The sequence below is a fragment of the Cydia pomonella genome, chromosome 14, assembly GCF_033807575.1.
Source record: "Cydia pomonella isolate Wapato2018A chromosome 14, ilCydPomo1, whole genome shotgun sequence".
NCBI lineage: Eukaryota > Metazoa > Arthropoda > Insecta > Lepidoptera > Tortricidae > Cydia > Cydia pomonella.
Genome location: NC_084716.1, coordinates 15,040,940 through 15,159,773, shown reverse-complemented (window position 1 = coordinate 15,159,773; position 118,834 = coordinate 15,040,940). Strand labels below are relative to the sequence as shown.

The 118,834-nt window shown below is 36.9% G+C and overlaps 1 protein-coding gene across 4 annotated transcripts; it reads left to right on the top strand.

Moving 5' to 3' along the window:
- The first annotated feature begins 12,904 nt into the window (after positions 1-12,904).
- On the top strand, positions 12,905-75,433 carry LOC133525042 (uncharacterized). Of its 4 annotated transcripts, none has more exons than XM_061861257.1 (3): positions 12,905-13,062; positions 68,813-68,949; positions 69,699-75,433. In XM_061861257.1, the coding sequence occupies exons 2-3, from the start codon at positions 68,834-68,836 to the stop codon at positions 69,979-69,981; spliced, it is 399 nt and encodes a 132-aa protein (XP_061717241.1). In that variant the 5' UTR covers positions 12,905-13,062; positions 68,813-68,833; the 3' UTR covers positions 69,982-75,433. The 4 variants fall into 4 exon arrangements, with proteins under 4 accessions (XP_061717241.1, XP_061717242.1, XP_061717240.1 ...); XM_061861258.1 differs by lacking the exon at positions 12,905-13,062 and adding an exon at positions 21,262-21,415; XM_061861256.1 differs by lacking the exon at positions 12,905-13,062 and adding an exon at positions 40,463-40,587.
- The last annotated feature ends 43,401 nt before the right edge of the window (positions 75,434-118,834 follow it).

Sequence of the window (118,834 nt, the reverse complement as noted above, 5' to 3'; positions counted from 1 at the left end):
TCACAAATTTATAAGTACTACACAGCGACTCCTTAAACCCCTGTTCTATTACCATAACCCTAAAGTTTAGGATTTAAATGCCATTAAAAGAGTAATCGGACAATAAAAGAACACGTGCGTTCTCACAAGACCCAAACCAGGAGGGTCAACGCACTCTCAAAAACAATATGGCCTATATTCTATGCTCTATGGTTTTTCATCTTATTAGATTGCTTGATTGAATTTGGAGAAATTTCGGTTTTGTTTCAATGCAGCTGCAGGATGTTTCGTAATGATCGGTCATTCTTCCGACTGTTAGGGTAGGGCCAGGCCAGTGGAGTATGAATCCTTTTATTGCAGTGTTTGTTGAAGCGTAGCGAGATTGGATTCATTTTTACATTTTTTTAAAGATAATAACTCGTTGGAAAGTTTAGTACAACCAGTACCCCAGATACTATTACTGTAAATTATCTCAATCTCTCATCAATAAACACGAAAGATTTTGACCAGAAGTGTACGTAGTTTAATTGTGTACTAAATAAATAATAATAAATAAATATTATAGGACATTATTACACAAATTGACTAAGTCCCACAGTAAGCTCAATAAGGCTTGTGTTGAGGGTACTTAGACAACGATATATATAATATATAAATATTTATAAATACTTAAATACATAGAAAACACCTATGACTCAGGAACAAATATCCATGCTCATCACACGAATAAATGCCCTTACCAGGATTTGAACCCGGGACCATCGGCTTCATAGGCAGGGTCACTACCCACGAGGCCAGACCGGTCGTCAAAGTACTGCGCCATCTATCGGCAAATCGGCTAAGTAACTAATTTGCACCACCAAATGTATCTATAGTATGTGTGTTGGTATTTCAAGGATCAGGCTGGCAGTGGTATTTTTTACTATTTTTTTTGCACTATAAAAACATGTTTTGGAATGTAATTTAACTTAATCTCTTTCAAATGATACCTCACTTGACGTAGTAACTAGACCTAAGAAAATTGATTAGCGATTAAATCCAACAATCACCAGGTCGACGGAAGAAGGTGCTTATTCATCAACATTCCTTCACCTATGCAAGATATTTTACAGTACATATGGCGCTATTTTACCACACTAGTGCGATAATTTCATTTTTCGCACTTTTTTATGTAATAGGCAGCAAACGACTAGACAAGCCGCTTGATGGGAAGCAGTCATCGCCGCCCATGGACATAAGCAACATCAGAGGAGCCACTTATGCGTTGCCAACTTTTGAGAACCTAAATACCTGCTTGAAGAATCCCATGTCATAGCGCAAGGGAAACACCTCAGAAGGTGGCTCATTCCACAACGTGCACGTTCCGGGCAAAAACGAGCGAGATGCCCGCTTGTTCTTGGTTTGCCACACCTGAATCGCAATGTACAATTTGGTACTTTGTGACCGGCATCTGGGTTTCCCTACGGGCAGTACGTAAAAAATATATATAACCGTTTGTAAAAACGGAACCACTTAGCTTAAAGTGTGAGAATGTAACCTTTTAACACTTCAAATGCATTAAGACAGCATTTGAAAGTGCTTAAAATTTTTGTGTCGTATAATATCAACAATATCAACATACAAAACTTTAAAATAATTACACTTCATTTACCAGACGTCTAACGTTACGCGGCCATCTAGTCAAGTTAGTTCGTTTTGTTGTTGTGTATCTATGAGTACTTAAATCAAAGGGCCGAAGGCTCTCCGACGCCGAGCACGTTTGAGATCCTGAAGTCCTTCCCTCGGTTCGTTGAACCGGGTCCTTTATTTATAGGTAGATGTACTTTAAAATGTGAGAACTACCAATTATAAGTAGGCAAGTTAGTTAATACATTTTTATCAGAGATTGTAAAAAAAAACAATCCTAAATCGAAGTACCTAATGGGTTCCTGCAGTTTATTTTATTTGAAAATGGACTCGTATTTAGGATTTCAGGATATATTTCAAAATTTTGAGCAGTTAGGTTTCTGCCTTTCTCTCCTCAACTGAGGCCGACTAGTTACGCATTCCTTGAGCAAACAACACCAATACCCATAATCACAAATACCCATAATCCAGTAGTAAATTTCGCACGAACGACATGCGATAAGTCTGAGATAAGTACAAATGTCTCTTTTAAAACTCTCGTTTTTCATGCTAGTTTTAATACTCCCTCAACTTACAAGCCATTTCAAACATACACTGACAACATCCAAATGAAGTCATTCAGTTATCGTGTATTTCGCTCGTTTACGTTATTGTCCGTACATGTATTGTCGCGACACGCTCGATAACTAAATTACATTATTCAGATATCATTCTGATACAAAGATTTCAAAAGTAAAGATAGGCCCGTTCATACAATGCCGAGCTAACATGCGCCCCAACGAACTGGCCCAGGCCCACTTCGTAGTGCCCGTAAAGACTCGTCTTTACGAAGTACATAAATAGAAGTCAATGTTCTGATATCAATGTACGTTTGAATTGGCCTGTTAATCACTTTGATTTACACGCTACAAACAAATAAATTACAATTAAGAAAATAGGAACTTAAAGATATTAAAAATGATTTTAATTCATAACAAATGCACATATAAAATAAACTTAAAAATACTTACGTAAAAGGACTGTACAAACATATTTCTTACTACAAACTCGATCTTTATATCGGCCATTTTCATATAAAAATGTTTTCCTACCATTGAAGCTGGCATCGTGTGTAATATTTTTTACGCCATAGTTGAATAGGCAGCAGTGGTCGGATGAGATTCGATACAATCTCGGGGCACTGACCCATTTAGGATGCGGATGGGGTAGGTCGTGGTAAACGAATATTTTGAGAATATGTTTATGTAAGGCAACTATAAGTGTGTATGTGTATGTATGTGTGGTCGGTTGAGATTTGATACCATCTCGGGGTACTGAGTACTGAACCATTTAGGAGACGAACCAGCTTGGGGTAGATCGTATGGTTGGAAGGAGTGAGGAACGAATATTTTGAGAATATATTTATGTAAGGAAACTATGTAGGTACATAATGGTCGGATGAGATTCGATACAATCTCGGGGCACTGACCAATTAGGAAGCAAGTATGCTTGGGGTAGGTCGTGGATGAAAGGAGTTGGGAATGAATATTTGGAGGATATGCTTTGCTTATATAAAGGAACTATGAATATATATAAGTAATGATTGGATTAGATTCGATACATTCTCAGGGCACTGACCCATTTAGGAGACGAACCAGCTTGGAGTAGATCGTGGGTGGAAGGAGTGAGGAACAAATATTTTGAGAATATGCTTTTGTTTTTAGTCAGCTTTATTTTAATCTACTGTTTCTGTACCATATTATGTTGTAAATAATGGTCAGGTGAGATTGAGACGATACAATCTCGGGGTAATGCCATTTAGGAGGCGACCATGCTTGGGGTAGGTCGTGGATGGAAGTAAGATACGAATACTTGAGAATGGCATGTAACACGAGCAAATAATTTAAAAAACATAGATTATACTCCTGAAACGATGACACTTTTGTTCAATAACTTTTAAAAATTATGAAGTCTTCGGACTTCCTATTTTTCATACAATAGTTATTTGTACAACAAGAGAGCAAAGTTTGATATTTCTTCGAGTGCTTATTTTGAGTCCCGTGCAAGCGACTCAAAAGCGCACGAGATGTAAATAACTTTGATCTCGTGTAGTACACAAAAATTTTCACGTCTTCAGTGAGAAGAGAACATTATTTGGAAGGTAAAAATACAACCTGAAAAATGTAAACCGTCTTCATCACTATTTCACTCATGTTTTCTGAAGGTATTCTAACAATTAAGTTTAATTACCGCAATAAAACAAAACGAAAGAAATTTCAATAAAATAATACAAAAACAATGAAATAACGAATATCAATTGACAGTTCAATCGACAAGTTTTTTGTAAAAAAAAAACTTCGTAAGATACGGTCCGAATTGTGGATACTACTTTGTCAACTATAGGAGTGATCGTTAAAAGTAAAATTATGTACTTTGCGTCACAATTGCGTAAATTTTTATAAGTTCATTGTTTTCATTGTATAATAAAATACGTAAAATATGGTGTTTTTATTTAATTTTAAACTTTTATTTCATTAATTAATTCTTATGAATGAAGACTCGTAAGGTGTTTTGGAACAATGCGGTCTGACTTATTTCGGGGTTCTATTAGTAACCGTCAATATACCGTTGAATTACTTGTGAACTTTTTTGTCTCTTTCTTTTTGCTACTTACGTGAAAGCGACAAAGACAATAGAATCCAAATATTTCGAAATACAAGTTCGAAATATTTGGATTCTATTTCGGGGGTCTATTAGTAACCGTCAATATACCGTTGAATTACGTATGAACTTTTTTGTCTCTTTCTTTTTGGTAATGACGTGAAAGGGAGAAAGACAATAGGGCATATTTTTGAAGTTACTTTTAAGTGACTTATAGTTCGGTGCAAAAGTGTACTAAAACGTAGTGATTATATGCTCTTTGAAGTGTACCATTAAAAACAGCCATAGAAAGTGTCTGTTAGTTCATTGTTAAAGACGACTGTTAGTCTGCCATAACTCGAAAACTATGTTCACGATTTTTAGCAGTTGATACCTCATTTTACAGAGGCTAAATTTCTTAATTATGTATGGTTCCCTATGAGGTTTTTCATAGGAGGAACTAGAAATATTGGAAAAATAAAAATGTATTTTTTTCTACTTTTCGATTCGAAATTACAAAATAATCGTAAATGCCAAGAAAATCATATGTTAGGCCGATTTTTAGAAAGTTTCACGGAGTACTGTTATGTATTAACCATGTGCCCCTCCCCTCGATCGACATCAACTTTTCCACATTCTACTAATATGCTACTATTGGGACAGTTTTGCTCCTAAGTGTATATTTTTGAAAGTCGCTGAAGTTGGTCATTTTGAGGGCCCCAGTCTACAGTTTAATTTTAAGAGCGTGTGACTTTAAATCCGGAGTTCGCGGGTTCAAATTCAAACCCCGGCTCGTACCAATGAGTTTTTCGGAACTTATGTACGAAATATCATTTGATAATTATTTGTCGCTTTTCGGTGAAGAAAAACATCGTGAGGAAACCGGACTAATCCCAATAAGGCCTAGTTTACCCTCTTGCTTGGAAGGTCAGATGGCAGTCGCTTTCGTAAAACTAGTGTATACGCCATTTCTATTCCAAATAGAGATATATCTACAGTTCGTGTTCAAAAGTATCTGTAACAGTCTTATTGTTCTACTTATGTGTGGCTTTCCATCAGAGAAGGGTCCTTATGCACTTGGAGCATAGGCAGGGAACGCCACATATCTTCTTGTTAAGCTATTAGAGAATGGTTGATACTTTTGACGCGTAGTCTGATATATTACTTTATAAGGCCAGTCTATTTATTTATTATTATTCATAATTAATATATACAGAGGATTACTATAACTAGCTTAAATCTAAAATAGGTCCGTGACGCATTGTACCAAGGATGTTGGCGGCATTTCCTCGTTGTATCGCAATACTTATACGTTGTGCGGGGAAGCCGCCAGCTCTTCGGTCACTATAGTTACGTCAACCAGACGCTTCGCGATTTCTGCAAAAAACTTGTGCACGCGTGGACCCCACGGACCTAGAGTTTCAAAGCTAAAATTATGTTCCAATGTCAGTTATTTATTATTGTATTAAAGACAACAAATGATCCAATCAGTGCTAGTTGATCTAGCCCACGTTAGTACATAATGTTAGTCGGATGAGATTCGATAAAATCTCGGGGCACTGACCCATTTAGGATGCGAGGATGCTTGGGATAGGACATGGTCCGAAGGAGTAAGGAACGATATAGCGTATTACAACAAGTTAGTAGCCGTCAGTATACAACAAGCTACCATCAGTCTAACGCTTAGTTCCTTTAAAACAAGACAGAAAAATTGTTTCGTCAAGCAAAACTTATAGTTTTAAAGAATTTAATAATTTTAAAGAATAGTGTAATGTTAAATTGATACATAATTGATATAATATGTGTGGAAATAAGTTTGAACATTGTGACCTGTAATATTTCTGTCTGTCTATTTTGAAAATTGGGCAAATAAGAGTGATGATTCATGATACACTTTGTTTTAAATTATAAGTGCAAAATTTATTAAATATTTTTTCATAAATATATTATTCAGGGTTGGTAATTGTATACGGAAGATAATTTCTGACAAATAGCAAGCAATTTTTTTTCAAATATTCGTGTTGTTTAAAACACGTTGTTTGCTCGATTGATTTCGAGAAACAGTGACAGTGATTAGCACCCAAATTTCCCGATTTGCAGCTCCTGACTTACCTATTTCTGTGGGGTTATCTTAAATTACGTGTCTATGCTAACAAGCTGATGAAATTTAAACAGTTAAAACCGACCATCCGACACAAATTTACTAAGATAACGCCGAAAGTGTGCGAAAAAATTCTGAAAATTACGACGATAAGGGCTCACATTTGTCTGCTGTTGTCAGACATTATGTTCCGCATGTATTTGCCAACCCTGAATAATATATTTTTAAAACAATACTTCATAATGGTAGAGAATGCCTCATGGCATTAAGTACGCCTTTTGTACTATAAGGTTTTCTTTTGTGCAATAAAGATTAAATAAATAAAATAAAAATAATCTTTGAACATAATATAGTTAAAATTTAAAAGCAAAATGTACATATACTTCTTATTCGCCCATCATGTAAAGAGAGAACTCGTTCATTGATTATTTATTGATTAATGAACGATGATGATGATGAACTTAACTCTGGAAATTCCTATAGATTTTTCTTATCTTCATAATTCTTATAGTGCCAATTTATTTTGTTTGTGCAATAATCCTTGCGTTTCTGTATTTTTAATGATTTCCTCCCGTGTTCCAACCTCGTAAAACTGATAAGGGTGCATCGAACTTTGCCGTTCGATGTTATTATTTGCTTATCATAATGTTTGCGTTGACCCTATGGCAAATAGTTCATTAGTGAACGAAGTATGTGTCTAATTATTCATTATTAACTATGCTCTACGTAGGTTACGTAGGTTAATAAATAGTAGCTCGCTCATATCATACAATAGTAATTTGTTTTATCTACACACATATCATAAACCTAAAACCGCTGGTGGCCTAGCGGTAAGAGCGTGCGACTTGCAATCCGGAGGTCGCGGGTCCAAACCCCGGCTCGTACCAATGAGTTTTTCGGAACTTATGTACGAAATATCATTTGATATTTACCAGTCGCTTTTCGGTGAAGGAAAACATCGTGAGGAAACCGGACTAATCCCAACAAGGCCTAGTTTATCCTCTGGGTTGGAAGGTCTGATGGCAGTCGCTTTCGTAAAAACTAGTGCCTACGCCAAATCTTGGGATTAGTTGTCAAGCGGACCCCAGGCTCCCATGAGCCGTGGCAAATGCCGGGACAACGCGAGGAAGAAGAAGGACATATCATAAACCCTCTATGATGCCTTTCAAATCCGTAAATAATTGCCAACATTACGAATAACCTCTTTTGTTACAAAAAAATTCTTATATGTGATAAATAGTGATAATGTAGTAATAGCTTCATAACTACCTACATCAAAATTGATTTGGTTATACATTCAAATTTAGAACATCTCTGAAAAAAAAAGCAATTCGATTTGACCTCTATTCTAATATCAGTCGAGATGCCTTTTAGTTCGAAATGAAATGTCAATTGCATACAATTTTGACATATTTTGCATGTTAGTTTGTATCGAATGATACGGAAATAGGCCCCCGACTCTAGTTTGGCTCTGAATTAAAAAAAAACTAAAAAAATCAAAATCATCACTTGACAGTCAATTCCGCAAGACAAATTGCAACGTTGCCACTATTGTGGATAAAATGCAACATTCTCATCAGTTTTTGACGAAAAAAGAAAACCTTTACGGGCTGGTGCGGTAAAATAGTCATTTATAGTACATATGGTGCTACTTTCGCGTACGTGTGCGGGAAAGTAGCACTTATTTTCTGCACTATCACTGCACATTTATACATAACTATTACGATACAAATGCGAAAAGTAGGAAAATCGATTCCGAAGAGGTTGAAAGGTGAGATGACGCTGTTGGCAGTGGCTTTCGCAAAATGAGTGATTATTTATAAACTGGGTTTTTTACTTGGGTTTCAATCAAAGACAAAATCAAACAAAAAAAAAAAAAAACCAAACAAACGTTATGAAAAAAATATCATTCAAAATCATCATTTAAAAGTTAATTCTACCAGCTAACATAAGAAAACAACTTTAACAACTCAAAATTTGCACCACATGTAAAATGCAACTTTCTCATTAGTTTTTGAACAGTCAAGGGCGCCTTTACTAGTTGGTGTGGTGAAAAAATATTTCCTAAGGATTCAATAAGGAAGGTGACTGGCAGAGCGCGTTAAATCCACGTTTAGTAAATGTATATTTTTACTGTGCTATAAGTTTGGATAAAAATGAATAACGAGGTGTCACTTTAGTGTATCTACCTTCCTAAGATATATTAAGTGTGTCGTGGACAAATTTTAAATTTTATCTTATTTTATTATAATTAAAAATTTATTTTAATATTTATTATGAATATTATGGATCAATATCGTCAATTTTTATTTCTATTTATTTTGTGTTTCTATAAATTATCGCTTGGCTACATCATAAGAAAGTCAAACCTAACCTAAACATAATCATATGAAGTAATCAATTCTAAAATGGCATTTCATGAAATGATCAAATTCTATGATCTGGCGACATCATTTGTAGCCTTAGTAGCGTTTTGCTGTTGCATCACTGGAATTTTCAAAAATTCCAAAGTTCCCATGAAATGTTCTCCGTATTTTTTCTGCGCGTTTATTTCCAAACCTTCTTACAGTTACTTTCGATTTATATGACACTTGAAATAAACGTCAATGAGTGATGTGAATTATGGAAAGTAGAGTTAAGGAATAGAATCTCCATAATATGGAGTCCATATACCAAAAAGTGTCCGACAAAAAGGTGGCGCTACAATACCTAGAATACTTGAGAAAAAATCTAATCATAGACAGCGCACGGCACTCCGTCAATAACGCCTAGGTTCTTAGCTACTCTAGCGCTACTGTGGAGAGATTTGGAACTATTATTTATAGCTGACAGCTGGACACTTTTGCAACAGTTCTGCCTAAGGAGATTCTGTTCCTTGCCTCTACCTTCCATAATGTGAATGTTAAATGAAACAGAAGTCAACAATTAAGAACGAACATTGAGTCCCCAAGAATAATCCCAAATCTAAACAAGAACCTTCTAAGTGGAAACTTGTATGAGAATTTTCTCATGAAATCTTTTCACAAACTTACGAATATTTTAAGAACGTTCTGCAATTTGATCATTGCTAATTATCGCTATAGTTATTATTAAAGGTACATTAGTGACTATATTCCAGTTAGTTATGATTTACTCGTAATTAATCAATTTTCCGCGGCATAGACACAGCATGCCTATCAAACCGTCGACATGACATGTATCATCTATTCCTGCAGTCCATTATCGTATAGGCACTAATTCAGTCCGTCTGTCCGTCACGCTGCCCGCGCGACAACAATGCTTTCGCAAGCCTTGTCTGACGACAGACAGACGCACTGATTGAATGTCAGAATGTGCATTTTTAAGGTTTGGTTAATTGTTTATTTTTATTATTATTCGGGCCTTGATTCTATTGTTTTGGCGGTTGAATTTCGAACAAAATAAAAAAAAAACACATGAAGAAGAACCGAAGGTACGTTGGCACCTTTTTATTTCAGTAACACATTATTTACCTACATATTGTTTTAGAGATACAGCATACAGACAGAAAAAGTCATACTTATAGCATAATAACATAATAGTATGACTATGACACATAACTTAATCTGCAATTTGTTTACATTCCGCTTTATCAACAGACGCAGTGGTGCTCTAAAGCCTAAGTTTTTCATACAAAATTTGGATGTCAGTTTTGTGACGGTCCATACAAAATGTATGTGGAATGTAAGTGTGCGTCACAAACTGTCAATTTTTCGCGCATTTCTCTTCAAATCGATAGTCTTCGTGATTCTCAGTAGAAATAATCCAAAAGTTGATGATGTTTAAAAAAAAAAGGCAATATTACACTTTTTTCTGAAAATTCTGAAAAACGCTATTATGCTTTTGATCCTGTTTATCTCGGATTCGCCACTGCATATTGTATGATTGTAAGATTTTATCATAACTATCAACTAAAGCTTTCTGTAAATATTAAAATAATCCACCCAAAAATAACAACACAGCCACTGTACCCAATTATAGTCTGAATTTGTAGACCAAAATAGCCACCTCACGCTTCTTGAATTTAGGAGTAGCGGGTGGAAAATTGCTAGACCCAGACAGACTGAGTTGCCAATGACCTTCGCAATTTGATATGCCTGTGCGCATGTTTGAGACAATATCTAGCTTAGGCTAGAAAACCAAGATTTCATTTGTCTATCGGTAAAATTAGGTAAAATCAAAAAGGCTAAACGCTATTTTAATTAGACTTTTATGTAGTGACTGACCGATGAGTAGGTATTATAATAACGCGTTTATTGAGAAAAAAAAATCTCCGAATATCTTGCCGTTACCTTTTACCATTTGAAAGAGAAACTACGACCTTAATGAATTGAGTACGTACTGGTATATGCAACATAATGTTTCATATAATATCATAAAAAGGCTATTCCGATAAGGTTTTATTAATTCGGTTGCTTATCTTGACAACGCGCTGCGCAATGCACAGTGACAGATTGTGCAATGCATTTCTTTGTTTGATAAGGGAAAGTACCAATACCTACCGGCCAATAGCATAAATAACAAAAGTTATACTTGTGATTACTTTATAAAAAAACTATAATTGATGTATATTTATGTTATTAATCACATATACTGACTCTAACCTACGTGAAAAGTTCAGACTTGCTATTTTCGTTTGGTTGGGTGCATCGGGCAATTTTTTTTTATACTACGTCGGTGGCAAACAAGCATACGGCCCGCCTAATGGTAAGCAGCCTCCGTAGCCTATGTATGCGCTATACATGTATGTATGATAGATGCCTTGCTTGGGCAATGTTAATGATTCTCACGCCTTTTAGCCAAGTCAAAAGTCGGTGTATGCGTAGGTATAACTAATAAATACGAGTAGGTTGCTACGATGAGACTAAACGCATATTCAGCAACATGACATGATAAAGTTGCACTCATTCTGAAATTGCTACTACGCGACATTACCATGACACGTTTTGCTAACCTTAGACAGACCACAAGTGATATATATATATATATATACCTATAGTTGTGCCGTTTTTGAGAACTTTCTCCCTTTTGTATTGTGTTTTTGCATAGTAAACGGAGAACGTTCTCGACAATGGCACAACTATAGATATAGGCAAATGAAGAAACATCCTAAGAGCCCTTGACGCTACGAAATCAAAATTAACCGTGGGGTACAGTGGTAGGTTCGTTTGATTTTCACACGCTAAAGGCCGCTCCTAAGTTAAAATTCTTAACTTAATTTGTTATTGTTATGAGTATGGCCTTGATAGGACTCGCAGTGAATTTCGCGCGTAACAATAATTGCGAGCGATATACCTTATGAAGTTATGACTCGTAGGGCAATATCCTGACAAAAGTTTGGACATCACCCTAAAAATATACCACATATTTCCTGGACGACCATTTAGTCTACTCGACATTTATTTTTTATTAGCGTTTTCCGTCTCGTTAAAATCTTCTTTTTTAATTTCTTAAATGTTAATATTGGGAAAAACTAAATACTCTTTATTCATGTTAATTGCCTAATAAATTTTGCATTTTTTTATGTGCTAATAAACGCTTTGAATACATTTTTCTAGACACCATTCCGAATCCAACCAGGTATCACGCGTATTTTTAGGAGCAGTATCTCTATTTTTCACCTTTTTATTTTTCCAATGTGGACGATGTCCACGATTTACCGTTACCATTACCAGGATAATGTATAAAAACTCCCTTTAAACCCCTTATTCTAAAACTCACTCACTCTCACTCACTCACTAGTCCCTTAACTTGCCACCATATTATTATACTGCAGCTAAACCATAACGTTCCGTTTCATCTACTGAACTCTAAACTTTTAGCTATCTTCTAGTGCTAAGCTGACACTTCCCAATAATCCCTGACTCTCCCCAAGTTCCACGCGCGCATCAATAAGCATGTATGAGCTATCGCATCATATCAAAATCAATATGCGAATACCGCTAGAGCGTGGGTCGTAGACTTTTAGCCGCACATTTTACACAAATTCACGCAAATTCACGCTTATTAGTCACCTACACTATACGAAGTAAATATTCGAGTCGAGACAGCGAGTCTGCCTGCGTGCGATAAACGTCTCTTTGATAAGAATGACAGCTACTAAGGAACTGAAAGAAAAATTTGCGAAATTCGCGCGCATTCCAGATTTTGCCTCAAGAGGATGTAAACGCATGTACTTTAATCTGTTTATTTATAACATCTTTCCTGACTAACCTAGCAGCAACATTTCAATATCGCTAGTAATGTAACTTTCGATTTTCTTTCCTATTTAATTGCACGTGAAAAATCACGCAATTTGCCGATTATGCTGTTGTGGATGTTATATGCTTCGTGAAAGGTTTAATTTACATTGTATTTTGTAAAATCCATGTTGGAACAACAAGAGAACAAGCATTTGAACTTTAACACCTGAATTAAGAGTTTATATTCCATTAAAGAACATGTTAAACAAAAATCAGCTGGTGCATCAAGACTGAAGTTAATTATATCCTTAACTACCTAATAATACGGTTTCTATTGCATTGTTCTTGATTTTAAACAAAAATCAGTTGCTGTGAAACCTCATCTGTCAGTTTAGTCAGTATTGGCGCGAACGCGGCGCGCGCACGCCGTATGTTTCTCTACACAATTTGTTTCCCGCTCTTTTGGACCAAAGAAATCACGTTCGGAATTTTGAAACTAGAACTTGCTGTTTCGGATTAAAAAGTTACTTTTTGAAGGTAAGTTTTTATTTTTACTTGAGTTTTTAGATTCAAATCATTGCTTATGCTTAATGGAACTATTAGAAGACACATAATTAATCATTTTAATTGCGACGCATTTTCATAGTAATTTAGGGAAAATTAATTTAGAAGCAAAATAAACAAGGTATAGCGTTTGGTTTATAAAATAAAAATGCGCTTATCTATACAATAGTAGGCTACTAATAGCATAATTTATGATAACACGGTGCAAGCTATATAAATATCAACATATAGGTACGTTACGTACCTAACAATATATGCAGGCAATAATAATATTATCATTGTCTCCTTTAACTTCATAAGTGGTTTTTTCATTAATTGTAATGGAAATAATGTATTTTACCGGTAGTAATGTTAGATGTTAGTACAACATTACTACGCATAGAATCTAGATACTTAATGTAATGATCACGATAAAACAAAATGGCGTCCATTGTAGCATTGATTTAATGAATATCTTATAGGACTAATTAATGAGTAAGTAATGTAAGTTTTCTTGCACTCTCTTTTATCTTTTATACCTAATCTCCGTACTCCAACATTCCTCTCTTCTGGAAAAAATCACAAGGCGGGGTCAGGGTGTTATATTATACCTATACGTACTCAATACCTATCAGGTGAACTGTTTTCATTTCACCATCCCTAGCCAAATACTTCACCTACACTAGGCTGCCTTGAAGAGTGCCTTCCCACTGAGGCGGAGTCGCGCGGAGATGAGAGGAATCAACCTATAGCATTGGTTGTAGCACAGATCATATAATACTGTTGTAGGTAACATTGATTATCCACATCTTTTCTCCGCTCCGCTGGATCACAACTTCACAACCAAAGCTATAATGGTTGATTCCTCTCATCTCCGCTCGTCTCCGCCTCAGTGAGAAGGCAGCTTCATATCATACTGATCGAGCAATAGGAAATATTACGCGAAACTCTGCGCAGGGGGCGCCACTACCACAATCCATCACAATATGAGGTTCTGCCGTGAAACAAGAAAATCGAAATTTCGTTATCTAACCTCGCTCGAATATGTAAGAGTGATACAGACACTTGCATATTCGAGCGATGAGGAGGCAGATAACTAAAATTTCGTTTTTCGCGTTTCCCGGTAGGCCCTTTGTAAACAAACCGCCTTGATGCATCAATGTCATATTTTATTATCTGTAAAAACTTGTCAAAAACATTTTAAGTCACAGTTTGTATAAATTACTCTATGATTTATGAAATGTGCTAGTGCTGCACTCTGGCTGCAGAACATTGCATCCTCCTTATTGGTGTATTAGATTCGACGTGATAAAACGATCGTAGTTAAATCATTATCATTCTATCACTCTACTCAGATGATTCAATTCGACCGAGACGTGGATCGGTTTGGTAGGTAGTGTAAGGGTGGTTACCCTAACGCCCATTTACTGCAAAGCTTTTTGAACGGTTAAAACATATATATGTATACACTTCTTCTTCTTCCTAGCGTTTGTCCCGGCTTATTGCCACGGCTCGGGAGCCTGGAGTCCGCTTGGCAACTGTGTAATTCATGTAATTCCAAGGATTAGCGTAGGTACGAAAGCGACTGCTATCTGACCTTCCAACCCAGAGGGGAAGCTAGGTCTTTAACTGGTAATTATCAAACGATATCTCGTAAATAAGTTCCGAAAACTCATTGGTACAAAATATCATTTTTCTGAAAGATTTTTTAAGCCATCGAATTTACATAAGAGGGATCAAATGTAAAGAAGGGCTACAAATCAAACCAACCTTATAGTTTAATGATGCATTTTTCAAAAGTATTGAGAATATATTGCCAAAACTATATTTGGATAAATTTCTTAAGCCGTGTTTTCACTTAGTGCTCTGATCAAACATTTTGTTTTGAGCTCAGAATTGTTCAGAACTCTAAGTGAAAACGCGGCTTTACTATTAATTAAAAAATATCTCCGAACATCCTGGATGGGTTACCTTTACCTTTCTAGTCTCTCCACACATTTGCTGCACCAGATGTTCACGGCCGACCATAATGTAATATATAAAACTCTTTAAGGTTTTTATTCCCTCTCTAGTCTATGATATATGAAAACAGTCGAATAGCAGATAGAAGACACTAGAGAATTAGTTGTCAAGCATCTAAGATGTAAAAGATTTTGTAGAGTTAAAATAAATTCAATGGAGTTGTTTGTGGGTTGTTTTAATGTTAATACACAGTTTGAACTTAGAACGAGGGTATATACACGCCAGAAACGGCTTATTTCCGTGTCTAGTTAAAACTATTCAGCAATGAAGAGTGTTAAACTGTAAAAAAGCTATTAAAATTACGGAACCCCAACATATGCGCCGGAAACCACGACATGTGGCATGTGGCATCCGAAACATGTCGATGACCTTTACTGAGATGCGAATGCTGCTTTATCTGTACTTTGCGTATTTCAACAAGCATTGAACTAGGTATACTTATTAACTGCCCGTGGCATATTCGAATGGGGACTACAGGGCCCTGGGGGCCTAGCCAAGATGAAAATCGTTGATAGAAAACGCCAAACAAAACTTAAATAGTCACGTGACTTGTAGCATCTGTCATCCCGACATTGACATATATCTATAGGACAGGCCTTACGGTGGGGCCAGTACAGCGGTGTCACGCATACGAATTCGAGCCAATCGTGCAGTCTAACGCCACAAAGCGATTGGTTGATGAGTTCGCATCACGCGCGCGAATGGTAGCAACTAGTTGCGTTAGACTGCACGATTGGCTCGAATTTGTGAGTGATACGCTGAACTAGCACCGTTCTTAGTGCTCGTAAGGCTCGTCCTTAGATATATGTCAATGCATCTCGATTGGGGTTGGTCTGTGATCCCCATACATTTTTCCTTTTCGTTGTCAAAATGCCACCGTATATACGCCACTGATAAGAAGGCATCTACAGACACATCAAGCTTACATACACTATACAGAAGTATGCTCAGATTTCATAAAAATCAGAGAAAATGTTCATCAAAATCAATAAAAAATAAATAATCTGTGAAAAATGACATTCCATTCTTTGGTTTAGATCGGTATATTAGTGGGCCCGTTTAGAAGCAGTGGTAGTTTTATGCATTAAGATCGTTGTAATCTAAATTGAAGAATAAATATATATTTGTAAAAAAATTTATTAATAAATTAATAAAGTAACCGGTGTCATCTGCGACCTTAGGAAACCGGTGAAGCTAAAGGGCCTTGTGTACAAGAATATCATCCGCCCAGTCCTACTATATGGTAGCGAGACCTGGCCTGCCCTCGGAAGACATGTCCAGCAACTTCACGTCACCGAATTGAAGATGTTGCGATGGATGTGTGGCGTTACGCGATTAGATCGCATACGTAACGAACACATCCGTGGCAGCCTCGGAATCCGTGACGTAGCGGATAAACTGCAGGAAAGTTACCTCCGATGGTATGGCCATATAAGCCGCAGACCAGTAGACTACGTCGGAAATCGCTGCCTCAACCTCACTGTCCAAGGCCCTAGATCACCCAGCCAGCTGCGGTAGGCCTAAGAAGTGCTGGCCGGACGTCGTGACAGGACATGGAAGAGAATAATCTCACATCTGAGGATACCGAAGACCGGGCAAAGTGGAGAAGATTAAGTAGGAAAGCGGACCCTGGCGCTAGGCCGGGAAAACGCTAGGTTGAAGAAGAAGAATAAATTAAAAAATAAAATGGGACAATCTTACAGAAATCAACCTACTCCCACAGTAAGCTTAATAAGGCTTGTGTTGTGGGTGCTAAACCACAATATACATATAATACTTAGATATATACCGATAACTACTTAAATACATAGAACCTCCATAAGTCAGGAAAAAAATGTAATAAACACAAATAAATGCCCTCACCAGGATTCGAACCTAGGACCTCCTGCTTCGTAGGCAGGGTCTACTGGCTAGGAGGCCGTCGCTTTTTAAAATATAACCAACTCTAGCGCCTATACTCACTAAAGTTCATTCGGAACCTATCGAATTACCCTATGACGGCTATACTATGATCATGCCGCGCCGCATGGAATCGTATACACCTTTAAATCGTTTCAATTCGGGTTCAACGAAATAGCTTGCCCATAACTGGTCGCTTAATTGGATTGAGTTCTTTGGCCGGTCAAATTAGTTGAACGACAGGTGAAACCGCACTACGAACATTCCGGTCGTGAAAATGTTAAAATTTTATATTATTTCGAAACTTTTGCTTCAATTTTATATATTAGGAGATGGATATCAAGCCGAGTGAAAAACCTTTGTAGAAAACGGTAAAGGAAACTTACATTTTTAATGTCATCTGAGTAAATACTCCTCATTAACTTATTGTACTATCTCGGTAACCGAAGAAAATATAACAACGAAATAAATTAGGAAAAATAAATTTCTTAAGGTAAACCAACATTACAACTTTCTACCATTTCTATGCTTAGTAGGGAAGGCAGGTGCTGGCTTTACGATAAGTAAATAAGGACACGTGCGTGTTTGGTCAGATTTATAGTTTCGTATTTGGGTCACATAGGGGAGATATAACAACTGTCATTTTTAGCGGATTACGGAACGGAGTAACTAGTCTCATTTTTCATCGAAGTACTTTGTCACGATACACGATTGTGTTAAACTTTTTCTATCGTTCATGTAGTATATTATTTTTACAATAACTTCCAGAAAAAAAGTTGTAAAAACGTTTTTAGTACTTGTACTGTACCTACATATTTTAAAACTACTTCGATAAATTATGATTGCGTTCTCATATTTCAGAAAATACTACTAGAAGACCGTTACATTGTGACAAATGTTTGGCTAAGTGTGTTGATACGTTGTGCGTTGTTGCTTGTACACAACAATAAACGACAAACGCAACGCGGGCGCTATTCTCTAATTTTGTTCCTTAACAAACATTCGGATGCTGCTGATTTCAAGTTTTTTTTCCTATTTCTGGACAGTTTGCGCTTCGGGCATCTGAATCAACCTAAGGAACCTATCCTAACTATCTATTGATTTAACAAGTCTATAAAGTGGCTGAAGCGAAGACACCAAACGACGATAATCGATCCAAGCATTTAATCATAAGCTGTAACTACGATTGGAATACGGGTTTGGTTACATAAGCAGCATAACACCGCTTCACCGGTCATTATTTCCATAACATGGCTTCGATACGCGATGCCGCATTCCTGACCATTGTGTGGACACTCCGTTATCGATACCTGTTGTTTCGCCGGGGGCAATAGATGAGGGAATAGATTGTAGTAACATTAACGACATAACGACAAATTGAGTTGGCCACCCGGGGAATGGCCTAAAGGGCATTTACCGATCGTATGGAATTAAGACTGTTCAAAGTTTTGTTTAAAAAAAAAAAACAATATCATTTATTTCAAATATCTGGTTAATTCTGCTTAATTATGGTGGGATAACGTGATTTCTATTCTACGAAATTTTGGAATTCTACTACATATGAGGAATGTCATGAAAGTGAAGGAAGCGAAAGAGGTATGTCAGGATCGTAGCAAGTGGAAATCCGTGGTCTCTGCCTACCCCTTCGGGAAATAGGCGTGATTATATGTATGTATGTATGTACTACATATCATTTACCATGGACACTTTCAAAATTTTATTTTTATTGAGATCTGAGCTTGCTTGTTCAGCAGCTGGATTTAGATTTATAAAACAAACATTTTTCTACAAATAATAACATACCTAACTACTTAGAGTTTAATTTAACGCAATGACGACTTTCAGTTTTGAGTCTTTCTTACCTAATACGTAAGTAGGTACATATTGCGTTTTGAAATCAGTTGGTATGTTAACATTAAGGCCCACGGATATCATGTTTTTGAATTTTACTCATGTTGAATATTTTAACAAAAAAGTACCTGCCTATGCCTAATCGAAAATAAAATTGCGGTTTTTTAAAAGCAATTTCAAATATTTTTAACTTTTGTGCATAAATTGTTACCATTTTTTACAGTATGTTTTAGACCTATGTTCGTTCTTTATTTGTATCGAGCGAGAGTCAAATAACCCGCTGTCTGAACCTACGGTACCGTTTAATTCGTTGTCGGGATTAAACGTTTTGTGTATTATGCAAAAGTAACTTTGATGTTTGATTCTTTTTACGTAACTAATGAATATTTGGACAGGTTGTAACACCGATATATGTCACTTAATTCAATCCCTTCTCACAAGGCAATAGGAGTGCTTTTTGAGAACATAATTATGAAGTTTGTACCAGAGGGCCTACTGCGAATACTGAAGTTCGCAAATTGCGGGTATCTTTCTCTGTCACTCTAATCACGTCTAAATTGGAGTAAAAGGGAAAGATGCCGTCAATTTGCGAACTACGGTGTTCGCGGTATACTCCCTGCATTCATATTTTTTTTAGATAGGTTTAGTTTAGTTTATTATTTGTAAATAGTCACCACTAGTATTAAGATTATTGCCATGCCCTAACAGGGTGTCATATACCGACTATGTAATGTTTTAATACCATCCTATGTACAAATGAACATGGACGCATTAAAATATATGAATATGAATATTGAGGCTTAATTAAATATTAAATAAAATAACGCAGTCCTATTCAAATATTGGGACTGCAAAATTCACTCTGCTACTACTTACTTTCTTACAAAACTAAATCGCTAGCCACGTCCAAGTGCTAGCCCAAGTTACTTATCGAACGATCATAACTTGACATTCCGGAGTGTGGTTAAGTAGTTTGTAAGTGGCCGAGGCATTCCTTTGTCACTTTTTACGTCACTCTTGCTTTCAATGCTTTTTAGTAGCGTTGTTCGATCAGTTTTTGTTGGGCAGGAACTGTGAAATCAAAAGTGAGAATGTTCTCGCCTGGCCTGGATATAACATAATGTTTTGACATAATTATTTTGTGATAGAGAAAACTAGGATGAGAGACATACATATTGTATTGTACTCGTTGGAGTCTTTCTTGCAGGTAGACATCGCACTGTTAAGAAAATTAAAAGCAAATTTTTACGTTATTACAGGTGGAATATTTTTTTAGTACTTGAGACAGTTGAGAACCAAAAAAGAAAAACATCCTCCGGAATCTGGGCCGTAGCCTCATAGATAGATAGAGCTCACAAGCGGTATTGAACCTTTAAGTCTAAGGAGAGACTTTGCCTCCTTGTGTGTGTTCTACCGCTTGTACTTACAATGGGCTGTGCTCTGAAGAATTGTTTGACATGTTGCCAACGGCCACTTTCTATCACCGCACCCTAGAACCTAAATGGTCGCGTAATGTGCGGTTTAAGAGGAATTTCCTCCCGCGTACGCTTCGGCTGTGAAATGAGCTTCCTGCCGAGGTTTTCCCGAGGGGCTACAGTATGGGGTTCTTCAAAAAAAAAAACGTACGTTAAACATAGTACCTTTAATTATTCTGAAATGTGTTTGACCCATTATAAAGTTGCCGTCCCATTATAAACGTATACATGCAAAAATGAGTGTTATAGGTGTACAAACGGTCGGCTAAGCGCGTGAAACACCATCACACTACTGATGTGGCAAGGGTTCATAGGCTAAAGAACCGCTTACCTTTAGGCGGGAAATAAACTAGTTTGCTAGATAAAAAACGCAACGATTACCTCCAACAAGTTCGAATTAAGAATACAAACTCAAACGAAACTTGGAACATATTTAAACGTAACATAAAACTTAGAAAGTGCGTATACAAATGAGTGCAACAGCACTAATTCATTTAAACTGAACGAGGATATACTCTTGGCTAGGGACAGAAGCCTCTGGAAGAATTCTATTTTCAATAGGATATTCTGTCTTTGATCTCCTTCCCTTAGTTCCAGTTCTATCTGGGGCCGAGTCTCCTTGTATAGCGGCGTCAGGATGGCCTGTCCTGGGTGTGTCGGGAGGTCTTCCTTTTCCCAGGAATTTTGTGGGGATATTTAAAACGGATTTAACGGGGAAACTAATCATCTCGTCTCATTATGCGGCCGTGTCATCTAAGCCTGCTTATTTTAGGTTATCAATAATAGGCGCTACTCTGAAACACCCTTAGCATTGAGGACAACTGATGATGATGACTACAAAGCTTAACTTGGTTAGACAAGTAAATAACAATCCTAGGATTGCTGTATATATTTACTTATCTAAAATAGTGTGGTGATTGACAGTGTGTGTGCATGTAGAAATCAATTCGACCTCAGTCGTGTCTGCATTCACACACAGCTAAGTACAATACACGTGCGCGCATCGGCATTGTGAATAAAATGGTAACAATAGCATGTCTAATACATATTTCTTATCTGAGATGACTGTGTGGCTGCCTAGTGGTTGGTGGTTTGAATGAGTAAGTAAAGATACTTTATTGCACCAAGAAAATCATTAAAATAAAACGAAATGTGGAGCATCCACGTCCGCCTAACACCACGATCCCCAGTCATGACTGTCATGAGGGAGAGGGAGCGACCGCAGAGAGAGAGAGAGACAGGTAGCAACAAGCGGTCTTATCGCTGTAAGCGATCTCTTCCAGACAACCTTAGTGATATAAGTATACGATAATAATGAGTTTGAACGCTTGTAACTTGCTTTCAATTATTCATTAACCTGGCGAAAATACCAAACACGACATACTTGATACAGGTTAATTAAAATATAGATGCACTTTATCGCGCGCATTTCCATTTAAGTAATATTTTTACATTTCACATGCTCTGAAAGTGGGTCATTGTTGATCTAAAAAGTGTGCAGAAAGTGATACGTGGCTGCTCTAGTCCGTTGTACATTTCAAAGACATTTTTTTTATTTTATTAAATGGATTTATTGTATAATTTGTAGTCTGATATTTAACTGCTCATTCCATAAATAACAATACTTTACCAAATAGTTAATTGAAAGTTCCCTCAAGAAAATCAATGAAAGTTTTTACTTAGTCATGTTTTTTAAATACACATGTATATTACTTTCCTCGTATTCGAAATGAAAAGTATAGTGTTTAACTACTTTAACTCGGGTTGAAAGGCATCTTATCAGTCTCGGATTATTGGTGTTCTCACTGCGTTCGAGCGCCAAACTAACTCAACTATAATTAATGCCTTTCATCACTTGGTTAACAATTCCTGGTGTGTCAAGCATGCCATTATGCTCATCGATTGCGTGCAAAACGATTAAGTTTTTTAATCAATGTTTAGAAACTTCATTAAGTATAATAAACAGTTATTTCATGTTAGAGACTAGTCGGTCGGCTGCTTTTATTAGCCTTAAAGTGTAGATAGTTTTAAAATACTCGGCATTGTCACGGCATTTCCGCTATTAAAACCACCTTAAGTACCTAACTGGTCCTAACTTCTTACAATTCAATCATTGCTTCAATAATTCTCGCATTTATTTGCAATTACAACCTCATTAGTGACTCGCTGAGTTTTCTTCCGAGAATAAATCGAGGGCTGGGAAATCAAAAATTATTATACAAATTAGAACTCCACGTATGTCACATTACAATTTCATAAAACCCTTTTGTTTGAGCTATCGGGTTGTGTCCACTCACCCCTCGAAATTATACTTTGGTCATAAGCAGAAAGTAACAAAAACGTAATCGACGAGCTGGTTAAGAACGAGGTTGGATAATAATAGCTCATTACCGGTCGTTGTGGCGATTCTTGGCAAATGCCTATGTCCAGCTGTGTGTAAGGGCAATGTAGAGAATGTGGAGAAGAGAATCTACTTCCATGTTTTTTCGTCGCTTCAACTCTTGCGTGTGTACATTACTCCACTTGCAAGTCGCTCGAACAGAAGGAGCGAAGCTCTTACTTTCTGACTGTGCCTGTGCGTATACAAATACGTACAATTATCCTTGCCCTATCGGTCTTCCCAACCAAAAATGTTAAATGCCGGTCTTTGCACGGCACACTTAATAAAAACTGCTGTAGTAACGAGAAGTTCCGGGAAATTGAGACTAATACCTGGAAACAAGGCAACGCTCGGATTGTAAGATATCGTTCGTTATCGACTCCCGCGCACTACACGTTTCAGCGCTATCGCCAAGGTCGCAGCGCATTAAGGTTGACTCACGCTACACAGGGGCAGGGCCGGGCCGGAGCTTCCGGCGCTTCGTTTTCTATGGAAAGCATTACGTCATCACCGGAGCTCTGTAGTGGCCCGGTGCGGGCTCGGACCGGAGACTAGCCGGTCATGCTATGAGCAAAAATCGGACTTCCCGGAGCCTCCGGGCCACCCGGTGACTCAATTCTTCCTTTCGGGTGATATTCCACTAGTCTAAGATCTTTGTCCAATGTGCATTGCGTCTCACTCTCTCATTAAGCAAAATGTCAGACGCAAATACACATTGGACCAAGATGAAAAACCAGAATACCACCCTTCGCAATGTGCATGCTCGGATGTGTCGGTATATATTTGCCAAAATAAGAAGGTTACAAAACGTCATAAATTTGTTTGTTAAATATGGATGGTATAGCCAATACATTACTTGGTCGGGTTATATTTTACTCGGCGCAGAGAGAAGTTAATTAACAATGACTGCCAATCTCTATATGAAACCAAATTTCTGTAAATAAAGCTACACAATCATACATATTGCCGGTTTTGAGGAAAGCAATAAAAAAATAGTACTTATATTTATTTTAGTCACGCTGGCTCCACATTTTACTTGAGATACTTGATAGCGCCAGACAAGTTGCCTAAGAATTTGTTACCAATTTTAATAGTAAATGAAGTGGAAGTGCACTATACGTCGGAGCTATTTATAAACCAGATAAAAAAAACACGGACGCCTTTTTGAAAGTATATACACAACAATTAGAAAAATGGAACAGAGCGATTGTGTTCGGAGATTTTAACATCGACTTGTTAACAACGGATAGTGACGTAATTAAATATATGACGTGCCTCCGAGAAACTGGGTACTACGTTATGAACAAAATAGAGCCCGAGTACTGTACCAGAGAAACTTCTACTAGCAAGACGCTTCTAGATCATGTGTGCTCAAATGTCATGGATAATACCTACAATCTGACTATTATAGACGCACCGCTGTCAGATCATAAACAAATATACGTAGAATTAATCAACGAAAAACATACATCTAAAGAAAAACAACAATATTATGCTACAGACTACTCAGGATTATATAAAAGTGTAAGTGAATCTAATTTTAGAAACGAAAACTGTTCATATAACGAACTAGAAACGTTTATTAAGCTACATTTAGAAAAAAAACCAAATTATGAAAACAAAAATACTAAACAAACCGAAGGAAGATTGGATAAACAAAAACATTTTAGCTGAAATAACAAAAAGAAACATTTTATGGAAGAAGCTAAAGAAAGACAAGGAAAATGAAGAAAAAAGGAATGAATTTAAAATGGAAAGAAATAAAGTACGTGCATTGATTAAATCTACAAAAGAAAGCTATTATCTCAAAGAATTTAAAAACTGCAATAAGAATTCAAAAAAAATGTGGAATTTGATCAATTCACTTGCTACTAATAAATATAAGGATGTGTCTTCTCCACCGAGACTAGTTATGGACTCTAATGTAATTAACGACGGATATGCAGTTTGTCAGACTTTCAACAAGTTTTTCGCTGATGTAGGCATTGAATTATCAAATTTAATTCCGAGATCATCTAATAGCAATAAGTTCATATTAACTTACATAGAATCTACCCCTGAAATAACCATGGATATTATGGAACCCTGTACTGTAGATGAAGTTGTAAGAATCGTTAGCAAACTGGACACTAGCACCAGTACCGGGGTTGATAATATAAGCACAAAATCAATTAAATGTATATTAGACCAAATAGTGGTTGGTCTGACAAATTGCATTAATCAATGTCTTAGTTCTGGCATATTTCCCGACAGCCTAAAAGTAGCCAGAGTTACACCCATTTACAAGTCAGGGTCTAGAACTGACCCTGGAAACTATCGCCCAATATCTGTTTTGCCTGTTATATCGAAGGTTTTTGAAAGAATTTTGTATCGAAGACTTGATAATCACCTGACTAAACTAAACTTTCTTATTGAACAGCAATATGGATTTAGAAAAAAATCAAATACATTATCAGCAACCGTGGACCTTGTGACTAAAATAAAAACGAATATAGATAAAAAAAATGTAGCTCTCGGAATCTTTATCGACCTAAAAAAGGCTTTCGATACAGTTAGTCACCCAATACTATTGCAGAAGCTCGGAAATCTTGGTATAACAGGTACAGCATACAATATTTTTAAATCATACTTGTCAAACAGAACTCAGATTGTTAAAATAGGCGATTACAGAAGTGATCCGATATTTGTTCAATGTGGAATACCGCAGGGATCCATACTAGGTCCCCTGCTGTTCTCCATTTATGTCAACAACGTTAGTACTATAGGTCTGTCAGCACATGTAACTCTATATGCTGACGACACTTGTTTATTTTACTTTGGCCGAAGTCTAACAGAGCTGGTTGATAAAGCACACGCAGACTTACATCTGTATAACAAATGGTGTCAAAGTAATTTGCTGACAATAAATACAAATAAAACATCCTACATGATCTTTGCTGCGAAAAACAAAAAACTTCAGCATCCTCCCACTATAATGATAGAAAACGATACTATACATCGCTCCACTAGCGAAAAATATCTAGGCCTGATACTGGATGAGAAACTAAGCTGGAAAAGTCATATAAATAAAATTAGATCCAAACTATCTTCTCTGACAGGAGCATTAAGACATTGTGCGGGCTGCATACCTTATAAAGCTCGGCTACTCATATATAACTCTTTAGCAAAGTCTCATTTACAATACCTAATTGAAGTGTGGGGATGCGCAGCTAAGACAAATCTTCAATTTCTGCAGAGATCACAAAATAAACTAGTAAGAACTCTATTTCAATATCCTCAGCTCACGAAATCAAAGTCACTTTATACTAAAACAAAACTATTTAATCTAAAACAACTATACACATACTGTACTTGCATACTCATCGATAAGTTACTTACACAGAATATACACTCTCAGTTACTATTAACAAAACGAAAATTTAGACATAATTTAAGAAATACCAATAAAATAAAATTATTTAGACATAGAACTAATTATGGAAAAAAAAACCATTTTATTTGAAGGTGCACAAATGTATAACAACCTACCAAAAGATGTTAAAGAAAGTCATTCAGAGACAATGTTTAAAACTAAGCTGAAAGAATATATATATAATAATATTTACTAAGATGTGTTGGAATATGTTACATAATGTTAATTTATTGTAATCTCATGTAAGTGAACTGTTCTGTTCTTATGAGAATAAATGTCTTTAAACCGAATAAAAAAATGTTCAGAAGAAGCAGAGCTTTAAGAACTAAATACTGCCGTTTCGTACATATTGTCGGATTATCATATTATTGACAATGAAATAAATTATATAACAAAAGAATAACGTACTATAAGTATATATAAGTCGTTACGTAGCCGCCTGTTGTCTGCCTCTACATTTAATCAATTGTTTGTTTTTTATTTTCTTTTGTATCTTTTTACTGAGGTGTTCCAATAAAGAGTATTCTATCTATACATCTATCTATCTACGCAAGGTTTATTACAAGCGACTTAGTTAAGTATTTATTTGATCTATATATATTTCCCGAACAACGCGGTATCCGTGAAGATTCAGTCTTTATTATTTACTTTTCCATGTTAGGTGTTACTACATGAAAGTCGCGACGGTCGCAACACGGGCGACTCGGATATATACGTCAAAATTATATAAGTTGCATAATGTCTTGATTTATTTTGTGAAATACGGAGGTGTTGCGGAAATGTAATTTAGTCGGATTATATTAAATGAGATATCTAGTAATGTTACTGCTTGTAAAAATTATTCATTAATGAGCATGTAGGTTATAAATTAATATAAATATACTAATTTTTTCTCATATTCCCACGTATTACTTTTCATTTCGTACGAAGTTATATATAATGAAATATCTCGTTAATAAATTTGTAGATTACGGGAAACTATTTCTTTTACTTAATTTAAAGTCCAACTGATCTTCTGTAAATCTGCCTGCAGAGAGTACGAACATCATATTTCAGTGCAGTTATTGAATTACTCATAAAGGTGCCTATATTTCATTTGCAATCTGTCGTTGGCGATATTATTGCTAGCTGCTCGCGTACGATGCATTCTCCTGAAATAGATAGGCCATACATTTTTTCAGGCTGTAGAGAGCAGCACTAGCATGTATTATAAACCTGAGAGTAACTTATGCATACTATGCCTTAAACAGTTTTTTGACAAGTTTTCACTATGGCATTGATGCATCAAGGCGTTTTGGTTACAGATGGTCTAACGCGAAACGAAATTTCGTTACCTATCTGCCTCTCTGTCTATCGAATATGCAAGAATGATGGAGGCAGAAACCACAATTTAGATTTTCCATTTCGCGGTAGGCCCCGTGTGCGTTAGTAACGCCCTCTACGCAGAGTTTTGCGTAATAATCCCTATTTTATGCCTATTATTACTGTAACTACTGAAATAATACAATAATACTCTTCGTATGTTTTATTGTTCTTAAATTAATGATTAAGACGTGGAACGCATAATTTCGTCAGGGGGAAGGGGAAGCCTATGTGCCTCTCTTTCGCACAAAGAAAGATCGCGCAGTGACAGAGAGGCGAATAGATGAACTAATGAAGTGGTTCGCGGTTATAGCCCTTACTGTATTGTAGTATCGTAAGTGTCAGGATGTCAGGACCATGATAGCTATTTATAACGATATAAATAGCTATCATGGTCCTGACATCCTGACGCTTACTCCCAGTTTTAGTACCTTTTTTGTATTATTTGGTACATGACATCAAAAAAAATTTACCTCGCTAAAAATCGAGAAATATTGAAAATAATGTGGTCAAAAAAGTTACAGTTAGAATAAACTTTGTATGTGCACAGTGGTGCAGCCACTCAATGTGAACCGGGCCTTCAATATAGTTCAACAGTTAATATTTTTGGCTAAAACAGTTATGTATTTTAGAGAAGTGGAAATCTTGAGCGTTTCGGGGGTTTGAAGACACGAGGGTTAAACAATTTTTTCTAACGACTGAAACACAACATTTTTTATAGTACATATGGTACTACTTTACCGCACTAGGGCGTTAATTAGCACTTTACGCGCCTATGTCGAAAATTTAAAGTGCCATATGTACTGTAAAACGTTGTATATGTGCGAATAGATAATTGGCAACTCGTTTCGATTTAAAACACTCCTTTCGATCGTGTTTTAATTTACTGCCACTGGTTGTGAATAATTGAACTCGTTATGAATTAATGTATAATTACCACACCAACGCCAAAAATTATTTAAACTTCAAAATCATCACAAGTCGTCGTCGTCGTTAATTTTACATTCCTAGGTGATAAAATATTTCAAAATTTGAATGATTAAATTACTTTGCATTTCTTGTGAATAAAATGTAAGTAACTTTCCCATCCGTTTTTAAAGAATAACGGCAATACATGCGAAAGACCGACTATGACTGTTAACCACCGAATCCCAGCGCTCAAAATGTATTCCACTGATGTCATGCTTAAAACAATCCAACATTTTGAGAATAATATGGTTAGTTATAATTTTTTACCCCTCTCATTTCTTGAAAATATAAGTAATTATGTTGAAACTCAGTAAGAGTTGCTGGAGAGATGCTATCTAGCAACCCTTACTGGACTTGTACTCCCTAACTATAGAGCTATTTTTTAATAAGTAAAAAGAAATGCAAAAAAGCAGTTACTTCTTTTACAGTCAAATATCCATTAACTTTATAACTTTTTAATATTTTGTGTTCTACGTTGTATCGATATATGTGTACCCGAAGTCGATAAATGAGAACTCTCTATGACAGTTCAAGAATGCCACAATAATTCCGGTCTCTGTTAATAATAGTTTGCCACCTTATTAACGTGCATTTTTACATATCAAACAAAAAATAAATAAAAAATATTGAATGTGGATACATTCATCCTCCTTAGACGTGGCTTCACGATTTTATTTGCCGTGTGATCATCGCTTTCCAGTTGCAGCTTGGTGCCATCGAGGAATGTCCATAGTATATGAAAAAAGAAAAATGTTTATAATACCATTCATTGTATCACAATATCGACTAAGTACTACTAGAGGGCACCTTTAACCTTATTTTGGCAATGTTAAATATCCTTACAATTGTCTATTAATGATAGTTTTCAGTAAGTAGCTCATAATTGGGTAGTTTCTCCCCTACACCCTAAATTCATCCAACGAAATAAAATGTTCCGTAGGTGGCCTATTTAGCCTATTTAGATCGTTCAGTATGGGAAAGTTTGAAACTATAACACATACGAAGATCTGTTCCTAGGAATCATGCCATCGATTTTCTATATATAAAGACGGGCCAATAACACCTGCTTTGTATCTACTGTTTTATTTTTGAAGATTCTATACCTATGTTATAATTATCACCTACTAAGTTTTTGAAATTAACAAAACTAAAGCTATTTTAGTCTAACAAGCATATTGTTATACTTTCTCTTTCACATATGTAAACTATTGAATGAAAAACAATAGCCCATAGGTAAGCCCATATAATATACCTAAGCCCTAACTCGTAAAATACTTGTCAAGGAGAAGTTATATTCTAATCTTCATGAACACGTTTCACCAAATAGCACTGTTTAAATGTAAATATAAAAATATACTATATGTAAAATATTTGAAGAGTTTCATCCATTATTCCTGGGATCCATTATCAGAAATAGATCTTGACTAAAATGAAGCTTAAAAAATAACTTGCAGAACAATCTCAACGAAGAAGATATCGCCAAACGTGAAATACGCGTAGTTGAGGTGTTCCGTCTGGTCTTCATCAGCAGTTCCACTTAATTAAATGTCACTCACTTTTTTAATGTAAATGCTTGATTTGTTGATACAACAACAAATATATACAGGGTGTTTATTTAGTCACCTGCAAATAATTTACGAGGTGAATAAATTACGAGGTCATACATTCCTTTGTACATCTCTACAAATCTTATGATATGAGCTCTGTTCATGGGTTCTGCTCGTTTGCCTCCTATATTTAAAAAAAATACTTCTACTTAACATAACGCCATTCCTTTGTACATCTCTATAAATCTTCTGATACGAGCTCTGTTCCTGGGCTCTGATCTTATGCCTCCTATATTTAAAAAAATACTTCTACTTAACATAGCGCCATTTCTATGTACATATCTACAAATCTTAAGATACGACCTCTGTTCATGGGCTCTGCTCGTTTGCCTCCTGTATTTAAAAAAATACTTCTACTTAACATAACGCCATTCCTTTGTACATCTCTACAAATCTTATGATATGAGCTCTGTTCATGGGTTCTGCTCGTTTGCCTCCTATATTAAAAAAAATACTTCTACTTAACATAACGCCATTCCTTTGTACATCTCTTTAAATCTTCTGATACGAGCTCTGTTCGTGGGCTCTGCTCGTTTGCCCCCTATATTAAAAAAAAAAAAATCTACTTAACATAGTGCCATTTCTTTGTACATATCTACTTATCCTATGATACAACCTCTGTTCATGGGCTCTGCTCATTTGCCCCCTATATTTAAAAAAATACTTCTACTTAACATAACGCCATTCCTTTGTACATCTCTACAAATCTTATGATATGAGCTCTGTTCATGGGTTCTGCTCGTTTGCCTCCTATATTAAAAAAAATACTTCTACTTAACATAACGCCATTCCTTTGTACATCTCTATAAATCTTCTGATACCAGCTCTGTTCGTGGGCTCTGCTCGTTTGCCTCCTATATTAAAAAAAATAAATTCTACTTAACATAGTGCCATTTCTTTGTACATATCTACTTATCCTATGATACAACCTCTGTTCATGGGCTCTGCTCATTTGCCTCCTATATTTAAAAAAAAATACTTCTACTTAACATAGCGCCATTTCTATGTACATATCTACAAATCTTAAGATACGACCTCTGTTCATGGGCTCTGCTCGTTTGCCTCCTGTATTTAAAAAAATACTTCTACTTAACATAACGCCATTCCTTTGTACATCTCTACAAATCTTATGATATGAGCTCTGTTCATGGGTTCTGCTCGTTTGCCTCCTATATTAAAAAAAATACTTCTACTTAACATAACGCCATTCTTTTGTACATCTCTATAAATCTTCTGATACGAGCTCTGTTCATGGGTTCTGCTCGTTTGCCTCCCATATAAAAAAAAATACTTCTACTTAACATAACGCCATTCCTTTGTACATCTCTATAAATCTTCTGATACCAGCTCTGTTCGTGGGCTCTGCTCGTTTGCCTCCTATATTAAAAAAAATAAATTCTACTTAACATAGTGCCATTTCTTTGTACATATCTACTTATCCTATGATACAACCTCTGTTCATGGGCTCTGCTCATTTGCCTCCTATATTTAAAAAAAAAACTTCTACTTAACATAGCGCCATTTCTATGTACATATCTACAAATCTTATGATACGAACTCTGTTCATGAGTTCTGCTCGTTTAGCTCCTACTTAAAAAAAATCGATTCTACTTAACATAGCGCTGTTTCTTTCTACATATATATCTACTTATCCTATGATAGGTACGACCTCTGTTCATGGGCTTTCCTCATTTGCCTCCTATATTTAAATAATACCAGACAAATGCGAGCCGGACTCGCCCATCTAGGGTACCGTAGTTTTTAGTATTTGTTGTTATTGCGGCAACAGTAATACATCATCTGTGAAAATATCAACTAACTATCACGGTTTACGAGATACAGCCTGGTGACAGACGGATAGACGTACTGACAGCGGAGTCTTAGTAATAGGCTCCCGTTTTACCCTTTGGGTACTGAACCCTAAAAAGGAACTTTTACTTATCATAGCGCTCTTTTTGGATATACTGTATAGTAATATTGAATTTACTGCTCTTCTGACCTATTTCGGTACCTTTTATGTACTTAGTACTTACCTACATACAGATTAAGGTTATACAACTATTATTTCTAGAATCAAAAAATCAATACAAACAAACCTACGTAATATACACGTATTTTAAAAACATAATCCTCGAAACTCGAAAGCTCCTCTTTTTGTAAATGCAATGCAATTAAAACGCATTAAACTTAATCATGACTTCACGATCAAGTATCATTTAATAAGGGGCGTTTCGTGCGTAGATAACGATTGTCAGATTTGACTCTCATTTCTAACTTTTGTATTGCTTCAATGTTATGGGTCCCATAAAGACATGTTTCTTTTATAAAAACTTATTATCTAGCCTAGCCTTTTGGCAGTATTTTCTCGAGCTTTACGCAGTTGATTGAGGAAGCTGCCATACAAGACAAAAGCATTTTCAAAGCGACTTTCTCTTAGAACACCCCATCTATCCGTCTATCTATCATAATTTATTTCAGGCAACTAGCGGCCCATAGATAAATACCTTAAGATTAGCATAAACATTATAAAAATATATTTTAAAACTAAATACTACAAATCACATTATTTTACTGCGGCATGAAACTATTTATCATAAGACATACCCTTTGAGACTGTCTACCCATTGTTTTTGTATATGACAGCTACACATCCTTTCAGCAATGGCTTTTAGGAACTGCAAACTAATAATCTATGGCCCGCTGATTTTACCAGTGCAATCAGTCAACTTCGGGCAGCTTGTGGCATGCAGTTGGGGAGTAACGATCTCACGTACCCGAGTGTTCCTAGGGAGTTCTGTCATTCGAAGGACGGTGGGTGGTACAGGATTATCTGCTTCTGGGTTGCCTTGGCCGGCCGGCCAGGGTGGAGTCGTTAGAGCTATAAGTTCCAAGGGTGGAAGTGCAAGACGCGAGTTGGCACAGTGGCTGTTACAGCCACTGGGTTGAAAGCGGTGCACGCCTCTCGATACCCCTGAGCCGCTCACACCAGTGTTACTCTTGAGCCATCCCAGATGTCGCTTTTTGTGTCGTCTGCCGGAAATAAAATTGTATACCGTTTTATTAGGCAGGCGTCTGGTTTTTTATCCCATAGCTCAGTGTTTAGCCCATCGCTTTCACACAATAACCTAGTTTATTTTAGATTCCAACAACTCTCAATAGTCCTTACACCCTGTCGGGCCTGCCTCTGCGTGCGTCCTATGACATGGGCAAGGGCAGCATCAGCTCGGTGTACATCTTACATTTCATGAACATGTCAAAAGGGCCTCTACGTTAGGTTAGGGCTCGGCGCACGCTTCTCAAAGGTCCGGAATACCATTGTTCCGTGATGGGAAAGACATACAAATTAAAATAATAATAATCGTTAATGCAATGCAGTGCTCTATTTGTCAAAGAAAATAAAATTGTTTCACACTCACAAAACATTCATTCTTATTTTTGCTTATTTTTTCATACATTAAGTATCTTTCTGTAAATAAGATCACAATTTTCTCTCTTGTCAGATTTATTTTACTATTTGAATAACATGACAGCGTCAAATGTCGTAAAAAGTATACAAGTAAAAAGGTTTAAGAAAAGAGTCCGCAACATATTATATATTAGACCTATTAGCAAAGAATATCCTATTAGTACGGTCGCGGAAATTGATTCTTTAGCAACTTGCGGTTCAAGTAAATTTGGCTGTACATACTTATGGTAAGAGCTGTCCATTGTAACGTGACACGTTAACTGCTAAAGAATCAATTTCCTCGACTGTACTTACAAGCTAAGCCTAAAGTGCCATGGCAATTAATGCAAGCTTACGAATAAATACAAAAAGCGGCCAAGTGCGAGTCGGACTCGCGCATGAAGGGTTCCGTACCATTTATGACGTATTAAAAAAAATCTACTTACTAGATCTCGTTCAACATTTTACCACTTTGGACACACATTTTTTCACTTTGGAAGTGTCTCTCGCGCAAACTATTCTTTTTAGAAAAAAATTATATTAGAAACCTCAATATCATTTTTGAAGACCTATCCATAGATACCCCACACGTATGGGTTTGACGAAAAAAAATTTTTTTTTTTAATTTTATGACGTATTAAAAAAAACTACTCACTAGATCTCGTTCAAACCAATTTTCGTTGGAAGTTTGCATCGTAATGTATATCATATATTTATTTTAGATTTTTCATTCTGTTATTTTAGAAGTTACAGGGGGGGGGGACACACTTTTTTTCACTTTGGAAGGTTCTCTCGCGCAAACTATTCAGTTTAGAAAAAAATAATATTAGAAACATTAATATCATTTTTGAAGACCTATCCATAGATACCCCACATGTATGGGTATGATATTATTTTTTTTTTTTTTTAATTTCATGACGTATTAAAAAAAACCTACTTACTAGATCTCGTTCAAACCAATTTTCGGTGGAAGTTTACATGGCAATGTATATCATATATTTTTTTTAGATTTTTCATTCTGTTATTTTAGAAGTTACGGGGGGGGGGGGGGACACACATTTTACCACTTTGGAAGTGTCTCTCGCGCAAACTATTCATTTTAGAAAAAAATGATATTACAAACCTCAATATCATTTTTGAAGACCTATCCCACCATAGATACCCCACACGTATGGGTTTGATGAAAAAAGATTTTTTGTGTTTCAGTTCTAAGTATGGGGAACCCCCAAAATTTATTGTTTTTTTTTCTATTTTTGTGTGAAAATCTTAATGCGGTTCATAGAATACATCCACTTACTAAGTTTGAACAGTACAGCTCTTATAGTTTCGGAAAAAAGTGGCTGTGACAGAATCGGACAGACAGACGGACATGACGAATCTATAAGGGTTCCGTTTTTTGCCATTTGGCTACGGAACCCTAAAAACCGGACAAGGGCGAGTCGGACTCGCCCAACGTGATTCCGTAATTTTTTTAGTATTTGGTTTTTTATATACTACGTTGGTGGCAAACAAGCATACGGCCCACCTGATGGTAAGCAGTCTCCATAGCCTATGTACGCCTGCAACTCCAGAGGAATTATATGCGCGTTGCCGAGCCTAACAACCCTCCTTCCCCTCGTTGAGCTCTGGCAACCTTACTCACCGGCAGGAACACAATACTATGTTGTTATAGTGGCAACAGAAATACGTCATCTTTGAAAATTTCAACTGTCTATCACGGTTCATGAGATACAGCCTGGTGACAGACGGACGGACGGACAGCGGAGTCTTAGTAATAGGGTCCCGTTTGGGTACGGAACCCTAAAGATGAAAACTGCTGCCATGTTACTATACATTTAAGAAACACAGAAAATCTGGAATTGACATATTGAAAAAATTATATTGTTATCTTCTTCTGCACGACTTTTTAGGTACTTAGGTAGCTACTTAGGTACGTAAGGCTACCCCCGATTCATTTGTTATGAAGGGGCCCTCGGCCTTAGAGCACGCATAGCACAAGGGCTACGCCCGACTTTCTCAATATGAGGCCGCCGCTGTAGCCCGACGTCAGAGCGTTCATATCATTTCGGGCTAGCATGACGGGCTACGCAAGACTCCATTGCCATCTCACTTACTTAAAAAAAAATCTTAAATTTAATACTCTTTTACTTGAATAACCTTTTCACTTTTAGTTACATGTATGGCGTGCCTAAAAATTATATTTTTATACACTTGAACTTCTAAACTAAGTAGTAGCTTACCATCAGGCCGGCCACCAACGTAGTATAAAAAATACCTACTTTCCACTTTTCTCTTTTGGTTATCTTATAGTTTTTGAGTAAAATAGCTGTGACATACGGACAGACAGATAGACAGACAGATGGACATGACGAAACTGTAAGGGTTTTTGCCATTTTGGCTACGGAACCATAAAATGCACACTGTAAATTTCAACTACCTAACCCACTCGTATTATAGATCAAAAATTCCTTTTCCGCAAGAAGTAAGTAAGCCAGTAAGTAGTTTATTTTTTGTACTTGTTAGACAATTCTATCTTAGTGTACCGAACTTAAAGGTTATTTTTTTTACTTTGAGAGCGCACCACCGACATTCTTAGTGGTGTACGCTTATTTCTCTATAGCTGAATGTTTGTAGATGATTATCTTATATCGATACTTTAAAATGTGGTGGTATTCCTACAGCCATTTTAAATATCTTCTCTTTTAAACTTAAGTTTTTCATGCATTCCTGAAACGGAACAAGTCTATGATAGGATTGATGGGAGAAAATAATGCAAAAACGCGGCATTAAGCAAAATGATCATTTGTGATTCAGGGTTAATATCTATCGGGTATCACTGAACCCCAACGGATATATTTTTGCAATACAACACAAATGCACACCTCAATAGAAGAAAATAATACTGAAAAACAATAGGCCTGTCTACTCGCTAAGAAGCACTTAGGGCAGCTTGTGATGAGTCAATCTCTAAGTAATCTGCCTAGTTACCTACCTCAAAACGGGACCGCTTTTCCATACAAACGTAGTCCCCATTACGGATAATATTTTTACAGTACATATGTTGCTACTTTACCGCACTAGTGCGAAAATTAGCATATTACGTTACTGTGTCGAACATTTAAAGAGCCATGTACTGTAAAACGTTGTACGATACATGTGCGAATAAGTAATTCGCAACTCGTGTCGATTTAAAACACTCCCTTCGGTCGTGTTTTAATTTATCACCACTTGTTTCGAATTTCCTATTTTTCGCACTTGTATCGTAATGTACTATTACAAAATTGGATGTAGAACGAAGGGAATATCAATATCCAGAGAGGAAAATGGGGACTATGTTTGTATGGAGAACCGGTCATCCCTTTTCCTTTTAATAGTTTAATATGCTTCGGCACATGATTATTTGAGACAATATACACGCATTGTATTTCCATTACCTTAAGCAGAGAACACGGTGGCTTCGAAAGAGTCTCGGGTCATGTGGAAATAAAGCTCTTCACATAATGTTGTGTAATTCTCCTTTTTCCGAAAGTGTCCGCGAAATGTCCAAATGCACAATTGCCCAGAGTATGCAGTATTCTCTTCATCAGCTATTATGGCAGCCAGGGCCAATATTTTGATTTTATTATTTATTTCTATATCGACTTGCTTCCCATCGAACCAATTTTTTCAATATGATTGACATTTGTGACATTTGTCATGAACAGTCCGTTATTTGGACGGCTCGGTGAGCTCGGACAGCCCGGCCCGGCCTGTCTCGCGCTCGGAGACTCAACGATAGTGTCAACGCATAGAGATACTATAATATAGAGATGATGGCCCGGTCGCCCCGGCCCCGGAACGGTCCGGCGACGGTGGCGCTCCTGAAAGTCCGTGTGACGGCTCGCTCCGGTCCGCCCCGGCCCGGTCCTGGCACTGTGTAGCGTGAGTCATCCTTTATGCGGCGCGCGACCTTGTGCTAATGCAGCCGCTAGGGTTGCCAATCCTCAGTTTTTCATTTTTCAGGACAAAACTTTGTTAACGCAGCACTTATGGGATCACTTCGGTTTAGCAAATTGAAAAGATGCGTTATTTTCAGAGAAGGTGAAATTTAGGTGTAGATTTTAGGTATAAAACTGGTCATTGTAGTCGTTGACATTGGACCGATAACAAGTACACGAGCAGACGTCAATTCTCAAAATAAGTTTCCTGGATTTCCTATGAAATCACACACATACAAATGTATATGTCGCAGTACTCGCAGTATAGAAACGTATATCCCGAAGGTTACAGACACAGTATACGAATCATACGATATTCTGTGATACGAGGATATTAGAGGAGGAGGTTAAAGTAATACTATGCGTACACGTGTCGCATTCTTTAGAACTATTGCTGTCTTCTCGTTCAACTGTACGGATATTTTCGGTATTCAAATTGACAGAATTTAATGTGATACTGCGAAAGGAACTTATTAAATTACGTAATAAAAAAAAGTGTATAAGTAAAGTGAAAGAAATTAATTTTCATACCATTTCGTACCTTGTCATGGTGACAATCAATGTGAAAGTTGCTGTAGGAACATCATACTACGAGTACTGAAATTAAATTCCTTGAGCGGACAACCCTAGCTTGAATTGTTATTGCTCGGCTATAAAGTGCAGCGTGTGTTCTTCATAAACCGTCTCACATACGCACGGGTAATAGCTGTTTGTTTTAACAAATATACCTAACAGACTACTTGGGGCCAGAGATGAAATTATTATTACAAACTAGCACAACGTGACGCTCACGCTTATTCTAGACCAGCGGTAACAGCATGGTTCCATTTTATTAAAAGCTTTTATTTAACTTGCAATATATGTATGTTTATTTATATGTATGTTTAAGCGCTGGTGGCCTAGCGGTAAGAGCGTGTGACTTGCAATCTGGAGGTCGCGGGTTCAAACCCCGGCTCGTACCAATGAGTTTTTCGGAACTTATGTACGAAATATCATTTGATATTTACCAGTCGCTTTTCGGTGAAGGAAAACATCGTGAGGAAACCGGACTAATCCCAACAAGGCCTAGTTTACCCTCTGGGTTGGAAGGGCAGATGGCAGTCGCTTCCGTAAAAACTAGTGCCTACGCCAAATCTTGGGATTAGTTGTCAAGCGGACCCCAGGCTCCCATGAGCCGTGGCAAAATGCCGGGACAACGCGAGGAAGAAGAAGAATATATGTATGTTTATCACTTGTCACTATGCCCGTCACTTTCACGCTTACATACTTGTTAGAACGTGACAGTCATGGCGACAAATGATAAAGAGCCGACTATCTTAGCCCTACTGTGCATACTACATAGTCAGTCTTACTCGCTTTCATTCATTATCACCTTCCTGCGCCATTTCCCATCACTCGGGGTCGGCTCTCCTTGTCCGTTTTCTCCAAGCTGGGCGATTTTGGGCGATATCTGTGTTCATAATAGTTCATATATTGTTTCAGGTTTTTTGGACCGTTAGCCAAGTTACTCGCTTTCATTCAAAAATATCATAATGCACTTTATCGCGGTTTAGTGCACGTTGTTTTGAAATTCGACCTCTTTTGTTCAGTAAGGTCATCTAGGCAGATAATACACAAAATCAGGTCGTTCAGGTCAGATAACGATACGGACATGCTGATTCTGGTGCATTATGAAAAATTATAATATACCTATGCAAAAGTGTCCTTGTGACGTCAAATAAATATACTTTATTGGGCTGGTTGGTTGTGGACAAGACTGTGTAAGATTGTCCTCAAATATTCATTGAAATTAGCCCAAACTAAGCAAAGCTTGAACTATGGAAACAAGGCGACCTACATGGGTACTTAAATAAATAGGTACATACATAAAATAAAAAAGTTGATAACTCAGGAACAAAATATTCATGATAAAGACACAATGTCCTTACCGGGATTTGAACCCAGGACCCTCAGTTGCAGAGCCAGGGTTGACTAGGTTAGGTTAGGAGGCTTTTAAATTTCATGTGTCGCCAAGACACGAATATTTGGATAACAGTAATAGGTCACTTTCAATTGACACACTTTAGGTACCTATGACAGTAAAAAGTTTCATAAAATACTTACATGGGAAGTAATTTCGGACATCGACAGGCTTAAATTCTATTTTATCTTTTCTCTTTCCGACGGTTAAAAATATTGGCATATGAGCGCAATTTTCATACAGCTAAAAGCTTTCATACAGCTTAAAGTGGGATGATCATGTTATGAGGAGGCCAGACGATCGTATGACTCAGTGACGCAACGTGAACTAATCTAGCCGTGGGCGAAACCACATCTGCGAGGCCCTTTTCAACTTGTTTTCCCAAGGTAATAAAGGGGTTGGAGAGGTTGGTTGAGAGGCCTTTCTAAGTGTGCGTACGTGGGCGAGGGCTCCGTTCGCCCAAGCCGTCTAGATAAGTCCTAAGCATCAACATCGGTTCCAAAAGATCGGGCAGAGGTAGACCCCTTACGACCTGGATGTCCATCAGTAACAACAAACTTAAGAATGCCCAGATGTCTCGACAACCCACAACAGCGAATGACGAGGAGAGCCGACTTCAAATTAAATGGGAAAAGACCAGGCAAAGAAGAGACGACAATAATCTAATGAGCGATCTCTTTCAGACAACCTTTGCGTCACTACAATTTGTTATTATCTGTAAATTATTCACCCTGTTCATGTAAGTACCATACATTTTTCAATTGCCTACTTAGGTATGACCTAACGAGTCTTAAATTCTCAATGAACCAGATCAAGTAGCAGAAACGCGGTACGTCAACACTCTTAGCACTTTACCAGAAAGTTTATTTTCGCTTGGATCAAATCTTACAATGGCCGTTGTCATAACATCAATGCGCACGAGCCAAAATCGCGCATGCGTACAAACTTAAAGCACATGTATCGTGCGTCTCCTCCTTTCTAATGTGTAGTTTATATTGCCATCCTATTTTAATAACGGAGGGTGGCATATCGATTGATGTCTCTTTCTAGCATACGTCAGTGTATTTGACAGCACCGGTGCATGTGGTTGCTATGTGCATTTTGTGATTTTACTGTGATTTTGCTATAATTATTTATTTCTACATATTATCCTCGAAATGGTAAGTCATTTTAACATATTATTTTGCATTTTGAACAAAAAAAATATTAACAGCGGACTAAAACATGACGCATTCCATTGTCATTCATTTTAGTAAACTTTTGTGTTTACAAACAAAGAATTTTACTTCATTATATCGTGATATCGAGGGATTATTAAATTATGCCATGATAAGATAAATATGCAAATTATCTTCTTATCGAACGAAACCGGCGAACAGTTCATTGCTTATGATTGGATCCTTAATTTTGAGTGAGGGTTAGGTAGGTATATTATTTTTATCATTTTACACGGTCCTTCCACTGTATCCACAGTACATCCGACAATTTTGGGTTTCGTTGAGTTAAAAAAGACGCTATACGGGTCATGGTACTATCAGTTTATGAGATCTCCGCGACAGACATGTTTTATGTCTTTAAAACCCCTAAACAAGTGTGCCCATCCTCTTGAATCAATCTACCATATGTGTAATGTAATCTAAGCCCATCTCTAAGAGGATTTTTTTCTTGTTCCTCTTACATAACGCGGTTGTAAAAGACTAAGAAAATATCTGTCTTGGTTAAGCTTCTTGTTGCTCTTGAGAATGAATCGAAATATTCAAATGGAGGTTTAAGCCGTGTAGTGTACGGTGACGTCTGAAAATATCGATACGAAAAAAGTGCTAAAAATATGTATACCCTTTATTGCCCATATATTAAGGTAGTGTATATTTTTGGCACATTTTTCGTATTATTTCGATATTTTCAGACGTGACTCAACTATCAACTAGCTTCCCACTCTTGCTATCTCGCTACGCCCCCTGGGGTGCCTTGTTGGCATCATAACCAACTTATAGAGTCAGACCAAGCTAAGTTGGCACCGATTTTGATAGCTCAGCCTGTGCAAGTGTTAAGTAAACATCATAATGTCATAGATGTTTGACGTTTAAAATAACACTTGCACTGTCTGGGATATTAAAATCGCTGCCAACTTATCTTGGTCTGACTCTATCCATATTTTATTATCTATCAGCAAATCCCGGTCGCAATTCACTGAAACTCTCAACCATGGAACCATGTCACCATGGAACTTCTAACTTCACCGTTTGTGATCTATTCTTATTCCTGCTTATTCCAAACCCAAAATGTGCACCTTATTATATGTAATACTATCTTACTATTCATAAGTGCTTGTTGCTAGGCCTACATGAATAAAATATATTTGAAATGAACTTGAACTAATTACTAAACTGAAAAGTTATAGTGAAATTATGATTTAATGCTAGTTAAAGCAAAGTAGTACAACTAGTTCGCTAACTTCCTCAATAAAGGCGAATTTAGGGTACGTACTCGTATTTTAGCCAACCCACATGTTCGATGAACTGCAAAATTGATAACGAGGTTTGTCTATCAGCAGTAGTATTCGACAGTCTCTGTCCCCTTCTAGTGGTCCTTTTTGGCCCCGACACGTCACCACATCACGCTCGTTCAAAATCAGGCCAGTCCATGACCAATCACGAGTACCGTAGGCAGGTGCATTATAGTTCGGCGTGTGTCGGATCGATACCGGATCGGTCACTTTGGTCATGGTTGGAATCGAACATCACGATATGAGAATTCAGTCAGAAACTACGTAAGTAAAACAGCTGCGTCACTGATGATTCTAAGTTTGAAATAGACCACCACCATCCACCATTTTGATAAAAAGTCAAGGAATTTTTGGAATAAAATGTCTAACGCATGTTTGATTTGAGCAAAGAAAACGGGTTACTTTGTACAGAATTTCATACGTTTACTAGACTTTATTATGTACGTTTAGATTAGACGGTATAGTTTTTGTGACCCCTTTCTATTATCTACTCGTAATACTAACGTTATTTGAGTTGTTGGGTTTCTTTGTAAAAGTGGCTAGGAGCATAAGATTTCATAAAAAGGTACATACCTAGCGCAACCTAGATAATAGCGATTTTTGTCAATAGAGGGCAAAACAAACACATAAGTCGATCCGAGAAGTTTCGCGTTTTGATACCTATCAATAGTAGCTCAGAATATTAAAAAAAGAAAGGAGCTCCTAGTACACGTTAAGAAATGGATAAAAAAATCGTAAGAAGGTCATTGGCCCGATAAAAGATCGTAAGCTTTATCAGGCCATAGATCTATTAAAGTAAGTAAGCTGTGTACAAAATTGTCAGTTCGCCGCATCCGGCCCACCCCACACGCTCGCGCCGTGTTTGTACACATTGCTTGAAAGGTATTTGAAAAGTGACACTTCTTTATTGTTTAAGTCGCTGGCCATATTCACATAGCTTTGGAATAATATGTATATTGGGTGATAGCAAAATGTTGCAAAGGGACCATCATTAGGCGCCGTGGACGAGAGCCCTGCGCACGCTCAATCAAGTTGCTGACCAGATTTATGTGTTCCATTGATCTGAGAATGACTTCATTAAAGTGTCTTTGTGTTATGTTGTAATTCTTAGAAATAATTTTATAGGTATAGGTTTCTATTTGCTACTCTCTCGCATTGGGCAACTGTTATGATACCTGTACCGTTATGAGAAATAAATAAAAATAAACTATAAAACTCCCGTGATACTCGAGCATATTAAAATGTACACGTTGCGCGCTCGACCAGAAGAGACGATGCAGCCGCTGCGATCGAAGATCCTCGAAATCAGATCGAACCATGTCGAGCGTTTATTCTACTATTATTAACGTGAGTAACCAGTTTAAAATAAATTTAACCATCATTAATACATTACAACAAGACCTACTACGCATATGTAGAGGTATGAGTACCTACTGTCGTACCTATTTGTCTGTAAGCTCAATTAGTAGATCTTGCGCGTGCTTCCCATCAACACAATTGTACCGTGGCCAATAAATAAATTGAGATCTTATGCAACTGATGCATTCATATTTTTATTAATAGACTTGTGATCTACTTTATCAGTTGGACACTCAAACGTTCGACACCCTTATTCACGAATATGTAAGAGTGATAGGGAGGCAAATAAGGAAATTTCAATTTTCGCGGTAAGATCTGAATGATATCTTTATGATGTAATTTAGTTATCGTGCATTACAATCGTACTTGTACATGTGCAGGCACGAGCGAGACACACGATAACTAAATTACATAATTTATATATTTTAATTTCAGTGTACGTTCGAATTGGCCTGTTAGTTTCAGAAAATCATTACTTATTCCCTACAATTCTTCTTCTTCAAACCTAGCGTTTTCCCGGCCTAGCGCCAGGGTCCGCTTTCCTACTCAATCTTCTTCACTTTGCCCGGTTTTCGGCATCCTCAGGTGTGAGATTGTTCTCTTCCACTATCCCGATATGGCTGTTTTTTTACACATGAAACTCGACTAGTACATAGTTCAACGTGAAGTTACAAAATTCCATCTGTGAAAACATAAACAAGGAAGCTTTCCTAACACCTGCTTATCACCTTATCGCAACATCCTACCCACAAATTAAATATAAACCTTATTAAAATGCTGCTAAAGCATAAACTGCCATGCGTGTACGCACGTAAGTGATAATAAACTGTACGCGACGGCAGCACCTGCTCTAATCGCTTTCTTCATTAAAGCGTCGTAAATTATATTTAACTCGACAATGATAGGTTAACAAGGAAAGTGAACAAACTAAGAAAGGTTCAAGAAAGTATTTCTTTATGACATGGACAAGACACCGCAAGGCAAGTGGTCTATCTAAAGCTAAAAGACATAATGTAAATCTAATATTAAGACCCCGCGGCATGGTACCGTAGATGCTGGCAGCATTTCCCGCTGTATTAAAATACTTGTTGTGATATTAGTTAGCTGAATACCAAATACCCTTTCCCAATACATTTATGAATAAAATAGTTAGTGGTAGTAATGGTTGTGGGTGATAAGGAATGCTGTTCACTTTGCATGTCTCTAGTCTATAATGCACCCATCGAGTGCGCAGCCCTGGTGAATTAATTGATAGGCGTGGGATTTGTTTGCAATATAAACAATATTAAATTCATCGTAAATCATTAATTGTAAGTAATAAATCTAGCAGCTCGTTTAGTGGGCTGGGAGGTTAGGATACTGATTTGCGTGATTGTTAAATGTAAAATCTAATTTTTACAAGTCGTACCTTGGTCTAAGTCTTAAGTTTCATCGACCGATTAGAGTCGTTTTATATGAATTTGTTTTTGGTTGTGGTTACCGATTTCTGATATTATTACTCTAATGCATAGTACATTTATAATTCCTTTGTTTTCAAATTAATATTTACCAAGGTATAATTTTACTAACCTTATTTGAAACTAAGTAAACTCAACTATTACGTTTTATGTCCCTTTTTAAAAGCAATTCCTAGCTGAGCAACTTTTCAAATCTCGAATTTTCGAAGCTATGTTTCTGTCGCGCTACGGTGGGCTTGCGATAAGGACAACTGCAGCTCGGACTAAAATTCCCACGCAAAAAACTCAAAAATCGAGGTTTCGCTCAATGTTTCCTCCTCCAAAACGCAACCATTCATTATGAAATTTTGGAAACTGCAAGAGGAAGAAATAATTTATTTAGTTTGGATTTTTTGGATATTTGTTGTCATATTTGTATACTGCGCCTTTTTTGCATCAATTCAATTGAGCCGTTTCTGCGATTTTCGAGGCGCTGCAAGTTTCTTCAAAATAAAATAATCCAAAAAAGCAAAACATAGCGGCACACATATTGATGATATTGATCTTATTTGAAAAAAATCATTGTTCTAGGTTAAAAATCCAGGGAGAAAAGAGTCGAGATCGTTTGTATGGAAAAATCGCACCTAGGAATTCCTCTTAATATGCGACGGTATCTCTCATGTGTTATGTTAATATCAATCGAGCCGCTTTAGACCTTAGGGGATGTGAAATGAAAATACTTGATTACTTATACGTACAAATCAAATTGTGTTTTGGTCATAGGTATATGTACATATTTATATTGTGAGAAGTTACGAACATTTTTCATAGGATAGTAGGATTAAAATGTTTTGATTTCATAATTAGGAAATAAATAAATCTAAGTCATAGTGTATACGTATAAAATTAACACGTTGCAGCGCTGCACATACGTAAAAAAGGAGTAGGAATAATATTAATCGTTATTTATCGATCTGCGAACAAAGCTATGACCCCAACCGAGCCAACCCCAGCACACGTCGGGATCAATACGCGCGTGCACCGCGCCGCGCCGTTGAGGACACGAGGATCGATATTGTCTGCCCGCGCACATCTGGTGCTCCTGCGCAACGTTTGGCAACCATTGCTGGTTTTGTCCCTCAATGTTTATATACCGCTATAGTATTATTTAATATGAAAGTTGTTAATTTTCCGATAAGGTTATTAAGCAATGATGTATAACTTTTCTTTGTGCTATTTTTACGTTTCTTTTACTGATAAACACAGTGCAGCCGATATGAAAAAAAACAATTTAAAAGCAAATTTGCTCAAAACTGAGACGAGTGGAAATCGAGGGGGGCGGCCTATGCTCAGCAGTGGGACACCGTATAGGCACGCACCGTATATTATAATAAATAAATAATAATAAAAGCAAAATTGCAGGTGCGGCACAAAAATGCCTAAACATATATACTTATTTATTTCCCATGAATTATTATATTATTATTACATAATTTTTTTGTAAAAAATATCTAAATCTTTCAATGGTTTCTTCCCTCCCAGTAATGGACACCGTTCTAAATCTATTCCTGTGGCGGACGAGGGTGTGATATTTTAAATCAGGGGACGAACACGGGGGTTGTTTTTCAACTGCACTTCCGTTCAGCGTGGAATTTCAGCCGTGTTTAGAATGAGATAACATAGCAAACACGTTTGCGCATTGATTTCGTGTCTAAACATTTCTGTACGACAGTGTTTTTTTTTTTTTTTCAGTTTAAAAATTTTATAAGTTTTATATCCTCAAAAGTAGTGGTAACTTTTTTTCTCCAAAATTAAATCTGAGTAACTATGCATGGAATTATAGTGTAGTTTACATATGATTGTACCGCAATATTAGATATCATTTCTAGCATTTCAGAAGAATACGTTGATTATAGATCGTATCATCACTCGTTTGCTTTAACTCGCATTGACTTGTTATTAACGGTTAAATTAGACTATTTAATTAAAATAGTCTGGACATCTGGAGTGTTATACTCTATTCAAAATTAGAGCTATATGTAGTCTGTGCGGAAAGAAAAGAGTCTAAAAATGTATTGGTTTCCTTATATACCACGACTCTTCTCTATCTGCTCTAGATGAAAATTAGAAAGTATTCACTGCGCAATCGGTCCGCTTTGCGCTGACGCGAAAATCATTCAAAATGGATTTCAACGTAGGTATTATATTGTAGATACATAAATAGAAAAAAAATGTTAAAACATATGACTGACTTTCCTAATATTTGAAACATAGGTAACGTTATATTTTTAATTAATTTGTTTTCAATATATTATGAGAAAATTAACAGATTTTGAACTATAAATTATGTAATTACTAAGGTACAAGGTTTAATTAAATGTATAAATTGTCTATAGCACCTTGATTGGTCTTTAAAATGATTGAATGAGATTCTATTGACTTGGAAATGTAATGTTCAGATGTAGATATATCCTAGGTAACAGGTGTTAAAGTTAACAGAATATTATAATACATTATCATGTAAGACATGCAGTTCTGAATAAGACATGAGACAGATTAATATTTCCATAATAATATGCAGTATAAATGATAGCATCGCAGTGTTGAATGACAGTGATTGGTGCATGTTGTTGTAATATACATTTTAATACATTTTGACCGCTTTTCCATATAACATAATCCCTATTTTCCTTTCTGGATATTGACATTATGGAATATGTTTTAACATATTTTGATGTATATTTACCATAGCTACGCCCCTATGTTTGACTTTTTTAGATTTTTTTATTTATGTAAAAATTAGGAGAGAAACATAGTTTTCATACAATGTTTTAAATGTTCCTAACTCTTATAATAATCAAACATAGGGGCATAACTGTGGTTGTTATACAACAAATTGTGTCAAAATATTTTTAATAATGTTAATATCCAGAGAACAAAATGAGGACTATGATTTTATGAAAAAGCGATTTCGCACGGCCGCGGTGTATCCTCTTAAGTTAAAGTTGCTCGAAGTTGGGGGCCTAGCCAAGGTGACAATCGTTACCTTTACAGTACATATGGCCCTTTAAATTTTCGACATAGTAACGTAATGTACTAATTATCGCACTAGTCGATTGTAAAACGTTGTACGATAAATGTGCGAATGGACAATTCGCAACTCGTGTTGATTTAAAGCACTCTCTTCGGTCGTGTTTTAATTTATTGCCATTCGTTGCGCATTTGGTACCTACTTTTCGCACTTGTATCGTAATGTGCTATAATAACTACATATAAATTTTTTTAGGGTTCCGTAACTTTCGTACCCAAACGGTAAAACGGGACCCTATTACTAAGTCTCCGCAAATTTTCACAGATGATGATGTATTTATGTTGCCGCTATAACTATAACAGCAAATACCAAAAAGTACGGAACCGTCGTCGGACGAGACCGAAACTCCATAGGATGCTAGTTTTAAAATGAAATAGAAAGGATACGCACCTACAAGACATATGTTAGAAACATCACAAAGGCTCGGTTCAAACGCAGGGCAATGGTCTTCACATATGTTACAAACTCACAAAGAGGGTATTTCATTTCTAATTAATAGACATAGAACAGGGATTTCTGTTACTATTTTTCGTCTGTTCAGCTGTTTAGATTTAAGGTTTGTTTTTTTGCTAACAAGCCTAGATAAAGAGTTCTTACTTTCCTGTTTGTAGATGGTCTGTAGTTAGTCATATTTCGCTAAATGTAGTACAGGGGTCACCAAACGGCGGACCGCCGACCTATTTTATTTTTATGCTTATTGAATAAACTCAAGTTGAAACGGACCGCGATGGTAATTTTATTTTAAGAACCAGGCCCCTGAAGAAACTAATTGGTGATCCCTGATTAGTATAGGAAATACGTTATGGTAGATATTATTTTTTTGTGATAAGAAATAAATGATAGATAATATTCACATTGACACATTGTAAATAGGTTGCTCCCGCGCAAACATCGGCAGACTGTTTTGTACAGAATATTGGAGACAAGGCGTCTCCAGTTGTTGAATGCCCTAAGACCAGACCCAATATCGCTTTCTGAGCATTTTAGAAGTATTGGAAGAATGGCGTTACGTAAGTAATATTCTTGTTGAATGCCCCTAAACTAAACTAAGCACAAGCCACGAACAGACCGTAAAACATACATAAAACTTTACGATATTTCGTGATGATGTGTGTCAGTGTCGTCTTAACCTGTCAGTTAGGTATTTCACAATCAACAGTCTATACCTAAGTTATTGCATTTTCATATCGACATAGTTTCAAATAACTTCGTATTTTATAACGAGTAGCCAATCGCTGATTGATTCACTAACCTATGGTAGTTATACTGATATTTACTCTCCTGGGGCCCATTTCTCGAACGGTATTAGTCTAATAATATTAGTCCACGAACTGTCAAAGCGTATGGGTTACCATGGCAACACACTAATAATATTAGCCTAACATGGGGCCCATTTCTCGAACTGTATTAGTCTAATATTATTATTCCACGAACTGTCAAGTCGTGTGGGTTACCATGGCAACACACTAATAATATTAGACTAATATCGTTCGAGAAATGGGCCCAAGGTGCGAGAAATAGGCCCCTGCAATAAGCAGAGTTGGTAGTTGTATATAGTCAGAGAGCACGTCGTTAATGACACTGACATTAGTGACGGGCCGCAGTCAGTGCCCTACGATAACGCAAGTGCAATTACTGACGCGGAATGCTCCGAGAATGTTGCTAACTAACTACCTAACTAACTATCCACGTAGCTACTGGAAGCATCCGTAATTGATGGGAGCGAGTTGCTCTGTAATAGGCATTTGACAATAAAAAGGGATGCGGCGAGCGGTTTGAAAGTAGAGAAAATACTGCAATTATTCAAAGCTTCAAAGAAGGCGTCTTAGAGATCTGTTTTATTGGGAAAACATTGCACAAGATTAAACACTAATTATGTAAAAATGGTGCAAGGAGAGAGAAAGATGATATTTATTAGAACTATCGAAAACAACTGAAAACTTTGATACTCGTACAATACATATAAAATACACAAATAATACTATTTTTTATTTATAATTATGGTCTCCCTATAGTCCCTATTACCTGCTTTCGACAATTTTGTGTCAATTGTGTAAGATAGCCAAGTATTGCGATTCAGGTAAGATTTGGTTACCCTCTACTACCTGTTAAATAAAATTACGGACTTTCTTAAAATTGATTTGGGTAGGATAGCTAGATGGTCAAATGGGGTGCCTGGGGACATTGGCGTAACATAACATAAGAGATATTTTTTACTAATGGTAATATATAGCTACATATATGTAAGTAGGTACTTATTATTGATCCTATGACTGATATTTCCAGATTCAAAAATTCTAACTATGTAGTACAGTTCTGCTAGCTAACGTTCGAATCGCAACTGCAGCTGCATTACTGTTGTGACATTACTGTTTCCGTTGCCGCTTTACTGTCGCGATTAGAACGTTTAATCCGTCACTCATTTAATCAAAGAAATTGACAATGACTGTACAATAGTAATCTAGGCTACGGTTGGTTGCCATCAGAATATCACCTAAAGTTTGACGTAGGCATGTTACTACTTGCGTCAAAATCGAACAACGAAACACATAATACTTCAGCACGCTCGTATGTCGCACCTTCAAAGTCGCCGCTCATCGACGGCCATTACCGGCGGTTCGCGTAATGCGCACAGGCATGCTAGATGTGGTCGTAGATCGCGCAATTTCCGCTGGATGTGGGGGTGGAGGGGTATGGGGGTGAGAGATGCGATGGGTGATATTATTAGATTGAGTGTGGCTCAATTTTCTGAAAGGTATCGAGAAAGTCTGTCTCAATGGTATTATTTATATTTGTCTATTCTCTAGCCGCCCAGAGATATACAATGTATTTGTCCACGTATAGTCGAGCCGTTAACCACGTATAGTACGAAGAATTTTATCGACAAATCACCCCCCATACCTATGTTTTTCTCAACCATTTTAAAACTGCACCCCTTCAAAGTTGTATGCTGCCAAACACGACTGCACTTGGTTAATGTACCATTATCTGTCCAATTACCTATCACACATTAAAAAAAAAACATTCGATAGCTTATGAATTAGGGCATTCATTCCAAGCATAAATGTTACAGAAAATTTTCCACAATTACTCGAGAATTGATAACAAAGATAAAAATTGTCTTCACAATTTTTTTCGAAAACGAGGTTGTTGACCTGTACTTTTTTATTGTTAAGTGATAGTACAGGGCATCAGCTATTTGTATTGTGGCCTACTACTACTACTACTACTACTACTACTACTACTACTACTTTTCTAATGTAAAATTTATTGACATCTACGTAATTATGTTGACATGCATGTTGATAATTATAAACTAACCTATTAAATTGCTCTTATGTTTAAACTTAGTGTTGCATGGTAATTTTATTATTGTAATTTTATTGTATTTTTTACTTTATTTAGTTTTTAAGTTTAGTATTAAGTAACATGTCCCATATTGTATGACATAACAGGGTAGCATGTACCAAACAAGACTAAAATGTAAGACCTTTATCTTACAATAAAATTACAATAATAAAATTACTGATGAACATGATAAAACAATCCATTGTTCCCAGTTCCCAATCAGTGCGCGGAAAGCAAAAGTGTAGCGTTTTAAAAACATTGTTCTCCTGTTCAGCTGTTCAGTCACTACTTACTATTCGTAATTTAGGTTATTTGAACCATTTAGTTATTGCCTCATTTCCGAAAAGTGGCTTGAAACATATGTTTGTGTCAATCACAGAATATTATGACGATCCTTTCTATATGAACTCTCATGTACTCTCACTCCACTTGAGAGAAACACGACCATACGTATACTTAGTATCCTTACATAGGTACCATACATTCGCTACTTATTACGATCAGCACGCACGTGTCTCTGGTAAAATAACTTTTTACAAGAATCCTATCGTTCCCTGCGGCAAATAAACCGTAGCCAATTTCCTCCTAGATTCCTGTCTACGAGATTTATCTTGAGATTATGTTCCTGCGTGTATAAAGCATTTTTGTTTCTTGCTTTTATTTTAGAAGTGTGATAAATGTTTGTTTCTTCGATGCTGTGATACTCGTAATGTGTTCGGCGGAAGAGTTGAGACATGCACCTCAAAGATTGCAATTTCAGATACAGTTAGGTTAGGAATTTAATATTTATGTTGATTTATTAAACATGGACAGTTTACCTTGCAAAAATTCGAAGCCATTTCTGGCATATTGTAATGTTGCATTCATGTCTAATGAATAAGAACTGCTGCCGGGAGGCTGAGTCATGGAATTTGACGTTTTTTAGTTTTTAAACTTTAAAACGTTCTAGGAGAATTTCTTTCTAATGTTAGGTTATTGTAGGTACCTATTGCGAAACTTTAAATTCAAACGATATTATGCTTTTTTTATATGTGCTGCTAAGAATGTCTAACTGCCATGCCGATGTACAATCATAAAAATTGTATAATTACATAAAACAGTACAAATTAATACACTTATACATACCCCAATTCCAGCCCTGATAATACTACACGTGTGTTTAGACAGCTATGGTGGAGTCGTTAACCACGTATTAGTACGATGTATTTTATTGAGAAATACCTATTTTTATCAACCATTTTTAAATTACACTAAGTTTCAAATAACAATTCGCATTAGCCATGTTGTCCAATTATAGGTCGTACTAAGTTGACGCTCATTAAAGAGGGTATTGGTTTGACTCGTGTATGTGATTTTGATGTCGATATTTAGCTTTACCCAAAAATACTATAGATAGGTAGGTAAATCAGTTCAACTAGCCCAAGGGCTCAAAATTTCAGCAGGCCACAAAAAAGCCAATTTCCTACACACAATGACCAGTAAATCGACAATAGTATCGTATTGCCGCATCCTGCGTTTGTCCGCGCCCGATGGAGCGGCGCGGGCATCGAACACGGGACCCCAAGGAAGTATCATTCACACGTCGGATGGATGACTTATTAAAACGACATCAGTAAAATTTTGAATCTGTCAATCAGTAGGTAAATAATGAAATTAAGTATACCTTTAATAAGAACTTACGAAGACATTATCTAAAACGACCGCGGTAAAATTATGGTAAGGCATTAAATATAACATTTCCTCTCAATGAATCGTGCTGGAAAACTAGTATTCCCCTTGGTTGTTCAAAAACTAACGAGAAAGTTGCATTTTATCCACATGTGGGGCAGAGTAATCAGATGCAAATTTTGAGTTGCTTCCTTATGGTATTTGCAAGAATTGACTTTTAAATGATGATGTTGAATGATAAATATTGAATAACGTTAATTTGGAATTGATTTGGTTTAATTTTGTTTGATATTTTACAGTCAGAATTTTCCTCGCGTTGGTGTAGTGAAAAATTATGTATTTTACTCGGTGGCAAAATTTGTTTAATACTTGTGCCTTGAAACCCTCGCAGCGCTCAAGATTCCACTTTTCGAACCACTCACTACGCTCGTGGTTCTATTTTGGAATCCTTCGCTTGCTCGGGTATCAATATTAGCACGAGCGGTTAAACAACAACTTTGCCCCCTTGTAAAACAAATAACTATTTATACCTCCAGTATTCAGTTATTTTACGTGAGTAATCTAATGTAATGTTAGTCCAATAAAAATTATATCGCAATTCTTGAGCTTACTGTGGGGCTTGGTCTTATAATATTTATTTATTTAAAATTATATCATTTTTATCAGCTTCTAGTTACAATTTTCAAAGCTAAATCTAGTTTCGTGACAATGCAACCCTAAACCGGGGTTCACGGTCGCCAGTCTGAAACAATCGGCAGGATGTGTCGCCGTCGCCATTGTCTGACGACAATGCACCTAGCCAATTAATTACTTAGTTCCATTCTCGCGGCTAATGGGGTTTAGTTGCTGAAATATTTCAATTATATAATGATTTACTTCTGATACGACTCTACTTGTTTCCTTGATACATTTCTAGTTAATTTGTCTCAAATATTGTTATGACTCAGGCAAATTAAGGGTTTTACTTGAGAAATAGCAATTCATTAAGCCAGCATCCAATTTGATGGCTATATTAGAATTGAACTAGAATCACTCAATGTTTAACATGGCGTATTGAAAGTCTGCTCTTTGAAAAATACTGGTTCCCTCAGCCAAGTGATCTAAATGTAATGATAATGATGAATAACAGCAAAATAAGTAAATAAATTTATTGTATGTATTAACCTAACCTAACATCATAAATTCATGTCCAGTTAAACTATAAGTAATAAATGACTACACGATAGCGACGTTCAGCCATTTGGTTAAATGTTTCGATCAATGATTTCGCTTGTCGATCTTCAGCCATTTCATTAGATGCAGGCGTTTAATGAACGGGGTAGGTGACTAATAAGCTGCCTCATTTAACCATTTAGCTGCGACATATACACCCTTGTACATCAGCAAAAAACCAACTTTTGTGACATTTGACATTGAATAACTTCCCACGCACACACGACATTTTCTTGACTTTGAAGGCAACTTTTAGAATGTCATAATTGAGGTGTACCTATACGAGTCTCCAGCGTATTATCTCTCATTCCACGCTTGACCCCTTTTTTCGGCCTAATTTTCCTGGGTCAATAATGTCATTATAAACAGCTTTACATACCGCACGCACACAAATCCAATGATTTGTGATTAACTTTTGTTAGAACTTAACATCTTTTTCTCAAAAAGTAAGCAAGTAATATTCTTTATTGCACTAACATTGTACATTTTACATACATGTAAAACTACAAATAAATTTTAAAGGAAAATAGAACCAGGGAACAACAGGCGGCTTTATCGCTATAAAGCGATCTCTAATTATCCTGAGATGGTGAGTGGAGATGTCACTTTCTAACAAGTATCTACGAGAGTGAGTCATATTCATATGCTCATGACACGATGGACGACATTACTGCAACCAATATATCCATACAGATATACTGTATCGTATAATTAGTTAACCACTGCTCTTTTATCGCACTGCTTTTTTTTTGCGTCTCCGCTAATATATTTAGTAAGCTAATAACTAACTAATCTGGTAACCATATACATAATATAACTTTTATAACTTAGAGAACTTAGTGTTTAGATACCAGCCCGCGTAGCCAACGTGCCTATCGTTCACGCTCCGTGGCGAACGAAACGCAACTGTCACAGTCGCACTAATATGGAAGAGTGATAGAGAGAGATGACTACGATACGCTACGGAACGTTAACGATTGTAACGTTGGCTACGCGGCCTGTAAATAAAATAGCGATTTCTAACTATTCCTACGCATTGCTATAAGTAATCTAATAGCAACAAGGACATACCAGTGCAGTCGACCAAGCGAGGGCCCCCGATACGGGCCATCGACTGCGCCACTCATCCTGTAGCCTTCCTGTGCACACAGTGACAAACTCTGGCCGTATATTCATAATAATTCATATTACATGTCGTTTTTCATAATTTCATTACAAAACTTAAATAAATTAACAATTAAATTAAAATTAGCATAATAAATACAATATCAAATAAAATTATACCTACAATTCCATTAGATAATTACTTAATGAATAAAATCTGCAAAACTGTAGAAAGTGTACTCGATAAGCAACATCGTTTTAGCCTGGATTTAAAAGTATGCTAAGTTTTGCGGATTTCGCCAATTTATGCTTGACGCCCACGAGTTTTCTGGCGTTTCGTAGGTTTTGCCCATGGATATCCGCTCCACTTGAGTATTCGTCAAGGTATATATTCATATTCATATTCATATTCAATTCTTTATTACATATAACAAATGATATTACAATAAAATTATTAAAATAACGTACGTAGTTAAAATAGCAATAAATAGGGACACTCAAAAATTATTAATGATTATTGTATAGACCAAAGAAACTTTGATCTAACTAGGTCATACACACACAGAAAAATACATATATTATGGACCACATGTTCTCGAAAATGAAAATGGATTTCAGGCACCTATTTCACCGATTTGACAATTAACGCCTGATCCTGTCTGTAAGTAACCACGGTACCATCAGCCATAGTGATGGCGACTTTATGAATGAATTCATTCATTATTTCTCTCTCAAGCAATTCCGCAGCTCACTGTACAATAACGTCAATATTTCCTTCTTGGTCCAGTATTTAATGTAATTATTATAAATCGTCAATGTCGGGCGACATTCATTGTCAGCGTGGTAAAATAGGGGCCTGGTTGTGGATTTAATACAATGATGTGTACACACTTTAGTAGAATGTATCTTGCAATAGGTACTACTTGTACTTTCAATATATGTAAGTATGAGATATGATGATATCTACAATAATGATAGAATGTGAAGTCATGGGAATCAAGTGATATGTAATGATAGTTTTTGCTTGACATCGGATAGGGCATAGCTACCGGTGATCTAATAGCAATTTCTAATACAATTACTGTACCTACGTGATACCCCGTTATATGTTACTATTGCAATTTTTTTTCAATCGAAAAATGCTATCCTACTACTAGATTACGGGCGGGCCTTACCGTGGAAAAGAAAATTACATTAAAATCAAACATTCCACTTAACTCCACACTCGAACGCCGTTGAGTCAATCATTCCGCTGTAGATACTTATCAATGCGAGAGCATATCGATTCCAATAGCTTCCCACTATAAACAGGTTGGCTGTGCAATCTATAACCACACGTATCTAAAAAGCTGTAGCTATATATAAGTCTCATAATGACATAGGTCTTTTTGAAATGGGGATATGAGATGGCAGTGACAGACCGGTGTCAACATCCCGTTGTCACTCATCGGTTAAGTTCGTTGCGTTTGCGCAGCTTCCGCGAACAACTTGAATTACAAACTGGTACTTGTGTGGGTACTTTACTTCGCTTCTCGGTTTGTTGGTGTGTTCATAGCGAATACTGGCTTTAGCGTCTATAAATGTGAACTAGCGCGTTTCCCATGTTATCCGGATTTGATTCTATGTTAAATTGGATTTGGGCTCAAATTCAATTCAAATTTTAACTTCTGTAAAACTTTCTATTGATTGCGGGGTCATGCTCTATCTCACAATACGATCAGTGGAAAAGAGAGAAGGCTACATAGTTTTTCATATATTGTCCAAGTTATCGTGTCCTTTTCTGGATATATTCGATTTTTTCTACAATTTGTTAGGTTAGCTCTAGATTTTTGGAGTTCAAAGGACACAATCATAGAACCAAAGACATTCTTGATGATTCGTAATGGTCCTTTGATAAGAGAAGCAGTATTTTTTCATTAAGGCAGTTGAAGGATAACATCGAATTGAATCGAAAGTCTACTTTATTACACCAATCAACGGTTTTTATACGATTAAAGGACTTACTTGTTACAAATTCCTTCGCCTAACTGATAAATTGGTATCCAATTTAGAGCTATTACTTAATCGCCGTTGAATTAGTACCACCCGCATATATATCCCTCTTCTGTAAATTGTCTGCTCGTCTGATTTACATACGTGACATGCTGACATGACATGGCATTCATGTTTGTCACTGAGATTTTAAAATTGTAAGTAAATTGAGATAAGTTTATTTAAAAAATATCATAGTCTGATCGCACATTACCTTCAGAAATCAGAAATTACTTATTTGCATCGATACATCAAATCGCGCCTTATCTTCGATAAATTAAAAGTATTTTATGAATTGCAATTGCTGTAAGAAAATTAGAATTTAGTGTTAAGTAATAACATTTTACGCCACGTTATTTCTGCAGAAAGTCGTAAAGTCAAACTAATTTATGTAATTAGACCTATGCTTTCCTGGCGTAAAAATACAATGTGAGTTTAACAATGTCATATTACTTATATTAGTTGATGTGAGTAATGAGTACCTATTTATAATTATGCCCCTTTACTTTAAACGCAGATTATGAACTCGAACACGAATAATAGAACCAATCTTCATTGACATCACAAACATGTTTTTAAAACAAATAAAAACAGTCGGAATCACTGCATGGAAAGTACTACTCGTACTTAAGTTAACATATCTTTCACACGCACTCAACGTCTCTCTGTAATATTAAAACTAAATTAAAACATAAGTGTACTAAAAATAATAGAATAGTGAAGGGTCCTAGTAAAAATAGATGCTTCCCACCCTCGTCGGAAGCTGCGGTAAGATAGTCCCCTACCAACCACAAGTTAAAACCAGAATATTTTGACCTTGAGTTTCATAATAACTTTGCATAATCAGAGATCTTACTTACAGTCGTTTTAAGGAAAAGTAATACGTGATGGGAATATAGTAACAGGACGCTAGGATAATTTAATAGCAGTAAGAAACTGAATATTCCGTGAGAAGTTCTCAAGAAGGATTTTTTCAAGTCATATTGTTTGAATAGACGGATGGATGAGGATGACTTTTGTTTGTTGCTTTTGACGTGACAAGTGTATCATTTCTTGCAAGTCACTAGTGTTTTTTAAGATAATATAATTTTTAGTTTCAGCAGAGAGCGTTTGTGTTGACACGTACTGTCAACATGTCTTGATTTTTTTCTAGGAACCATATTTATTTTTAGTTATTAACTTTTTTATATTGAACGATTATTCCATATTATTGCGTATTGTGCAGCGGCCACAAACTATGTACCTAGACAATAAGTACGGTCTACGCATTATTGAAATATTATTTAACTTTTTCTCAGTAGTACTTACCCAAAACATTCAACGGCAGCCATGAGTTGCTCAAACATGCTTTTTAATTGTAATTGGCTACGATCCTGTCATTTTGTAATTACGGTGCAGTAATAGTTCAGGAAGATTAACGGATGAGGGCCTGCGCTGGCGCATCCACTAATAATGAACACGTAACGTCGTAAAGGTTCGAACATCAACGAATTACATCGCGTGTATAAAGAATTATACGAACAATTGAACATATAAAACCTGTTGCCCAAGAGCTGAATTCAGGGAAATTGGTTAGAACGTGTAAAATTCGACCACACCGAAGCTCGAAGCTGAGATCCGCTTAATGGCCGCACAGTGGATCGAAATGACAAAAACATGGACATTCGCATTTTTTTTAACCCTATTTAAAAAAATGCTTTTCTTTTAAAATGATGTAAGGAATAAAAAATGTAATATAAGTTTTTTTTTCTAAATAAGGCATAAGCAGATTTTTTTTTTGTATGAAACTGAAAAATGGGTATCTTATTATAAGAAAACCGTTACCGATCTCTCTTTCTAACCTTATAATTATCATTAATATAACGTTAAATTTATGAAAATAAAAAAAATAAAACACTAAGAAAAATGTTGTTTTTACTGACTTTTGGCTGGACGATTATAATAAAAACGGGCACCTACCGAGATAAGCTGTTTACTATTTTCTACTGTTTTTAAGTAGGAAAGTAATATCCTAAATGTTAGAAAGAGAGATCGGTAACGGTGTTCTTATAATAAGATACCTGTTTTTCAGTTTCATACAATAAAAACCGATTTTATTTTATTCTACCTTAAACAATCCTTATTTTGATTTTTTTTATAAAACTTTAAAATATGGTTTTAAAAAGTAAAATGTGAATGTCCATTTTTTTGTCATTTCGATCCACTGTGGGCCGTTTACTTACGCCAGTGCCATGTCTACTGCGTTCTTCGCTATGCATCTTTTAATTTAAATTAAATCGATTGCCGAATAAACGTAAAAACACATATAAAAATAAAACTTGACACAGGATATGTGGCTACGCAATGACGTATGTATAATATTTTTTTTTTTTTTCGCTCAAAATAAGATTTGTTTGTATTGCATTACCTTATTTAAAGACACGCGTTAACAACGCAATTGGACATGTTATAGTGTAAACTGTGCGTCAGCCAGTCAGTATTTTGAGATTCGAAATGGCCTTATATCTTTCATCTAAACATTAATTTATCTAATATTTTAAGATAGATACGCAGCCATGACCACTACCACCATATCGCGTGCTTAATGATAATAACTAAGTATACGTCACTTATACTTGTAATTAAAGCAACACGCATTCATTATGTCATTAAAGTACGCAGTCACCATTCCTGGACATCTCACAATGCATTTAAGAGCTAAATGTGTCCGTGCTTAATTTGATCAAAATCTAAGTTACATAGTTTAAACCAACTTGTTTTATGAACCATTTTAAGATTGGCATCCCGTGATGCGCCACTTATGGCGTTTTAGTTTTAGTAGTAGGCATGTTCCATAGTTTACAGTTTCCACGTTACAGGGTCTAGTAAAAAGATGACACAGAACAAGCTAAATTGGTCCTTATACCAATGACTTGTCTGTTGACTATTATGTATAACCTTATCCACTTCAGATTGAAAAACGTTTTATTTTGAAAAATCCCCCACTGCGTTTGAATTGTTTTCAGATTGATTTATTTGTGCTTTTAAGATACGTTGCGTTTATTTTTTCAAGCGTAGGATCAGATTTTTCTTTTTATGCATGTGTTCTGATTCCGGAATACGCGTTCTGCCACTGTTCGTATTTTTGGAATCTTCGCGTTGAGATTTTAAATTAGTTGACGTTGTGGATGTGCAACACGGGAGCATAGGAGTCTTATTTCGGTTTGGCGGTTTAGAATTTAGATTATTTTCGCAGAACATTTAATAACTAACACGTATAGTTAAGTCAAATTTAGAATTTTGAAAATATTCTACAAGCAGAAATACGTTGTGACGTTTCGCGGATCAATTCAACGGGTTGTTTTTTTTCGTTGCATATAATGTCGGGATAATGAACCGCTTTTTATCCATTCGCTACTGGAAGCTTCCGTAGTTCCAAAATTTTTGACTATTGGCCTACTTGGCCATTTTGTGCGTTCTTCCTGAACGGAAATGTCCTGAAGTCATCCACCTTTTACCTCTTGGATCACGCCGAGTTCTTTGTCGGCCCTATATTGGGATACCCTCCTACAATTTAGGAGGGATTTAAATCTTCTCGGGTCAGAGGTGTAGGGTTAGAAGCCGGCGTAGCTGTATTTGACGTTCATAAGCGCATTGTAATATGCCTACTTGAAAAATAAACTATCTTTATCCATAATATTAATAACTAAGGCGCTTCGAAAGCGGGGCAATTTTGACAATCGATAATATCTGCTTAACCAGAAGCACTTCATATTTTGGAAAGACTTACGCTAGTCGCTACGATGACGCTTACTAAGGCATCTTCTTCTGTAGCTACAGTAGAAAGTGCTTCTGGTTTGTAAGCTATTTTAAAAATTGCCCCATTTCCGAAGCTATCCCAATGCACCTTACTTCCAAACTCTTCTTTTCACTTATCGCTGGCCAAGCTTGTAGCTTGCGGGCACCGTAGAATCGTTAGGTCCTTATCAGAAATAGCTGTAAGGAAGTGGCGGATTGGCGCCATGGTTTGCGCCTCGCTTTCGCACATCCACGCCAACTAGGAAGATGCAAACTCACAACGACAAGTCAGGAACAAAAAATCTACCATCCCAATAAAGCATAAAAGGGTATCAGTTTCGGATGCACCCGCCGCAGGAAGCGGGTCGTTGAGCGCGTGCGCGGCCCAATTACCGCCCCTGCGGACTCATATAGCACGCTTCCGCGGTGCGCGAACTTAGATACCTTAACCATTGACTGTGACTTTACCTTGTACACTTAAATTTGGAATACGGCTGCGATATCGTCGGAATTTGACACCAATGGACAAAAATCTTCTTTCCGCATATATCTAGCGAACGAACTATTTCTAAAAACAAAACCCTTACAGTAAGTAGTCCAGTGCACGTGCAAGGTGCTGAACAGCACAAATATAGATCGCTTCCGAGGCGTTGTGACGGTTTACGATGGTTCTAGGAATTTCCTGGTTCACGGGGTTTAAATATGGCTCGAGTAACTCAAAGTGGAACGCCATGGACTTACATTCCGGCCTACTTACGAGTTTTATTTTAAATATTGTGTGAAAAGTAGTTTTAATATTTCTAAATCGCTGTAAACACGCATCAATATCTATTTCCAATATTTTTTTCTCATTTAAACTATTTGTTTCTCGTTTCCACATTAGGAAGTTAGAGTTTTTGAAAGTGATATCTGTCCAATTGGCGCATGTATTCGAGTTTTACTCTATCTATAATAAGAGTACCTACCTATGCCTAGTTAGGTACTGCTAAATTTAAAATATTTTTAAGTCCTTTGTTCTCATCAATTACCACCTACTAATCTACATAATAAATTTTACAGTTTTAGAGGAGCCGCCTCGTTTAAGCGTTCGTCAAGTATCTTGCCCTGTAAAAAGATCATGTTGATCATATTGTATGTATGTAATAAATAATATTTGTTTCAAATTACGTCTGAAAGAAGCAGCTCTATCTTACCGCCATCGCGTAAAAAATCGACCGCCAAGTCTTCTATTTTCTTAGCAAACGACAGAAATTCCCCATCACCGTAACTAAATCCTACATTTGAACAGGAACAAGTTTCACTAAAAGCAATAACTTTCATCTTGTAGAGAGTAAAAGTCCATAACCGGGCGTCCCGGAGCGTGACGGCAGACATCCTTTACAGCATTGTTGGTACGGGTTCAGTTCAACGGCCAGCCATGGAGTCCTTGAAAGACTTTCTGTCACAATGTTAGTGCTTTGTCATTCTGAATTCAAACGCTGGACACTTGCATCAGTTACGCCTACATAATTTCATTTAACGGATGTGATTGTCGAGTTGTGCAATATTGGGGCTGTGATTTTTATAATTTGTTATTTGATAAGAATTTTATCACTGGATTCTATTTTTGAGATTATTGTGGACTTGGGATTTCTCCTACAGTTTAATTTTTTTTGTACAATTAGAAGTAACAGAACCTCTGACGCTTTGAAATTACCATGTAGTCAGATAGTTAGTATCTGATGGTGACAGTAATAGCCAGGGCCTGATTAATCACGTCGCGTCCCATTCTCGGGACGACTTTTTCCCATGTCCATCAGTTTTCAATCTTTACTCTATGAAACATTTTCAATTATTTTTGTGGGCCCGCGGGGCTCCTAGTCAGCGTGGGGCCCCTAGCCGGGTGAGTCCTACTCTGTCTAATGATGAATCCGACCCTGGTAATAGCAGTCAGTCATTTAAAGAGAGTGAATGAGTTTTGTGAGTTCCTATAATTGGCTTTCTGTATCTAGGTACTATATATATATCTACTGCTGTTGGATCTCCAAATAAATAAAATAAAATAATTGAGTAAATAAAATAAAAACCATATTTTTCATCTATCAGAGCGCCGTCGCTTGTCATCATGTGACCGTTTTTTGACTCTTTGTTTAATAAACATCCGATTCACAATGAGCGGATGTGTGGAAATGAAGTTCAAGTGTCTTTTTGTTTACTCTTGTTAAATTCTCCGTTAACCTTTACGATATGGTATATGTACTTACGATCAAAAAGATGCAGAAGCTAACAATAGGTGAGATTTAAAATCCAAAAACAGATTTCTAGATAAGATTCTTACCTAGTAGCATGTTTATATGTCGGCGTTTATAGCACACAAGCACATATAAATACGATACGAATAATTGCAGGTTTAATCCGGGCTTAATATCTATATATATACCGTTCATTGATATCATAAAACACGTAGGGTAGACAGAGGCGAATTGGATCACAGGGCGAATCGGATCACGATGAAAAATCCGTTGAAATCTAAAATTGATACGTATGTGCACATAAAAATTTAGCCGTACGTCATAAGATTTTTTTAAATATCAACTGATTTTAGTCTGATCTGATTCGCCTACTCTACCAATATATATAATGACACCTTTGTATGAAGTGAAAACGTTTTTACAACTTCACAAACAGCGTCCACTCTTGAAGGTACTGTTACAAAATGCAACCCGTTTTTAGCACCTCGGATTAGCAGTGGTTAGTGCCGTTATATAGCCACTATTCAGCTTTGTCCTTTAACGTAACTTATCGTCATTTCATTTTGAGCGTTGTACCAGTGGAATAGAGATGTTTTCTGCCTGTATTTTTGTATTAGAGTTTGATGTTCGACTGTTAATTAGGCTGCAAATTGTTGCATACTGTTGGGTTAGTTATGTTGAGACGTCATGTAAGTAAGACATGTAATGTAGCGTATCAGACTGTGCATCAAAAGTATCTTTCTCAAACTTAACAAAAATAGATATGTATCTATATATAAAACAATTAAACGGTTACAGATACTTTTGGGTGGATACAGGGTGCCAGATATTTCATACGCTACTACTGATGCAATTGTACTTACATCGGTTAGGATTTCAACACTCATGATATCATCTGCAGAAAGGCTCTGGCGCCTGATCCTTGAAGATACATATGGTTGACTGGAGAATGCCATTTGGCATAAAGTCTGCTATTTGTACATTGTTGTATATATTTTGTGCAATAAAGTTTAAATAAATACATAAATAATATTTATTATATTAATAACTAAACTACAAAACTTAAAACCTAGATCTAAAAATAAATAATACTAGTCTAAAGAAAAATTAATGGTATATCAAATCATATAAAATAGCTACTATATTAAAATTAAAAACTAATCTAAATGAAAATACATCTAAATAAGGCCCCCGCGGCAATGTGCCAAAGATGCGAGCAGCATTCCCTCGCTGAATGGCAATACTTATGCGCTGCGAGAGAAAGCTGCCAGCTCTCTGGTCACCGGTAGAATCGATGTGCTTTTTACTTAATTCCTTGAATAGAACATGGGCGCTTGGACCCCACGGCCCTAGTGTCTCGACTCCAAATGCCACAAAGTGGTATTGGGGGCCAAGTCCTCAATATTTGGCAATCTTTTTGGTTTCAGCCGCCTCAAATTGTTACATGTTAATAAACGTTACATATTATAACCGTTTTGGTTTAATAGCGTTTTTCACCGAAATACACTTGCACTGAAGCACATGCATTTCTATTATATAGGTACGCATGCGCGTGAAGAGGGACATGCGATGCGCCCTAAGGCCAGTAATGCCCTTCATGAATATGCGCAGGCGTCTAATCGGAATGCAATGAAATGTAGCGGCGATATCGCTAGTCATACATACTGCTGCATAATATGTCACAAAAAGTAGGTAGGGGAAAACTCCGAAGAGAAAATTTCAAACGGGAAAATTGGAAATGGAAAATTTCAATAAAACAGAATTATGAGAAATTTCTGAAACTAGTTACATGTGGAAATTTTGTAATTTTAGAAACTTCACAAGGAACATCAGTAAGTAGGTTTATACTAACTATCTAAGTAACTATATAGTTTTCGTATCCCCAGAGCTTCTTCTAGACACTACCGACCTTTGTCACTTCCACCGACCAAAACCAACTATCGTCAAAATTCATACTTTGTCCGAGCTCCGAGGTCAATGAATGAACTGTGTCATAGCAACGATCAACTGGATTTACATCTAATGAAACCTGCAATACTTAATTAAAAACCTCATGGCATCTAGTTTCTTTGCTCCCCTGCCTGCAGAAGATTAGCATAGGTTTAATTTAATTCTTAATTTAAATAAGAAACAAATTACTTCTTTCTTTTCTCATAGCATGTCTTTAATTTTGTGCTAACCTGTAATATGCCTACCTTTGTATCCTGTCTGTGGAAACCTGTAATTGGCTTCTCTGATGCATATTTATGTCAATCTAATTTTAGTTTACTTAAGCTGTTGGTTTTCCGAATAAAAAAATAAATTAATAATTAATCATTATAATCAAGTCGTAACTACTACAAGTACTAACCTAGAAGTAGGTAACTATTAAAAAAAATCACCAATAGTTATCACCAGTGCCAGGTATAAAATAGTCATTTACTATCAACCTCATATCGGATTAATGACTTAAAATTGAAAATACAAATGTGAATACTAAATCTGTCCAATGGGCTAGAGAGTTATGGCCCATTTGGCCATGCCCATCACTTGAATGTTGTTACCAATCTTACCTTTTTCCTCAGAATATGGGCGCCTAATTTTTTTCTAAACCATTAAACATCTTCCACACTCCACAATTAGACGTGTTACATTAAATTACAAGCTACAAATATTACGAGCATAATTAAACCTTGTACTCCTTCGAAAAGTAATCCTGCCCTTTTTAGAGTTCCGTATATAGTCAACTCTAGTAACCCTTATAGTTTCGCCATGTCTGTCTGTCTGTTAGTGCTAGAAAGCTACAATTTAGCATGGATACATAAATTATGCATGGCAAATAGAATGGTAAAACCAACAAGAATATTTTTTAGGGTAGGTACTTAGCTCTCATACGAAATGCTTTTTTAATTATTATTTTTCTTTATTGATATCGTTGGATAGGTTTCAAAACGAATAAGGGTATCCAATAACATGTTGATAAAGTGAATATTTTCGGAAATAATCACTCCTAAAGAAAAAAAATGTGCTCCCTCCCTCTAACTTTTGAACCATGAGTCCAAAAACTATTGCAGTAATCGTAAAATAAAAGCTAAATAAATACTTTCAATGAAAACTATAGCAAACATGATCGGTTCAGCCGTTTATGAGTTATTGCAAAAAGTCTTCTCTTCTTAGTAAAAAGACGTACAAAGCACTGCAAAGATACTCCCTTATGCTTGTCATGTACATGATACTTACTAATAGCCCCCGTTTGAATACCCCCGTTTGGCCTATTTTAACAAAATGGTAACTTCTTAATTTTTTGGAACCCTCACAACTTGGGTTTGGATTATATTTAAGTTTCCCGACCATGCATAAAAAGATTGAGAAGTGATAACACAATTTAAATGTTGTAACTTCGAGAAAAAGACCCTTTTTGAATGGATTTCCTCGTAAAGTTGATTACTTCATATAATTTTAAATAATATAGTCAATTTATATGTTAATGTAACATAAAGCGGAGGATTACTGGTGGATTTATGTGCAGTTGCAACATCTGAGAGTGGTCGTTATACAGTGTTAGTGGTCGATGGCCCTTTTATGACAGCTTAGCTTTATTTCGTCCACGAAAAAGACTTTAAACTGCTCCCTTCCCTTCCTCACTTAGTTCTATCTTACTTACTTAGTATCAACTTTTAAACCCCCGTTAAGGAATGAAATCAGGGATAAAATACATCTCATGTCTTATTGTATATTACAAGAGGTTATGAAAGCTGAAACCTAGTGTGCTGAATTTCATTAAAATCCGTTCAAAGTAAGGAAAATAGGGGCAGCGTAGCAGTCTACGCTTGGGCGACATCACTTGATACGATGCGTGCATGAACTGTAGACGGCAGCACAGAAGCCCCTATTCATTGACGCGAAGCATTAAGTTTCCATTTTTAGATGTTAGCCACTAGATAGCAGGCCCTACTATACGAAATAGAGCCAGCGGGAAGTGTAGTGTAGAAGCGTTACTTTTAAACTGCTAAGAAGCGTGAATTGTTTTTACTTTCGATTCAGGTCACGAGATAGCAGACATTCAAGGTCTCTTCTGTTGGCAACAGAGAACCATCTTGATATATGCTTATTATGGCACGGTTAGTTGTTTACGTGACAGCGTGATATTGACAGAGTCTAACATCAATCATGTGGTCTTAAAAAGTGACATCTGCTTTATCACATCGCTAACGTTTATCATACTGTTGCAAATGCAATTTATAATTATATAAAAATAATCATAATCATAATCATTCTTTATTGCAACCATGGTACAGTACAGATGTTATACAATATGATATACAATGTCTCACATGGACCCTGCAAGGGCCTGCAATATTCCCAATGCAGTAGCTAAAGGCAGCCGTCGGGCTCGGCTAGTATTCGGAGGCTTTTCAAAAGCACCAATGGGAACGCTCCACATATTCTGTATCGCGGCCAATTACCTAAATTTAAAACATACTGATCAAATATTGCAAAATCACTCTCTCATCATCTTCCATACTATCAACAACCAACCACTTTCTACATTTAACCGTTTTGGCAATTAAACCCTTGTAACCAGTATATTGGAAAATTATAATAACACTTCACTAAGAATCGAAGTTTTATTTGAGTCATCGAGATCCTGACCTGCACGGCGGCTACACATATTACACTCTCTTAAAGGAAAAGCATGCTAAATTACCTTTGGCTTGCTCAACGACAAAGTTCGACGCCACGTTACTGATAGCTACCTACATTGACATACGATCTGCGACCTAAATCCTGCGGCAACGCGGGTACACTCACGACCAACACCATATTAGAAGAATGTCGCATGTGCTTCACTAATCAGTTCCTTTTGCATCAACATACGACTTTATTCAATCGAAACTTCCATTTGGAACACGCTAAATATAGCCTTAGATCAATTGCATCGCCGCAAATAGCTTTGTGCAATCAATTAGAGTTTAATTGACAATGTTGGACTAAATTTGGACTGTTTACTAGAGAATATGTTTCAGACGGTCGTCAATGGCGTATTTATGCAGGATGACTTCGTATTTATTTTGGGTTTTCAGTAGTTACTAATAACTATACATTTAAAGTTGAAATAATCAAATAGATGTGATACCGTTTATGCGTATCGTACATCGTACTACCTCCCTTGAAATTGCTTGAACCGATTCTTTTAACCCAAATACTATACCGATATGTAGGTTTTCATAACGGCACGAGTGCATCTAGAAGACTTATCTTTAGAAGGCTTTAACATTAGAGAATACGTACCTGTATATATTATTTTATTCCTTTATAGGACAATCTACAAGCTAAAGTGACCGACATCACTTTCTTATCTTTTTTATTTTGCAGAATTTTAGTACAGTGTAAACTCCATATAACGATTCACTTCCTATAATCCGTGGGCATTTGTTGGCTATAGTTGGTTTACTTTATTATTAATTTCTCGCTATATAACAAAAAATCTATAGCGTCAAAAAACGTCCGATCCCTTGAGTGTCGCTATATTTGTACATAAATACATACGTAATTATGTGGTAATGAAATTTCGATTATGTTTTTTTAGTTAGGGGTTAAAGCCCTGCACTTAATTTAAAACCTACTTTCCTCTTGTTTCAGAACTCACAGCACCAAAGAGCCATGCGCCGTATCTCCCCCCACAACCCGGTGCGCCGGCGTCTATTCCCCGAGGCACATTTTGAAGAGGAGGCTCGCATGGACAACTGCGCTAACGTGTTGCAAGAATCTATAGCGAGGTAAGAAATGTCTGCCTTCAACTCGAATAAACGAATTTCAATTCTCAAAGTTCCCTCAAGCTTCAGTAATGTTCCACCGTCCTCATCGTACCGAATGCCATGCGCCGTATCTCACCCCATAACCCGGTGCGCCGGAGACTCTTTCCAGAAGCACATTTAGAAGAGGAAGCTACCTTCAACTCTAATACATTAATTTAAATTCTCAAAGTTCATGATAATATTCAAAGTCAATGTTGCCCTCAGGCAAGCCTCGGCTTCAATCTTTTTCCGCAATCCTTATCACATCAAAAAGCCTTACTGGGAATCTCGCCCCACAACCCGGTGCGCTGGTGCCTCCTCGCTCAAAGTGCTAATGAATAACAATCACAATGCACAAGAATCTATAATCAGGTACGAACGTTTACCTACATCTCTGTCGTGTAATGAAGTGCCAAGATATACACGAATTGCAATGCTTAAAGGTAAGCCTATTGGTCTCAATAATTATCCTATCCATCTCTCTATCTTCATCGAACCAAACAGTCATACGCCGTATTTCAAACAAGGCGTCGTCTCTACGCTTTCGTGCTCATGGATCTGGTGTTGTTCGAGGTTTTCTACAGAGGAGATTTTTTGTGAATAATGTTTTATGGATGTAGGTAGATGATAGCTAAAGTATCCTAGGTACTTCATTAACAAGTAGCATTGTACTAATAAGACTGTGACGTGGAAAGTATGTGTATGTAAATAAAAAGCTTCATTTGTTCCAGGGACCAAGTCGCCTTGACAAAGAAGTATAACTTCGACTTCGCAACCGAGACTGCGTTACCAGGCGAATGGGATTGGTCTACGCGCGACGGCGAAAACTGGATCGGTTTTAAACCGAACACAATGGAAACTACGCAAAAAAATAAAAACTGCGTTGAAATGAGACTAGAAAATGAGACCACCCCTAAAGAAAAACCTGACAAGGAACTGCCTGCTGTTAGGAAGAGAAAGAGCGATGCGGCAGCGAGCGACAGCGGAGCGAGAAGGAAGATCAGTTTCGACTAAAATGGAAATTCAAGTTTGGGGGTTGTCACACGCTTATGAAGTGCCACTTAAAGTTTGTTTAGATATTAAAATTCCTCTTAGTTACTGATTAAATCTACTTGCATTTCTGAGTGACGGAGTCATCTCTTACTTTATGAACGTCAATATAATTATGTATGAATTACTAAATTTAAAATTTGTCTCTTGTCGATCGAATCGTTCGGTCCGTAATGTACTGATATACAAGCAAATTTTGTGCGAAGTCTAGTTTCATCTCACTCATTTGACATTTTATTGGCTTTAAAATCCGCCTAATATAATATTTATTTTAACAATAATTACTAAAAATATGAAAATTCAAAGGACTGATGATTTCCTTTAGAGGACTTTATATTTTAGACAGTAGATAACTGTAGATACTACCTACATTACTATTATAATTGTTTTCGGTTTTAGTCGTCTATTTATTTGTATAAAGACTGTTTTGTGTAAAATTTTGTAGAAATATTTATTTAAAAACTTAGTTTTAGATGTGTATTCATTCCGCTACATAACATCACAATTTTGTAGCTTAGATATACCTTTTCCATTCAAAGATTTGTTAAATGCTTTATGTAACTTTTAAACTTCTTCTTAAATCACAGACTAGCGTGAGTTGCGTTCTAGCGCGCTACTTCAAGTATGGACTCCTGCGATAACGCAACTCATTCTAGACGGTCAGATTGACCTATTTCATCAAATCTTAACCAATATGTTTTTATATGGAATAGTCATGGCTTTATCAGGCCCAAGCATGTTGTTGTTGAAAGGGACCTCCGGATTCTGCACATCAGGAGCCACAAAGTGATATTTATTGAGAACGAGGAGGTCGCGAGGTTGAGATGCGATTCGTAAATACTTTGACATTTTCTTGGCAAAGAATCAATGAAGATACGTAATTAAACACCTTCTTTTTTTGTATTTTTTTCGCAAGCATTTCTCTATTAGGCGCGAAGCCAGGCTTGAACTCACGATTTTGTTAATTTGCCAAGAAAATGGTAAAACATGGATCTAAACCACGCGTTTCTAACCCTCGAGTAGTCGCGCAGTTCCAGCAGCATTTTGTCATCCATTTTTAACACACAAATTTCTTTAAAATAATGGACAATACAGTTTGTATTATTTTTTATGTAAAAAATAAATCAAAAACTATTAGAAAAGGTAACATTTATTTTAGTTTTACACTGAGTAGTATAAAAAATGACCTTGACAAATATACCGTGTTTGTGTGCCACTGCTCATGGCGAGACTTATAGATCGTGTCATTCACGAAGACGCGTGCTTGACTCGTCTTGCCATGTTATTAAAGGTTAGATTTGACAAATCTGCGCGTGTTCGTGGATGACACGAACTATCATTTTGGGTTACTCTAAGCTCTATGGTTAATCTCTATGGTTCTAACAGATGATAGGCCTCATGATCAGTTATGAAACTGATGAATTGTGATCTCTAGTTAACACTATTATAATTATATCTAACCAGCAAATATTTAACCTTTTCATCGTCAATGAAGTTATAAAGTGTCACCAAAACGCCATGTAAAAAATTGGACGTAGACAACCCGTATAACATATCAAGTCGTGGCGTGTGGGGCACGAAATGTAAGTACTGACTTTATATCAAGTCAATGGCGGCGAAAAGGTTAAAAAATAACCAATCTTGCCTTTCGTGTCACATTCACATCAAGTGCAATAGGTCAAAAACTTTTTTATTACCTATGAGTTACGGTCGGCGTCTTTACTGTGGGCATCATAAAATAAAAGGACTTAAAACTCTTAATTTTCATACTACATATATCCTTATGGGCGTATTAAACCTTTTACTTCTTTAAAGTAATATGATGAAAGTATTAGAAAAATGTATCCAATTCGTTATCTTTTGTAATGTCTACAGAAAAGATACCGGTTTTCACCCAAATTAGCATTGCCTTCAGAGTTTCCTTTGCTTATTTTGATAAAACAAGAACCGTTCGTATTTCACCAAGAACTAAAACTATTTTTACGCCACTAAATCTAGTTAGTAGTTAGATGTCAGACTTAGTCCATTCTATATAAATTTTCGTTTAGTTTAAAAAATTAAAGATGTTTTTGGTAAAGGACGAATGTGATCACCGATTGATGTAAATTTGTAATTTTAGTATAATTTAAATGCAGCTACCATATTCCTTATAAACCTACAACTATAAAATGTAACTACAGAAATACATTAATATTTTTTTATAGTGACGACATATTTATAGTGGTGACATAACTGCTGCGGCTTTTACGCGGGCGCTGTATCTTTCAATTTCTTAAATAATATGAGTGACGGATTGAATTGAATATCATAATCGCGTCAGTGAGCCATGGGAATAGGTGGAATCAAGGAAATTTGCAGACACAGCCGCGGCATGAAGCATCAACACCGCAACAGGGGCCCATTCCTCGAACGGCATTAATCTAATATTATTAGTGTGTTGCCATGGTAACCCATACGACTTGACAGTTCGTGGACTAATATTAGTCTAATACCGTTCGAGAAATGGGCCCAGTAAAGCCGCAACAGTAATGCAGCTATCGGAAAGTTACCTTTAGAAACAATGTATTATTCAAGTATTTGACTTGAATTGAGGAATGTGTAGCTTGCATAACGTTGTAGTGAGACGTAAGGTAGATAGACGCTGTATGGGTTCAACACCGTTAACGTTACGTTATTAAAATCTATTTCACGCTACATAAAACACAAATTATATTACTGAGATACATATTAATACGTGAGAGCGCTATTTATTATTTCTCTTGATTGTTTGTGTGAACTGTGTGACAAAAGATTTTTACTGCTGCATAGGTATTGTTGATAATTTTCACAACCCTATCCGTTTGTGTGTCAAAGCTAAAGGAAGAATTTTGAAGATAATCAGTTTTTATTAATGTTTTTAATGTTATTTTGTTAAAAACTTTTAATCAAGACCAATATCCTACAAATTATTTGTCAACGTACTGTTGAGCCATCTTGTATAAAGTACCATCCATCCATCCATTCCATCGTTTCCATCGTTTTCAAATATTGTACTTTATGAATATTAGGAAAAACTTTGCCCATACAGCCAGTTATAGCTTTAGGAGTAGTGTCGTAAAATAAAAATTACTTGTAAGCAATTACGGCAAACTAAAACGCTTTTTAAGCGGATATTAAGCTTTATGCACTAAATCTAACCTAAATATTTTGACAGTCGAGTCCATAACAATAGTAGCATGGCAGCTTATTTTTTTTTTATATGACAGTTTCAGAAATAAAACAAGTACAGTCAGCATCAAAAGTAGCGGATCAAATAACGCTTCATAAGTATCTACCATTCTGTAACAGCTTAACAAGAAAGTGATGTGTTTAATATAGAATAATATAGAAAGAAAAGATTGTAAAAGATATACTTTTGAACGCGAATTCTAGAAATTTATCTATATTTGGAAAAGTTATCCGAAATATCAGATACTTTTGGCGCGTTGTTTCATCCGCTACTTTTGATGCTGACTGTACACACAAGTACAACATACAAGTGCGAAAAAAAGGGAAATTCGCAACGAGTGGCAAAGGGAGTGTTTTAAATAGACACTAGTTGCGAATTTCCTATTCTCCCTTAAAATTTTCGACATGCATAATTACCTAATGTGCTTATTATCGCACTAGTGCAGTAAAGTAGTACTGCAAAATACATAATGTAGTTTTTACTTATAAGATCAACCGGTGTAAATGCAACTATGGGATTATTGCGTCTATTTGAGTTCTTTTTATAAACAACATGAATTATACGAGAGTTTCCATCGTCTGGTGATAAATGCCTGGGCTATAACCGCTAAAATCGAAGTTCGTCAAATGCTGGTATTTTTCTCTGTAGCTCTAATTACGTCTTAGTGCCAGTAGAAGAGAAAGATCCCCGCAATTTGCGAATTTCGGTTTTCGCCGTAGGCTGCTTGAGCTTGGCTACTTCGTGAGCTACTTGGAAATAAAACGTTACATGAGGGCGTTCCAACCAATCGTATTCGAGAAATACGTAAATAATAGCATTTACTCTGGTTGTACGTATTTATCTTGTTTTTTTTTTTTTGCTAAATAGAATTTTGATTTTAACATTCTGATTACAAGTGTGCTGTTATAGGACTCGACTTTAATAATCAAACAGCTAAGTCCCAAAGTCCCGGTAGTTTTTTTACGTCTGTTAGACAATACTACTACAACACGGTTTTTCAATGATGATTACGAACATCGAAAAGGTCTGGTGGAAAAAAAAACCGAAAATGTTTATTAGGTCTGATACGATTGTGAGGGTTGATTACAGTGAAATGGCAATTTTAACATGTCACAATCTCAATTTCTCGGTTGCAAAGGGGTAAGTCCGGAGAACCCGCGAAAAGGATCGACAAACATAGATTTAAGTGTTAATTAATAATGTTTATCTTACGTCTCAATATATATAAGTATAAGACGTAGTTACCTAGGTATTGCCCAATTGCCCAAAATCATCGTTTAAAAACCGTACCGTAGTCTAATACTTACTGATGTAATGTAAAATATTTTAAGTATTTATATTTTAAACATTTATTTATTAATAAAAGTTTAGGATTTAAAATAAGTAGGTTTATATTAAATTTTAATATTCTTATTTTAAACATGTTTTCTTTCAATGATCTGTAGGTATATATTTCGATATCTGAATCTTAAAAAGTCAAAAAAATCATCTGGCCTGACATATTTTTATTTTGAAAACTGACTTTTTTTTAATACCACGTCGGTGGCAAACAAGCATACGGCCCGCCTGATGGTAAGCAGTTACCGTAGCCTATGGACGCCGGCAACTCCTGATGATACTCCATTTGACACATTTCATATATTGACTACAATATGCATGCTCCTATTGTCCAATATTATAATATAAATGTGAAATATGACAGATAATATATTATGTTATAAGATGGTCATACCCGTACCCCGTATAGAATCAAAGTCAAATAAAGTCAAAATTATAACTTTAAATAAATAACTTTACACTTAATTATTTTGTGCAATGATTTGTAGGAATATAGCAATCAAAATATATAAACAAATAGTGAGATATTTATTTGTATTAAATTATACAATAACAACATTATGTTCAGTCGCCATCAGATAGGTATATCGGATCAAATATCTGAACATGCATCTAGCGCCTTGACAGAAAAGCGTGTTCAGATATTTGTGAGCATCTTGGCCGTTCCGATTTAATTATGGAGAATGTAAAAATGGTTTTATTTATGTAACTAAGTAAAGCATGCATAAGATATAATCATTCTAAAATGTAAATACCTTCTGGACTTACAAAACTTGTATTTTGAAATACCTTACCATATAATTAACGTGTTTTATGGCGATAATTTATTGTAGTATAGTTTTTCTAAATTAAATTATTACTTATTTAAAATATAGTTGTGATTTTACTCGTAATCCCGCACTGCTGTTTTGAAACATTCAAACTAAACCACGATTTACGAAACCAAAATCAATTAAATACCTACATTAGATTCTATTTAAGTTTGATTTTTGTATTCTTTCGCCTGTAGATTCTGTGACACTAAGTATTCTAAAATATCGTTAAAAAAACTATAGTCGCGATCAGATATATCGGAGCGGCCGAGGTGCTCAAAAATATCTAAACACGCACTGAACACCTTGACAATAGAGGCGTGTTCAGATTTTTATAAGCACCTTGGCCGATCCGATATATCTGACGGCGACTGTAACTATTTCATTATAAAAAACCTATTGTTTGAGATCACATAATTAGCTGAATCACGTCCAACCTCGGAACCGCTAAAAAACTGCGAGCATAATAAAAGGGAAAAAGTAGGTAATACGGTTTTTTCCCTTTATTGTGGGGCCCAGGATCCGCAATAAGTATGACAAGACAGATTCTAAAGTAAAAAAATGTTATATTTTAGATATCTTCTATCAATCAATCAAGATTGACTCGGCTCGCAGTACATCTCACACTCACACACACATACACACCATTCAGTGCGAGCGAAATGCCTAATGAAACAATTCTGTGACACGCGCATACGGGGACAAATCAGCGAGAGCGATTGTCAAGGTCGTATCAAAACAAGATCAAAACCTTTAAAATGTTTAATCAAAATCGGCCTCCAGATCTCCGTCAAGGGTTGAACAAAACTTTGCGGTTGAGTTCTGTTGAGTTCAAGTTCGAAAAAATTGACTTTCGCGAGTAACCGTTGACAACCCCGATTGAAACGATTGCCAAGAGCAGTTTCGTGATTGAAGGAAATTGGGATTGACGTTGCCGAATCGCTTCGTATTGTTTCGTTTTGTCTTCTCTCAATTTGGAAATCTGAAGAACTCAAAAACAATGATGCATAAACACCCCTATGATGGTCCCATCATTAGCACTAGTACTAGGTTGGTATAGACGAATCCTGTAAAATAAGTATTTACTATCAGTTTTTAAACACTTTACCATAAACATTGAGCAATAGAGTTGCTTAAGTTTAATTTTTCATTGATATTTATTGGTTTGAAAATTAATGGCGCCATACATCCCATGACTGGAGCAAAAAAACATTTTAATTTGTTAATAATATTGAAACCAATTGCAGCAGCTTTGAATTTAATCAACATAGAATACATAAAGGACATTCAACTTTTAACACATAAAGCGGTAGATATTTTAAAGCTGTCAGTGAAATATCAAAAATATTCCAAATTTTCTCTTAAATGTCCCATCATTGGTGCTGTTAATATAGATTGAAATTGCATTGGTTTGTCAACAACGTAGGTGCATAACGTGCGGTTGCGTAACAAGGAAGCTTTTCTTCGGGCCATTTTAGAATTATGTCAAAGACGTCATAAAAACGAAATCGTCTTTGACTGGTAGGTTACCTATGGACATATTATTATATCAACAAGTCATCGTTCCTTACTTGCTGAGGGTTTCTCTGTATGTAAAATGTTCGAAACTCGAATGTTGCGCCTGCGTCGCCGGAGACAACGTAATCAGTAACAAGTATTTCCTGCGCTGCGGTTCCGACCCGCTGCCTGCAACGGTCGGCTATCTGATATCTGTTCGTGGTTACTGTAAGTACTTTAATACTATCGTATATAGTAGTAAGTTATAGTGGAATCTCAACCTACGATAAATAAATAAATATTATAGGACATTATCACACAAATTGACTAAGTCCCACAGTAAGCTCAATAAGGCTTGTGTTGAGTTGTGTTGTGTGAGACAACGATATATATATAATATTTTTTTATACTATATCGGTGGCAAACAAGCATACAGCCCGCCTGATGGTAAGCAGTCTCCGTAGCCTATGTACATCTGCAACCCCGCACTCCACCCGCACTCTCGTTAAGCTCTGGCAACCTTACTCACCGGCAGGAACACAACACTATAAGTAGGGTCTAGTGTTATTTGGCTGCGGTTTTCTGTAAGGTGAAGGTACTTCCCAAGTTGGGCTCTGCTCTAGATCTGGAATGACATTCGCTGGCTGAGCCCTACCACACAAAGCGAGATGACATCAACTAAACATCGAATCCTTCGAAACGGTGCAGTGTGCAACAGTTAGTTCAAGTCAGTTGCATATCAAATGTCCTTCAGTCGTGTGAGCGCGGAAGTGACAGATACCTCACGGAAACACATCTCGACGTCGCGGGTCGCGACGTAACGGTTAACGTCACGTGACGTAACCGCAGGCATTACAGCGGCGTTATCTACGTCATGTGGCCGAAATTATGACTCATATCTTTAAAATGATTCGTGGTACGACATCACGCTTAAAACATTACGAAATTCGCAATACAATAGCGTCTTAAATAAACTTTACAGTGTACTAAAAATCAAAATACAAGTTATGTTTAAAAGTCGCTGAACAAATGTCGGTCAGTTTGAGGAGTACAACCTACAGTCTAATTTATTGCTCCTGTTACAGGCCCCTATCCAGTATAGTACTTATGTTAGGGCACCGACTATTATATAGGGGCCTATTTCTCGAACTGTATTAGACTAATATTATTAGTCCACGAACTCACTGTTCGAGAAATGGGCCCTTGTCCAATCGTATGGGTTGCCATTACAACATTCTAGTAATATTAGTCCGGATCCGAACACAGCTCGCTGAGCACTGAGTGGAAGCCTGTGCGTAACCGGGAACGCGGGTACCATTGCTATTGAATTATTATTTTATTAGTTATTATTAATAAAAAAAGTAATCGTTGAGTTCGATATAAAATAAACTTTACTCATTTTTAAAAGCAATTATCATGTTAATAGCGTTTGCGCGTTTTAGACCTATGTTCGTGTTTTTTTTTTCGATCGCGCGAAAGTTGCTTAATCCGGTTTCAAATCGATGAAGTTGCTAGAGAAATGTTTCATCTTTGCTATTCATATTTTTTGACAACCGTATTATGATCTAAAAAAGCTACGATTATTCAAAAACCTGGCCGAATCAACTGAACTTTAATACCGTTCGAGAAATGGGCCCCAGTTTAGTCACAACTCACACCGAGTACTTACAACAGGCGTCCTTATTTATTCATAACACAAGTAGCTTTAACTAACGCCTCTATAAACTACCTACGACTAATATGTTTCTTCACGAATCACTGCGGCGACGGTTACGCTCTTCACAGGAACACTTCGTATTTTAATATCTCCCAATCTTTGGAAAAACATCAAAAAACGCGTTATCGATGCGTGTACGCATCGCAGGGTGCATACGTTATGAGTCACGCTCCAGGGATAGGGTCCTGATTTTTAGCCGCAAAAACATTATGCTGGCTCCACATTTTAGGCGGTCTACGATATTACGGCGTAGTCAGCAATTGAAGAATCCCTAGCCTAGCTAGGATAATGACTGGCAATTAGTATGGCTCTGTATTGAATTCTTGTCAGGTGATTATTTGATTCTACAAATATTAGTGTCATGATAGAAACATGAAACATGTTCGTTTCTTATTTATCTTAAGGGAGATATGGGCATTGTGAATGCCATCTCGCTTTGTGTGGTAATAGGGCACAGCACAGTGGATGTCATTCCAGATCTAGAGCAGAGCCCAACTGGGCAAGGCCTTACACAAAACCGCAGCCAAATAATACTAGACTCTACTCATAGAGTTGTGTTCCTGTCGATGAGTAAGGTTGCCAGCTCAACGAGGGTGCGGAGTTTTAGTGTCGGCAACGCGCATGTAACTCCTTTGAAATTGCAGGCGTCCATAGGCTAGTCCGTATGCTTGTTTGCACCCGACGTAGTATAAAAAAATAAATCCAAATCAACAGACAAACACTACATCCAAAGTTATTAAATTAAATTGATTGGCTTAATTGTGAATCTATTTCAAATTTATTCTCAATAAATAGGGGAGTAGATTTATTTTTAAAAATGTTGCACAATGTTGCATTCGACGGCTTTGCTTTGATACTTAATGCGGAAGCGGTGTGCCTCTTTACTTAGCCGCTGGCGGGGCAGCGCTAACAGTATAATGATAGCGTTGTTGGACAGGTGGGACTCCCCTCTGCTGCAGCGGTGGACAAAACTTCACTCTGTAGCAAAATAAATATGTAGGTTAAAATTAGTTTGTAACCCCACTAACACTATTTTATAAGTTAAATATAAATGTAACTAACAAGTATGAATTTTTTATCCGAAATAAAATCATTTTATTATTTGACTTGGCAAGTTGCCAGTACGATCCCCTGGCCCCTGTTTGTGTTTGACCATTGCATTGTGATAATCGCCGTACATTACCGGACGAATAAATAAGTAAGTATGCATCGACGCTACGTTTTATTCTTAGGGCGTTCGCTAGTTGGCGCGGGTGCCAGTGTATATAAATTCTGTCGCACGTCAGTTAGGGACGATACAGACGGACTGTAACCCGACTGCAATGCGTATGGGAACTGCACGCCGACGTTGCAGTTGGCGTGCAGTTCCCATACAAATTTCAGACGGGACCCAGTCCGTCAAGTCCGTCTGTACCGGCCCTTAGCGTTGCTTATATTATTTTTCGTTAACTCGCTCACCCGCGCTGTGCACCCGCACCAGCTAGCGGACGCCCTATTTATCGTGATGTACTCAAAATTGTCAGTGACAGGAGTCAATTGACAGCGCGGTGAAATCTTAGGTGCTTCTACGTGTTTGGGGGAATGTAGAGTAACTAGACCATAGTGTTGTGTTCCTGCCGGTGAGTAAGGTTGCCAGAGCGCAACGAGTGTTAGGGTCGGCAACGCGCATGTAACTCCTCTCAAGTTGCAGGCGTACATGGGCTACGCAGGCTGCTTACCATCAGGCTGGCCGAATGCTTGTTTGCCACCGACGTAGTACAAAAAACCTTTACGCACCATATGCAAATTTTGTTTAGTACTTAGATTTGCGTTTACTGCTATTATTAACTTTGCTATCTGGATTATTTTACCCTTCATCTAATAAATAACTATTGTAACCGGAACTCTTACCAATTTGTTTTATGAATTTTCATCGTTATACATATTTAAAGTAGATGATCCTAATAAATTCATATATATAATAACATATCGACCTGCAATAAAATCTAGATATATCAAGATATTATATAACAGAGTATGTAAAAATATACGACACGCAGGACACGATCTAAACGACCCGCTGGAAAGGGCACCACTACTCAGCCTGGCGCCTCGCAACATCGAGTTTCTTGAAGTCTAGGAGCACCACTACAAGGATCATAAGTTTTGACTTCTGGTCCTGCGGTCTAATAATTATGCATACGACACAGTTCTAGAGATCCAGGTCTATTTGGAAATAAGATTGTGTCAGATATTTTTGCGCGCTTCGTTGTGCAAGATATTATATCATGTGACTGTACATACAGAAGGCCCAAAAATACGTTTACAAAAAAAAATCGAATAGGTATTTTCCTTACTTTTGCAGGAAAGTCTTTTAGTAAAACTACAATTTATTTAACTAAAACAACACGTATTATGTATCTTCAAAATATTCTCCATTAAAATTAAGAACAATACGCCGAAGTAAAACAAATAACAATGTTTGGCCCATCCTGTATTACCATGCACTATCAGAAGCCATCTAAAGATTTTTTTTTTTCTGTAACTGTCTAAGCAATCTACAAACAAACAATTCAAAGACAATACAAATTAATCAACTCGGAGCTTTGTAACATAGAACCCATCAGCAATGCACAGAAACCACACAATACGCTAAGGCCTATCCACCACCCCGGTACACCGACATATGACTTTTATTCCGGGTAGATTGACAAATAAAAACTCTGAGAGCATTTAGCGCAGTTAGCGCGTGTTTGAACGTTACGTACGATTATGTGTATGTACATTGTACAAACAATGAGTTTGTTTGTGTGATTGTCTGTGCGTGGGAAAGGTTTATAACGTTTTGTTTTAGGAAATGGATTGGAACACACATGACGATTAGGCTGGTCCTACACTTGCATGCTAGAATCCGATAATACTTATTCTAAAATGGTATTTTATTGACAGTAGTATGTATATGTGCAATTTGGTATGTAGTTTTTACAATCATTATTATCATTAACCCTTAATTAGATAAAAAAAATGGTACACAAACATAAACTTAATTTTTGGAAGTCAGTTCGGGGAGTCAAGATATCTACAAAATTCTAATTTCAAATAAATACAAAATTAAATGATAACATGTTTGCCACAATTAATGTTACCCATGTACATGATATTAATATTTTAAAATTAAACTAAAATTACATACAATTAGGATAACATCTATTATTTACAGCAGTAATTTTCGTTTTGTATACATGTTATGTATAGCACAAACTAAAGAATAAAATTAAACACACAAGGATCTTTACACATGTGTAAGCTCGCCTTAGCGTCGAGAACACACATGATGTTGATACTCGGTTAAAATATCAAATAAATGATATTATACACGGCCTTCTGTTGATGAAAGGATTTTTGTGTACAAATACACGTTCTCAGACAACTGCTAATATATTATGACTTATACAATAGTGTTAGTCTTTATTCGATTTTTGTCCACTGAAGACAAAAATCGAACTAATTCACACAAGAACAGCTCGGGTCAGACCCGAGGCATCCGACACTTCGTTTTCTCTAACGGGCGATCGGTGATCACGTGATGCTTTCTAGGGAAACTAGGGGGCGGAGACCGCCACCTTCAAATCGTAAATAATACTGGACCCTACTCATAGTGTTGTGTTATAGCCGGTGAGTAAGGTAGCCAGAGCTCAACGAGGGTGTTTAACTCGGGTGAAATGCACTATTTCACTGCGTTCGAGCGCCAAACTGCCTTGACAGAAATGGGTACCTTTCATCCCTTGGCTAACAATCTACTATTGTATTAAGGCAGAAAATCAAAAATATTAAAATCAGGCATAACGCACAATACAGAATATGCTTAACGCGACAGCATAGTAATAGAAATAAGTAACAAATTAACTATTCTATTCGAAACACGCTTTCTTAAAAATACAAACACAAAAGAGAAAATTCTTCTTCATTTTGACAAACACTTACGAATGTCAAAACACTACTGGTTTGGAATAATAAACTGTTGTCCCGAGAAGACCCATAGGAAACGCTGAGAGGTAAAGATATTTTTAAACAGTATGTCATTGATACATACATATATATTAAATAAGTAGATTTACATATCCACATTACCAAACATCGATGGCAAACAAGCATACGGCACGCCTGATGGTAAGCAGTCTCCGTAGCCTATGTAAGCCTGCAACTCCAGAGAAGTTACATGCGCGTTGCCGACCCTAACACTCCGCACCCTCGTTGAGCTCTGGCAACTTTACTCACCGGCAGGAACACAACACTATGCGTAGGGTCTAGTGTTATTTGGCTGCGGTTTTCTGTAAGGTCGAGGTACTTCCCCAGTTGGGCTCTGCTCTAGATCTGGAATGACATCCGCGGTGCTGTGCCCTACCACACAAAGCGGGATGCCATTCGCAATGCCCATACCTCTCTCTCAACATTTTGACACCTTTTTATGTAGAAGTACCTATTGTTTTATAATAAATTACAAGGACAAAGAAGTTTGTCCCATATTCCCTCCTAATCTAGTCGGTAGTACCCCTGCCTTAGAAGCGGGAGGTACCGGGTTCGGATCCTGGAACGGAGGTTCATCACAAATATTTGTGGCTTTCCATAAGGAAAGGGTTCTTATGCTTCATCTGCAATAAGGACGTTACTATCAAAATTGTTGTTGGAATTTCAGATGGAAACGTCCTTATTGCACTTGAAGCATAAGGACCCATCTGTGATGAAAAGCCACATTTGTTCTATCTATGTATCTAAGTACGTATTTATCTTTATAAGTGTGTATATCGTCGCCTAGTACCGATAGTACAAGCTGTGCTTAGTTTGGGGCTAGGTCGATCTGGGTAAGATTGTCCCAAAAATATTTATTTATCATTTATATTTTTATGGGTATAGAAGTCTTTGTATCTTGTCGAGAAATATTTCAGTCAGAACTGCTTGAACCAAGTAAAATAATTATTAAAATTTATCTCCTTTTCAACAGACAAAACACGCTATCTGAATGAGTACACTTAAAGATTTATTATATTTCTTGACCAGCCAGACTTTGAGATAACTTTTACCTACACAATTTTCAATTACACACGATGCTGTAAACTTATACAGGGATAAAAACGCAGTAGGTAATGTCTAAATTTTATTCTCTTAGTGTAGAGAGTGCTTATCAAACGGCTTTGGCATTAGTTTTCGCTGCATCGACCATGGCCAAGAACCCAGACCTAATTACTCACGCACCCTCGCCACGGTTTACGTGAACATATTTACAACAGGACACGCACAATGAGAAGTGCATCTCATGCATAGTAACGAGTAGGAAATCCTGCGAGACGCTCCGCCGCGCGCGGACAAATCTTCCCAATGTTCTATAAATGTAGCTCGTAGGTCAAGGAAGGGATGTCACAAATAATAGAGCTGTACTTTATTTTATAAATTATGTCTAGCGGATGAAGTTGTTGAAATTCATCCACCATCTGTACTTTCGTGTTCAATTGTAACCTCAATAACTATTACTTTCTCCTGTCACAGGTATAATATACTTACTAGGGGACTCCATTAACTGTATCGTCAAAACGAAATATTTACCTAAATATATATTTTCTTTATTACTTATGGAAGGAAAAGAATGTAAATGATCGTATATGATTTATAATTGTTACATATTATTCAATAAAAAGACACGACAAAATAGCTTACCTTCTTTCTACTGCTAAAAAAAGAGCTATATTTATATGAATGATATTTTTTGGTTTTATCCCGAACAAATTTTGCACTCAGCAAAACTGTCGCATACATTTTTGTAGGTATGCAAGGGTGCTAAGCTATTAGTTTTGCTAATTGTATATCATATATTTTTCTTTTAAGAGAAATTCCTAGTTGCGATTTTTCCATTCAAATGCTCTCTACTGTGTCCTCCCTGGATTTTTAAACTAGAGCAATGATATTTTTCAAAAAAGATCAATATCAGCAATAATCTGTGCGGCAATGTTTTGCTTTTTTGGATTATTTTATTTTGAAGAAACTTACAGCGCCTCGAAAATCGTAAAAACGGCTCAATTGAATTGGCTGCAAAAAAAGGCGCAGTATACAAATATGACACCATATATCAAAAAAACAACATAGCGGCATAGATTATTTCTTCATCTTGCAGTTTCCAAAATTTTATAATGATTCGCTGCGTGTTGGAGAAGGAAACAGACGAGAGCGAAACCTCGATTTTTGAGTTTTTTGCATGGGAATTTTAGTCCGAGCTGCAGTCGTCCTTATCGCATGCACGCATTCCCGCCCACCGCAGCGCGATAGAAACATAGCTTCAAAAATTCGAGATTTGAAAAGTTGCTCAGCTAGGAATTGCTCTTAATTGAAAATATGCAACTTTTCCTTAACGTTTTTCTTCCGTGCCAACCCTAGTTACGTCGGAAATTAACATTAGAGATTTGAATATCTTTATTCTATCACGTTCTAGGAGATTCTGTTCACGATAACGTTAATGTTGGATATTAAACATAAACGAGTGTTAAATAGTTCGCATAGCTGGGGAACGGGAGCATCGAATTAAATGGATCACATAATATATTCAGTTTCGTAAGTATAAAGTTAAAAGTAATGTAATTTTGTTTTGTCCTAGTTAGATAATAGAAAACCACCAAAATTATTTTTTTATCACTAAAGAGCCTGAAAACTATAGTATAGTATAAAATGAACATATGAGTATTTTTTTATGTATTTAGAAAGAACTTTTTTATCTGTCTGTCTGTATTGTATAATATGTGACTGTGGGTAAGCTAAAATGGAGTTATGAGTTTTCGCCACGTGCAGAGCGGGTGTTGGGGGAAGCCGGAACGATCACAGCGCTCACTACGACTGAAAATAAAATCATTTAGGCTGAGGGTCTACCGCTAAAATGAAAATCGAATGCACATTCAAGCGATAGAGAAACAGATACGGAAATGTCGATTTTTTATTTTTCGCGGTAGAGCCTCTGGCATGTGCTGTTAGATGACATAAGTTTTAAAGTAAACATTTATGTTTTTCAGATATGTTCCCTTAACATGTCTTGTACATTGAAAACTGTAAATCATTAACAAGAATAGTGGCTGCAAATTCTACAAATTTCCAGAATTGACGTAAGAAAAAGTAAGTCACCTAACTTCTTGAAAAGTCAACAAGCAAGTTCATTTTTTTTTAAGCTGGAAACAACAATGGTAATGTAAGTGCCAGTACAACCATCGCATCGTCCAGAATTGTCTATGATATAATTTTTTTTTTCTCTTTATTTAAGAGCTTGTCACCGAGGTGAACATGTCGCTCCATAAAAAAACAACAATACAATATTCTTATACAATTAACTAATTCTATTAACAATAGCCTTTCGTACAAGCTGTAGTAGCGCCATGGCAGAGTCTGACAGAGGAGCAGCCAGAACGCTATTGCAGCCCCCGACATCAAACATAGTATTATGGCTTGAAAAAGCCAGTTGTATCCTAGCGGCTTCATTCCGGACACATTCCATTATAACATGGTACACGTCTTCTAAACGGTGTCATTAGAGGATGTGGTTGGATTGTCTTGTACCAAATACCCATCTATGATATAATGATATCATGAGATTTATTATTTATTTATTTTTTCTTCTTGTCCCAAGTCCTATCCCATTATCTGGGGTCGGCTCTCCTTGTCTGCCTTTTCCACTATTCCCGGTGGTGTATTTATTATGTTTATTTATTGAAACTTTATTGCACAAATTTACAAAAAATGAGTACAAATGGCGGACTTAATGCCTTGAGTCATTCTCTACCAGTCAACCATTGGGCTAAACAGAAACAGTTTGGTGCAGGATTGTAAAGAGTTAATATGGAAATAGACACAAGTCTATTTCCATATTAAGTAGCCTATGATACTATATTTACACAAATATACATTTATTAGATTTTATTGAAATTATTACGATTTTAACTCATTTCTCGCCAGACAGTTGTACTCGAAACAAATATACCGCTATATGACGTTGTCGTCGTCATTCCAATGTTATTTAAAATTTAAATGCTTTTTAATTCCATTAATATTATTTGTCATAAAGCCAGTTTATCAAAGTGCGGCAAAACTCATAATCTTGCAGCGCTCTACAAGCAAGCTTAAAATTCTGTCAATTAGCCAGGCTGATAGGAGTTTAGTTATACAGATGCTTCGTCACTACCATCAACGTAAAAATTATGCAAAGACCATCACCAATCCGACAGTCGGACGTTTTCAAGTATCAAATGTCAAATGAACTACTTCAACCGGTAACTGAACCTGGGACCGAGCTACGGACGTCCGTTCGTCTGCCGAATTTCCAAGGCTTCTCTGAACAGCTGGCGGGCAGTCAACTGTGAAAAGGGTTCTTTAAGTTCTTTTAGTGCTTGCCAGGATGACAGGTTGTACTCGTATTTAATGCGAATAAAAATAAATAACGTTAAAATTATTGCTTAAAAATAAATAATAGTTTGGTCAATTTCCATTAAGGGAAAAAGCCAGTTGAAAAATACCGAGTTCGATATGTTGTTTACACTTTCGATTATGTTTTGTATCGAGATGGGACCGTGCGAAGTGCATGGTGGGAGCAAGTAAGGCGATCCCAGCGCATAAGGTGGTAAAATTTTGAACTTACTGTGGATTAGCGTCTCTAACGTTTCGTATAAGTTATATGGCTCGAAAGGAAACTTTAATTTACGATTTCTCCTGAAATATTCATTTAAATTGTACGGTGTAAGGGACCATTCTAATCTGTATGAAATGCTTAATATAATGAACGTATTAATTTGATTATTATTAATAATGTATCTGTGTAATAGCTTTGCAAATGCCACATATTACGTGATCTTTTTCTACCAGTTAAGAATGGGTATAGTAAGTTATCCTTAAAATATAGACATTTAACATCACGGACTTTTTGTTAGACCTATGAATGAGAGACAACCCCACCATACATTGTGTTGTTATAGCTCAAACAGATTAGGCAGCATTTCGATTAAAGCTCCTAACCAGCGTGATTTTTTTCGCCAACATCGTTATATTTAATTTTAACCAATTTACACAAAAGCTTAACAAGTTATATACCTAAGCCTTCCTCAAGAATCACTCTATTGATAGATGATGGTCGTATGAAAATCCGTTCAGTAGTTTTTAGTTTAGGAGTAGTTTTATAAGATTTAGTGCATTGACGTTTTCCCCCAGACGCTAGGACGCTAGGTTGCGGACATAGCGAATAAGTACTCACGGACTTTAATGGTTGAGCCACTCAGGGTTCACTTTACATTGGAGATGTCATAGCGTTAGTATGGACGACCAAATTAGCTTGAACCGTAGAGGGTCAACAATTAAAGTCTGTGACCGTACCTACGGAGCATCAAATAGCATAACAAATCAGTGATTATTCAAAATAATGGTCCCGGATGTGAATCCTGGTAAGGGCATTTATTTTTGTGATGAACACAGATATTTGTTCCTGAGTCTTGGGTGTTTTCGATGTACCTATATATGTATTTATCTATGTTGTATATCGTCACCTAGTACCCATAGTACAAGCTTTGCTTAGTTTGAAGCTAGGTTGATTTAAAGTAAGTTTTAATTTGTGTATGAATATACCCCATTTTTCCAGCGCACTGAAAATCAATCAACAACTCACAAATCAATATAATCCGACTCCAGAAGATTTAGAGTTAGCTAATTAGTTGCAATGTCATTATTAATATCTGTACGAAATATGAATTTACAATGACACTTCCTTAGTTTATCATTTAGCTTAGATTAGACGAACAATATTCATGAACCTAATGTCACGAAGGGAACAGATATATATTCAAAACGAAAACTAAACTCAAATTCCCTATAAATTAAATTCAAACTGCAATGTCCCCTTGAACACCGTTGAAAATTATTGTCATTGTGCCTTTCTTATCCAGCATTGCCATGAAATCAATAAATTAATGAAGTTCACATCAAGCCGGCCGTTATCAATTTGGGTAACAACTCCATCAATTGGGCAGCGATCAAGGGTTCCATTCCAAATGCTTAGCGAGCAGCAGACCAGACACAGAACCATCAATGACGCTCTATCGAGGAGTGGTCTGGGGACCGATTTTTTAATTTCGATCGCTCGATTTCGTGTTCTCCCTTTAATAATATCTCCACTACTAGGCATTTAAATTCTACTAATATAATTGAAAACGATTGGTAAATTCCACTGGATTCCCAATTTCTATCGCTCCTACTTCAAAAATATCATTTCGCCGTTTTCTACAGATTTTCGAGTGACGAAATCGAGCGCTCGAAATTCAAAAATCGCCCACCTGGTCTGTGATTGCTTTTTAGTTCGTGTAGCTACCGTTGGCGCTTGTTGCATAACCAGCTGTAATGTTCAGCCAAGGTATGGTTGGACCGGACCGATACAGTGTTACGTGTACGATGCTTGATTTATATAATCCTTATTTAATTTAGTCGTTATGTTGTATCCTCTTGCTATGTAATTTGTTCTTCTGCTTCATTTCTTCCAACCCAGAGGGTACCTAATCTAGGCCATATTGGGATTAGTCCGGTTTCCTCACGATGTTTTCCTTCACCGAAAAGCGACTGGTAAATATCAAATGATATTTCGTACAAAAGTTCCGAAAAACTCATTGGTACAAGCCGGGGTTTGAACCCGCGACCTCCAGATAGCAAGTCGCACGCTCTTACCGCAAGGCCACCAGCGCTTAAGATATGAAGTATACATTTACGTGTGCAATATGTGTAAGCTCGCATGGAATAGTTTAATGTACGAAGATTGTGCTTGAGAAAAAATGCTGGGAGTTTCGTGGGTCACAGTTCTCATACTATTTTTTTCTACATCGTCCACTGTTAGGTTAGCCCCAGGCGAGCGCCTGTTACTCAAACAGCCAATAAGATCGCTGATCCCACATAGGTTTTACTGATTTCGAAGTCATGCTATATTGGTTCGTCTAAGAATGAATAGCGTACGCTCGCGCACCCGCTTACAATACACGATCAGTGCCGGGGTGAAAGCTAATTGAATTAAAAACTTGCCCTAAGCCAATGAAGAAAACATAAAAGTTTATTTTTATGGCACATTTTACTTTTGGTCCATCCTGTATTACCCTTGTACTGTAATACGAATGTGCACTGTACTGGGTGCAGCGGATTACTTCTGATCAGCTCGCGTAGCCAACATGCCAATCGTTAACGCTCCGTAGCTACTATCACTCTTCCATTTTAGTGCGACAGTGGCAGTTGCGTTTCGTTCGCTACGGAGCGTTAACGATTGGCATGTTGGCTACGCGGGCAGATGAAGAGTCACACGAACCTAACTGCCACCATATATATAATCGAAGAGACGCTGTCATTTAAAAACGCTATTTTGAAATAAGTTTTTATAACAAATTTTTGCAAGTAAAACTAGTAGGGGAGACCGAGGTGAGTTAAACAGAGTTAAGCGAGTTAAACCAAGTAAATTTTGAGACAACTATAACTGTTATCGAGTGAGAAAAAACGATGTTTAGCCGCATCATTCATATTTCTGTGGCCACATCCCACCGTCCGCTGGTCCCTCAATATGCGTCCGTCAAGACGTTTATAAACACCGCATAATAAAATTGGCATTGTTTCAACTTACCTCTGTTTTAACTCACCTCGGTCTCACCTACAAGACATAAACGTTCATGCCAGGTTTCAAGTAATTTTTCGATAAATTAACTAGAATCAAATTTAATATCCACATAAGTCAAATATAATTTAAATTATCTACTATAACGATTAATTAAGTATTTAAGTCGCATAATCCGATTAACCTCTAGGACCTACCCGGATAATTAAATTGATATCAATTAAAATGTGTAAACTAATTCAAAAATTCAACCCCATTAGGGTAAGGGCACCAACAGCCGATCCGTCTTCATCAATCAAGGAACACAATTCGTGCGTAGCGACTCCATTGTCGCCTTTACCCTAATGGTTCATTAAGGTTACCTTTGGATGGGGTAAAGTCACTTTACGTGACCAATCGATTCGTTTTGGTGAAGATTAGAGCGATTGAGATGCTGCAGATGTGTGGTTTTTGTAATGTGGTTTGACGGAGTAGTTTTTGTCTAGCTAACACTTATGTACCTATATATAACCCGGAGTATAAGGGGCTTAAGCTACGTAGATACAGGCAGACCAGCAAACAGACTGCAATGAATATCATTAATTACACTTAGAAAAGTATTATATCTTCAAATGAAGTGACTCATATAATATCGATCGAACTTCACTTCAAGAAGTTCGTTTAATCATCAATAGTACAGTATACCCCTTTTCTTTAACCAAGGCAGGGTTCCACTTGAGACGGTCTTTAGGCGTAAACAATACATGTAGTGACAACCAGGGATCGGAAACCGGTATTTTTTGTATGGGAACGAAAACGGTATTTTTTCGTTCTTTGGTAATTATTTCATTTCTAATTGGGCAATCTCATAATACGAAGTCGTTATCTAAAAACACAACCGAGTCCTATATTTGGAGTATAAAATAAACCGAAATATATGTTTATTTCATAGTTTTTCCAAAAAACCGGTTCCGATCCCTGGTGACAACACAAGATAGCCGGCAAACTTTTTGGCAGCGTCGTGAACCTTTTGTGTTATTATTTCACCAGATGGCTTTGAAGAGCAGAGCTCGTAAAGTTATTGTTAAACAATAGATCAACATTATGGTTCTCTTTGTGCAGTTTAAGTGGAATCCCGCCATGGTAAATGAAATGGGGTATACTACAACTAGGCATAGTCCACAAGTTCAAGACGTAATTAAGTAATCATCATCTTCCTCCGTTGTTCCGGCATTTTTGCCACAGCTCATGGGAGCCTAGGGTCCGCTTGGCAACTAATCCCAGGAATTGTGGGTACTAGTTTTTACGAAAGTGACTGCCATCTGACCTTCCAACCCGGAGGGTAAACTAGCCCTTATCGGTATTAGTCTAGTTTCTTCACGATTCACCCAAAAGCGACTGGTAAAATATCAAATGGTATTTGGAACATAAGTTCTGAGAAACTCATTCTGGAGTTTGAACCTCTGGATTGGAAGTCGCACGCTTTTACCGGTTTCAAGCACTAGCGCTTCTCAAGACGTAATTAAATATGATTACAAATATTATTTTTAGGTTTGTCTGTTTTGTCTTCCGTTTATAAGAATATTTTGCCATACGGCAGTCAAATATTGGTCGCATCTGAATATAATTTATTCGAGTTAACTTTGACAATAGTCGGAGAGCGTTTAAGGGGGTGTGTAATGTTTAATATAACTATATCTAGTAGTTCGCCCCGAACTGAGAACCCGCGGTTCGCCAAAAAGATATATCGGCAAAGGATCGAAAACCGCGTGTGGTATATGGCAAGATCTGTGGAGCCCTTAACTGATAGATTGAAGTCACCATAGAGATTAAACTGTATCTATGGTAAGCCGTAATATTTCTTGTCAAATATCAAATACTTATGTTATATTATTTTATTTCGTTTTTAACTTGATAATTATTTTAACCGTAAATTAATATATATATATATATATATATATAATATTGTTTTTTCAATTTATCTTTTAAAATTAAAGTTCATTTGGTACCAAACTCGTCCATACTTTCTTGCAAAGAAGATGTCCAGAATAGCAAGACCCCTCACAAATAGCTTTTTGGGCTTCTAAGCTCTTCTAGCTCCATGACTCCTCGAGAAACTACTCATAATGACTAAAATATAATGCCCTCAACTACACGTTTACCCACTTTCATTTAAATTAGAACAAATTTACTTAAGTTTATGTCCATCAAACTATCCTCTGATAGTTCAGCTTAAAAACATCAAAATGCCGGGGCGTGCCCGTAGCCATACGTGTGTTCCAAGCTGAATGTAAAAACTTCACTTCGCTTCGCTTGCTCGTTCGATAAAACTATCACATCAAACTGCACATTTGCATAAAATGCATAAAAAAACTCAACCGCCCACAACAAACTTTCTAACACTCAATTTATCTTTTAAAACCGCCTTTTGGGCCAAGATGGCCCAAAGAAGCCCAAAATAGACACACACCAGACGTGTCACTTTGCGTGGCATGAGGCCAGCCTTTTTTTGTCAAAAATGTTTTTTTACCCAAGCAAAGCTCGGTTTTCGCCATGATTTATGTTTTTGAGGACTGAAGTGGGGCGACTTTTTTGCGGTGTTATAGTTTACAAACCGTTAAAAACCACTGCTTTATTATTCTTTCTAACCAAATTTATAAAGTTAACGTAGGTAACTGGTGACCGAAGAGCTGGCGACTTCCTTGCACAACGTATCCGCATTGCGATACGCTGGAAATGCTGCAACGTCCTCGGTATGCCGCAAAGGCCTGTTTTAGATTTAAGCTAGTTATTAATTTACTTTAGTATTGGTACAGTAACTGTAATACTTCTGTATTATTATGTAAATAAATTGATAATTAAAAAAAAAACAATTATAAAACATTGTAAGACATGTAATTTTATGGTTTTATAGGAAATTTGGAATTTATCTATACTTACGAGTAGAGTACCTACCTACTTTGATTTGATTTCATTACACGTCTAATAAATAAGTTGAAAGTGAACAATATAAGTAAAATAATTCGATACATACATTAATGCAATGAATTTAAAACAGTTTTTTACAAATAAGAAAATGTATGCACCATTAAACATTTTCTTAAGTGTTTCTTGTGTGAATTTTAGTTACATTTGGACAGCTAACGCCATCTGTCGTGGAGTAGATGTACCTATTGAACATTTTTTAGGGTGGGTTTTGTACAGTAAAAATTTCTAAGTACATGAAAAATCTTAGAAAACAAAAATCAGGATACGTCATTGCCAGATCATAGATTTTAATGAAGTGCCATTTTAGAATTGATTACTTCATGATATGGTCAGGTTAGGTTTGACTTTTTAATAATGTGACCAACCGATCATTTCTTGAAATCATTGCCACATCATGAAATTATTAATGATAAGATCTGGCCACGGTCTCTGGATCTGGTATCTTTAATATACTTTTTAGGGTTCCGTAGCCAAATGGCAAAAAACGGAACCCTTATAGATTCGTCATATCCGTCTGTCTGTCCGATTATTTATTTCTTATTGGCTTATTGGTAGACGAACTTAATGAATGTACGAAAATTAATCATTAATCAGCATTGTTAACGATGATTTTTATTTTATTTTTTCTATTTAATATTTAACTATCACATAGGTACGTATAGGTATTATCACATTGGGAATCAGAAATACACATTTTTTTTTCTACTAATAGAGTCTATTGAACTTCAGTACGGAGAAGCTTTTACGTACACACAAAATACTTTCTTTAGTAAATTATTAATAAAATAACGGTATCTACTTTTTACCCGCACGGGTAAAAGCTTAACATCTCCTATCATTTAAGTACCTACCTTTATCAAACTATGTCGTGACAAAATGACAGACCTGATTAGGTGAGTTAAATAGTCAAACATTCCTACGCCGTTAGAAAACCTATGAACTTACGCCATTATAGCACCTATTTGAAACTTTATAATATAATAAAAATTAACACTTCTTTCGAAACACAATGCCCGTATAAAGGAAAAGCCACAAAATAGTAGATAATACGCCCCTATTCTTTAGTCCATTGTTGTGACGAGAGAGGGCGCTGAAGTGGTGACAGATTTTTATTCATTAACTAATTAAGATTGTAAAAAAGATGTGGGTTTTTTATTATGCTGAGGTTGCGGGTTTGGATAGGATGATTTGTCGAAAACAATATTTATACCTATGTTTCATTGTAAAATAATATTTTAAGTAAGGTGATCTGGCTATTTTTACATGTAATTCGAAATGTTTAACATAATCGAAATAGATAATGAAAATTAATACGATAATTTAGCTGTACTTTTAATACGTTATTAAGAATGACTCGCAGTGTCGTGTTCTGCAAAACTCCTGAAGAAACGGCTACGTATGGCTATATAGCGTACGGCTACGTATGGTATGGTCTTAGTTGTGAATGAATTTGTCGACATAAAATTTAAAATTGGAATTAGTATAGAATAGTATAGTATAAAATCAACTAACCATTGTTATAAAACCTCGATTAAGTACATAACATAGATTTAAGACTATTGCTGTACCCTATCAGGGTCCATGTGAAACTCACAACTACTACGAGTATGTAACACCTGTACAAACCATGGATGCAATAAAGAAAGAATAAAGAATAAAGAATATTGTCCCAACAGGCGTATGTGAGGTGGAAGTAGGTAATCTAAGGTATGTTATATGGTAAGGTACTTAAGTATGATAAGGTATGATAAAGCATCATCTTATATGATGGTCAGGTATCGATGTCAGTGTCAGTAACAAGATCAATAGATATATTTTCAATAGATGGTCCGTAGATTACACTTATGACACCCTACGCGTAGGTTTTAAAGGTATCGATGATCGTCAGAATAAATATTTAGAAAAACGCCAGTGCCTGGTAGGCAAAGATGGTAAAAATCTGTTAACATATGTATTTCAAGCAAAATTCTTGGTGTTATTACGGTAACCTGGTTGCTAAAATGTTAGTACCTAAACCACCACATATGTTTTACAAGTAGGGCATGAACATCGAAATTTCGGAATATCGGATCGTTTTTTACGATATTTCTATACCGGAATTGAAAAGGTTCAATTTGAAAATATCGGAATATCGGTATTGGATGTTTTTAGTTTCATTTTCGTTATAAAATAAATATCGAAATTACGAGACTGTAAAAATTATGAAAATGAATACGGTTGTGGTTATAGAAAATTCCCTCTTTCATTAATTATTTGACTGATTTTACCTTTAAAAAAATATGGTGATTTTCAATACTGGTATTAAGAATAGTCCGATATGACGAGTGAGAAAAACGTGTATCTTGGCGATTAGATCAATCTAAGTAAACAATAATGATGGAAACAGTTGACGACCATTATTTTGCCATCATCGTTAGAAAATGTGCCGTCAGTGCCGGTGGTCCCATCTCGTGTGGTCCATGGTATATTATACAGTAAGCTGCTGCTAACGCGCTCAAAAATATCTCTACAAAGTGACCAATTCTAACGTACATTTTAATATCTAAATGATGTCATTTAGGTAACAGTCGTGTGTGCATTTTCCTCGTATTTGCATCGTATACAATTTTATTTTCACTTATTTGCACTAACGGCTAAATAAATTTATAATGTTCTTAACTTATCGTGATATTGTTTTTTATTTAACCCCCAATGCAAAAAGAGGGGTGTTATGTGTTTGACGTCAATGTCTGTATATCTGTCTGTGGCATCGTAGATCTCAAACGGATGGATTGGATGGACTAATTTTGATGCGCTTTTTTACGTGAAAGTGAGTTTCATTGCGGTGGTACTTACCTAAGTTTGATAAAAATCGATCCAGCAGCTTGAAGAGTATCAGCTCTTTTCCTAAAATGGTGTAAGGCACTTTTGGCATATAATGGATTTTTTGGCATAATGCGTAGGGGCGGGTTTTTTGTTTATTTAATAGTTATTCTGGATAATGTGGTTATATTTTTAATACTTAGTTTTTTGTACACGATAACATATAAAGCCCGACCAGAATTATATGATCGTTGTCAAGAGGGCGCTGTTATTCTCATGTATCAGGATGACAGTTCAGTTTAGTATGAAAAATTTAGTTCCAATAAAAATCCGCAATACGGCGCGTGATCATATATTACTGGTCAGGCTTTATGTGCCTTCTAGACAGTAAGTAAAATATTAAATCCACTAGAAACATTGATATAAATGCGAATATATTACACAGTATTTTATCAGACGTATCTGGAGTTCTATCCAAGATGCCAATCGTTCACAGTAAACGAAACGAAACTGATCGCATTTCCATACATTATTTACGTTTATCTTAGCTAGCCACCTAAATATATAAGTATACAAACGTAAAGATATATTCATCGGGCATAAGAGAAAATTATAACACACATGCCGTGCTATATCAGTTCCATCTGTATGTTGTATGCGATTGTATTTAATAGAAAAGTATGGGACGCCAAACAATACCTTGCGAGTCTACGCATGCGTAAGAAGGTAAGTACGCTCTAGGCGTTAAGGGTAAGCTGTCCACTTTTTAGTCTTCTTGGACGTAATTTAGCGAAAAGGATCCATCCTCAAATATTTGGGCATTCAAATGAATAACTTTGCTTTTTGTCAATATTTGACATGTGTTTTTGTGCGTTAGATCCTTTTCCGTATATTACGTCAATTTCTTCTGCTTCTGCACATACCACGTAATGCTCCATTTCCAACTCACTCGGAAGGAAGGTTATTTATTTTATGTACAATATTAGGTACTAGGTTTTATAGCTAGGTATGAGGTTTTCATAATACAAAATGGCCCAAAATACGTTGTCTTATATTTTTTTGGAATATTTTTTTTACCTGCACGTCTTTTACAAAATGTTATCTAAATTCAAACCAGCCATATAACGAAAACAAAACCTATGATCTTAAAACATTTTCCCGTAGCTTTGATATACAAACGCAAATACTAGTTAAAATTATCAACAATATGACGCGAAATGAAGAGATTCACATGTGTACCTTGTGGTATTAAATCGTTTCATAGCCTGGTAGAATCAATAGCTTAGTTCCTCAACATCAACAAGATGGAACGACAATTCTGACAAGATTGAACATCGCTATAAGAGGGACTGTCGACCGGTCGTTGTGAATAACCCGGGCGAGGTCTTTTCTTTTTTTATATAATTTAAAAAATGTAATTAATGAGGTTAATTATTACTTATCTTATTCATAGAGTTAAGGTCTTATTTTACATATACATGATGGCCCAAAATACGTTGTAATTTTCTTTACTGCGGCATCAACTATATGATGATTTTAACAAACGCAACACACATCTTGCTTGAATACGTCTTGCTTTAGTTAAATGATTGTAATTTTAATTTTTAAAATGACGTGTTATTACACGTACGTAAATAAATGACGTGTTAGACAAAATATTATAATTATTTGTCAAAGTATTTTTGAGCCAGCCTGTCTTACTTTTCCATGACCTAAATTAAGTCTTATTCAGGCTTAAGGACAGAATGAACTGAGTAACCTACCCTTAACACCGGCGTGTGCGCCGCGCGTGTTCAGAGCGATGCCACCGCCATCTGTCGCCCCCATGCATGCAAATGCGATAACATAATGCACGAATTATGATGAGCGATACACCTAGATAGTGTTATCTAGTGTAATTATACTGGAAGAAGGGAGTAACTGTAAGCTTTACGAATGTATTTAGGTCTTTTTTGGGACTAGAAAATGTTACTGATGACTACGCGTTGTTATGGTTGCGTTGCGTCGGTGTTTCGAAAGGGACCGTTTGATGTAAAAATAGCTGATAATATTTGACATATAAGGTTCTAACAAATTAGTTACCGATATTTTAAGAGATGTTACTTTACATTAAAACAATTAAATAAAAACTAAGAAAACTTTTCATATCATTTTCTTGTTTTCATTTCCGAACAAAAATAATAATCAAGTGCATTTAATTGACCAGACGTTTGAAACTTTCTATCGAGTTTGTCTTAAATGTAATTATCAACGTGAAGTGGCCAGTTAAGTGTTTAAAATAGGATCTTGAATCTGTTCAATGAGGTCTCATTTACTTATCTCATTAACAGGGTGTGTTTAAAAAATCATGAAACCTATAATGTTTTATACTTAAACATACCCCAGGAGCCGAGTGCTATCAGCTGTAAAAATGTTGGTTGCTAATTTGTAAAATATCCAGATTTAGAATATGCTACTTCACTATTTTACCATTATTTTTTATACAAAATTTAGGGTCTAAGGTTCCTTGGCGTTATCTTAGAATTCTTAGAGAGGTTAAAGAGGGTGCGAATATGGCGAATAATTTTACTGTATCTGACATAAGCATCTATAACTCAACTATATCTCTAACTTGCAATACCTGCATCAAATTACATACAAAAAATCTCAGTTGTTTAGTATGAAAGGACAGTTAATTTAGTTTTTTCGTTGTTTAGAATTAAATCTTAAAAAGTAGATAAAAGCCTAATATTAACTTACATTGTACCTAAATATTAATTTACATTGTCTTTTATACCTAGGTACATGTTTTATCAACTCTTAATTAAAAAACTATATCTGGAATTTCCTTAGGTATTCATCATTATCGAAGCGCATAGTCGTATGTTGCATAATCCTTACAAAATGTGGGAGTACAGTTTGCAGTGTGGGCGGAGTGGGGAACAGAACAAAATGTGAGAGTGTAAACGTCATATTTTCATAGAAATGTAACATTAATGGTGACATTGCCACAATTTGTCATTCCAAATATCATGCTGTTTAGTTAGCTTGATCCGACTTACTTAACATTTCTATTTTTAAGATTCCGTACCCAAAGGGTAAAATGGGACCCTATTACTAAGATTCCGCTGTCCGTCCGTCTGTCATCAGTCTATATCTCATGAACCGTACAGATAGACAGTTGAAGTTTTCACAGATGATGTATTTCTGTTCAACAAATACCTACTAAAAAGTGCGGAACCAGCCAGTCAGACTCGCACTTGGCCGATTTTTAAGTACCCTCGTGGCCTATTCGCAAAATCCTTACGATTCTAATGCACGTATGCACTTTCCAAAATTTCATCCACAAGCATCTCTCTAGAACGTTAAGTATACCATTACCCATACATCCCTTGTCAAAACAGCGGGTGGCGTAAGGGGGCGTCAAAAGCTTTTTATTATATTTCCCGATACACGGACGGACAAACAGCTGCCGATTGATATTAATGATGCAGCTTAAAAAGCCATTATTAGAGAGAAACAATGTTCACACATGGCTATTGATAAGATATCTAGAGGGAAAACGTAAGGGTTGATTGGTCATTTATTTATATATAAAATAGTGGTAATGATGTGGGTATTTTTTAAATTAAGTATCATTGTTCATTTAATTATTTCTTATCGCTGTGAAAAATTAATCCGAATTCAGAATTTTGACATATTATTATACAAGGTGCCCACGAGAAACTCGAGAGATTTTAACCACACATTTCATTTGTATATGTTAAGTGATACATTTATTGAGTTAACAATACTTATTAAAATACAAAAATCTCACAACATGAATAATAAACTAAATCTAACTACAATTAAAATAACTAAAGCTAAAAATTAAAAATACCTATCAAAATTTTGCGCCCTTGGTAGGGTGCCCATCACGCAGGCAGCGTTCCCGCGCTGGATTGCGATTGCAATTCTCTGCGCGAGAAAGCTGCCCGCGCGGGGGTCGCCCGTTGCCTCCCTCAGCCGCTTGCCCAGCGCCTTGTGGAGTATCTGTGCCCCTCTGCCCCACGAACCAAGTGTCTCGACGCCAAACGCAACGAATTCGTATTGAGCGCCGAGACAGCTATATTTGGCTACCTTTTGACGCTCCCGAGTGTCCGCCGCCGCACCAGCATGCTTGCTGGTCGATGGAATGTAGGAAGCCGCTAGCGTGTCAGCACAAGTGACGTCCCATACCAACGCGCGGCCCATCTTCCAGGGAATTAACGACATCCCGTCAGGGCGTTTACCGTCGTTCCGCACTATTTGGGGCTCCAGAGCGGCGGGAATGCCGGCACTGACGAGTGCCCTTCTTAGGATGTCGTTAAGGGCGGCATGGCGAGACAAGCGGCCGGCACCCGAAGAGCAGGCGAGCCCATGGTGTCCGAGGCGATCTACATGTGATCCACAAGACGCGCAGTCATGGTCGGCACAGAGTGCAACTCCAAGCCGGAGACCGGCGGCTATGCGAAGCGTCTCTGGGTCGATAAAGGTGCCGGTGTTAGGCGAAGGATACGCGTGGAGCCAGTGACCTGACTCTGGCCTAGATGATGCCAGGAGCCTCGCTCGGTCCCTGCCTGTCGCGGTGTCTAAAAGTGAGTTTAGAGTGGAGGCTGAAGCTATGTTATCCCAGGCCCTTTGTATCTTCGGTCGAGACGGAACATTTTGACTCGGTCCAGCTAGCCAGGCATTCGAGGCCTCAACCAGGCCCGCGATCTCGCAGTTTCTAGCCGGAGAGGCTTGGAGAATTTTACCTGCGAGATCGGAGGAGCTATGAATTGAGGCCAAGAATGCCGGCAGAGCAACACTTGAAATTTTACGGGTACCCAAACCACCATATCTTATCGGTAAGGTGGCTTGAGTCCATGCCTGCTCGCTAAATTGGATGTTCAAAATTGATTCAATTTGGGATTTTAAAAGTAGGTCAATAGGTCGGAGTAGATGGGGATATTTCCAAAAGGGACAACAGCGGAGCAGGTAAGTGAATTTTGGAATGAGTAAACAAAATTTTAAAATAAACAAAGCAGAATGACTGCTAATTTTGAGAAGTCGGTCCGAATAGTCACTAAATTTCGAAATAGATTTACTCAGAAGGGGAGGGATGGCTTCATTGAAGATGGGTGCCCCGAGAAGATGAAGACTGTCTTTAGATATATTTTTGATGGTCGGCGCGATGTTATTAAAATTTTGAATGATTTGGGATGTTAGGGTGTTTTTAGGGTGTTTTTGATGTTAATGTTAGGGTGTTTCACGTTTGTATGGAATATTTAAAAAAAAAAACAATCTTTTCTCCACAAGGCTCCCTTAGTTCTATTATGAAGTAGTAATCTATTTGCCAAATTTTTACTCATTTACTCATAATTTACTCGTCGCTCAACATAGATTTAGAATTTGATACGTCATACAATAATTAAAAAACACATTAATCAAAAAATGAAAGAATTGTCAATTTATGCTTTATTTAGTTGTAACTAAATAGGAAAAAATGTTATAAAACCATTAAAAAGCCTCCAAGCCTAGTAATATTTTTTCTTTGGTCAAGTTCATTTCATACATTTTAGTATTGCAGAATTGTTTCATTTTGAGCAACTTTTAAATAAAGTTTGATTGTTCTCAAAATTGGTTTTAGTGATTTTTATATGTTTTTCACTAAAATGAACCTCGTGGAGTTCCCACACATTACATTAGCCATGTCAGATAAAGCTCAGTCCATACAATACATATTACCTTGGCCGAGGTTTTTGACAGAGGGGTAAGCTCTTAAAGGCGACTTCGGTTGTTAAATCCTCCAAGCTGTCCATGTCCATAGACTGTTGCGGCTGTTATGTGTCATGGAGCACTACCTATAATATCTGAATCACAACACCGATATGTCATGCTCATGTCATGAAATTCAACATACAAATGGGGCATATAGGTGGCCAGTTTGTCTCCGTACAAAGTCTGTTACGAAGTACGGTCCTTATTCAGACGATATTTACATTAAACTGTTATTCACAACATGTAAACAGTAAAAGTCAAGTAACCAGTATAAATCTGGCTCTAATACACAGTTGGTATAGCGAGCTGACTATATAAAGAACGAGCTTACAGTCAACACTAAAAGTGGGCTTCCGTGGAAAAGGAACCATAGCTTGCGTCAGTTTTACACTGCTATAGGAGATCGCAAAATTAAAAATAACGCGCTGAATACGATCGAAAATTTTACGAACATAGTGTAAATGTTCACTGCTCTTGCTGCTTAGACCTGACGCTGCCGATCTTTTGACTGCCGGCCGTAAAACTGCCTCTCACGGCAACCTAGGACATAAGCAGGACTAGCAGGCAGGATCATCTTTACAGTATGTTCCTGCTCATTATCCTGCTCACTGCCCTGCATTCAACAGCATAGGTAGGTACTGTAAACGAGGCATATCTACAATTAATCAACAATGCAAATGCGACACTTTCAACTAACGATTCATTGATAATATTTGTAAAATGTAAAACTAATTCGTATTTCGAATTTAATGTAGATGGCGCTGCACGAGCTCGTACCTATACAGTAACTTTGGTTGTAGATCTCTAACTCAATCTCTAACAACTTGTATGTAGCAAAATTTTATTTAGTCGACACAAAACATTTTTTTTGCTTCCGATATAACTTATGTTGGTACATAGATGCCAGCCGTCTGAAGTTCCTTTTTTGAATACGACACAAACGTCTGGTGAATTAGGTTGGTCGCGATCTAATAAATCGAACCCATTGTATGCAGATGAAGTATATTTTACCTTTACTTGCATAGAAAATTATTCGGAACATTAATGTTTATATTCGACATGCAGTCCGTCGTCAGTTTTAAATAAATTATAGGTACTTGAGTGGTTGCAGGTGATCATAATTTGGAACGCTGAAATATGTATGCCACAAAAATATGTACGCCCAATGGGCCTAGAAATTGGTCATAAATAATCATGTTATCGTATATCCTTTTATATTATTTATTAACTTATATAATTAATATAATTATGTATATATTTATTGTACTCACTTAGCACAGAACATAGTTAATACTTTTCAAAATTTGAGTTAAAAAAAACAGATATGTGAACTCAAAAAATGTCCTATGTTATCTTAAGTGTACGATAAGTTTTTTTAAAGACTGACATATATTAAGGACGGGCCTTACGGGCACTAAGAATTGTGCTAGTTCAGTGGTGTCACTCACGAATTCGGGCCAATCGTGCAGTCTAACGCAACTAGTTGCGACCAATCGCGCACGTGATGCGAACTTATCAACCAATCGCGTTGTGGCGTTAGACTTCACGATTAAAAAATCGTGATCGTGACACCGCTGTACTGGCCCCATTCTTATTGCCCGTATAGGCCCGTCCTTAGATATACACGGTGCTCACGAGGAACCCGAAAGATTTTAACCACGTACTTCTGAGGCCAAATGAAGGAAAAAATGTTAAATATATGTTAAATCACCCTTGAATGTTTGGTATCTCGACGATGGCACTATAGGAGGTGGTTCTGGAGCCGTCCTTGATGATATCGCTAGGCTCTTGCCGGCGTTGCGGTCCCTCGGTTTGGAAATTAATTCCTCGAAGTGTGAGCTGTTTCCTTGCGGCTCCTTAACGCACACTTCCCTATCAGATTTTGAGTCAGTGTTGCCCGGCATCAGGTTACTTAACAAGTCAACATTTTGTCTCCTTGGAGCTCCAATTTTCCCTAACGGGGTGAGCTCGGTGCTCCAGGCGAAGACGACGGCGCTGGACTCTTCCTTACAGCTATTAAATCAGTTGTCGGCGCATGTGGCTCTGGTTCTGTTACGCAATTGTTTTGCGATGCCACGCATAATGTATACACTAAGGACGGCGCCTACTTGGTTTTTTAGGCAAGATGTCAGTGACTTCGACGGTGTACTCAGGCGGGGCCTCGAATCCATCTTGAACGTACACTTCGATGAGGTTCAGTGGAGGCAGGCAACACTTCCCATTCGTTATGGGGGTGTAGGAGTCCGTGCCATGCAGGATGTCGGGGTTATCGCTTTTCTTGCCTCGGCTCACGTGTCGTCGGTACTTGTCGCTAAAATGTTATGTTTAGATGGTGGCAGTATCTACGTTCCGTTTGTTCGTGAGGCGCTAGTTGAGTGGTCTTTTCGCTCTCCAGAAGGTTTACAACCGGAGAATCTTGCATCACAAAGGCTTTGGGACGACATTCTCTGTAAAAATATACATACGAGTTTGTTGGACGGCGCTCTTGGGGCAGATGCGGCACGATTGAAGGCTGTTGCGGAGCCCGAGTCAGGGGCTTGGCTACACGCGTTGCCATCGCCCCACTTAGGAACGTTGCTAGACAATGACACTGTGAGGGTGAGCGTTGCCTTACGGCTTGGAAGTAAAGTATGTGAGCCCCACAGATGTCCTTGTGGAGCAATGGTCGAATTTAATGGGCACCACGGTCTCAGTTGTGTGCGGTGTGTGGGACGAATACCTAGGCACCAAGCTATTAATGAGCTGATTCGACGCGCCTTGGTCTCGGCAAACATACCCTGTATTTTGGAACCCCTGGTTTAAGCCGTACAGATGGCAAAAGGCCGGACGGTCTAACACTGGTCCCGTGGGCAAAAGGTCGGAGCCTGCTGTGGGATGCCACATGTGTGTGTACTTTTGCTCCCACTCATGTCAGCCACACAAGTAAGAAGGCAGGTGCAGCGGCTGAGGCTGCTGCTAAGTTTAAACATGGGAAATACGCCAACCTCGGACCAGTGTATGACTTTATTCCAGTCGCTGTCGAGACGGCTGGGCCATGGTGCGCCGAGGCCAAGAAGCTGGTTAGAGATATTGGACGCCGGTTGAGGGACAGAGGCTGCGACCCCCGGGCTGGATCTTATCTGGTCCAACAAATATCCTTAGCCATTCAGCGTGGCAACGCAGCTGGCATATTTGGAACGTTTGGGCCAGGTAGGGAACAGTTCGGGGCTTAAAAGTTAATTTTTGACGGGGCTAATAGTTTGTGGGGTATTTTTATTTTATTTCTGTATTCATTTTATTTTAATCTACTGTTTCTGTACAATATTATGTTGTAATTATTTATAATTCATGTATTAAATGTTTTTCCTTTTAATATATGAGTTTCAGTAAATTTCGCCATAAAAAATTTTTGCTTATTTTAAATTTTAAACGTACATAAAAAAGTTAATGTTATGGTAAAACTGGCACTGAAAATATTTTTTTACGATTTTTTTTGGAAAAACTAGTTCTTGCAAAGGTTACTTGTCACTTTTTGACGTCTATCAATAAGGATATTTAGACTACGCCCCATAATGGCATCATCGCGATCAAAAAGGCGTTTTGCATTAAGTTACGACAAGAAGATGTTTTTTTTACATTGGTATTAACTCTGAAACTAGCCGAAATCCAGAAAAGTTTATACATATGACATTTTAGTCTCTAAATGTGATCAGTAATACGAGTACACTGTCAAAATCTTTCGGTTTCCTCATGTAGCACCGTGTAAATGTCAATGTTATTAATAAATAAAAAACGTCATTAACATGATACAGTACTAATTATAATGACATTAAGACGGTATCGAGGATCAGTTGCAATGTCATACTAATTAGAAGAACATGCATTTTTAATGCGTTTTTAAAGCATTATACGCCCCGGCCCTAAAAAAATATTATTAAGAATTACAACAAACTACATAGATACTTATTACGATCTTTATAGCAAAATTCATCGAAATTGGTTTAACGTAGACGAAAATATTAATTTCAAATTAATCATTTTTATCGGAGTACTTGAGACGAAACTTAATTTAATCCTTGATTTTGTTCATTTATTTACATAATAGATGTATTACACTAAACGTACAAATAATAAACTAAATTAATAACTAGCTTAAATCCAAAATAGGCCCTTGAGGCATTGTACCAAGGATGCTGGCGGCATTACCTCGTTGTATCGCAATACTGATACTTTGTGCGGGGCAGCCGCCAGTTCTTCGGTCACCAGTTACGTCAACCAGACGCTTCGCGATTTCTGCAACTTAATGTTTCTGGTAATTACGAGAAAGTTCAAAATATTTTATTGTAAATGGTCTAAAGGGGTCTCTATTGTTTCCCATTAAGTTTTAAGTCATAATGTATTGTTTGTCCGCATTTTCGTTAGTCATAAAATGGTTTTTCTCAGAAACGTGTAACTTTTCAGGATTGCCATAAAACAAACCTAACCTAACCTATCTATAGGATAACCTTACGAAAATTCTGAGAAGTTAACGGTTTCAGAATTGTTACTTATGATAATCTGACAATCATTACATTATGACTTTCAATAGTTATTTTTATTTTATTTCTTAGGAAAACTTACAGCTAAAGTAACAAAATAGGTTTTGAAATAAAAACAGTAAACTAATTACAAGTTTCCACAGGTAGAAACTACGTAAAATACATCAATGTTATGTCAAACAAAGGGATCCGGGTTTAATGTTCTGTACTTCTATGTCAGGTGGAAAATAAATATAATAAACTTCAATTTGCGCTTTCTGGGAGCAGACAAGATTTTACAGTGTCTGCAAGATTGCATAGTATATGTTATTTTATAATTACCATATTTACGAATACCATCCTAATCTAATACCAACCACATGACCATGTAAAAATGACAAAAAACAGGGTAAAGAAAGATGCGCTTGCGTCGCGTGCCGCGTTGTTTTAATTAATTCATCCAGGTGGCGTGGCAGATGGCCATTTAAATATCTGTCGTTTGGGTTTTGTTTAATTAGGACGCCGAACACAACACACAGTTATTTCATTGGTTTGGAGGTTCCGGGTTCAAGTCTCAATTGGATCACTTTAGGAAAATAAAGTTCTTAATACGTGATAGTTTGGTTTGGCATTGTATAAGCAGTCTCCAGAGTATGTATTGTTTGCATGAAATTTAAGATTTTTTTTCAATTGACTTACATTATTTTACTGGCGTGCAATAAAATTATACAGGTTGTAACAAAAACAGTGGGGATCCGTTTAAGAGCTATTTGGTATCCTGTCCTGATTAGGAAAAGTAAAAGATTTTTTTTTCACGCGATACAATTTTAAAACTATTTTTTTTTTTAATTCTTCGCTTTAAATTTATTTTATTTTACTTTTTTTTTAAATCAGGACACGATACCGAATATGCCCTTAAACGAATTCAATTTAAATAAATAAGGTGTATTGTATATAGATCATTCGGACAATGGCAACAGAATTGGTATTAAACTACAGGTTGGTATGTAGTCGTAGACTGTACTCTGTAACGCATATATAGTGATTAAAATGAAATTATAGGTAACTACTAAATACTTTTAAATACATGAAATAATGTTTACAATTAATGCATCACATCACATCATCAAAGGGTATCATGCAAACGATACACAAACCGTAGCATCGTTGATACCGTTCAAGTGTCTTTACCAACATTAACCGAACAAACCGAAAAATTACACCTTTCTGTCCGCAACTAATTTGCCTTTTCACGGTTATAAGCTACCCTGTAATTGGTATCTTCAATCTAAGTCGGGGGTGGACGCCAGCGCCAGCCGCCAGGTGAGCCTTACTGGTGTCTACACATCTGGGGGATCAGGGGGATGGGGTACGTATGTCTTAGAAGTGACCATTGCATTAATAAGCATAAATTAAGTTATTAGAAGTTTCCAATTTTGTTTGATTCAGAAGGTAAAAAGGTCAACCTAGATTAGCTTTTGATGGCATTTTCCACTTTTAGACTAAGTATGGTCCTTGATCGTGCAAAAAGAGACAGGTTTTCTAATTATTTTTTACAATTTAAGTACCTATAAGTACTAACGTACCTACTTTAATAAATGTATTTAAGTAAGCCTTCGTAGATCTAAATAAATACATGTAGGTACACATACACAAGCGTTTCAGACTGACTCAAACGTTTAAGATAGAGAGGGCCGAATATAGACTTGGCTGAATACGATCATTCGGCCGAATTATTCGGCTCATCTGTATCAATCCAATAAACCATTTGAAAACGCTTTAATTACCTACATTAGCATCTTAAGATGAATCTCTTCCTAGGCAATTCCCTTGAACCAATCAGGTCAAAAGGAAATGGACACGCAATCAAATTTTCAACACTACAAATATGTATTCAAAACATCCTATGGATTCATGTCCCATTATGTGTTTAACAACGGGAAACGTAACCTGAGTACTTGAAAAGTTTTGGAGAATCTTTTAGAGTGTTGCATTGCAACAAGGAAAACATACTTAACAAAAAATATTTGCCGAATATTCGGCGCTTTACCCGAATAATTCGGCTGACACGAACATTAAAAACTTGCCGAATATGCCGAATACCGAATAATTACTCTAGTTTAAGATTTGGTCTGAAATTAAACATTGCGCCCTATCAGAGTTCCCTTTCAATCAAAGAGAATATGAAATAGAGGTGGATTGTCGAAGAAAATTTTGTAGCCACAATAAATTTAATACCATCTTTCGACACATGATAAACGTTTGCCTTTGATTCTTATTCTTTCACTGATATCATGATATGTGTTAAAATTAAATATCAAAAAGTGGCGCCATCTTACCGGGCATAACCTGAAGGTTGTCGCTCGAAATCTATTAGATGGCGCCTCTTTTTGATATTTAACAAATTAAACACATACCAGTAAAAGGATAAGGGTCAAAGTCAAATAGCGTTCTAAAAGTTTTAATCATGTGTCAAAAATGACAGTATATTTACTGTGGCTACAAAGTTTTCATTGACAATCCAACTCTATTTCAAATTCTCTTTGCTTTCAATGTAAGGAACTCCAAAAATGTGTGTGAGCTTGGTCTGAATATTCGTAAGTCTACGAACCGGCCGTCTTCATTACGTCGTAAGCTATCGGGGGGTAGGCAGTAAATTGACTTTAAACCAATTTGACCACACCTGGCCGAACCTTGCCGTACGCCAAGACATTATTGTTCTTAATCTTTACCTATTATCTTTAGGCGGGAGACGATTAGAACATTTGACAATGGGCAATGAAGAATAATACGTTATAGATATTAAAGCAACTGACAAGGTACACATAGCACTGGAATATATGACTAAAATGGGAAGTAAGTTTCTTTTTCGAATTGTAAAAACGATTGTCACTCTGGGGCTGTAATATACTGAAACGTATTTAGTCTTAGTATGTACCTTATGTCACACTAGGTTACGATTCTTAGATTTCTTTCGATTTTTAATGACGGTCTGACTGCGGTATTCGTTTAACTTATTGTAGTGTTAAATAAAAATAAAGAAATATTGTAGTCTAAGCTACCGCGAAAAAATATCTAAATACTTGACAAAAAGACATATCGACGTGTGTTTTTTATGGTTACATGGGGCGCCTAATTTCAACATTTATCTAGAAAACTTAGGTTTGCCGTAAACTTGGCGGTTTACAGCGAGCGTTTTTAATTTTTTGGATATTTAAATCCACATCTGGATGACACTATAGACCTCTAGAGACTAGAGATCGCTTTTTAGCGATAAGACCGCCTGTTGTTACCTAACTTCTAAGTGTTTTTTCATTTCCTGTCTATTTTGAACTGTATGGTGCAATTGGTGCACAATAAAGAATATTTACTTACTTACTTACTTCGTGTCATCCACGATGGCGCTCAATTTATCAAATCCAACCTTTATAACATGACAATACAAGTCAAGGCGCGCGTCGTCGTGAATGACACGATCTATATACGCTGTTCATATTTAGACCGTCGTGGTCACCATATGCAGACGAGTCATAAATTGTGCCATACCCCACTTTGTCTAAACTCATCCCTCGTAAAACCGACATACCACAAAATGCGTGCGCATGCGCCCCTGCGCTGTAGCGTTAAATTTATACAGATCGCTGTTTTGTGGACAGTTTTACGTAATTTGATGACATGTAATAATAGTTATAAAGATGTTTAGATGTACACGCCAGAACGGTCCGTGTCCGGGCCAAGGCGTCCTACACTTCAGTTTTCTATAGAAAGCATCGTGATCTACGATCACCTGTCATAGAAAACGAAGTGTCGGAAGCCTCGGTCCGGACTCGGCCCGATCTAGCGAGAAACATCCTTTAATCTGCATTGGGAAATGCGCGCTAGATGAACCATATGTTCCGGAAGTTCGAAATGATATAAATATTTGGCACAATATCTTAATATGAATCAAATTAGTAACGGACTTTAATTGTTGCCATTTAGGGTTTAGGTACTTTACATTGGACATTGCATACCATTAGTATAGACAACCAAATTAAAGTTCGTGACTGTACCAATCAATGTAAATCAATACGTTATACGACGCTCATTACGTGAAATATGAAACCACGGTCTACCGCCTACGTTGAGAATGTTGAGAAGCTGGCACCGTCCAAGACAAATAATGACACTTTACTTCAAAGGAATTCCTAGTTGCGATTTTTCCATACAAACGCTCTCGACTGTTTTCTCCCTGAATTTTTAACCTAGAGTAATGATTTTTGCAGATAAGATCAATGTCATCAATATCTGTGCCACTATGTTTTGCTTTTTTTTAGATTATTTTATTTTAAAGAAACTTACAGCGCCTCGAAAATAGCAAAAACGGCTCAATTGAATTGGCTGCAAAAAAGGTGCAGTATACAAATATGACGACAAATATCCAAAAAATCAAAACATACATTATTTCTTTCTCTTGCAGTTTCCAAAATAGCTTTTCGAATCTAACGAAATAACGGTAATTTATTTATTAGGTTTCACTTTATTGAAAAAAATGTTTTACAAATTTTGAAAAAAAAAGGAAAACCTGTAAACCTAGTTTTTCATTGTGCCAACAACATACTAAAAAATCATGGAGAATGGAAAATATTTATGAGTGGAATAACTTTTTCTCTTTGTGTATGAAAATATTTAGAAGTGGAATAACGTTTTCTCTTTGTGTATGGACTATCACGTGATATATTTCCCTCTTAATAACTGAAAATGAAAATGAAAAATTATTTATTTAGGTATCAAAATTGCAGCTTATTACACAGTAGAAGAGTATTATATTTTTTGGAGCATTCTATTGTTAGATAGCCTAGGAATAGTGTCCTGAGCCCTAAACTAGGTAAACCTGTCTTATAGGGATCAGGGAATAAACCACCGCTATTTCTACACATACAAATCTAAATGGCTGGCTACAATGTTTCTATCTCAGATGGACATGATCATATTAGTTATGATAAAGTTGTGACGTCACGGCGACGTCACAACGCAACGGCGGGGCGCGACGCGCGGCGGGCAGAGAGCAGCGATCACACCCCTGCCGCGTGACACCGGCGCCGCGCACCTATATAAGCGGCGCGGACCATGAAGCGTTAGCCAGTCGATGTTTCGAGCCCGCGCTGGAAACAACGGCTGCTCAGCCCGGTGTGGCGGCGTGCGTTCTCGCGTTCGTCCCGGGCTTCCCGTAGGGCCGAGTCCTGAATAGGCCGCGCGTGTTCTCGCGTAGATAGCCGCAGGACTCTTCCTTCCTTTCCCCCGTAGTATAGCTTTCCATGGCCGCGCGTGTTCTCGCGTAGTTAGCCGGGAAGGTTATCCCCAGTGCCCCGATTCCGCTAAACCTGAATAGGCCGCGCGTGTTCTCGCGTAGATAGCCGCAGGTTTATCCCTGACCCCGTTCCCCGGGGAACATTCCGATCTCCTACCGTATCCAGGGCCAGCGGGCCGATCGCGTAACGCCGGTTCTATTTAATGATATCCGTGTATATATAGCTTGCTAGTTAAGTATAAGGTTCTTGATAATAATAAAGGGCGCGAAAGACGCCATTTAGCTAAGTGAAACCTGTGTTTGCTATTAGCTTATCCTCCATACCCTGAGTTAGCCTGGAAACCTTCACTAAGCCCCTCAGGCTGAAGGATATGTATGGTTCGCCCTCAGCGACAACCATCACATTTGGCGCCCAACGAAAAAACTCACTAAAGGAGTTTTTGGCTAGCTTAGGAGGATAATTTTAAGACAGGTTGATATACGACGCGTCCCACCCACAAATATAACGACTGCATCATATGGTAGCCAATTTATGGTGGACAGAAAGTTGCGCAACGCCGACCAAGACACGACCCCACAGAGTGAACAAGGACCATCTTGTCTAACAGGACAATCAAGCTCCACAACGAGGTCCGTGAATCTTCACCAGTCGCAGGCCTACGCAAAAGAATGCGGCCGCGAGACAAAGATAAACCCCAGATACGATGCAAAGACGTGCTGCTGGTCGTGCGGGAGGTCGGGACATACAACCAAAGAATGCCGGTCAAGAGGAAGTATATTTTGTAGTGAATGTGGAAAATTGGGTGTATTGAGCAAGAATTGCTGTAAGAAGAAACAGCGGGGGAAAAACGAAGCCGTAGGAGCTGCAAGTGACCGAGAAGATAACCGAATTTACGAACAAGTCCAGATAATGGGTAAAGAATATCGCTGTCTAGTGGATACAGGCTCAACAAACACATACATCGATCAACAGACATACAGGGAGTGTATGAAAAACGGTGCGATGGAAAAGGAAGTACAAAGAGAAGTGACACTCGCAAACGGTGCAAGAGCACATGTAAAGAAAAACGTGTTGGTGGACATCCAGATGAAAAACGCAAGAATCAAGCACTGCATTCGCGTCCTGCCATCAGCCTCGTGTATTATCGTAGGAATGGACGTTCTACGACGAACGGGCATGACAGTCACGTGGGCAGGTGATAACTCCGCCGGAGAAAACGGTGACGACGACGTACATAAAAGTACTCAAAGCGAACCCAGCGGGGAAAATGCCTCGAAACCGCAACACAACAAAAAAGACACCGAGGAACAAACCACCACAGCACCAGAAAATACCCGCACAGAAGTCATAGCAATTAAAGCAACCGAATTACAAAAAAAAGAATTAAATGCGTTACTCGAACGAGAATCAGAACAATGCGAGAAGTCACCAAAAGGAAGGTACCGAAGTGGAAAACAGAACCGTATCGCCGATGAGTTGTCCAGGAACCCTATATGCGCAGCAGAGGAAAATAACTGGTACAACAGGAAACGAATGCAAGTAGAGAAAGGCACGGACCGATCACAAGACTACTGCATGAAGGACGGCAAGTTGTACAAAAAGGTACACAACCAGGCATATCAACAAACAGATCCGAGTTCAGAATGGAAGATATGCGTACCAGAGCAAGATAGAATACAAGTCATAAAACAAAACCACGATGTACCGAGTACAGGCCATTTAGGGAGGGCCAAAACCATAAAAAGAATAGCACAAAGACACTATTGGCCAGGGATGCGAAAACAAATAGTGGACTTTGTGAAGAAATGCGACGTATGCCAGAAGCATAAAGCAGTGCAACAGAAAACCCATGGACTCAGGCACATAAAAAGCGAAGAAGCACCCGTCCATTCGGAACCCAGCGAGGGACCCGCCCCACCGGAACCCACCAGTACCCAAGAAAAGGAGGAGCTGGTCCAGGCGCTCGACTCCTTGAGGCACTGGGCAGAGCATGAGGCCGAGTACACAGCCTACATAAACGAGATGCTGGGCCACGGCCAGCACCAAACTCTGGCCGAACCAGAGGCGGCTGTGGTGGACACCCTGCAACGTGTCCACAGAAAGAGACGGAGGACCGGACGCCGCAGAAACGGCGCCTCGAGGCGAGGAGTCGCCAGACGGCCGAGTACGAAGCAGAGGCCGAAATAACGGCACAAAACCGAAGATGGTTTATTTTTCTTGTTTTAATATTTTTGTTTTTCTATATATATTTTTTAATACTTTACATTAAGGTTACTCATATAGGTAGTAAATACCTACGACATCCCGTTTATTTTTATTACATACTGCCCGTAAAGAAAAAATAAGAATAGTTAGTAATCATAGATCAGTAACTAAACAAATTAGTATAGCATAACAAGGCTAGAGCGTAAGCCACAGCCTATAAGAATAGAATATAATTATACACATTACATTTATGGGGGGAAAGCCCAAAGTAAATGAATCAAAGTTATCTATGAGAAAAGTTAGAAGCTAAAAATTATAAAATATATACATGTTCATAAAGTATGTACAAGCTAAATAACACAGAGGGCGGGACATAACCCCCGCCACACATTCATTTTCTAATTACGGTGATTTTTACCTTAGGCAAAAATCTCCTCGACGGGGGAGGCACTGTGACGTCACGGCGACGTCACAACGCAACGGCGGGGCGCGACGCGCGGCGGGCAGAGAGCAGCGATCACACCCCTGCCGCGTGACACCGGCGCCGCGCACCTATATAAGCGGCGCGGACCATGAAGCGTTAGCCAGTCGATGTGTCGAGCCCGCGCTGGAAACAACGGCTGCTCAGCCCGGTGTGGCGGCGTGCGTTCTCGCGTTCGTCCCGGGCTTCCCGTAGGGCCGAGTCCTGAATAGGCCGCGCGTGTTCTCGCGTAGATAGCCGCAGGACTCTTCCTTCCTTTCCCCCGTAGTATAGCTTTCCATGGCCGCGCGTGTTCTCGCGTAGTTAGCCGGGAAGGTTATCCCCAGTGCCCCGATTCCGCTAAACCTGAATAGGCCGCGCGTGTTCTCGCGTAGATAGCCGCAGGTTTATCCCTGACCCCGTTCCCCGGGGAACATTCCGATCTCCTACCGTATCCAGGGCCAGCGGGCCGATCGCGTAACGCCGGTTCTATTTAATGATATCCGTGTATATATAGCTTGCTAGTTAAGTATAAGGTTCTTGATAATAATAAAGGGCGCGAAAGACGCCATTTAGCTAAGTGAAACCTGTGTTTGCTATTAGCTTATCCTCCATACCCTGAGTTAGCCTGGAAACCTTCACTAAGCCCCTCAGGCTGAAGGATATGTATGGTTCGCCCTCAGCGACAACCATCACAAAGTTCAGAGGAAAGTAGACGACCCCTTATTCTTCATACAAATAGATTCCCTATTTCAAACAAAACATAGCTGCTAACATACATAAAATTGTGTAAAACTATTTACCTACATCACTATAATGTTATTATTCATATGGGTAAGTGGGGAAAATTGTGTAGATAGGTAAAACAATAAAACAACGAAACTGCAATTATTTACTGTAATATTACACAAGTCACTCTTATTTTACTTACTTTAAGAGTTCTTAATGTCCATACTGTTTCGTCATATGGGCCTTGTTAAATGCCATTGTTTATAATTTATATCACTCAAATCACTTACGTATGAGTTTTTGGTATTAGGTAAATTGCTAATTTCAGTTATAAAATAAAACACTCATTTTCTATCAATTTTTGTAATTTATTTATGTAGCTTACCATATTGGAGTTTAAGACGCTTAACGCCATCTGTCGTCGAGTAGAAGAACCGAATTTAGGAATAAATTCGATTAAAAAACGTTTTCCTGATTCGTTTCTTCGTCTATTTACAGAAATGTACAGTTTATTTCTTACAGTTTCAATTTTTGAGAGCCGCTGTGATTTGCTTTCGTCTGAAATTACTTTTATTTTTCTAATTACGTATAAGTAAGCAAATAGGACGACAGCAAACAGTTATCTAACTAAAACATTTCTAAATAATATTCTTCTTGCACATTTACACCTACCTCGTAGGTGTATGTATGTATGTATGAATAAATGAATGAATGATTTATTGTGTATATGGTAATTCAGGTTACAATAGCAGGTACAATTGCATATTACGAAATGGTTCCACTGAACCTTACCTAGACCTATATATAGGTAAAATAAAAAATAAGAATAGTTTAAAAGTACAGAACTGTAGTAGTAGGTACTCCTTCCTGCTTCAGATATATAATTATACAAGCATGAACAAAGAGCACATAGGAAAACTACCATTACGGTAAATTTGAGATGAGGACACATGGAGAAGCCTAAAATTAGGCGCCACAGTCTTCAACTTTTTAAATAGTTTTTTTATGCTTATAAAATGCCTGATTTGTATTATGATAGAATTATAATTTATTTTCACTCTAACCCCCATCATACCTTCACACCCGTTTCAATTAAACCCCTAATAAACCGCCCCGCTGAAATCAAAAGCAGATGCGTAAAGATAATTCAATATAGACTGCGCCGGCGCAAGCTGCTCGGACAATGGCCAATCAACGCACGCGCATTCTGTTCCAAATTCGATTTTTTAGCCAGGGCTGGCGAAAGGGTGAAATATGTCTTCAATCATAAAAGCTAGCTGATTATGATATATATAAGGTTAAAAAACCACAGATTATAATGGTTAGCTAACTTTCTTGAAGCCAAACAAAAATTTGTAGTCTATGGTTGAATTTAATTGAATTACAGGTATTATAACTCGAAATAAGTTTAAAACCCTAGCTAACCATTGATTACATAAATAATAGACAAATTTTACCTGAAAATAAAATTTATAATATTAAAGGCTTCTACAGCCTTAAAACAAATAACATGTGATTTTAGATACTTAATTGCTGGCTGATTAAGAGCAACGAATTTAATCGACCGATCAAATGCCACAATGTGTTGCAAATCGCATGCGATAATGTTTACATATTATAAAAAATATCTCGAACTTAGGTCTGAGGGTTAGTTACACACGTGAACTATGAGATTGGCATCGTCACAACGAGTGTACGAAAGCCTCTATAAAAATTAAGATTTAAAAAATCGCATGCGATTATCGGTGACGTTTGGAGAGACTATAAAGCTTATGTTAACACTTCCTTCTGTGGCAAATCACTTTAAAGATGGTAACCCTAGTTGTCAAGCCGACCGACCTCACCTTTTGACCCCACATTGCATGTACTTTAACTTTCTTTTCATTTTTGCATACCAATGCGGTTAAAATGACCGCTAATTTGACGATTGTCATATTTTTATCCCAACAATTTTTCTGTTGGAGGTAAATTATTTTAAATTAGACCTTAAGTTTAAGTGAATTGAATCCTCGTAAAGCGTAGCTGTTTTACAAATGGTTCATTTCTTTTGACAGTTTACATTTGTTGTCAAAGATGTTTTGTTAGGAACACTGGTTGAGCGCGTGCGCTTACTGTTTGTCTTACACAATATGAAATTAATGAAAAACTTGTATTTGCGAACTTGTTAAATACTTGTTTAGTTATTATTATATGAATGCATTATATATTTTCGTGTTACATGAAAGATTTGAATTTGAACGCATGATTGGGCAGCTGCATCTCAAAACATTTTTATTATGACTTACATAAATAATAGTTATATTTGTAACCAACTTGAATAGTAGGGTGTCAAAATTGACATTCTCGATATTAAAACGAAAGTGGAGGCCCCGCGCGAAATCACCTTTTCATACAAGCGTAGTCCTCATTTTCCTTTTTTGATATTAACATTATTGAAAATACTTTCACACAATTGGTTGTATATCGACCACAGCTGCTCGTTTGATTTTTTTCGAATTTTTAATCATTAGATCCATTTAAATTTTGTTTTTCGCTCCTAAGTTTTATAATAATACATAAATCGAAAAAAGTCAAACGTATGTAAAAGTATTTTCCAAAATGTCAATAGCCAAGAGGAAAATGGGGACTACGTTTGTATGGAGAAGCGGCCGTCCCTTTTCCTCTTAAGGCCGAAGGATATAAGTTTATTTTATTGTACACATTTTTACTATTATATTGTTTTACTATAAGAACCTAGTTTTCATTTACTACCGCTTTATCGCTACAATATTGTTAACCAACTTGAATATTAGGGTTTTCCGAAACATAATCGATATTAACGCCTGCGTGCATTCTTGTGAAGTTAAGGAGCTGAACGTTCGTTGCTAAGACATATTCCAAGGCGTCTTAACAATTACTGTCTTTTCTCCTTATACAACGCACACTTTGTCTTTAGTTGAATGATTAATATTTTACGTAGATAAATTCTACTCGTTGTATATTTAAAAATATATTTCTAGACCATCTTATTAGTATTTGGCACCTTGTATAGGTACTCTTTTCAGATGATGTTAGAGGTAGATATAGCAATAAGCGCCTGTCACTAATTTCTTTATCGAGTGTTTAGAATGCTTAAGTTACTTTGCGTTTCTGTTTTGTTATAAGTATTTAACTTTAAAACTAGGTCCAGTTTAATAATATAATAATGTATACCTACATCGTTAGTAAGACAAAAGTATTACTGCGGTTGCAGGAAGTGCTTGTCATTTTGACTAGGCCCCTGATGTAGGGAATAACCCTTTCTAGAAAGAAGCTAGCTAAGTTATTCTTTTCCTAAAGTGGGTATGCACTTTTGCAGCTGTGTGTACATTTGCTGTATTCACGTACAACTTCAAAGCAAGCAAGGGCTAGCTTTCTATATGTCATTAATTTTCTAAGAGGGATAATAAATAAACATTATTGGGGCTTTTAATGTTTTTATTTAGTCAGCAAAACTATTAGGTGAGCACCCATACATACATACTCACATATTTGGATGCAGAGTGCTAAGCAAATTGTTTTTTTGATTGTAGGAACATAAAACAATATCACAAGATTGTGATTAATCCAGCCCGCGTAGCAAACATGCCAATCGTTAAGCAATAGCTCCGTAGCAAACGAAACGCAACTGTCGCTGTTGCACTAATAATAATAAATAATTGGAAGAGTGGCGTGGAACGATTGTCATGTTGGCTATGCGGTCAGTCAACTTGAATCACATAGTGCATAGCATGTGCATAGTAACAATTTAAAAGCAACGACTTCATGGAAACACTCAATTGATTTAGTTTTAAAAACCAACCTTAATGAAGTAAAAATAAGGTTTAGTTTAAAAGAAAATAATAAGATATACTTAGTAAGACCCTGTGTGTTGTATTAGTC

What these genes read in the sequence shown, in the direction of transcription:
- LOC133525042 (XM_061861255.1), top strand. An exon ending in TTGCAAGAATCTATAGCGAG is followed by an intron (nt 68,950 to 69,698) that starts GTAAGAAATGTC and finishes CATTTGTTCCAG; the next exon opens with GGACCAAGTCGCCTTGACAA.